Here is a 144,179-nt window from a genome sequence, read left to right on the forward strand (position 1 = left end):
ATCGTCGCTCCCTTTTTGCTGCTTCAATTTCCTCCCTCGGGCGACGATACTCCCCAGCCTGCCTCCAGGGTCCTTTCCCATCCAAAATCTCCTCCCAAGTCCATTCCTCCAGCTGCTCCTTACCACGCTGCTTGGTCCTTTTTTGGTGAGTGATTCTGTCACGGCTGTTCAAAGGATCGGACCAAAATGCAGCGTGTTCGTAATTCCACATATTTTATTTACTGTGAAACTAAATGCAATACACTAAATACTTGAATACACAAAAACAACAAACCGTGACACAGAGAGAAAACACACTACTCAAAAATTAATCACCCACAAAAACAGGTGGGACAAACATCAACTTAAATATGACCTCCAATTAGAGACAACGACAACCGGCTGCCTCTAATTGGAGATCATACCAAAAAAAACCAACATAGAAATACAAAACTAAAAACTGAACATAGAAATACAAAACATAGACAAACACCCCCTGTCACGTCCTGACTACTCTACCATAGAAAATAACAACTTACTATGGTCAGGACGTGACAAAATCTGATTTTGATAAACTTTGCCCTTTGATGAAATGCCTCACGACATAACCATAAGTGTATACATGAAAGATAAAGAAAACATTAATCTCCATGGCATGCCTATATCTAAAGTATTTGCTGTTTAGTCCTTAATTTAATGAACTTACAACTGCAAGCATTGCATGACTAGCAAATAGTTTAACAATAATTGACCTTGAGTATGATCATGAATGTGTTAGTACATTGTGACTTTATGTGATAATTTCTGGAAGCTAAAAGTGCTGTGTTGGTGAGTTCATGGTTAGTCCCTTGTGGCTCTGAATCCCTGCTTCAGAGCTATTTTCAGCTGGGACTAGGACTGTGGCGGTCACAAAAGTTTGTCAGCCGGTGATTGTCAAGCAAATAACTGTCGGTTTCACTGTAATTTACCGTTACTTAACATTAACACATTTAGCATCACCTGGCTTCCATACATAGCCTACAAGCCATTTTAAAAAGTCTAATAAATCCATGTAATATAGCCTACACCTTCACAATAAATCCATTATTTATTTTATATAGTTCTAAAGAATCATGATATGAAGAAAACGTTGTCTATTTCAGAAGAAAAGAATAACATACTCTGATACTCTGAGTTGTCCGTATGTTAGGTCCTGATGTGGCTATGCCAAATGGCCAGTGGTGACCCGTCATTCAGGGCAGGTGGGGCAGAGCCCCATATTGAGCCCCACATTTTTAGCAAAAAAGAATAACAAAAAAAATTTATATATATATTTTTGGGCTGTTTTGCATGTTATTTTGGCATAAATACGTGTCACATATCAGTTTGCAAACAATCTAAAAAATAATATATATATATAATTGAGTTAATAAAGCCGCATACAAACGTAGTCTCTTTTTTGTTTTCTTGAGTAAGCAGCTCCAAAATGCAGGTGTTTCAGCCTCGCTCAGTGCTTTCTGTGGTAGAAATACGGAGTGTTGCATTCTGTCACTCATGGGGACTTTATGTGATTGCCAAGTGTAAGAGCAGACCTTGAAAATTCTATCCCTTCGGCTGCTGCCATAGAAGTGCCCTTCCAAGAAGGCTCAAGGTCATTGGCCACAGATAAAATTACATCAAATCACGTTATATGTACAGTAGCTTTGATTGGACTGATCATGTCATCTTACTTTCAAAATATTAGCTAGCAGTCATCGTCATGAATCAAGTCGACAATCTACTGGCAAATCCTTTTTAATCCTTGTCATATGAAGAGAAATAATGAAGAGAAATTATAGATACAACGTATTGGTCCTCATCGGCCATTGGACATAACACAACAAGTTGGAAATCGCAAATTCAACGAGTGGTTTGGAAGGAATCAGTAACAATGGCTGTGTGGTTCCAAATCTGGGATTAAGGGGCTCTTTTCCAAGTTTAAAGTGATAAACATTCAACATTGGCCATGCTGTCAAAACAACCGTTAACTCGGAGGACCGCTGCGCCACCTTCCTGTTCAAGTGACACGAGCACAACAATGTGAGTCCAAAAATGTATTGTATGCTGCTTCATAAATTATGTAATATGCCAGGGAGATATGTATACTGTAGCTAAGAAAGTAATACTAAGTGTATGTTGTCTAGTAAGATGTTAGTAGCCCATGTGCCTCACCCTAATCATTTGGTCTATTACACCTCTTAATTTTGCCTACAAAACTGAATAAAATATTAATATTTTCTCCAAACAATTTGAGGGAGTGAGCACATGCGGCTATTTCGTGTTGAGCAGTTAACAAAGAAATAGGTTAACCAATATGCTTAATTTAGAGTTATAAATGTAACTTTAGTTGTTCTACAAACATCGGTATATATGTTTGGATTTTTAATGCATTGTAAGGCTGCATGATGAGACTCTAATGAAGATTTGAAGAAAGGCGCTTGAAAGACATGAGCTCTGCATTGTTTCTTGAGCATGCTGTACATACTCCAATAGTCTCTCATTCACAATTTGACAAGCACTTGATAATGCCTCGAATTTCACGGCGGCATAACCCTTTGTGGCTGTAATGCACCCTAAAAAATGCATGCCTTTTGCGGCCTGGAGTGCTGCATTGTGCTTTGTGCTGCATCTCCCTGAGTCTGCTGCCCAAGAGTTTCTCACTCACACCAGTCTCTGTCATGTGATCGGGTCTTTCTCACAGGCTATAAATTAAGACTGACACAACGCAACTGCGCGCGTCCTTATCCAATTCCGAGGTGCATATTGAAGATATTGGATGAACTGGGACTGACAGTCTGGGACTGTTGTGGGATGCGATAGATCCCAAATTAATACAACCACTAGCATCAAAAAACTTGTGGCTGACACAGATCAGAACATTTACCTTAAAATGTTGATAAACTATTAGGCTATTTCTTCATGTTATGAGTTCCATTAGCAGAAAACACCATTATCAAAAGTGACCGCAAATGCAATTATGCTGTAATGCTATGTAAAGGTGCATTTTTATGGTGAAAATTATCTCCCAAAACTTGTAACTGATGCGCTGCTTATGTATGCCAGTTAGACTCTACACCCCTTGTAAAGCGGATTATTGTGCTTAATTTTAAATAGTTATTTGCCCATTTTAGTTGTGAGTCAGTGCTGTCTTGGGTGAATAAACTTGGTTTGAGCTTTAATAATCGTCTGTGGGTTTTTACTCTGTTTATTTAGTACCTAACAACCTGTATCGAAACAGGGGCAGCGGAAAAAAATACATGTCATCTATGCACTTAAATAGCGAATGGAGGACGCTTTGCCCTGTGGTTTATTTTCATGCCAACCAGGTAGGCTATACTCCTGTTGTAAATATAAGCAATGTGCTTAATATTAGGAAAGTTGAGAAATAAATATCATAGGCCTAGCCTTTAGAAAGCTGATGGGATCCTCATCTTTTTATTAGCAGCCATCACTCTGTTTTTCACCCGCAAATTCATAGCCTATAGAAATGTTGCGCAACATGAGCTCATGGGCTCTAATAAAGTGTTTGATTAGGTTTTCGAATACATTTGCATTGATGTCAGAGTGATTAGAGGGACAATAGAGTGCTGAGTACCAGGTAGTTAGCAAGTTTGGTAGGCTACTAAAGACCAGCAGCACCATCAGAGCAGTGACTAAACTGTCACGTGGAATTGAACTGCCTTCATGACTCATGACCCCCAGTGTGGCGGTAATACGGTCATCGCAACAGCCCAAGCTGGGACTCCATTGGGCTATCTGCCTAGAAAACAAACTACAATAGCCTGAGGTCACTGCAAAGAACACAGCTAAAAACAACAGAACATGCATTAGTTCATACCAAAAATAAACTCATAAACCTTCATTTTATTTCACTGTAATGGGATTTTATTCAAAGGCACACACGTTATCAGCTAATCATTTTGACCTCTAATAATATGCTTTTTATAAGATTCCTAGGCACAAGCAGGTGTTGTTTCCAGAAGGAAAGTTTGGGCCTCTGCCGAAGGCTTAGATCCGTCATTGTTTTAAAATACTCTTAATTTCCCCTCTGGTCACAAAGACAGCATGACACAGGCTGGCTGGGGGGAATTCCATGTACTGCAAACATTGAGAAAATTACCAAGTGAACAGTCACCACCTCAGACAGAGGGTGAAAGAGATGCGCCTAATTTGCTGTGAAAGGCATGTTTCACGCACAGTTCAGCTATCATATAATAGCTGAACAAAAGTTGGAATGTCGTGCCCAGTTTGAACAATCCCCTACTCCTAGACACTTCCAAGGTCCCCTTGATGATCTAATGCTGGTTGGTTGGTGTGTGTGCTGTGTTCATGTTCATGAAATCTCATTGTAAAACCACCCTCTTCTCCAGCTTCTGCGCAGGGAAGATGAACCTCCTCATGACATCATCGAGTTCCTCCAGAGCCAGCTGAGCATGGAGAACTGTGACATCATCAGTGTACGACCGCACCACCCACTTCAAGGCCCGGTACAGGTCCAGCAGAACATCACTCAGGACCTGGGAAGGATAGGAGAGAAACAAGGGAGAATGATAGGGGAGAGAGAGACAAATAAGGAGAGAGAGAGAAAGGCACGAGAGAGAGACATATTAGAGGGATGTATGCAAAACTGAACAGGAGCAATCACCATAATGACTGGTGTAGGTTAGGTGACCACTGCTCCTGGGAGCAGAAGGAAGACACAGGTCTTCAGCCATCAGCCGTTTGTCCTCTAACGCCAGGTTTGAGGTCATGTCTGGTCTACCTACCTGACATTTCACATGGACTCTGTGTGTCATTACCATCACAGCTGCACACAGCTTCAGCAATGAACAAAATGACAGGACCTTGAGAAAAGCCTGAGAAACTTAAAAAGGTCCAATACAGATGTTTTTTTATTTTTTTATCTCAATATCAAATAATTTCTGGGTAACAATTAAGTACCTTAATATGATTTTTGTCAATTAAAATGGTCAAAAAGACACAAAAAATGTTTCTTAGCAAAGAGCAATTTTTCAAGAAAGAATTTTGCCAAGACTGTTTGGGAGGGGTCTGAGTGGGGAGGTGAAAACTGAACTAGTTGTTATTGGCAGAGAGGTTTGAAACTCTTAAAAGTCTATTAAGGGTGCGTTCATAAATTCAGTCTGGGTATCTACTCCGATTTCAGAGCACTCTCGTCTGAGTGTGCCAGAGCACAGAATAATTGATACATTTACAAACGCGCAACACCCGTTCAATATGACTGGTGTCCATAAACATCGGCAAAAAAACGCATTAAATTATTCCCAGCAGCACAGTTAGTCACCAACACTAGTCTAGATAATATGAAAACAGCCTAACCACCTCTGCCAGGGTGAGTTTTACAGTGTATCTGGAAGTAGCTAGCAGATCAACCCTACTCCTCTGCCAGAGCATCCATTGTGTGTGCTCTGAACTCTTCGAAAGTGAAACGCTCTGAATTTACCAATGGACAATCTGACAACGCTCTGAATTTACGAACGCCCAGAGTGCACTTTGTGCGCACTCTGGCACTCCAGAGTAAATTTATGAACCCACCCTAAGTAATTTACCACCTGGTGATGTCACAAGGCAGGCCAAAACTCCATCCCACCAAAACAGGCTGAATTTTCAGGTGGTCTTTTCAAACAGCGCTTACACTAAAAGGGCCTTATCATAATTTTCACAAGTTCACAGTATTATTCCAACCTCAGTGTGGAAATGTAAATAAAACTCAGAAAACTCATGTTTATGACTGCACTGGGGCTGTAACAATGGGAAAAGTTGTGTTGAAAAAAGCAATTGCAGATTAGAAGGTTAAGTGTAAACGTTCTTCCACCTATAGGTTACACCGCAAGGAACATGACCCATTCTTGAATGACCATGACATTGTTTGAAGGAAACCAACTGGGGTTTGCTAAAACCAATCCCATACAATGACCAATCTATAAATGAAGGGGGTGAAAGTTAACTGACCCTTAGCAACACATCTGTGTCCAGTCCAGGTCCTAGACAGCCACAACAGTTAGCTGTTCTTTGTATTCTGCTCTTTTACTATCTGTTTGGACAGAGCATGTTATCCAAGTTGAGCATGGAATTTCCCCAGATAACATGGTTGTTACAGGGCAAGTACAAGTCCAAAAACAGGAAGTTTTTACCAGGTCTCCTTCCTGTTCTTGATGAGAATCTGCTAGCAGCCTGTAATCACACTGTGGAGCATAGTGACACTAACAAGATTAATGAACCAATTGTTTCAAAGAACAGGCTCTGAACAGATTGTTGAAAACCCTTAGTGTTTTCAGTTCATACTACTTGTGTTTCAGTAGGCTGGCCAGTGTAGAGCACCATAGATGATAATATGGACATTCCTTCCTTCCTCCACAGATAGGGTTCCTCTACTAACCTATATCGTTTTCAGAGATGCCCAGATTTGGTATACACATTCTGAGGCCCTGACTACACAGGTACTGTATGTTCTTTATATGGTATCTCTGAACTTTTGGCCTTCGGGTCTATTGACACCAGGGCGATATTAAAATAGTATCGTCTATCGGCGATGTTTGACAGCCATCGTTGATGGTAAGGACATCGTGATGTGACAGACTATGGTTTAACCTATTTGAACGCAGTAGCCTAAAGAATGGAGTCTGGCAGCACACAGCAGGGCAGCACATGAGTGACACTTCAAGTAACCACCCTATTCCTATTTCAAACTTCCGGCGCTGAAAAAGATGGCCGCCTCGCTTCGCATTCCTAGGAAACTATGCAGTATTTTGCTTTTTTATGAGTTATCTCTTACATTGTTACCCCAGGTAATCTTAGGTTTTACTACATACAGTCGGGAGGAACTATTAGATATAAGAGCAACGTCAACTCACCAACATTACGACCAGAAATACGACTTTCCTGAAGCGGATCCTCTGTTTGGCCCACCACCCAGGACAATGGATTGGATCCCAGCCGGTGAGCCAAAACAACGGCGCCGCAGAAGAAGGGGCATACGGAGCGGGCTTCTGGTCAGGCTCCATAGACGGGCACATCGCGCACCGCTCCCGAGCATACTACTCGCCAATGTCCAGTCTCTTGACAACAAGGTAGACAAAATCCGAGCAAGGGTAGCATTCCAGAGAGACATCCGAGACTGTAACGTTCTTTGTTTCAAGGAAACATGGCTCACTCGAGACACGCTATCTGAGTCGGTACAGCCACCTGGTTTCTTCACGCATCGCGCCGACAGAAACAAGCATCTCTCTGGTAAGAAGAAGGGTGGGGGTGTATGCCTTATGATTAATGAGACGTGGTGTGATCATAACAACATACAGGAACTCAAGTAATTTTGTTCACCTGACTTAGAATTCCTCACTATCAAATGCCGACCGCATTATCTACCAAGAGAATTCTCTTCGATTATAATCACAGCCGTGTATAACCCCCCCCCCCCCCCCAAGCAGACACATCGACGGCCCTGAAAGAACTTCATTGGACTCTATGTAAACTGGAAACCATATATCCTGAGGCTGCATTTATTGTAGCCGGGGATTTTAACAAGGCTAATCTGAAAACAAGGCTCACCAAATTCTATCAGCATATCGGTTGTGCTACCAGGGCGGGCAAAACCCTAGACCACTGTTATTCTAACTTCCGCGACGCATATAAGGCCCTCCCCCGCCCTCCCTTTGAAAAAGCTGACCACGACTTCATTTTGTTGCTCCCAGCCTATAGACAGAAACTAAAACAGGAAGCTCCCGCCCTCAGGTCTGTTCAACGCTGGTCCGACCAATCGGATTCCACGCTTCAAGATTGCTTCGATCACGTGGACTGGGATATGTTCCGCATTGCTGCGAACAACAACATTGACGAATACGCTGACTCCGTGTGCGAGTTCATTAACAAGTACATCGGTGATGTTGTACCAACAGCGTCTATTAAAACATTCCCCAACCAGAAACCGTGGATTGATGGCAGCATTCGCGCAAAACTGAACACGCCAACCACTGCTTTTAATCAGGGCAAAGTGACCGGAAACATGACCGAATATAAACAGTGTAGCTATTCCCTCCGCAAGGCAATCAAACAAGCTAAGCGTCAGTACAGAGACAAAGTGGAGTCGCAATTCAACGGCTCAGACACGAGAGGTCTGTGGCAGGGTCTACAGTCAATCACGGACTACAAAAGAAAAATCAGCCCCGTCGCGGATCACGATGCCTTGCTCCCAGACAGACTAAACAATTTTTTTGCTCTCTTTGAGGACAATACAGTGCCACTAACACGGCCCGCTACCAAAACCTGCGGGCTCTCCTTCACTGCAGCCAACGTGAGTAAAACATTTAAACGTGTTAACCCTCGCAAGGCTGCAGGCCCAGACGGCATCCCCGGCCGCGTCCTCAGAGCATGCGCAGACCAGCAGGCTGGTGTGTTTACAGACATATTCAATCAATCCTTATACCAGTCTGCTGTCCCTACATGCTTCAAGAGGGCCACCATTGTTCGTGTTCCCAAGAAAGCGAAGGTAACTGAGCTAAATGACTACCGCCCTGCAGCACTCACTTCCGTCATCAGGAAGTGCTTTGAGACACTAGTCAAGGACCATATCACCTCCACCCTACCTGACACCCTAGACCCACTCCAATTTGCTTACCGACCCAATAGGTCCACAGACGACGCAATCGCCATCACACTGCATACTGCCCTAACCCATGTGGACAAGAGGAATACCTATGTAAGAATGCTGTTCATCGATTACAGCTCAGCATCTAACACCATAGTACCCTCCAAACTCGTCATTAAGCTCTAGACCCTGGGTCTCGACCCCGCCCTGTGCAACTGGGTCCTGGACTTCTTGACGGGCCTCCCCCAGGTGGTGAGGGTAGGTAACAACATCTCCACCCCGCTGATCCTCAACACTGGTCCCCACAAGGGTGTGTTCTCAGCCCTCTTCTGTACTCCCTGTTCACCCACGACTGCGTGGCCATGCACGCATCCAACTCAATCATCAAGTTTGCAGACGACACTACAGTAGTAGGCTTGATTACCAACAATGACGAGACGGCCTACAGGGAGGAGGTGAGGGCCCTCGGAGTGTGGTGTCAGGAAAATAACCTCGCACTCAATGTCAATAAAACAAAAGAGATGATCGTGGACTTCAGGAAACAGCAGAGGGAGCAGCCCCCTATCTACATTGACGGGACAGTAGTGGAGAGGGTGGAGAGTTTTAAGTTCCTCGGCGTACACATCACGGACAAACTGAAATGGTCCACCCACACAGACAGCGTGGTGAAGAAGGCGCAGCAGCGCCTCTTCAACCTCAGGAGGCTGAAGAAATTCGGCTTGTCACCAAAAACACTCACAAACTTTTACAGATGCACAATCGAGAGCATCCTGTCGGGCTGTATCACCGCCTGGTACGGCAGCTGCTCCGCCCATAACCGGAAGGCTCTCCAGAGGGTAGTGAGGTCTGCACAACGCATCACCGGGTGCAAACTACCTGCCCTCCAGGACACCTACACCACCCAATGTCACAGGAAGGCCAAAAAGATAATCAAGGATAGCAACCACCCGAGCCACTGCCTGTTCACCCCGCTAACATCCAGAAGGTGAGGTCAGTACAGGTGCATCAAAGCTGGAACCAAGAGACTGAAAAACAGCTTCTATCTCAAGGCCATCAGACTGTTAAACAGCCATCACTAACATTGAGTGGATGCTGCCAACATACTGACTCAACTCAAGCCGCTTTAATAATGGGAAATTGATGTAATCAATTTATCACTTTCCACTTGATATTATTTATATTAGATAATGTTTACATAACCTACATTATTCATCTCATATGTATATACTGTACGCCATACCATCCATACCATCTACTGCATCTTGCCATCTTGATGTAATTAGATGTATCACTAGCAACTTTATATAATGTTTTCATAACCTACATTACTCATCTCATATGTATATACTGAATGCATGCCAGAAAACCCACTACACTACACTACATAATACTAAACAATACATTAATTGCACTATAACGGTGACAAACGCAGCCTACATAAAGCGGCCTATATAAAGAGTCCCAACAGCAATCGTCATTGTAAATAAGAATGTGTTCTTAACTGACTTGCCTAGTTAAATAAAGGTTAAATAAAATTAAATAAATAAAAATACTTTACTACTCCTACACCTGGCTATCAGCAGAGCCTTGTCTTGCAGCGAAACAGTTCATTCAGCCTCATTTACTGCCTTTTTTAAAAACATAGCTGATATGGCTGACTTGCTTAAACAAATGTGGATTCTACTGAGAATTGAGATGTACAAACTATGGCATAAGGGGACGACAAGCGGATAAGAGGTAATCCATAATTTTGATTAAGACATTAATGAGCGCGTGACAACGGACGTAGTCAATATAACTATTTGTTCAGCACTTTGAAATGTGCAGTGACAGAATTCAGAACATGGGGCCGTTCTTACAGTGTACTCCCTGTACACCAAGTCAGAACCGTAGGATAAATAAAGGGGGCATACAAACAGACAATGAAAGCTCTTACATATTCAATGACAACATTTCTCTAAAACAGGTTATATGCTACATGTGCACCACCAAGTTAGAAAAGTAGGCGAAATTAAAAGGTGAAAATAGACCAAATTATTAGGGTGAGGCACATTGAAGCTCATTTGGGTCTTTGTGTGTCAAAAAAGATACACGTCAATTAACACTATTTGTTGCGTTAAATATGCTTTTAATTTGACACGTCAAATAACACAATTCTATTATAGAATGTTGTGTGTGCTGAATTTGCACGTGCAAGCCAAGCGCCACCACTTCTATCAGTAGCACTGTCAAAGCCGTACAAAAAAAATTCTGCAAACAAGCACACATAAACGATGTGTTTACAATACCGCATTGGTGAAAATAGACCCAATTATTAGGGTGAGGCACATGGGCTACTAACAGCTTACTACACAACATACACTTAGTATTACTTTCTTAGCTACAGTATGCATATCTCCCTTGCATATTACACCATTTATGCAGCAGCATAACGTTACAAGACATTTTTGGACTCACCTTAAACAGGAAGGTGGCGCGGCGGTCCTTTGTGGGCAAATTTTGTCATCAAACTTTGTCATCAAAGTCTGGCATTCTCTGGATTTATGGTGGGAACTCGGAGAAAAAAAACACAGAGCCACTCCACTGAATAGCAGGCTAGTGATTGCTTTGCATGGTTTGCAATCCAAACCATTCATTGCTGAATTTGTGATTTCCAACTTGTTGTGTAATGTTTATGTCCAATGGAAGATGAGCACCGATACATTTTATCTATAATTTCACTTAATTATTTATCTTCATATGACAAGGATTAAAAAGGATTTGCCAGTAGATTGTCGACTTGATTCATAACGATGACTGCTAGCTAAGATTTTGAAAGTAATATGATGACATGATCTGTCCAATCAAAGCTACTGTACATATAACGTGATTTGACGTAATTTTATCTGTGGCCAATGACCTTGAGCTTTCTTGGAAGGGCTCTTCTAATGTAACTCTATGGCAGGACCCAAGGGGCTTAAATGTTCGATGTCTACTCTTACTAAGGACTTAGACTTGGCCTGTGACGTAGTGTCCCCATGAGTGACAGAACACTGAGCCAATCACAGTGCAGTGCTCCTATTTTCTGCTGGCTTGCCCCACCAACATAGAAAGCACCGAGCTAGGCTGAAACATCTGCATTTTGGAGCTGCCTTACTCAAGAAAACAAAAAAGAGACCATGTTTGTATGCGTCTTAATTAACTCAATGATAAATATATATTTTTACATTGTTGGCAAACTGATATGTGACACGCATTAATGACAAAATAACATACATAACATACCCCCCACAAATGTTTTATTTTATTTTCTTCCTAAAAATGTGGGTGTCAAAACAGGTGGGGCAAAGCCTGTGTTATATAGCCTGTGTTATATAGCCTGTGTTATATAGGCCTAGAGTACGCAAGAGAGGAATGTAGGCTAGACAGAGCAGAGAATTCCAAAGCAGCGCGAAATGTTCAGTCAGAAATGATTTCTCTCTCTCTCGGATGCATGGGCCTTATAGCCTAAATCTTAAAATGTTTCATAACGGACACTCCTTAATTATATTGTTTCTAGGGGTTTTAAAAAATGTAGGCTATGTTCCCTTGTCTCTCCATTCGACATGAATATGACTTTAGGCAAGGCTATGCCTTCATAGTTTTATGCATGCATGCTTACTCTCCCGATCAAACAATGAATTAATGTACACTACCGTTCAAAAGTTTGGGGTCTCTCAGAAATGTCCTTGTTTTTGAAAGAAAAGCACATTTTCTGTCCATTAAAATAACATCAAATTGATCAGAAATACAGTATACACATTGTTAATGTTGTAAATGACTATTGTAGCTGGAAACAGCAGATTTTGTTATGGAATATCTACATAGGCGTACAGAGGCCCATTATCAGCAACCATCACTCCTGTGTTCCAATGGCACAATGTGTTAGCTAATCCAAGTTTATCATTTTAAAAGGCTAATTGATCATTAGAAAACACTTTTGCAATTATGTTAGCACAGCTGAAAACTGTTGTTCTAATTAAAGAAGCAATAAAACTGACCTTCTTTAGACTAGTTGAGTAACTGGAGCATCAGAATTTGTGGGTTCAATTACAGGCTCAAAATGGCCAGAAACAAATAATTTTCTTCTGAAACTCGTCAGTCTATTCTTGTTCTGAGAAATGAAGGCTATTCCATGCGAGAAATTTCCAAGAAACTGAAGATCTCGTACAATGCTGTGTACTACTCCCTTCACAGAACAGCGCAAACTGGCTCTAACCGTAATAGAAAGAGGAGTGGGAGGCCCCGGTGCACAACTGAGCAAGAGGACAAGTACATTAGAGTGTCTAGTTTGAGAAACAGACACCTCATAAGTCCTCAACAGGAAGCTTCATTAAATAGTACCCTCAAAGCACCAGTCTCAACGTCAACAGTGAAGAGGCGACTCTTCACATAATTGGACAAACATCCACACATGGCTTGCAGAGAAACAACTGATGAGGGATCAAAGGACAGGCAGGATTGCCTGTCACTTCCCATTAGTCTTTTCACCTCTGTGCAAAGACTCAGAGTGGGTCAAAGGTCTGGTTTAACTAATAATACAATCAACTATGCAATTGGCATTCATTACTAGATCAATACTACAATACAGCATTGGACATGAGCCAATCTCAGAAGGTAGAAAGGTACATCGAGAGGTGACATAATTATCGTTGAATTTAAGCCCCCAGCTGAAGACTTTCCCAGGCAACTTATTAACAGTGGCCAGTCCCATCACACAATGTGGAAAATCCCTGGCTATTAATCATCAGTTTTGTATTAGCATGACCTCTCCAAAGGCAGGCTGCGGACTCTTTTAAACAACCAAGTGTTTGGGGCCGGGCAGAGGAAATCACCAATGTGAATCACAGTGGCACTGGCACCAAGGTGACATACCTACCTACCTACCACATCCAACAGACGCACCTACGGAGTGTAGAACCAGGAAGGCCAAATTGCACTGAAATCGGTTAGTGTTGCAGCAAACTACTGCACCAGATGTACAGTACCTGCTCCAGTCAAGGGTCACAGAGTGCAGTACACACACGGAAATACATTCGAGGTCAATCATTATTTCAATACAACAAAAAGTATCCTGTCTGGGCAGTAACTCCATATTTATAACTGAACATGACATAATAATAGTTGAATTCAGGGAGGTGTACTGTAGTACACTAGTACATGCTGTAAAGTGTGGTGTGTGGATTAAAGGCTATGTGAGTGAGAGAAACACAGAGATAGGTATTCTGGGATCAATGATGCTGGGGTTCTCAGACTGGTGTTCAAAGTAAGGGAGAAGGACATTACAGATCCACTCTTTTCTTTGTCTCTTCATTCCAGCTGGCTCTAGTATTCCACATGTAAACACGGTGCTGTTCACCAAGACACACATCTCCACTCACATGTCAACTAGATTAGATTACATTATGTAAGAGGACATACCAATGGCAATTTTTTACTTCTTATGACTGTTCAACAAATTTGTGTGTGTGTGTGTGAATGCTCAACAAATGTGTGTTTCCATTTTGTTCTAGTACCTGTGTAGGTATAGATATCTGTCATGGGCAGAGGATGTGGCCAAGACAGGGGCAGTAGGACAATACAGCCAGTTTAGTGATCTTGCTCTGAAGAAAGAGAACCATGACTTTAACCTTGGACAGCACCTGCTGTTCCCCTGACCCCCACCCTGACCCCAACTCAGTGACACAAGAGAAGGATTAGTTATGTAATTTTTATTTTTTATTTCACCTTTATTTAACCAGATATGCTAGTTGAGAACAATTTCTCATTTGCAACTGCGACCTGGCCAAGATAAAGCATAGCAATACGACACATACAACAACAGAGTTACACATGGAATAAACAAAACATACAGTCAATAATACAGTAGAACAAAAGAAAACAAAAAGTCTATATATAGTGAGTGCAAATGAGGTAAGTTAAGGCAATAAATAGGCCATGGTGGCGAAGTAATTACAATATAGCAATTAAACACTGGAATGGTGTCACGTCCTGATCAGTAAAAGGGGTTGTTTGTTATTGTAGTTTGGTCAGGGCGTGGCAGGGAGTGTTTGTTTAGTGTGTTTCGGGGTTTTTGGTTGATGTTCTATATTTTCTATTTCTATGTGGGTTTTCTAGTTTTTCTATGTCTATGTTAGTTTTGTCAATGACCTCCAATCAGAGGCAGCTGTTTGTTGTTTTCTCTGATTGGAGGCCATATTTAAGTGTGTTTTGTTTTCACTTGTGTTTGTGGGTGGTTGTTTCCTCGTATAGTCTGAGCACCTTACGGGACTGTTTTTCGTCGTTTGTTTTTGTATGAGTATTCTTTTCCCTTCTAAATAAAAAGAAGATGAGCACCTTAACCGCTGCATGTTGGTCCGATGATTTCTCCTCCTCAGAAGACGAACTTTATGACAAATGGTAGATGTGCAGAAGATGAATGTGCAAGTAGAGATACTGGGGTGCAAAGGAGCAAGATAAATAAATACAGTATGGGGATGAGGTAGGTAGATAGATGGGCTGTTTACAGATGGGCTATGTACAGGTGCAGTGATCTGTGAGCTGCTCTGACAGCTGGTGCTTAAAGCTAGTTAGGGAGATATGAGGCTTCAGAGATTTTTGCAGTTCGTTCCAGTCATTGGCAGCAGAGAACTGGAAGGAAAGACAATCAAAGGAGGAATTGGCTTTGGGGGTGACCAGTGAGATATACCTTCTGGAGCGCGTGCTACGAGTGGGTGCTGCTATGGTGACCAGTGAGCTGAGATAAGGCGGGGCTTTACCTAGCAGAGACTTGTAGATAACCTGTAGCCAGTGGGTGGGTAATGAGTGGGTGAGAAATGTAAAGATGATGAATTCAATCAATCAAATTTATTTTTATATAGCCATTCGTACATCAGCTGATATCTCAAAGTGCTGTACAGAAACCCAGCCTAAAACCCCAAACAGCAAGCAAAGCATGTGAAAGAAGCACGGTGGCTAGGAAAAACTCCCTAGGAAAAACTCCCTAGAAAGGCCAAAAACCTAGGAAGAAACCTAGAGAGGAACCAGGCTATGAGGGGTGGCCAGTCCTCTTCTGGCTGTGCAGGGTGGATATTATAACAGAACATGGTTAAAATGTTAAAATGTTCATAAATGACCAGCATGGTCAAATAATAATAATCATAGTAGTTGTCGAGGGTGCAACAAGCACGTCCGGTGAACAGGTCAGGGTTCCATAGCCGCAGGCAGAACAGTTGAAACTGGAGCAGCAGCACGGCCAGGTGGACTGGGGACAGCAAGGAGTCATCATACCAGGTAGTCCTGAGGCATGGTCCTAGGGCTCAGGTCCTCCGAGAGAAAGACAGAAAGAGAGAAAGAGAGAATTAGAGAGAGCATATTTAAATTCACACAGGACACCGGATAAGACAAGAGAAATACTCCAGATGTAACAGACTGACCCTAGCCCCCCGACACATAAACTACTGCAGCATAAATACTGGAGGCTGAGACAGGAGGGATCAGAAGACACTGTGGCTCCATCCGATGATACCCCCGGACAGGGCCAAACAGGCAGGATATAACCCCACCCACTTTGCCAAAGCACAGCCCCCACACCACTAGAGGGATGTCTCCAACCACCAACTTACCGTCCTAAGACAAGGCCGAGTATAGCCCACAACGATCTCCGCCCAAGGGGGGGGCGCCAACCCAGACAGGAAGACCACGTCAGTGACTCAACCCACTCAAGTGACGCACCCCTCCCATGGACGGCATGGAAGAACACCAGTAAGCCAGTGACTCAGCCCCTGTAAAAGGGTTAAAGGCAGAGAATCCCAGTGGAAAGAGGGGAACCGGCAAGGCAGAGACAGCAAGGGCGGTTCGTTGCTCCAGCCTTTCCGTTCACCTTCACACTCCTGGGCCAGACTATACTTAATCATAGGACCTACTGAAGAGATAAGTCTTCAGTAAAGACTTAAAGGTTGAGACTGAGTCTGCGTCTCTCACATGGGTAGGCAGACCATTCCATAAAAATGGAGCTCTATAGGAGAAAGCCCTACCTCCAGCCGTTTGCTTAGAAATTCTAGGGACAATTAGGAGGCCTGCGTCTTGTGACCGTAGCGTACGTGTAGGTATGTACGGCAGGACCAAATCGGAAAGATAGGTAGGAGCAAGCCCATGTAATGCTTTGTAGGTTAGCAGTAAAACCTTGAAATCAGCCCTTGCCTTAACAGGAAGCCAGTGTAGGGAGGCTAGCACTGGAGTAATATGATCAAATTTTTTGGTTCTAGTCAGGATTCTAGCAGCCGTATTTAGCACTAACTGAAGTTTATTTAGTGCTTTATCCGGGTAGCCGGAAAGTAGAGCATTGCAGTAGTCCAGCCTAGAAGTAACAAAAGCATGGATACATTTTTCTGTGTCATTTTTGGACAGAAAGTTTCTGATTTTTGCAATGTTACGTAGATGGAAAAAAGCTGTCCTTGAAACAGTCTTGATATGTTCTTCAAAAGAGAGATCAGGGTCCAGAGTAACACCGAGGTCCTTCACAGTTTTATTTGAGACGACTGTACAACCATCCAGATTAATTGTCAGATTCAACAGAAGATCTCTTTGTTTCTTGGGACCTAGAACAAGCATCTCTGTTTTGTCCGAGTTTAAAAGTTGAAAGTTTGCAGCCATCCACTTCTTTATGTCTGAAACACAGGCTTCTAGCGAGGGCAATTTTGGGGCTTCACCATGTTTCATTGAAATGTACAGCTGTGTGTCGTCCGCATAGCAGTGAAATTTAACATTATGTTTTCGAATGACATCCCCAAGAGGTAAAATATATAGTGAAAACAATAGTGGTCCTAAAACGGAACCTTGAGGAACACCGAAATGTACAATTGATTTGTCAGAGGACAAACCATTCACAGAGACAAACTGATATCTTTCCGACAGATAAGATCTAAACCAGGCCAGAACTTGTCCATGTAGACCAATTTGGGTTTCCAATCTCTCCAAAAGAATGTGGTGATCGATGGTATCAAAAGCGGCACTAAGATCTAGGAGCACGAGGACAGATGCAGAGCCTCGGTCTGACGGACAAAGGAGACATAATAACTATCTACCTTACCTACTGACACTTAGACAATAGGCTAATAAACTGACAGACCATAGTCTAAAGTTGTTTAACCGTATGACAAGGTTTACTAATGGTTCTCACCTCCTGAGTATTGCACAGAGCAAATCTACAAGCAAAATTGACTATTGGCTGCTGACAGTGCTGAGGAAACTTCCTCACGTCTGTCCTCAAACGCACCTCAGGAGAACATGACATCACTACCTGCCCGGTAGTCCAGCTGGTGAAGTTGTTTTAATCTATACAAAGTGCTGAGTCATTGTTATTTTTTTTGCAAAAGCGGTTGCTAAATCTGAGAAGCTTAAATAGAGAATACACTTTATTCCTTTCAGGGTGTGTGTGAAAGAGAGTGTTAGAGTGTGTATATCTGCCTTATGGATACAGCCCCCACTGACAGGGCTAAACCTGCTCTATTCTACAGCTCAAAGCAGTGGGAGTGGGGCAATGGAGTTGGCCAGGTGACAGGGTGTCCCAGTAAGACCCAGACGGGTGGACTTGGCCTAGGTCCCTGCAGCTGAGTCTGCTGGACCAGTCAGATAGACCCACCATGACACATACAGATCCTATTCAATTAGTATTCTATATTTGTATTGCAATTCCTAATTCTATGCTATGAGAGGTATCATTCAGCCTGCCCAGGCCTCCACCCTGTACCCTCCAGATACACCCCACACAACAGTTCAGCTGGCCACTCCTCAGTCAGAAACACGTTTCAAAGGAGGGTCACGGTTATAGTTGCCTTAATGAAAGAGAAAACAGGTGTGTGAGTGATTGTGTGTGTATCTGTATTAGAAGGCATGTAAATCATCCAGTTTCTCCTGTCCATTCCTGACTCACTTCATCATTCTAGCTCCTTCGTCCAGTAAGTCAAACAACTGACTGTACATTTCCATCAGTCTCAGACCAAGAATCTCAAGGATATACACTCGCCTTCATATGAATTTGGACAGTGAAGCAAAAGTTAGTACATTTGTTCTATACTCCAGGATTTTGGTTTTGAGATAAAAATGTTTCATGTGAGGCGCAGTACAGAACGTCACCTTTATTTGTGGGTATTTTCATACATATCTGTTTTACTGTTTAGAAATGAAAAGCATTTTATGAAGTTATAAGTATTTTGACAAATTCACTTAGTGTTTTAAAGTAGTCAAAAGTTTTGTATGTGGTTCCCTTATTCCTAGCACGCAATGACTACATCAAGCTTGTTAACTATACAAACTCGTTGGATGCATTTGCAGTTTGTTAGGGTTGTTTTGGGTTAAGTTTTTCCCAATAAGAACTGAATGGTGAATGATGACTGGAGTCAGTTTCATTTTAAGTGAGTAGATAAGATGTTTCTCAACACTTCTAAATTAATGCTGATAATGCCATGATAAAAAAAAATCAAAAATCATGAATGAATCATGATGAGTGAAAAGGTTACAGAGGCTACAACAAAACATGCTAACCTTTACCAATAAAAGGGGAGGTTAGTGTAATTTTAATGTTTGTGATATTCTTATCACTCATTTCTGTGTTCTATTCATGTGTTGTTCTAAATAATCAAGTTCTGTGTTCATGCAAGTGGCTGGCTATACAAATCCTCACTAACAGTAGCTGCAATTTGGCAGTACCCCCCCAGATCTTGTTTTGAGAACGAACAAAAGATATCTCAGTTTCAAGGTGTCAGCTTATCAAGAAAGATGCCTTGTGAGGTATTGGTCTGTCACATGTTATAAACCAGTATTGGTCTATCACATGTATTAAACAAAACGATAATGATTAATTAATTATGCTAAATCATGCAAATATAACTTGTCTGTGTATAGCCGTATATAAGACAACACCTGGGTCTGCCCAGGGAGAGCTCCTGATTGACATGTGTACTTGGAGCATTGAGTTGGTTGGAACCTCTCCAGCGAACTGACAATAAACAATGATTCATTTAAGGTTGACTTCGAGTGTCCCTGTGTAAAAATTTCCACGACATTAGCATTTTTTGGGGCCTTGTGCCTCTATAACTTTCTCACTCATCATTATTCACAATTCATTCATGATTATCCATAATCATGGTAGCATCCAAATTAATGTAGAAGTGTTCAGAAACATATATTGTTTATTACGATAAAAGTAACTCCAAAATTCATTATTCACCATTCAGTTCATATTGGGCAAAATATAATCCGAAACACAACCAAACAAAATGCAAATGCATCCAACAAGTTTGTAGAGTCACAAGCTTGATGTCATTGTGTGCTAGGAACATGAGGCCAAATATTACACTTTTGACTAAGTGAATTTGCCCAAATACTTGACTTCTTCAAATGTGGGGATTAGATACATTTATTTCTAAATGGTGAAACATTCAGTGCCTTCAGAAAGTATTCACACCTCTTGAATCTTTTCACATTTTGTTGTTACAGATTAAATTGAGCTTTTTTGTCACTGGTCTACACACAATACCCCATAATGTCAAGGTGAAATAATTTTTGTATATATATTTTTTAATTCATAAAAATTTAAAAGCTGAAATGTCTTGAATGTCAATAAGTATTCAACCCCTATGTTATGGCAAGCCTAAATTAGTTCAGGAGTAAAAATGTGCTTAACAAGTCACAATAAGTTGCATGGACTCACTCTGTGTGCAATAAAACATTTGACCCCAACTCCAGAATACTGGAGTACATAGCCACATTTAAAACTTTAGCTTCGCTGTCCAAATACATATGGAGGTGAGTGTATGTTTGCATGCCATACAATGAAAAAGCAAAAGGAAAGTGGCCCATTGTGCACTGGGGATTTGGACAGATACAGAACGTGGGGCACTATGGTTTGATCACAATTGTTCCGAATACGTGGGTTGGTGGGCAGAGGAAGTTTCCCAGATGCATAAGAAAGTGAGAGTGATACAGAGGAGTGACAAAATATCCCTGTGGGTATCTAATGTGGCAACAAACCAGCTGTTGAACCAGCTGAGATGATGTTCTGTTAGACTGGTGGAGCAGGGTCAGGGAGAGACCGTCGCTGGTCTGTCTGGGTGCCTTTCACATCTAAGACAAGGCAGTGGGAGGGTGTTATGCCGAATAAACCCTCACTTGTCCTGGGAAATGGTACTATCGAGATCTGGCAGACAAAACCAGGGAGGGGAAAAACCCAAACAGGGAATTCTATCAGAGATAGATAGGTTTTAATACAGTCTCCTCCAAACAAACCTGAGTATGGAACAAGCATGTACTGTCTGATTTAAGACTGTTTTATGTCTTTCTGACTAAAATTAGGCCTGATCCACTCTTATGACACAATAACATGAGTAAGCAAGGACACATTAACATGAGTAAGCACATTCACATTCATTCATACACATGTCCCTCACAAAACAGCTCATTATTAATCTGTCAGATGCTTGGGTGACTGTGTCATTGAGGCTAACTGCAGGCACTTCCTTCTTTGTGTGGTCAAATCTACACGCCAAAAGATAATGAGTCTATTGCTGGAGCCTCTCCCATGATGTGTGGTTTTTGTGGTGATTAGTTTTTTTTTTTTACTAGGTCAGCAAGCTGGGTTCATAACAGTCCACTAATCCATAGACCTGGTAGCCCTCATCAGCACCTCTCCAACCTTCAGACGTGTCTCCAGGGTCCTCTCCTTCTGAGAGGATGGACCACTCTGGTACTCTTCCTGCAGGCGCAGCCAGGCCTGCAGAGAGAAGAGGTAGACAGAGAATGGGACACTGAGAAACCCCAAGCCCATTACAACCTATATACCACCATTAGATGATTACACTGCAGGTTAATGTCAATGTCATTCCAGAAGATCCATTTCTAGGGCATATGAGATGAGATACAACAGTCGTATCATAGATATACTTGTTACAACTTTCTAAAAGGAAAGCCAGCCAAAGGTTAATAACACCCCACAAAACTAGAGTAAAGACCAAAGGTTTACACATGTAAGGTGAAGCACCACCTGGAGCCCCTTGACTTCCTACCTTGAATGGCTGACAGATACACAAAAGAGTCTTCGTGCTCCAGAAGTTCTCCAGAAAGAGCTTTAAGACAAAACTATAAGATAAGACACATTATACCAAATCTGTTCAGCTTTCCCTGTCTGAAATGTGTATCTCCATAGTGCTTACTATTTGTCCCAAAACAACCCTAACACAAAGACATCTTCAATAAGATGAACATTAAAGAGGAACCCCACCCCCCACTAGGTATGGTACCCCCTAGGCTGAGACAGACAGGGGGGGGGGGGGGTCGTGGAAGGTGCACACAAAAGGGGGCTCATTACCCTGAATACTAAATGAGACCCAGGCCCAGGGGTGATAATCCAGTCTCCTCCACCTCAGTCACATTAACAAGTCCCCGTAGACCCCACTGTCACGCCTAGGGTCTCTGATCAACTCCCCTCATCTATTAAACATCCTCTCCACCCAAACAGACAGCAGCACCCACACAGATTGGTACTGCTGCCTGCTACTGTCCATGCCTCCAGGGCCCGCGGTGAGGCCCAGGAGAGGAGCCTCTTCAAGGCAGCAGTACCAATCTGTGTGGGTGCTGCTGTCTGTTTGGGTGGAGAGGATGTTTAATAGATGAGTGGAGTTGATCAGAGACCCTGAGCGTGACAGTGGGGTCTGAGTTCACCACCTCATTACTTCTAGTTTTCTGATAAGTTTTTTGTCAAACTTTTACTTTAAAGCTGCAATATGTAACTTTTTGGGCAACCTGACCAAAATCAGTTATAGTTCTGTAATTCTCATTGAAAGCAAGTCTAAAAAGCGGTATATCTGTTCTATGTGCGTTATTTATATGCTTCCCGTTCTTAAGTTAGTTGTTGAATCTTTTACTTTTGGTTTTGTACACCAGATTCAAACAGTTGAAAATATAATATTTTTGGTTATGGAAAATATATTTCACAGTGGTTTAGATGGTACAATGATTATCTACACCAGCCTTGCTTGCTTTGTCACATAAACTGAAATTAGGAAAACTATTAGAATTTTAGCAACCAGGGATGGTGGAGTGATTTCTGCATAGTGCATCTTTAAGCGTCTCTGTCCTCTCCCTCAGCATCAGGGCTTTACAGAACACTGGTCATCTGGGCGTCTTTATTAAGGAATGAGGGCATGTTGACTAATACTTTAAGAGCTCTAAGAATAGCAGTGTCTGTCTCTGATGAGGTAAAAGACCCAGGGCTAACACTGTGCCATTTTGCCTGAGGTAAACCATTCATGCTCAGATTAGGACACGTCTCTGTTAAACTGGTCTTAGTTTGGTTGATAAGCAGTAATTTTAGACGTCTTATCTCTACTGCCATTAGCCAGGTTTTTTTTTTGCTGAAAACTGTGTTGGTTTGAGGATGTGATGGAACTATTTAGTAGACACCTAGTGGTAGGAAATGTGTGGTTTGTACAAGAAGTTGTGTGTCTGTCCTCTCCCAGGTGGTGGAGTTCATCGTGGCCAACCCGCATAGGGCCTGTGTGGGTATGGACCAGGTCTGGGGTGTTGAGGGGCCAGTGGAGACCAAGACCCTCAGCATGGGAATGGGCCTGATGACCACCCTGCTCTCAGGACCCTCATTGGTACACGCACATACGTTCAGGCAGCAGGCTTTATCATTGATATTACTAATACTGCTACTAGTATACTACTATGTTGATGTGGTAATTCTGTGTAATATGTGGTATTTTGTTTTGATGTCTCTCTTCCTCGCTCTCCCTCTGTCTCTTTCTGTCTCCTCTCTCTTTCTCCTTGTCACAGTTGAGTGCTGAGGACTACTCAGCAATGCCAAGGCTCCTCCCACCCTTGGAGGAGATTTCCCAGAGGCACCCTGAGGTGGTGATCCAGGATCTGGCAGACCACCGCCATCACCACACGGGGCATACCACCCTGACAACGTGACGTGAGCAGCTACATACCAAAACGGACAATAACATCCCTTCTGAGAAGAACCTAAACATCCAGCGTCCCCAAACAAGTCACTCAAACTAGACTCCCCTCACCCACCTCTCATTCCAACCACAGCACACACACTTCTCAAACACCTAACACACCAGCCCCTATTCAGACCTGCATCCCCAACCTCAGAACACAGCTCTGGTGATGGGGATAGTCTGGCCCAGAACACTCATCCATCCCAGATAGGGTCATCTGGAGCTGGCCAGGGTCATACAGTGATAGGAACAGGAACGTGGGATGGCAGCAGCAGCGAGCCCTCCAATGGCATCCCCAGTAGGGCCTTCTCAGACTGCCTGCTGGAGGCTTGTGACCATGACATCCCCACCAGAACAGTAGCCCTAAGAACCCTAACCCAGGCCATACAGAACAGAGACAGAGAGGCACTACAGAACCATTTACATTTTTTACATTTTTAGTCATTTAGCAGACGCTCTTATCCAGAGCGACTTACAGTAGTGAATGCATACATTTCATAAATTTTTTTTGTTTTGTACTGGCCCCCGTGGGAATCAAACCCACAACCCTGGCATTGCACACACCATGCTGGCATTGCAAACACCATGCTCTACCAACTGAGCCACAGGGAAGGCCTGGAGAAAGTCCTCACGATGTGTAGAGAGGTAGCGTATAGCTTATTAAATATGTCTGTGGTCTGACTGTGAATAAACCAGGGGACCCCGTACAGAAATGGGTTTAATGGGTTCCCTCTGATTCAGTAGTATCTATCTATCTATCTATCTATCTATCTATCTATCTATCTATCTATCTATCTATCTATCTATCTATCTATCTATCTATCTATCTATCTATCTATCTATCTATCTATCTATCTATCTATCTATCTATCTATCTATCATCCCAATTGCCCCCAGGATCTCCATCTCCCATGAGAGGGGCCTCTAATACCGTAGCCTTGAAGAGGCTCCTCTCCTGGGCCTCACGCAGGCCCTGGAGGCATGGACAGTAACAGGCAGTAGTACCAATCTATAATGCGGTCACGTCCTGACCAGTAAAAGGGGTTATTTGTTATAGTAGTTTGGTCAGGGCGTGGCAGGGGGTGTTTGTTTTGTGTGTTTCGGGGTTTTGATGTGTGTTCTATATTTTCTATTTCTATGTTCATTCTATGTTCCCTATCTATGTTTTGTATTTCGTTGTTTTGGCCTGGTATGCCTCTCAATCAGGGACAGCTGTACATTGTTGTCGCTGATTGGGAGCCATACTTAGGTAGCCCTGTTTCCACCTGTCTGGTGTGGGAAGTTGGTTTTGCATTGCTGTGAGTAGCCTGCGAAACTGTTCGTTCATTGTGTTGCGTCGTGTTTTGGTTTTTGCTGGTTCACCGTTTATATTAAAGTATGATGAACCCAACCCACCCAAGCCTTGGTCTCATTCCAACAACGGACGTTACAGATGCATAGTTATGTAGTGAAAGGCAAAGACTAGATTGGTTAACTATAGCTTGCGCAGCAGTAGAGTATGCGGGAGACCTTCACACATGACAGTCAGGACCTACAGTAGAGCCAGCTACTGACCCTGCCCTGTGACTTTCCCAAACAGATACTTCTCCAGCTGCAGTAGTGTCATGGCTGATGTGTCCACTTCCTGCTCATCTTCCTCCTCAGCCCAGCAAGTCGGTGCCTGGCAGGGAAAAGAGCATCCATAGTTACAGACCAACACCACCTGGGCAACACAAGACTAATGGCCAAAGCCATAGGCTGCCTCTCTGTGTGTGGTACAGTAGCTACCTGCAGAAGCTCCTGGAAGAAGTCTCCAGGCAGGTCACTGTCCATCTCAGCCAGCAGCTGGACCAGACACTCCACCCTCCACTGCTCCCCAGACACCCTGTCATACAGAGCATCATCCTCATTACTGAGACATGCAGGGTAGAGGAGAGGAGGGGAGAGATACATGAAGGAAGACACTTCGAACATGTTTGAATAGTTTAGTTTTGTCTTTCCACCCCTCCTTGGAATAATCCATAACATGACATGATTGGATAGGTGAATATGTGGTTTCCCCAACATTAGTTTCATCAATCCCAGTCATATCAGATCAGTGATTCCCCCCCCCCAAGGAAGAGAAGCATTGGGGACCAGTTATTGTGTGATGTTGAATAGGAAAGAGGGGAAAGGGGGATACCTAGTACCTAACTGAATGCCTTCAACTGAAATGTGTCTTCCGCATTTAACCCAAACCCATCACTCTGTCCAGGGCACACAGCTGCTTTAGGGTTGACAGGGACACAGGAGGCTCAGAGTGGCCCAAGTACGTGAGCAGGATCTCCTGACAGGGGGCGCTGTGGAGCACACATCATACAGGGAAAAGTTGGAAACTATCTAAAAAGCAGAGACCAATCCATGACAAGATACATGTGAAACCATTGTTACACTGCTGAAGTGACCAACACAAATAGGGCTTGTTGAGAAGTTCACAACTGGCAGCTTGCACAAGCACACACACCAAGTAAATACCTAAAGTCATTTTCAGAGCAGTAAGGGCATTGATCGGCAGACTAATTAAAATAGTATTTTTCTGTAGCAGTGTCAATTTCCCTGATACACAGAGCAAATCATTTTTATAGAAAAAGGAAATGGTAAGCAGCTGAAATCAGCTCTGCACACTATCAACAGTGGTGGTCATTTTTCAGTTATATAGCCTATATTTATTTTCATTTTTAACAAACCAACATAGGTGACTAATTACACTGAACAAAAATATAAACGCAACATGCAACAATTTCAAAGATTTTACTAAGTTACAGTTCATAAGAAAATCAGTCAATTTAAATACATTTAATACACCCTAATCTATGGAGTTCACATGACTGGGAACACAGTCATGTGTTGTTCACAGATACTTTTTTTAAAAGTAGGATGTGAATCAGAAAACCTGTCAGCATCTGTTGTGACCACGATTTGCATCATGCAGTGCATCTCCTTCGCATAGAGTTGATCAGGCTGTTGATTGCGGCCTGTGGAATGTTGTCCCACTCCTCTTCAATGGCTGTGCAAAGTTTCTGGATATTGGCGGGAACTGGAACACGCTGTCGTACACGTCGATCCAGAGCATCCCAAACATGATCAATGGGTGACATGTCTGGTGAGTATGCAAGCCATGGAAGAACTGGGACATTTTCAGCTTCCAGGAATTGTTTACAGATCCTTGCGACATGGGGCTGTGCATTATCATTCTGAAACATGAGGTGATGGTGGCGGATGAATGGCAACAGTTCTGGTGGACATTTGTGCAGTCAGCAAGCCAATTGCACGCTCCCTCAAAACTTGAGACATCTGTGGCACTGTGTTGTGTGACAAAACTTCAGATTTTAGAGTGGCCTTTTGTTGTCCACAGCACAAGATAATGATGACCATGCTTTTAATCAGCTTTTTGATATGCCACACCTGTCAAGTGGATGGATTATCTTGGTAAAGGATAAATACTCATTAACAGGGATGTAAACAAATTTGTGAACAACATTTGAAAGAAATACGTTTTTTGTGCGTATGGAAAATTTCTGGGATCTTTTATTTCTGCTCATGAAACATGGGACCAACAATTTACATGTTGCGTTTATATTGTTGTTCAGTGTATAATTTTTTTCTCTCGGAGAAACTCTAGCACAGCTTGTAATACATACAGTGCCTTGCGAAAGTATTCGGCCCCCTTGAACTTTTCGACCTTTTGCCACATTTCACGCTTCAAACATAAAGATATAAAACTGTAATTTTTTGTGAAGAATCAACAACAAGTGGGACACAATTATGAAGTGGAACGAAATTTATTGGATATTTCAAACTTTTTTAACAAATAAAAAACTGAAAAATTGGCCGTGCAAAATTATTCAGCCCCTTTAAGTTAATACTTTGTAGCGCCACCTTTTGCTGCGATTACAGCTGTAAGTCGCTTGGGGTATGTCTCTATCAGTTTTGCACATCGAGAGACTGACATTTTTGCCCATTCCTCCTTGCAAAACAGCTCGAGCTCAGTGAGGTTGGATGGAGAGCGTTTGTGAACAGCAGTTTTCAGTTCTTTCCACAGATTCTCGATTGGATTCAGGTCTGGACTTTGACTTGGCCATTCTAACACCTGGATATGTTTATTTGTGAACCATTCCATTGTAGATTTTGCTTTATGTTTTGGATCATTGTCTTGTTGGAAGACAAATCTCCGTCCCAGTCTCAGGTCTTTTGCAGACTCCATCAGGTTTTCTTCCAGAATGGTCCTGTATTTGGCTCCATCCATCTTCCCATCAATTTTAACCATCTTCCCTGCCCCTGCTGAAGAAAAGCAGGCCCAAACCATGATGCTGCCACCACCATGTTTGACAGTGGGGATGGTGTGTTCAGGGTGATGAGCTGTGTTGCTTTTACGCCAAACATAACGTTTTGCATTGTTGCCAATAAGTTCGATTTTGGTTTCATCTGACCAGAGCACCTTCTTCCACATGTTTGGTGTGACTCCCAGGTGGCTAGTGGCAAACTTTAAACGACACTTTTTATGGATATCTTTAAGAAATGGCTTTCTTCTTGCCACTCTTCCATAAAGGCCGGATTTGTGCAGTACACGACTGATTGTTGTCCTATGGACAGAGTCTCCCACCTCAGCTGTAGATCTCTGCAGTTCATCCAGAGTGATCATGGGCCTCTTGGCTGCATCTCTGATCAGTCTTCTCCTTGTATGAGCTGAAAGTTTAGAGGGACGGCCGGGTCTTCGTAGATTTGCAGTGGTCTCATACTCCTTCCATTTCAATATTATCGCTTGCACAGTGCTCCTTGGGATGTTTAAAGCTTGGGAAATCTTTTTGTATACAAATCCGGCTTTAAACTTCTCCACAACAGTATCTCGGACCTGCCTGGTGTGTTCCTAGTTCTTCATGATGCTCTCTGCGCTTTAAACAGACCTCTGAGACTATCACAGAGCAGGTGCATTTATACGGAGACTTGATTACACACAGGTGGATTCTATTTATCATCATTAGTCATTTAGGTCAACATTGGATCATTCAGAGATCCTCACTGAACTTCTGGAGAGAGTTTGCTGCACTGAAAGTAAAGGGGCTGAATAATTTTGCACGTTCAATTTTACAGTTTTTTATTTGTTAAAAAAGTTTGAAATATCCAATAAATTTTGTTCCACTTCATGATTGTGTCCCACTTGTTGTTGATTCTTCACAAAAAATTACAGTTTTATATCTTTATGTTTGAAGCCTGAAATGTGGCAAAAGGTCGAAAAGTTCAAGGGGGCCGAATACTTTCGCAAGGCACTGTACCACCACAGACCGATGCTGCCACTAAGACCGCATTCAATGAGCTATATCCCTCCATAAGCAAAGAGGAAAACGCTCATCAAGAGGCGGCGCTCCTAGTGGCCGGGTAATTTAATGCAGGGAAACTTATTTCCGTCTTACCACATTTCTACCAGCATGTTAAATGTGCAAGCAGAGGGAAAAAAAACTCTAGACCACCTTTTCTCCACACACAGAGATGCATACAAAGCTCTCCCTCGCCCTCCATTTGGCAAATCTGACCATAATTCTATCCTTCTGATTCTTGCTTACAAGCTAAAATTAAAGCAGGAAGCACCAGTGACTCGGTCAACAAAAAATGTGGTCAGATGATGCAAATGCTAAACTACAGGACTTTTGCTAGCACAGAGTGGAATATGTTGCGGGATTATTCCAATGGCATTGAGGAGTACACCACATCAGTCACTGGCTTCATAAATAAGTGCATCGATGACCTCGTCCCCACAGTGACTGTACGTACATACCCCAACCAGAAGCCATGGATTACATGCAACATCCGCACTGAGCTAAAGTGGAGCTGCCGCTTTCAAGAAGCGGGACTCTAACCCGGAAGCTTATAAGAAATCCCTCTATGCCCTCCGACGAACCACCAAACAGGCAAAGCATCAATACAGGACAAAGATCGAATCGTACTACACCGGCTCCGACGCTCGTTGGATGTGGCAGGGCTTGCAAACCATTACAGACTAGATGTCGACCGATTATGATTTTTCAATGCCGATACCGATACCAATTATTGGAGGGCCAAAAAAGGCCAATTAATCGGCCGATTTATTTATTTATTTATAATAATGATAATCACAACAATACTGAATGAACACTTATTTTAACTTAATATAATACATCAATAAAATCAATTTAGCCTCAAATAAATAATGAAACATGTTCAATTTGGTTTAAATAATGCAAAACAAAGTGTTGGAGAAGAAAGTAAAAGTGCAATATGTGCCATGTAAAAAAGCTAAGGTTTAAGTTCCTTGCTCAGAACATGGGAACATATGAAAGCTGGTGGTTCCTTTTAACATGAGTCTTCAATATTCCCAGGTAAGTTTTAGGTTGTAGTTATTATAGGAATTATAGGACTATTTCTCTCTGTACGATTTGTATTTCATATACCTTTGACTATTGGATGTTCTTATAGGCACTTTAGTATTGCCAGTGTAACAGTATAGCTTCCGTCCCTCTCCTCGCTCCTACCTGGGCTTGAACCAGGAACACATTGACAACAGCCACCCTCGAAGCAGCGTTACCCATGCAGAGGAGGGGAAGAACTACTCCAAGTCTCAGAGTGAGTGACGTTTGAAACGCTATTAGCGCGCACCCCGCTAACTAGCTAGCCATTTCACACCGGTAACACCAGCCTAATCTTGGGAGTTGACAGGCTTGAAGGGGTGGGTATAATTTGTGGAACGTTCCAACAGGAATCTGTTCCAAAAAACGTAAAGTAAAAGGTTGCCAACCAACAACGCATACAAAGTAGCAACGCATACAAACCTAGCTAACTAGCTGCCGAATAGGCATCAACTCACCACGTAGCTTATTCTAAATGTTTGTCTATAGGGAACCAGAGTGAGGACAGACATTTTTCGGAATAAACGTGATGAGTGAAAAACGCAATGAAATAGACCACTCACTACCCGGTATCTTATTCTGCCGCTATACAACTTTGAATGTGTTGTTTTTTGGCAACCTTGCTTTTTACGAAGTTTTTGGAATAGATTCCTGTTGGAACGTTCCACAAATTATACCCACCCGGTTTGAAGTCATAAACAGCTTGAAACACAGCGAAGAGCTGCTGGCAAAACGCACGAAAGTGCTGTCTGAATGAATGCTTACAAGTTATGTTATGTCAATGTTATGTCATAATTACGTAAAATTCTGGCAAATTAGTTCGCAACGAGCCAGGCGGCCCAAACTGTTGCATATACCCTGACTCTGCGTGCGATGAACGCTAGAGATGTGACACAATTTCATGTTAGCAGGCAATATTAACTAAATATGTAGGTTTAAAAATATATACTTGTTTGTTGATTTTAAATAAAGGCATTGATGTTTATGGTTAGGTACATTGGTGCAACGACAGTGCTTTTTTGTCAAATGTGCTTGTTAAATCAACACCCGTTTGGCAAAATAGGCTATGATTCAATGATAAATGAACAGGCACCGCATCGATTATATGCAACGCAGGACACGTTAGATAAACTAGTAATATCATCAACCATGTGTAGTTAACTAGTGATTATGTTAAGATTGATAGTTTTTTATAAGGTAAATGTAATGCTAGCTAGCAACTTACCTTGGCTTCTTGCTGCCCTCGCTTAACAGGTAGTCAGCCTACCATGCAGGCTCCTCATGCATTGGATTGGATTAGTAACCGGAAGGTTGTAAAAACAAATCCCTGAATCCCCCCTGAACAAGGCAGTTAACCCCGTTCCTAGGCCGTCATTGAAAATAAGAATGTGTTCTTAATCTGACTTGCCTAGTTAAAGGTGGAAAAAAATATATATAATGTCCCCAAAATTAAAAAAAAAAAACTCGGCAAATCGGTGGCCAAAAATACCGATTACCGATTGTTATGAAAACTTGAAATCAGCCCTAATTAATCGGCCATTCCGATTAATCGGTCGACCTCTATTACAGAGTACAAAGGGAAGCACAGCCAAGAGCTGCCCAATGACACGAGCCTATCAGACAAGCAAAATTACTTCTATACTCGCTTCGAGGCAAGTAACACTGAAACATGCATGAGAACATCAGCTGTTCCAGACGACTGTGTGATCACTATCTCCGCAGCCAATGTAAGTAAGACCTTTAAACAGGTCAACATTTACAAAGCCGCATGGCCAGACGGATTACCAGGATGTGTACTCCGAGCATGCGCTGACCAATTGGCACGTGTCTTCACTGACATTAATCAACCTCTCCCTGTCTGAGTCTGTAATACAAATATGTTTCAAGCAGACCACCATAGCCCCTGTGGCCAAGAACACTAAGGTAACCTGCCTATATGACTACCGACCCGTAGCACTCACGTCTGTAGCCATGAAGTGCTTTGAAAGGCTGGTCATGGCTCATATCAACACCATTATCCCAGAAACCCTAGACCCACTCCAATTTACAGACCGCCCCAACAGATCCACAGATGATGCTTTCTCTATTACACTCCACACTGCTCTTTCACACCTGGACAAAAGGAACACCTATGTGAGAATTCTATTCATTGACTACAGCTCAGCGTTCAACACCATATTGTCCTCAAAGCTCATCACTAAGCTAAGGACCCTGGCACTAAACACCTCCCTCTGCAACTGGATCCTGGACATCCTGATGGGCTGCCCAGGTGGTAAGGGTAGGTAACAACACATCCGCCACACTGATCCTGAACATGGGGGCCCCTCAGGGGTGCGTGCTCAGTCCCCTCCTGTACTCCCTGTTCACTCATAACTGCACTGCCAGGCACGACTCCAACACAACAGTGGTAGGCCTGATCACCAACAACGACGAGACAGCATATATGGAGGAGGTCAGAGACCTGGACGTGTGGTACCAGGACAACAACCTCTCCCTCAACGTTTTTACAAAGCTAACTAGTCACAGCTCTTTTTCTTCTGACATGGATAAATGTATATGTAGTGTTGGGGTAGACAGCTTTCCCTTATTCATATGTGGTTTAGCTAGCTAGCTAACACTGTACACAAACAGTACCAGTCAAAGGTTTGGACACTTACGCATTCATTTTTACTATTTTCTAGAATAATACAATAATAGTGAAGACATCAGAACTATGAAATAACACATATGGAATCATGTAGTAACCAAAAAAGTGTTAAACAAATCAAAATATATTTTAGATTCTTCAAAGTAGCCACCCTTTGCCTTGATGACAGCTTTGCAAACTCTTTGCATTCTCTCAACCAGCTTCATGAGGAATGCTTTTCCAATAGTCTTGAAGCATTTCCCACATATGCTGAGCACTTGTTGGCTGCTTATCCTTCCCTCTGCAGTCCAACTCATTCCAAACCATCTCAATTGGGTTGAAGTCGGGTGATTGTGGAGGCCAGGTCATCTGATGCAGCACTCCATCACTCTCCTTCTTGGTCAAACAGCCCTTACACAGCCTGGAGGTGTGTTGGGTCATTGTCCTATTGAAAAACAAATGAGAGTCCCACTAACCGCAAACCAGATGGGATGGCGTATCGCTGCAGAATGCTGTGGTAGCTATGCTGGATAAGTGTGCCTTGAATTCTAAATGAATCACTGACAGTGTCACCAGAAAAGGACCCCTACACCATCACACCTCCTTCTCCATGCTTCACGGTGGGAACCACACATAGCAGAAATCATCCGTTCACCGACTCTGCATCTCACAAAGACACAGCGGCTGGAACAAAACATCTCAAATTTGGACTCATCAGACCAAAGGACAGATTTCCACTAGTCTAATGTCCATTGCTCGTGTTTCTTGTCCCAAGCAAGTCTCTTCTTCTTATTGGTGTCCTTTAGTAGTGGTTTCTTTGCAGCAATTCGACCATGAAGGCCTGATTCACGCTGTCTCCTCTGAACAGTTGATGTTAAGATGCATCTGTTACTTAAACTATGTGAAGTATTTATTTGGGCTGCAATTTCTGAGACTGGTAACTCTAATGAACTAATCCTCTGCGGCAGAGGTAACTCGGGCTCTTTCTTTCCTGTGGCGGTCCTCATGAGAGCCAGTTTCATCATAGCGCTTGATGGTTTTTGCGACTGCACTTAAAGAAACTTTCAAAGTTCTTGAAATGTTCTGCATTGACTGACCTTCATGTCTTAAAGTAATGATGGACTGTTGTGTCTCTTTGCATATTTGAGCTGTTCTTGCCATAATATGGACTTGGTCTTTTACCAATAGGGCTATCTTCTGTATACCACCCCTACCTTGTCACAACACAATTGATTGGCTCAAACGCATTAAGAAGGAAAGAAATTCCACAAATACACTTTTATCAAGGCACACCTGTTAATTGAAATGCATTGCAGGTGACTACCTCATGAAGCTAGTTGAGAGAATGCTGAGTGTGCAAAGCTGTCATCAAGGCAAAGGGTGGCTACTTTGAAGAATCTAAAATATATTTTGATTTGTTTAACACTTTTTTGGTTATTACATGATTCCATATGTGTTATTTCATAGTTTTTATGTATTTACTATTATTCTACAATGTAGAAAATATTACAAAATAAAGAAAAACCTTGGAATGAGTAAGTGTGTCCGAACATTTGACTGGTACTGTACATGATAATGATGAACGTCTTTCGCTAAATCATACTGAATATTAACGTATCTCCGAGAGGTTTAGTGAGAACACTAAATGCAGGCAGTATGGCATATTTATGTTTAATCTTTCTTTAGCAGAGGTGCTGTACCGTTTTTATTTCAAGACCTGATTATCTTTTGTAGCCATGCTGCTAAAAACACGTCGCCGAAATTATACTGTTGCGACCCGCACAGACAGCTGTGGGTTATGTGTTAGGGTATTAGTGGGTTGTGTCGTACTTACCAGTGTTCGCACAATTGTTCCTTTATGATCTAGTCAGGTCATTACAATACGTTTTCATGTGGGTAGCTCAGGAGTGGATCCGATTGGTTATAATTTAATAGCTCTGAAAACATAAGATACCCGTAAAGAATTGGCGGACGCATACAAGCAATTCATCTGCGCTCATTCTCAAATCGTTATTATAAAAATCTCTATAATAAATGGTTGTCTAAGGTAATAACGCAGGCTGTCTTGCGTGTTGCTGTTTAAATAACCTTAGTATATATTATAACCCCGAAGATTTATCCACCTTTAATAATTTAGTTTGGCCTAAATAGAGCGCGATCGGCAGATATATCATTAGTAATCTTTATTAAGGAAACAACAATAACATTTCATAAATTATGCTACATTTCTATGAATTCATCAACCACGTACAATTTGTCAAAATCAATACCAATAAATAGCCCAATCAAACGATTATTATAGTATGCTGTGTTAAATGCGCAGATGTCTGAAAATTCGAATATTTACCAATTTCAACAGAGGCAGCTATCTAAAATGTTTGATTATGTTGATGGGAAAACAGGAACAGAAGAACACATTGATGTTGAAAGGAATAGGCCTAATAACAAAAGTCACCAAAAAACATCGATAAATAAATAGCTTGAGAACATAGTTCAATAAATAGTTAGTCTCTGAAACCCAGACCTATGAGCAACAGCCGGAACATTGGTACATTGTGGGAGGAAACCCGTCTGACGAGACTAATAAATAGTTAATAGATAATCAAATAAATACAACCTTGCAACACAAGTACTACATTAACGAACCTAAGAGTGTCATGTAAAAATCCATGTATTCTCGATAGCTTCGTATCCATAAGCATAGTGTTATACTTTCAATAACTTAAGTGCATTTTAAAACAAACACAACAAAATGTGAAACATGTCACTACAGTTTGTCTAAGAAATGTCCTCTATGAGAGGCACTTAATATGTCCTGGCCTTAACGCAGGTGCAGGCAATAGGCACTTTGATAAAGTGTGAGGTGAATGAATATTTTCCTGGGTTGTCCGTGCAGTCGGTCTTCATCAAAACCATCTGGGATTGCACTACAGGCACAGAGTTATATCCATAATCTTCGTATTCGGCCCGGTGATGTCCGTGCCCTACGATGATACATCCCGTGCATAGACATTCAGCAACAACAATCTTCTCAGGGAATCGTCCCTCTTTGCTATCGATGCTGTGGGAAAAGTGACATTCCAATGATACAAATAGCCTATTAATCAATTAATAATTCCATACGAAAATGTCTTTCCTGGCCATATGTCATGCACATTGACTCAAATTATATTATTGTCCGACTGAGAATATTACGGCTGCATGAGTAAAATTGTAGCCTCGTACGAACCATCCTGATCTCGGAGCTCACATTCTTTGATCACGTTCTGTGACGCGAAACAGAATATGAGTTGGTCATGATCATGATGGTTCGTACGAGGCTATACAATGTTAGACCTATCCAGAAAGTATTTACATCGAGTAGAAAGAGATGCCTTACCTGTACCGCCAGGGGGAGACAGAACGGTTGTTGTAGTCTACTGACTGTGAATGAAGGACAGCAGGGCAGGTCTTCTTCGTACCCAGCTTGTGAAACTGCGTTTCATCAATATGACCGTCATTCGGGTATCGGTTTCGACGCAAGATCTTAAGAGCTCCATCCTCCAGTTCTTCTGCACTGAAGCATCCCTTATGCTTGTGTGCCTCTGCTGCCAAAGTCAATTTAGCAATAAAAAGTCCAAGTAAAAGTAGAGTCTGCAAAGGAGGGAAATAAATTAATAAAAACGAACAAACACCATTAATAAATTACCATTTGAATAAAACCAATCCAAAATGATGGATCAAAACGTAATGCAACATTAATTCAGGTGTAGTTAAATTTCAACCCATCAGGGCAGTCAATCTCTCACTTACCTGCATAATCTTGAATAGACCTGGCATTTTCCAATATCAAATATATATTTGTTAGTAGAGAAGCCCAAGTGCTTATGCTCTGTTTTGTGCCATAATGCCAGTGATCCTACAATTTATATGTTACCTGGTTGGGGAAATCCGTATGTAGGAGGAAATGGAAATCACTATATTCAGTTCCCAGCTTCCTCTTTCCTACAGTGAGTGTCCCCACTGTCAGGACTTGGCTTGTGTTTACATCAACATTACATCACCTGTTATTACAATAATCTATATGAGCTTGTGTACACCTATACATACTTATTCATATTGATTTTATTAGCTGCTATAATCAATATATTGACCATAGGCATACTATCAGACAGCTTGCATCCCTTGACAGACAGTAATCTTACTGATATGTTTCCATAGTCAAGACAGAAGCTAGGAATTATGATGAAATATAACACAACTGTTCATTTATACACACACTGATAAAATGGATCAAATCTGAATCCAGAAATAAATGTAGCCTAATTTTGGCCTATCCTACTACACCTTTTCACAGTTTTCTACCAATAATAAATGTAACCACATAGTGTATGCTAAAACTTTCAAGGGGAAAAAAACTGTAAATATATTTGCTCATGTTAAATTCAGCATGATAAACAGAGGATGTTGATTGATGAATTCTTATTATAGTATATTTAGCTCATTCACTAGAGAACCTCATCAGCCTTCCTACAAGGTGAACACTTTCTCCTGCAGCCTGGATCTTCTCACTCTGATGCAAACAATGGTGTCATCACAATAGCCTCATCTCTCCCTGCCCCTCCTAAATTGTCTGAGTCCTACCCTTACTGAGCAAGGAGTATTTTTCATGTTTTTCCTGATTGAAACATTTCCAACATAGTTGGTTCCAGAAATACAAGTCAGTTACAAAGAAAGTAGATAAGGTGTGACAGCTGGACATACCAGTAGGTGTGCATTATAACGACAAACATTCTTCATTATAAATAGGTATTTTTGTTTGTGATGAAGAAGTTCCCTCTATCTGTAAGCTAATGAGCTGTCAGGCTATGGGACTTTTAGTATGCAGAATAATCACACTGTATGCAGATAAACTACTAGAGCATGTGTTTTAATATATTCTGGTCATGATGAAACAGACCCTAGACTATTAGTCTGCTTACTGATTAACATGTCTGAGAGATATAAATTAACATCTGCCACTGAAGACGGCTCAGTGAAAACTGAGATGAGGATTCCAATAAGGGCAAGTACCATGAACTTTCCAACGATCAAATCCCTGCCCCGAAGAACAAACACGCTAAATCAGTAGGACTTGTACCATTGACCAGTTTAGCTGGGCTCATATTTCCACCTTACTAACGTTAAATCAATATCATCACGTCTTCTATCACATTTGCCTCCAGTCTCTTTTCCAGAGTAATTACCTGGAGCCTCAGCCCAGCCATTGACTGCCAGTGGAAAAGCACCAAATGTCATTGGTTAATCAGAACGCATCTGTGATGTCCTTGCCCCACCCTAGAAAGCATCATGTCTCCTGCCCATTATTATTCATAAGATCTGCAGTAATCATGTGAAAGCCTTGTTTTTCAAATTATATTTGGTAGTGAAAATGTACATCAACATGCAATACATTGGGCTTCATCTCTTGTGAAGAACAAGAGAAAACAAGTGATTGATGGAGCCATGTTTCCAATTAATATAGGATTGGGGAGAGTGAAATTGTGGAGAAGGAACAGACATACAACAGATGGTTTCTCTTTATCAAAATAGTTTATTTAGAAGCCTTTTGTCACAAAAGCAAGACGCTCCTTATCCTCCGGTGTCCCCAACCATCTCTCATACTCTGTCAACTAAAAATGTGAGAAAAATAAAACACAGTAAATTACTTGAGAAGAGCTAGAGATTTTTTTTGGTAGATTAAAAAAGCAATACTTCACATCACTATCAATTTGTTCTCTACAATCATACACTTGAAAAAAATGGGTGCTTGTCAAATGCTCACTATTATTGTACACGGTATGTAAAATTAACACTGCAAGAGAACACAACGCACAGGCCTAGAACAGGAGAAGTCATTGGTTAAGACACAACCACCATGAACAAGAGGTCCTGTGAGCATGTTTCTCATTCTGAATGAATGCAGACGAAATGTTTGTACAGAGAACCAGTTGGGAGACTAGAGGCAGTTTCCAGGATCTTCAGAACGGAACAAATGGGGCAAGACCAGCACTCGACCCAACAGAAAAAAAAAAGACATGAGATAAGAGACAGTAAAAGGGGCAGACAGAGACACAGAGTGTGGATCAAAAGTATATAAATTCACCTTATCAATGAGACACAATGGGAAGATTGTTCCTTCTCACTAAATAGACAACAGTGAGCAACAGTGACGCCCTGCTACTACTTTTGTTCAGCACTGTAAAACCATTTAGACAACCTCTCTCTGAGGGCAAACAAGCAGAAATGTTTTGGTGGCCATTTTGTTCAGTAACAATTACACAATGGCCTTTACATTTTGGGACAGACACCTTTTTTACATTTCCAGAGAAAGCTAGGCTTCTTGACAGGTATTGGTGACTTATGTCCCTTGATGCTTGATGTTGCCTGGGCGACTTGGGTAGGCAGGCAGGCAGGGTGAGGGTTATTTCCCTGGGATCTTGGCCCTCTTGCGGGCGATGGCATCCTCAACAGCTTTGAGCTGTTTCAGCAGCTCCTCACGGCGGGACAGTGTGCTGCTAGGCTTGCCGGAACCTGAGCCCGGGCCGCCTGGGGGCTGCTTGCCTGAGCCCGAGGACAACCCCCCTGGACCTTTCCCAGACGACTTGGGTGGTGGGGACAGAGGACGTTTTCTAAAGAGAGAGAAATTACATGATTGGGTTTAGTGCCACATGCCTATGACAATTTACAAGGGTTATCATGGGTATTAATCTACCTGTATAGAGAGGGTGCGTGTAGATGTATAAATAGTGACGACATGGTCACATGCCCTGTGTATTGGTGTATATCATATACTTCTGGGGCTTCCACTTTTGTGACTTGTTCCACATTCAAAACAAAGGCTTGTGGTTGCTCTAACATCCTAAAATGACATCACTACTGCAGTGGTGAAGGGCAGCACCAACAATGAGGTGTCAGGTTGGGGTTGTGTGTGTAGTTTTGGATGAGAAGCAGCAGAGGGCACCTACCTTTCTCCCGGTGGTGGCATGGGGCGAGGGCCCTGGCCTCTGGGCCGGTCCATTCTAGGAGAGAGTGGGGGCCGTCCAGGCATCCTCCTGTCACCACGACCTGTAGGACATTGACGGGAAGTTGATTACATACAGCAGGAAAGTGTGGCCTCAGATGAATGACTTGGTTCAACACAGACATAGCATATAGAAAGAACAGATAATGCAGCCTACGGCAAGGTTTCTCCGGTAGTTGGATTTCCACATTTGGTATAACCAAACCACGTGTGTGTGTGAGTTCCTTGGGAAGAACACATTATTAATGTCAGACTAAGGCGTTTTCTGGACAGTTTGAGGCCCTCACCTCTCTCAGGAGACAATGCTATCCTCTTGCTGAGTGGAGAGGTAGGCCTGTCCTTGTCTGAAGGCATGTATCGCTTCCTGTTACCCCGCTCTGCCTGCTGCTACAGAGTGAGAGAGAGATACATTGTTAGTCAGACAGTTCACAAGCAACAAATGCAAAATACAGTATATGAGATAAAATCACATTTGCTCAATGTTCAATGGTGGCATTTAAATAATGTGTGTATATACACAGCCTACCCTGAAAAAATATCAGCGATACCAAAAGTATGGTATACAGAAGCTGGATATTAGTACATCTAGTTATTCAGTCTGACTGATAAGAGTATGAGGAAGTCAGACACATTGACTGTCCAAACTCTCCTTCGCACAAAGACACTCAGACCTCTAAACTCTAATGCTATTAGTACCACAGGGTGTGATATCAGTGTCACTTGTATCTAAATTAGTGTTGTCACAATACCAGTATAGCAATCCTACAATGCCAGATATTCCTTGGCAAACAGAAAACACGAAGCAGAGTGAACTCTGTGGTCATTTAAAACATACATTTGTAAAATAGTGTGTGCTATAGCTTGCAAAATAAATACATGTGACTCTGGGTGGCAACATAAGGCAGTTTTTTTCCAACATTAACATCATTTCTGTCGATTTTAGTCTCGGGACAACACTAATCCACATATTTTTCCAGAGTAATTCAGAGACTCAGTCTATTTGAGTTGAGGTGAGAGCAGTTGACTTTCAACAGTAAATCCATCAGCGGTCACCTTGTTGAGAAGTGTGAGTTTGATGTCTTTGTGCTGGCCATAGCCTCCAGGGGGTCCCATGGGGGGTCCGTGGGGCGGGTGCATGGGGTGGCCGCCAGGACCGTGTCCCCCTGGACCATGCCCCCCTGGACCGTGCCCCCTGCTGCCAGGCCCAGATCTGGGCATAGGGCCATGGGTGTTTCTATGAGGGAGGCCTGAGGTATCAATCTTCCTCCGGTCCTCTCTGGGGGGATGGGGCTCATCTTTCTTAGTGGGCTTCCCTGTGGAGAGCAGACAGTATACATCACTAACATACAACCCATAGAACCACCAGATGCTGCCATTCTGTGATGACACATCAACCACAATACAATCCAGAGTGAATTGCAGAGTCTATGACAAAAGCCTAACGACTACCTTTGTCCTTGTTGGGACCCCTGTCCCGTGGCGGGCCCCTCTCCTTGCGGGCATGGGGCTGTCCGGGGGTGGGGGATCGGGAACTGGCTGACGACACAGGGCTGGCCAGGTCAGCGTACATGTCATCTGAGTCAGCGCTCCTCACTGAGCTGCTGCTGGAGGAGGCCGAGGACACACTAGACACACTGCTCACACTCAGAGACCTAAACAGGGACCACAGGCCACAGGGAGAGAGAGACTCAGTGCTGTGTCACAAAAACCTGCACACACACTAACTCAGGCTGAAGGATATATTGACAGAATATTGACATTTCTAGTGGGGGGATTTTTATTTAAGTATGACAAATTATGATTAAAATGCACAAGAACAGAAGGTGGTGACTGAGTGGGTGGTGGGGCAAAATGGGGGACAAATCAATCAAACGGATGAATCACTTAAGATAAATGAAGAGAGGGGCAGGTGTACAAGCCAGGGTAATATAGATGGCAGATATAAAATCGCATAGTACCTGGATTTTCTAGGTAGTTGACCAGTGGATAAACAGCAAAGAAAAACAAGAGAGAAGGTATTTAATACATATCGGTTTCAAAGTGGTACCTGCATCAAATCAAATTGTATATGTTACATGCACCGAATACAAACAAACCTTAACGTGAAATGCTTAGTTACAAGCCCTTACTCAACAATGCAGTTCAAGAAATAGAGTTAAGAAAATATTTACTAAATAAACGAAAGTAAAAAAATGTATTAAAAAAAAGTTACAATAAAATAATAACGAGGCTATACCAGCACCAAGTCAATAACTATTTTCTGAGGCAAAATACTCTTAATTGTCAGCTTTTAAAGCAGTGTAGTGGAAGTTAGTGGAAGTGGGATCGGTTCTTCCTACCTGGACTTCTTGGATCCAGAGCGTGAGATGGAGGCAGAGGAGGAGCGGGATCTGGAGCGAGAGCTGGAGCCAGAGTAACTACTGCCGCTCACACTGCCACTGACTGTCCGCCTGAACAGGGGAATAGAGTGAGAGGAGAGAGAAAGATGAACATATTTCAGTGAGCGAAGAGATCATCATACTTTTAATAGTAGATTGTACATCACAGTAACAATGTGTCAGTCCAATTGATCCTCAACACTGGAGCTCCACAGGGTTGCGTTCTCAGTCCCCTCCTGTACTCCTTGTTCACCCACGACTGCATGGCCACTCTCTGTTTATCATATATGCATAGTCACTTTAACTATACATTCATGTACATACTACCTCAATTGGGCCGACCAACCAATGCTCCCGCACATTGGCTAACCGGGCTATCTGCATTGTGTCCCACCCACCACCCGCCAACCCCTCTTTTACGCTACTGCTACTCTCTGTTCATCATATATGCATAGTCACTTTAACCATATCTACATGTACATACTACCTCAATCAGCCTGACTAACCGGTGTCTGTATGTAGCCTCGCTACTTTTATAGCTTCGCTACTGTTGTTTATAGTCTATAGACTGTCTTTTTACTGTTGTTTTATTTCTTTACTTACCTATTGTTCACCTAACACCTTTTTTGCACTATTGGTTAGAGCCTGTAAGTAAGCATTTAACTGTAAGGTCTACACCTGTTGTATTCGGCGCACGTGACAAATAAACTTTTGATTTGATTGCATACTCGGCAAGGCATTTTAGGTCACATTCATATAACTTAAAACAAACTGTTGTCCCTGCAGTGGAGTAGAGTGCTGCATCACAGATCAAGGGAGATTTCTCTCAGAGCAAGAACAAAAGCTGTGTTCATTTGACGCCACTAACATCAAGTCACGGCGTGACTGACGATACAAGTTCACCTGAGAGGAAAACCTACGAAACAGCCTACAACTGTCTTCAAGTCCTACTCCTATTGCCAAGGGAAACTCCCAGCGCACCTCAGGTGTCATCGTGCCAGTCAGCTGTGAACATTCATCTCTGAGTGACAGCATCTTTTGTGGAAATGAATTAGTAGTGCCAGGTTGTGTCTGAGCTATGTGGTAACACTAAAAGCATCTAACACCCATTGAAATAATTCCTTGACAGCCCTTAAGATGCCCACACATTAATCTTGTACCTGTCTTACTTCCTACCCTTTTGCCTGCTCCTGTGACATGGACACCTGGTGAGCAGTGCCAAAGTCATCACAATATTCAAATCACCATTTCATACAACGATGGGCAGAAACATCAGAAGTTAATAGAATGTGCAAATATTTGTACTTTACTACTTTCCACATCAGCCCTCCATGTTTCAATCACATGAACACTCTGAAAAGAGATAGAAAGAAAAGCATTCATACATTATTCAAAATGTATCCACGGTATGAAATTACATTATGGTTCATGTTCCACTAAATAAAAGGTGTTAAGGAAAAGTGTGAAGGAAAACATGTTAGCTCCATTAACTATGAATCATTGCTGAACAAAATGACTTACATAAATATGCAGTCAAGCCAATAAATTAACATTTTACAGAGGAGCACAATGCGTCTTTAGAGCTGCAGGACCCCCAGCCAACAGGTTTTACATGAGGTTTTCCACAGGGAGAACCATGCCACCCACACAGCGTGAGCCTAGTGCATTCTAACCATGCAGGCAGAGAAACCACAGCCAGTGGCTCGCCCCCTCGCTGTCCTTTCCTACCCTTTTACTGTCCTTTCCCTGACCACAGCACCAGCCATGGGTTCTTCCCCATGCAGGCCCAGACATGGCCATCAGCTGACCCAGAGATAGAGGATAGTTCTTTCACCAACACACAGTCCTGCTGCTGGAATAGGCCCCTGCTGATGCAAATCTACTTGCCATACAAAGTGGCTTTGTGAGCTGAGGGATACTCGTCGTGCAAGTTCAATAAAAACCCCACACACACACACTCACAAATATGCCTGGTATTAGGCCTACCTGTGACATACTGCCTGAAAATAAGGTTGACAATCTGATTTGCAAAATATTAAAATTATTAAGTTAGTGGAGCCGCAATAGAGTTCACTGCAATAAGCTAGTAATAAAAAAAGACTAACACCCAGATGGGAAAAAAATTGTCTCTCCTTGATTTGTGGCAATATTTTGTAGAATCATTGCACCGTGGTATTAGGGACAGGCACAGTTAATTGAATAATCAAATGGACGTTAGTATTGGATTACTTGAGTGAGTGTTCATTTAAAAATATATAATAATTGTAGGCCTATTTTAACAATGAAAAAGCTGTCTAAATTAAATGAAAATTATACTTGTGACATTGTTAGCTACAAGGATATATACCATGACACTTAATTCTTAATTTAATAAAACACAATGTAGCTTTTATAACGATGCGTTGAGCTACTGCTGCACGTTTAGCCCTCCAGTCCTCCCTGACATCGGTACACTTCAAACAGCAATTACATGCTCGCAACTAACAGAGTTTCCACAAAACCTGAAACAGATCGATGCAAAACACACACCAGAAAACGTTATTGTTACAGAACATCGGTGAAAATCAGAATTCTCTTTCACTTTTGCTCTTAGCCAAAACTAGCGGAGAAAAGCAGTCTGTCCTCTGTTTACCACTGCCATGTGCATTTGTGTCATTTTGATTGGTCAAGAGCATTTTATTTGTGTGTTGCATTTGGACTACCCGCATATACAAACAAATGTCATGATATAATTTGAATAGTAAAATAATTTTGAATATCCATCCCTACTTGGTATATCACTGGATATCCTTGAGCTCTCAGGTTGGCTGTGTTAATATGTGACAGAGGAACTTGTGATAGACGGATGGCCAGTAGAAGTGTGTACTTCTGTCCTACCTCCTGGGTGGGTTGTGCTGCTGCCTCTCCTTCCGTCGGCCCCCCTCCCGAGGCGGCATGGGTCGGCCCCCCTCCCGAGGCGGCATGGGTCGGCCCCCCTCCCGAGGCGGCATGGGTCGGCCCCCCTCCCGAGGCGGCATGGGTCGGCCCCCCTCCCGAGGCGGCATGGGTCGGCCCCCCTCCCGAGGCGGCATGGGTCGGCCCCCCTCCCGAGGCGGCATGGGTCGGCCCCCCTCGTGGGGCTCGCGGTGGTTGACGGGCTTGCCCCCCTCCGGGGTGGGTTTGGGGAGTTTCCCAGGCTGGCCTGGCAATGGTGGGCTGGGAGCTTTTCTGGGGGGAGCCTTCTCCCTACGAGGAGAGGGAGGTGTACCAGGCTTCAGTGGGACGCTTGAGGATAAAAGTATATTGCTTTGTTGTTTGGCATGCAGCATTCACACGTCACACGGGGCAAACCCCATACTTTCTTCAAAAGACTGATTGACTATAGACTAACACCAGAAGCATGCTAGCTACACATCTAAGGTTATATAGCATGTCAATTAAATGCAAACTACTCTATTATTATGTAAGACTCAGTACCTATAGACTCTTGAGCCATGAAAGGAAAAGTACAAACGATCTGTGTGAGTTGTGTATGAAGGTGCACAGCACAACTGATGAATATACAGCATGTCTATGGATGAATGGGTATGGCTGTACCCTTTGGGCCCTAGAGCTGGCGGGGCCTCAACTTTATTCTTGGCGCTCCTCTGTGCTGAAGGGGTTGGAGACGGAGACGATGAGAACGATCTGGACCTGCAGTGAGATAGATAAACAGAAGCCCAAGTTTATCTTATGGGAGACCAGCTATCTTATGCGAGACCATAGGTTAAAGGTTAACATGGACTTAGTGAATGAGTGTCCTATTCAATAGACAGTGTTGTGGGGGTGTGTTAGGTGGTGCTGTGCGTTGACAGACAGGCAGGCAGAGTGTGTGTCGGACCTGGAGTGGCTGCCGCTGAAGGAGCTGCGCTGGGATGAGTGACTGGAGTACGAGCTGAAGGACGAGGAGCCTGAGCGAGACCGAGAGCGGGATGAACCGGAGCCTGTGTAGGAGGACGAGCGGGACGAAGATCTGCAGAACAGAACACACTTAACCTCACTCTTTAACACACAAACACGGAGTACTCAAGTAGATTGGAACACTGCAGAAAATAGGTGCTGATGTAAGGCAGAGTACCAAAGTAGATGTATGGCTGAATTGAAAGCTACCTAGATGAGTTGGACAGCGATACAGAGGATCCAGAAGGCCGGTGTCGCCGGCGGCCCCGGGGTGGTGACCCAGACATGCCCGGAAGTCTCCTGGGGGATTTGGACCGGCGCCAGGGGTCCTTCCACTCATCCGGCCGCTTGGAAATGGGCATGAGCTCCTTTTTGGAAGGCGGTTCCATCATCGGTCGACTGAGGAGGAGAGAAAGGAAATAGGGGCAAACAAATTAAAATCACACATTTTGCAATAAAGCATCACAAATGAATGAGACTGAAATCATGGACAGAAGGCCAATGATGAATGAGGACATTTTGATTCCATTCACTGTTTTCATTCCTTTCTTAACACGCTTTTCAGTGACAGGTCTTCTCTTCTTTTTTGAAGAGCTGTGGTATGAGGATGACAGCATTGTGCGTACCTGGAACCAGTTCATGTTCCTGATAGAGTATGGCACGTCATATTGACACAACATACTGACACAACATACTTGAGCGACAGCCTTCCAGTTATTCCCAGGTAAGAGAAACCGAGACACTGATTTACAACATGATGCGTTGCAACAGGAGCTGATCATGATCTAAAAAAACACATTCAAAAACGTTCAAAAGACTGTTCCTTGCCACACCTATGTGTATTATACGTCCTGTGCCAACTTCCTGACAGGTTGTCATTCTAAATAAGAATTTTCTTAATTGATTTACCAGTATAAAGAAAAATGTGAAAAAAATGGAAAAGTATTCAGAGAGAATTCTTTTTTTCCCCTCATCAATCTACACACAATACCACATAACGAGAAAGAAACAGATTTTTAGAAATGTTCGCAAATTTATTACAAATAAAAATACATAAATATCAATTTACATAAGTATTCAGACCCTTTACTCAGAACTTTGTTGAAGCACCTTTGACAGCAATTACAGCCTTGACTCTTCTTGGGTATGAGGCTACAAGCTTGGCACGCCTGTATTTGGAGAGTTACTCCCATTCTTTTCCGCAGATCCTCTCAAGCCCAGTCAGGTTGGATGGGGAGCTTTGCTGCACAGCTATTTTCAGGTCTCTCCAGAGATGTTCAATCGGGTTCAAGTTCGGGCTCCTGCTGGGCCACTCAAGGACATTCAGAGACTTCCCCCGAAGCCGCTCCTGCGTGCTTAGGGTCGTTGTCCTGTTGGAAGGTGAACCTTCGCCCCTAGTCTGAGGTCCTGAGTGCTCTGGAGCAGGTTTTCATCAAGGATCTCTCTGTACTTTGCTTCGTCCATCTTTGCCTCGATCCTGACTAGTCTCCCAGTACCTGCCGCTGAAAAACATACCCACAGCATGAGGCTGCCACCACCATGCTTCACCGTAAGGATGGTGCCAGGATTCCTCTGGACCTGACGCTTGGCATTCAGGACAAAGAGTTCAAACTTGGATTCATCAGACCATAGAATCTTGTTACTCATGGTCCGAGTGTGCTTTAGGTGCTTTTCGGCAAACTCCAAGCAGGCGGTCATGTGCCTTTTACTGAAGACTGGCTTCCGTCTGCCCACGCTACCGTAAATCAAATCAAACTTTATTTGTCACGTGCCGAATACAACAAGTGTAGACCTTACTGTGAAATGCTTACTTACAAGCCCTTAAACAACAGCACAGTTCAAGAAGAGTTAAGAAAATATTTACAAAATAGAATAAAGTAAAAAATAATAATAAAATGTAACAATACGAATAACGAGGCTATATACAGGGGGTACTGGTACCGAGTCAGTGTGCGAGGGTACAGGTTAATTGGGGTAATTTGTACATGTAGGTAGGGGTGAAGTGACTATACATAGATAATAAACAGCGAATCGCAGCAGTAAACAAAAGGGAGGGTGGTCAACGTAAATAGTCCGGTGGCGATTTTATTATTTGTTCAGTAGTCTTATGGCTTGGCGGTAGAAGCTGTTGAGGAGCCTTTTGGTCCTAGACTTGGCGCTCCGGTACCGCTTGCCGTGCGGTAGCAGAGAAAACAGTCTATGGCTTGGGTGACTGGCGTCTGACAATTTTATGGGCTTTCCTCTGACACCGCCTATTATATAGGTCCTGGATGGCAGGAAGCTTGGCCCCAGTGATGTACTGGGCCGTACGCACTACCCTCTGTAGCGCCTTACGGTCAGATGCCGAGCAGTTTCCATACCAGGTGGTGATGCAACCGGTCAGTACGCTCTCGATGGTGCAGCTATAGAACCTTTTGAGGATCTGGGGACCCATGCCAAATATTTTCAGTCTCCTGAGGGGGGAAAGGTTTTGTCGTGCCCTCTTCACGACTGTTTTGGTATGTTTGGACCATGATAGTTCATTGGTGATGTGGACACCAAGGAACTTGAAACTGGACCCGCTCCACTACAGCCCCGTCGATGTTAATGGGGGCGTGTTCAGCCCACCTTTTCCTGTAGTCCACGATCAGCTGCTTTGTCTTGCTTACGTTGAGGGAGAGGTTGTTGTCCTGGCACCACACTGCCAGTTCTCTGACCTCCTCCCTATAGGCAGTCTCATTGTTCTCGGTGATCAGGTGTTGTGTTGTCAGCAAACTTAATGATGGTGTTGGAGTCGTGTTTGGCCACGCAGTCGTGGGTGAACAGGGAGTACAGGAGGGGATTAAGTACACACCCCTGAGGGGCCCCAGTGTTAAGGATCAGCGTGGCAGACGTGTTGTTGCCTACTCTTACCACCTGGGGCGGCCCGTCAGGAAGTCCAGGATCCAGTTGCAGAGGGAGATGTTTAGTCCCAGAGGCCTTAGCTTGGTGACGAACTTCGTAGGCACTATGGTGTTGAACGCTGAACTGTAGTCAATGAACAACAATTTCACATTGGTGTTCCTTTGTCCAGGTGGGAAAGGACAGTGTGGAGTGCGATTGAGATTGCATCATCTGTGGATCTGTTGGGGCGGTATGCGAATTGGAGTGGGTCTAGGGTGTCCTGGAGGATGCTGTTGATGTGAGCCATGACCAGTTTTTCAAAACACTTCATGGCTAACGACGTGAGTGCCACGGGCGGTAATCATTTAGACAGGTTACCTTCGCTTCCTTGGGCACAGGGACTGTTGGCCTGCTTGAAACATGTAGGTATTACAGACTCGGTCATGGAGAGGTTAAAAATTTCCGTGAAGACACATGACAGTTGGTCCGCGCATGCTTGAGTACACATCCTGGTAATCCGTCTGGTCCAGCGGCTTTGTGAATAAAGACCTGTTTAAAGGTTTTGTTCCCAACGGCTATCGAGAGTGTTATCACAGTTAATTACAACAGCTGGTGCTCTCGTGCATGCTTCAGTGTTGCTTACCTCAAAGCAAGCATAAAAGGCATTTAGCTCATCTGTTAGGCTCGAGTCACTGGGCAGCTCGCGTCTGGGTTTCCCTTTGTAGTCCATAATAGTTTAAGCCCTGCCACATTCGACAAGCGTCAGAGCCAGTGTAGTAGGATTCAATCTTAATCCTGAATTGACGCTTTGCTTGTTTGACGGTCCGTCTGAGGGCATAGCGGGATTTCTTATAAGCATACGGATTAGTCTCCCGCTCCTTGAAAGCAGCAGCTCTAGCCTTTAGCTCGATGCGGATGTTGCCTGTAATCCATGGCTTCTGGTTGGGATATGTACGTACAGTCACTGTGGGGACAACGTCGTCGATGCAATATTGATGAAGCCAATGACTAAAGGCCTGGTTGGTGGAGTGCTGCACAGATGGTTGTCCTTCAGGAAGGTTCTCCCATCTCCACAGAGGAACACTGGAGCTCTGTCAGAGTGACCATCGGGTTCTTGGTCAACTCCCTGACCAAGGCCCTTCTCCCCAGATTGCTCAATTTGGCCGGGCGGCCAGCTCTAGGAAGAGTCTTGGTGGTTCTAAACTTCTTCCATTTAAAAGTAATGGAGGCCCCTGTGTTCTTGGGGACCTTCAATGGCACAGACATGTGTTGGTACCCTTCCCCAGATCTGTGCCTCAACTCAGATCTGTGCCTCAACAATCTGTGCCTCTCGGAGCTCTACGGACAGTTCCTTCCTCCTCATGGCTTGGTTTTTCACTGACATGCACTGTCAACTGTCAGACCTTATGTAGACTGGTGTGTGCCTTTCCAAATCATGTCCAATCAATTGAATTTACCACAGGTGGACAGGCTGCAGGGAGAAGTTTAGTGACCTGCCAATGTGGTTCCGGGACAACAACCTCTCCCTCAAAGTCAGTAAGACCAAGGACCTGATTGTGGACTACAGGAAATGGGGGGGACAAACACGCCCCCATCCACAGAGCTGCAGAGGAGCGGGTCAAGGACTTAAAATGGTCCACACGCGCACAGTAGTAAAGAAGGCAAATCCTCAAAAAGTTATACAGCTGCACCATTGAGAGCACCACTGTCTGCATCACCGCTTGTTATGGCAACAGTACTGCATGGCGGTGATATGGACAGCCCGAGCCTCCTGCCATCCAGGACCTCTATATCAGGCAGTGTGAAAGGAAGCCCCGAAAAATCGTTAAAGACTCCAGCCACAGACTGTTCTCTCTGCTTCTGCACGGCAAGCGTTACCGGTCCATCAATTCTGACACCAACAGGCTCCTGAACAGCTTCTATTCCCAAACCATAAAACTGCTAAATAGCGACACAGATTATTGGACTGGATACTTTTTATTTTTACTTATTTTTTTTACTTTTTAAATACTTTGTATTTTATTTTGCACTGTCTCTCTACACACTCAATCAAAATATATATTTTATATTTGAGATTCTTCAAAGTAGCCACCGTTTGCCTTGATGACAGCTTTGCACACTCTTGGCATTCTCTCAACCAGCTTCATGAGGTAGTCACCTGGAATGCATTTCAATTAACAGGTGTGCCTTGTTAAAGTTAATTTGTGTAATTTCTTTCCTTCTTAATGCGTTTGAGCCAATCAGTTGTGTTGTGACAAGGTAGGGGTGGAATACAGAAGATAGCTCTATTTGGTAAAATACCAAGTCCATATTATGGCAAGAACAGCTCAAATATGCAAAGAGAAATGACAATCCATCATTAGTTTAAAACATGAAGGTCAGTCAATCAGGAACATTTCAAGAACTTTGAACGTTTCCTTAATTGCAGTCGCAAAAACCAGACTGCGTGAATCAGCCCTTCATGGTTGAATTGCTGCATAGACACCACTACTAAAAGGACGTGCCATGACGTGCAGAAGGAAATTTGCAACACAAACAAACATGGAAGAGTGAACGTGGCAAGGAGACACGGAGCTCGTACCTAATAGAGGGGCAAGGTCGGTTGCATGGACGTGGTTTGGGAATGAAAAGTCTGGCAAAATATGCCGCAGGCCAGTCCCGACAACAGGCTCAAACACCACTAACCTCTTACCACCTACGCAAGAATCATGTGAAACAGTACGGGGAGAGTCTACGGATGAGACCCAAAAAAGTACAGTTGAGTGCTCAAAACAAACCCGACTCAGACGTTGCAAGAGGCTTTTGCCCGTGGCACACCATATGGCAAAGAATCCCGAAGATGGAAAGAGATAACAGCTGCCGTTACAAAATACATCTGCAAAGACATGGCCCCAATTTACACGGTCGAGAAACGGAGGTTTCGTGAGTTGGTGCTAACACTCGACCCAAGGTACCAAAAGTAAATTGATGTGTGACACGTATTAAGGCCAAAATAACATGCAAAACAGGCAAGCCCCCCCCCCCCCCAAAAAAAAAATATATATTTCAGGCTTATATTTATTTTGTTTGCAACAATAGTTTGTGTTTTCTATTTACCTTTTTCGATTTTATACAGTCATATTTAATATTTTGTTAAACACTTAAATTGAAAATTTGCACAGGTTCTAAATAAAATAAATAATAAAATATTCGTAAGTACCTTTTTATTTGTTGAGTATAATTCAAAATGTAACAAGAAATAGGCCTTTACATGTGTTCATTTTATATAAACTATTTATTCATTGAATTTACAGAAAATGTGCTAAATCGGGATATGTATCATTATCAGGATATGAAATGACCTGCGATGGTGCTTTGCTGTCATTTAGAATTCAAGGCACACTTAACCAGGATGGCTATTACAGCATTCTGCAGCGATACGCCATCCCATCTGGTTTGCGGTTAGTGGGACTCTCATTTGTTTTTCAATAGGACAATGACCCAACACACCTCCAAGCTGTGTAAGGGCTATTTGACCAAGAAGGAGAATGATGGAGTGCTGCATCAGATAACCTGGCCTCCACAATCACCTGACCTCAACCCAAGTGAGATGGTTTGGGATGAGTTGGACCGCAGAGGGAAGGAAAAGCAGTCAAAAAGTGCTCAGTATATGTTGGAACTCCTTCACGACTGTTGGAAAAGCATTCCAGGTTAAGCTGGTTGAGAGAATGCCAAGAGTGTGCAAAGCTGTCATCAAGGCAAAGGGTGGCTACTTTGAAGAATCTAAAATATATTTAGATTTTTTTAACACTTTTTTTGGTTACTACATGATTCCATGTGTTATTTCATAGTTTTGATACCTTCACTATTATTCTACAATGTATAAAATAGCACAAATAAGGAAAAACCCTTGAATGAGTAGGTGTGTCCAAGCATTTGACTGGTACTGTACACACAAAAAAAAAAAATCCATAAAAGTCAAAGTGAAAAGAATTGTACACATTTTTACAAATCAACACAAATTCAATAACTAAAATAGTTGTTGCTTAAGTATTCACCCCTTTGTTTAGGCAAGCCTAAATTAGTTCAGAAGTAAGATTTGGCAATAACAAACCGGAAATGGAATATATCTTTAAGTGAATCATTATGCTGTGGATGATATAATAAACCAGCTCTGTTAACTTAGTGCCTCAAGTGAGACGGGACAGCAAGGTTACATCATGAGAATCTTTCCCAAACATCAGTGGCAATAAGTGAGGTGGGGGGGTGCACAGCTCAGCTAAACTTCCAAGCTGAGCCAACTGATGGAAGAAAGGACTTAAGGAGGAAGTATTACACTTGAGTCGATGACACAAACACTGAGGGAAAACAAGCACGTCAATACTCTGTGGGCGTCTCAGTGCATGCAAGCTGATATTAGTCACTGCTCAGTGAAAACAGTGTGTGACAGCGACACTACTGTAAACGACTTAAGCCGGGTGTACACTACACGATTTGGCCCTGATTTAGATGTCCCAGACAATGAGACCCTCAATGAAACACTGCAAGGAAACATGGCCACCCTCAATGATACACTGCACGGAACATGGCCACTCAACGAGACACTCATAATAATACTAATAATAATAACAGATACTGCATGTCTGACATGGACGGGATGGGCAAGTTGCATCATGTTTCGTATGCAAAACTCCTCCCTCACCACCCTTTCCAAACAAACCCAGAAACTAGGCACTCCTGTCATCGAGAAAGAAAACAGTGAAACAAAATACATTACTTCCTGAGTGAATGAGTCAATCAATGCTCTGTCTACAGGCTATGCTACAAACTGGCAAAGGAGACCACAATGAAACTCAAATCAGGGTTATTTCTGTATTTCACCTTTATTTAACCAGGTCGGCAAGTTGAGAACAAGTTCTCATTTACAACTGCGACCTGGCCAAGATAAAGCAAAGCAGTTCGACACATACAACAACACAGGGTCACACATGGAGTAAAACAAACATACAGTCAATAATATAGTAGAAAAATAAGTCTATATACAAAGTGAGCAAATGAGGTGAGATAAGGGAGGTAAAGGCAAAAAAAGGCCATGGTGGCGAAGTAAATACAATATAGCAAGTAAAACACTGGAATGGTAGAAATAATGGGGTGTAAAGGAGCAAAATAAATAAAATACAGTAGGGGAAGTGGTAGTTGTTTGTGCTAAATTATAGATGGGCTATGTACAGGTGCAGTAATCTGTGAGCTGCTCTGACAGCTGGTGCTTAAAGCTAGTGAGGGAGATAAGTGTTTCCAGTTTGAGAGATTTTTGTAGTTCGTTACAGTCATTGGCAGCAGAGAACTGGAAGGAGAGGCGGCCGAAGGAGGAATTGGCTTTGGGGGTGACCAGAGAGATATACCTGCTGGATTGCGTGCTACAGGTGGGTGCTACTATGGTGACCAGCGAGCTGAGATAAGGGGGAACTTTACCTAGCAGGGCCTTGTAGATGACCTGGAGCCAGTGGGTTTGGCGACGAGTATGAAGCGAGGGCCAGCCAACAAGAGCGTACAGGTCGCAGTGGTGGATAGTATATGGGGCTTTGGTGACAAAACGGATGGCACTGTGATAGACTGCATCCAATTTATTGAGTAAGGTATTGGAGGCTATTTTGTAAATGACATCGCCGAAGTCGAGGATCGGTAGGATGGTCATTTTTACGAGGGTATGTTTGGTAGCATGAGTGAAAGATGCTTTGTTGCGAAATAGGAAGCCAATTCTAGATTTAACTTTGATTGGAGATGTTTGATGTGAGTCTGGAAGGAGAGTTTACAGTCTAACCAGACACCTAGGTATTGTAGTTGTCCACATATTCTAAGCCAGAACCGTCCAGAGTAGTGTTGCTGGACGGGCGGGCAGGTGCAGACAGCGATTGGTTGAAGAGCATGCATTTAGTTTTACTTGTATTTAAAAGCAGTTGGAGGCCACGGAAGGAGTGTTGTATGGCATTGAAGCTCGTCTGGAGGGTAGTTAACATAGTGTCCAAAGAAGGGCCAGAAGTATACAGAATGGTGTCGTCTGCGTAGAGGTGGAGCAGAGACTCACCAGCAGCAAGAGCGACATCATTGATATATACAGTGAAAAGAGTCGGCCCAAGAATCTAACCCTGTGGCACCCCCATAGAGGCTGCCAGAGGCCCAGACAACAGGGCCTCCGATTTGACACACTGAACTCTATCTGAGAAGTAGTTGGTGAACCAGGCGAGGCAATCATTTGAGAAACCAAGGCTATTGAGTCTGCCGATGAGGATGTGGTGATTGACAGAGTCGAAAGCTTTGGCCAGGTCAATGAATACGGCAGCACAGTATTGTTTCTTATCGATGGCGGTTAAGATATTGTTTAGGACCTTGAGCGTGGCTGAGGTGAACCCATGACCAGCTCTGAAACCAGATTGCATAGCGGAGAAAGTGCGGTGGGATTCGAAATGGTTGGTAATCTGTTTGTTGACTTGGCTTTCGAAGACTTTAGAAAGGCAGGGTAGGATAGATATAGGTCTGTAGCAGTTTGGGTCAAGATGACCGCAGCTACTTTTCAATCTTCCAATCTTTATGACTTAACAGGCCAAAGTCGCAAAACTTGTAAACAGGAAAACAAATGCCAAACCCCTTTTAACCAACAGGTTGCCCTGCCTAAGAATTTACATCACGAATATGACAGCAAAACACAAACGCGAGTTGAGCCAGCTTAAAACAACTATGATTTCAATTGGTGGTCACAAACGTGAGCAAATTATAAACAATAGATGAAATGAATCGCAGAAAGGAAAAGTTAGTCAGAGTTCTAGATAGTGGGTGGAAAGATTTAAACAACGCAGTTTGGAATGACGATCAGGGAACCATCTTGCTTGTGACTAGGGCTGTCCCTGACAAAAACATCTTGGTTGACAGAGTCGTCGGTTCTTTCGACCAATTGATTTGTCAACATTTTAAAACATGTATTTTCCCATATATAGACACACCCTATGTCAACTATATGTAGGATTCTGAGCTTGTCTGATGCTTTAAGCACAGCAATTAAAAATCAAGACACAAAAATGACTAAAGGAGCCAGAGATCAATATAGCCTAACCAGAAGAAAACAAAACCTGTTCCCAACCAGACCCTCCTCCTCCCGGTGCTGCTGGCATTTAAAGATTCTGCCATTATGATCCTGAAGTTGCCAGTAATCGGCTACACCAGCGGTCGGCAACCTTTTCCATTTGGAGTGCCAAGTTATTGTACCATTTCTACGCGTTCCAGTTATGATTTTCATACGCACATTTTTGTGGAACAGTTTAACCTCTCTGGGCTAGGTGGGACGAAATCGTCCCACCTACGCAACAGCCAGTGTAATCCCGTGGCGCGATATTCAAATACCTTAGAAATGCTATTACTTCAATTTCTCAAACATATGACTATTTTACACCATTTTAAAGACAAGACTCTCGTTAATCTAACCACACTGTCCGATTTCAAAAAGGCTTTACAACGAAAGCAAAACATTAGATTATGTCAGCAGAGTACCGAGCCAGAAATAATCAGACACCCATTTTTCAAGCTAGCATATAATGTCACATAAACACAAACCACAGCTAAATGCAGCACTAACCTTTGATGATCTTCATCAGATGACAATCCTAGGACATTATGTTATACAATACATGCATGTTTTGTTCAATCAAGTTCATATTTATATCAAAAACCAGCTTTTTACATTAGCATGTGACGTTCAGAACTAGCATACCCCCCCGCAAACTTCCTGTGAATTTACTAAATTATTCACGATAAACGTTCACAAAAAACAACAATTATTTTAAGAATTATAGATACAGAACTCCTTTATGCACTCGATATGTCCGATTTTAAAATAGCTTTTCGGTGAAAGCACATTTTGCAATATTCTGAGTAGATAGCCCGGCATCACAGGGCTAGCTATTTAGACACCCACCAAGTTTAGCCCTCACCAAAGTCAGATTTACTATAAGAAAAATGTTATTACCTTTGCTGTTCTTCGTCAGAATGCACTCCCAGGACTTCTACTTCAATAACAAATGTTGGTTTGGTTCAAAATAATCCATAGTTATGTTCAAATATCCTCTGTTTTGTTTGTGCGTTCAAGACACTATCCGAAAGGGTAAAGAAGGGTGACGCGCCCGACACGTTTCGTGACAAAAAAATTCTAAATATTCCATTACCGTACTTCGAAGCATGTCAACCGCTGTTTAAAATCAATTTTTATGCCATTTTTCTCGGAAAAAAGCGATAATATTCTGACCGGGAAACCGTGTTTTAGTACAAAGAGAGAGAAAATAAAAACATGGGGTCGCCTCGTGCACGCGCCTCAGTCTCATTGTCCTCTGATAGACCACTTACCAAAGGCGCTAATGTTTTTCAGCCAGGGGCTGCCTCGACATCATTCAGCTTTTTCCCGGGTTCTGAGAGCCTATGGGAGCCGTAGGAAGTGTCACGTTACAGCAAAGATCCTACATTTTCAATAAAGAGAGTCAAGAAGCCCAAGGAATGGTCAGAGTGGGCACTTCCTGTACAGAATCTTCTCAGGTTTTTGCCTGCCATATGAGTTCTGTTATACTCACAGACACCATTCAAACAGTTTTAGAAACTTTAGGGTGTTTTCTATCCAAAGCCAATATTTATATGCATATTCTAGTTTCTGGGCAGTAGTAATAACCAGATTAAATCGGGTACGTTTTTTATCCAGCCGTGTAAATACTGCCCCCTAGCCCTAACAGGTAAATATCATTTATCATTTATCACTCCTCTCTTCTCCAGACCATTTCCGGAGACCTTCTCCCCTTCCTCACCTCGCTCATCAACTCATCCTTGACCGCTGGCTACGTCCCTTCCGTCTTCAAGAGAGCGAGAGTTGCACCCCTTCTGAAAAAACCTACACTCGATCCCTCCGATGTCAACAACTACAGACCAGTATCCCTTCTTTCTTTTCTCTCCAAAACTCTTGAACGTGCCGTCCTTGGCCAGCTCTCCTGCTATCTCTCTCAGAATGACCTTCTTGATCCTAATCAGTCAGGTTTCAAGACTGGGCATTCAACTGAGACTGCTCTTCTCTGTGTCACGGAGGCTCTCCGCACTGCTAAAGCTAACTCTCTCTCCTCTGCTCTCATCCTTCTAGACCTATCTGCTGCCTTTGATACTGTGAACCATCAGATCCTCCTCTCCACCCTCTCCGAGTTGGGCATCTCCGGCGCGGCCCACGCTTGGATTGCGTCCTACCTGACAGGTCGCTCCTACCAGGTGGCGTGGCGAGAATCTGTCTCCGCACCATGCGCTCTCACCACTGGTGTCCCCCAGGGCTCTGTTCTAGGCCCTCTCCTATTCTTGCTATACACCAAGTCACTTGGCTCTGTCATATCCTCACATGGTCTCTCCTATCATTGCTATGCAGACGACACACAATTAATCTTCTCCTTTCCCCCTTCTGATAACCAGGCGGTGAATCGCATCTCTGCATGTCTGTCAGACATATCAGTGTGGATGACGGATCACCAGCTCAAGCTGAACCTCGGCAAGACGGAGCTGCTCTTCCTCCCGGGGAAGGACTGCCCGTTCCATGATCTCGCCATCACGGTTGACAACTCCCTTGTGTCCTCCTCCCAGAGTGCTAAGAACCTTGGCGTGATCCTGGACAACACCCTGTCGTTCTCCACTAACATCAAGGCGGTGACCCGATCCTGTAGGTTCATGCTCTACAACATTCGCAGAGTACGACCCTGCCTCACACAGGAAGCGGCGCAGGTCCTAATCCAGGCACTTGTCATCTCCCGTCTGGATTACTGCAACTCGCTGTTGGCTGGGCTCCCTGCCTGTGCCATTAAACCCCTACAACTCATCCAGAACGCCGCAGCCCGTCTGGTGTTCAACCTTCCAAAGTTCTCTCACGTCACCCCGCTCCTCCGCTCTCTCCACTGGCTTCCAGTTGAAGCTCGCATCCGCTACAAGACCATGGTGATTGCCTACGGAGCTGTGAAGGGAACGGCACCTCCATACCTTCAGGCTCTGATCAGGCCCTACACCCAAACAAGGGCACTGCGTTCATCCACCACTGGCCTGCTGGCCCCCCTACCTCTGAGGAAGCACAGTTCCCGCTCAGCCCAGTCAAAACTGTTCGCTGCTCTGGCACCCCAATGGTGGAACAAGCTCCCTCACGACGCCAGGACAGCGGAGTCAATCACCACCTTCCGGAGACACCTGAAACCCCACCTCTTTAAGGAATACCTAGGATAGGATAAAGTAATCCTTCTAACCCCCCCCCCCCCCCCTTAAAAGATTTAGATGCACTATTGTAAAGTGGTTGTTCCACTGGATATCATAAGGTGAATGCACCATTTTGTAAGTCGCTCTGGATAAGAGCGTCTGCTAAATGACTTAAATGTAAATGTAATTTATAATAAAGTCTTCATATCTCAAAATCAATGTCGTGGTTAATAAAAACTGGAAATGAAAATTAGACTAATCTTAAAGTAACTTCTATTGCCAATATGTAAAAATAGCCTACATAAAGCCAACAAATAAAAACATTGCAGCCCGCAGGTAGAAAATATCCTGATAAAAACAAATATCCTATAAATCACATTGGCAATGCATGGCCGGTCTGCAAGTAACTTGAAACACTATCAATTACTAACTTGGATCAGGCCTGAAGGCACTTGAAAACTTGCAACATTGTCTAAAATATTGTGGGCCCTCAGAGTTTCCGGAGCCAGTGAGATCCAGACAGACAGACACAGCTGTAAGCCATTTGCGCAATAGATAAGTAGTAATCAGGTTGGCCTTTTTTTCAAATAGGCTACATTGAGGAACTATTGTCATTCTCAATGGATGTAAAAACAGACTTTGTTTACTTGCATTTTGAGGCGAAGAAAATAAATATTTGAGAAACTCCACAGTGATGGTGAGTTAAGACAATCATAAATCGTGTCAGATACCCAAATGTGCACATTAATAAGCCTACATTTGCATGCCAGCCAGGTAGCCTAGGCCTAGTTTATGCGTAATCAGGTGCGCGTCCTTACTCAGGATTGACAGGAGCGCTCCAAACAAAAGACAATAAAATGACAAGTCGTAAATGGAATTAAATAAACCAAAACGTTTTCCTCACAAGTGTGCCTAGGTTGTGTGCTCAGCAAACAACGTGTCCACTCCTACAATGACAAAGGTAAGACTGTAATAATAATAATTGTAATAATAATATATTCAATGCATTAACAGAAATTACCATAACCAAACAAACATTGTAGATTAAAAATTATGGTAAATGTACTACTGGTGATACTGGTGTGCCACCCCCACGGCCTCTGCAATGGATTATTCCACTCAGACAGGGGTGAATCAGACAGGTGTCTCATGTGCCATATTTATTTATTTATATATATATATATATATATATATGCCACTCCGACTAAATAAAATCTCAGTCGACCGACAGCCAATCGACCAAACAATCAACAATAAACTAAATGGGGTCAGCCCTACCTGTGACATAATTTGGAGGATTCCTATCAGGTAGAAACAGAAACCAAATACATTCCAGCGTCTTGCAGTCATACATGTATATATTTTCTAGGCATGTGCCTCACCAATGATATGGAAGTAGTGTGGAGTATGACCAATAGCTGCCTTCCAGCTCCCTGTTATCTTTAGGTGCTGACAGATCTGTTAACTTAGCTCCCCAACAGACGGAACAGCAAGGTTACATCATGGGAAACTTTCCCAAACATCAGTGGCCATAGGTGAAGGTGGGTGGGGGTGCATAGCTCAGCTAAACTTCCAAGCTGAGCCAACTGAAGGAAGGATATACTTGAGGAGGAAGTATTGCACTTGAGACTATTACACAAACACGAGTATAATATGTGGGCATCTCAGTGCATGCAACCTGATATTAGTCACTGCTCAGTGTACAAAACTTAAGCCGGGCGTACACTACACGACCTGGCCCTAATTTAGCTGTCCAAGACAAGTTAAGATCGGAGAAAAAAAATCCCCAAAACAATACCTCTACGGAGGTATGTTGAGACATCGCAGCCTTTAACCTCAGCTCAATCAGTGAAGGGACTGGTGTCTTACTGACACTGTATAGGCTACTGTATGTCTAATATTAAAGAAGCCTAGAGGTATTGCTCGCTTGAGGTAGAGTACCTTATGATAAGCTGTGGACCACACTATCTACCAAGAGAGTTCTCAGCTATATTTATTCGTAGCCATCTATTTACCACCACAGAACGATGCTGGCACTAAGACCGTACTAAACCAACTCTATAAGTGATAAAATAATTTATATGTTTAAAGATAATGATTAAATAATTCTACCCTGAAACGTAACCATTAGGGATTATAGTTTATGTAGCATGTATAAGGAATAATTAAAGTATTAAACATAAGTATGATTTTAATTCACTTGTATGTGTCATTCACACATTGCAGGCTCGTATCTGAGGAATGTATATCCCTGAATAAATGTGGCTCATCTAAAACTCTTCCCCCTAAGCTGCTGCTGGTGTCTTACTGGAAGCCTCTTTTTTTCCTCTATTCTATAAAGAGCTATGCTCATACACCACAGTGCATTTTAGCTAGGCCACTGGCTAAGAAGAGCCTATGATTCGAAAAGAAATATAAAATGGGGTCTTTGTGGGTGATTGAGTTTCAATGTGCCTTCAAACTGACCAGGAGTCAGTGATCTGCAATGTTAATATCCCAGTCAGATACAAAATCTACATTGGATGTCAAAAGATGAGAACTCTATGACCAGACCCTGGTCAACTGAACTGTAAATGTTCACTGAGCTTTGCTGCGGCAGGGCAGGTGTTTATGACCAGCCACAACAGGTGTCGTGTTTACAGCCATGACACAGTCTGAGAGAAAACCCCAAACTTCCATAAGAGGTGTGTACTATATCTAACCCTAATCAAGTGAGGGTCTCTCACTGAGGTGTGTTAACTGCTTTGTCCAGAGGACATAATAGTAGAGCATATGCTACTCACTTGGGTAGCATGTTGGTGTCAGTGGGGGACCTGGGGGAACCTTTAGGGTGCTTGTCCTCCCCCTCCTTCTCCTGAGGTTCCCGTGGTGGCCGCTCCCTGACAGGCCTCTCCTTCTCATCACGCTTCATGCGATCCCTCTCCCACTCCTCCTTTCGGCGCATCCTCTCCTTCTCTCGCTCCCTCTCTCTTTCCCTCTCGCGTTCTCTCTGCCGGCGTTCTCGCTCGCGGTGGTCCCGCTCTCGCTCGCGGTCGCGATGGCGCTCACGCGGATCCCGCTCTCGTTCACGCTCCTGACATTCACACAGGTGGATTTGTGAACACTCGGTCATGGTCCTACAGCAAGGCTGCTTTAATGGTTCCTTCAAGATCATCTTTAATCAATAAGCCTACCCGTAATAAAGTTAATATGTCTTTGTATTAATAAAGTTAATATCTCTGCGTATTAGTGTTTGTAAGGCGTGTAGTCCTTAAGGGGTGGACATCTCTGAGTGTACTCACACTGTAGTGGTAGGGCAGAGGGGTCTCTGTGTACTGCACTCTGAAGTTCTCATACTGTCCCCCTCTCCAAAAGGCCTCCATCTCGTAGTCATAGTAGGGATCAGCATAAGGGTCGTTACTGAAAAGAGATCCCAAACATGTGAGGGGAAATCAAAGTATATAGGTGAATAGGAAATAAGATCTTTGTTTCATATGGTTGTGCAGCTACATGCTCTATGAGTATCTTTATGAGTCTCTGTATCATATATTTGTATCAAAGACAATTAATTCAGGGCCATGTGCGGCTGATGGCAGGAGTTGTTTGGAAAGAGAAAGTAAAGATAAGAGCTGCGTGAAAAGAGGATGCTGCTACTTCCCCTCCATTGTACTTACGGATAGACTGGGTCTCTGAACTCCACGTCACTAAGGGGAAAGGCAATAAATGTATTAAATATGAGACGTAGTCTAAAAACATCCACAGGCAAGATATTTTGCACTCACTTTAGGTCTCTCTTTTGACCAGAGCTGTTGAGCTTACCCTGGGTCTCTGATTTCTCTGGTTATGCGGTAGCTGCGTTCCCTGAAGAAGTCGTTCTCTTTGTCAAAGTCTCTCTCATCCTCTCCAATGGTCACGTTAAAGCGTTTCTCCTCAAAGTCCGGCTCCTGCTCTTTGCGTATGGTGGCTTTCTTCAACACCTAGAGAAATAGGGCAACATGTACATGGAAAGGTCACTACTGAATCATAGTCTACTGACTGAAACCACCATAAAGTGGTTACACACACACACTCATTGATTAGTATAAAGAGGCTTCACGAGCCAAATGTAGCATGGGAACCTCTCAGAAAACATGTTCATAAAAAAAAGTATCAAACACGAAATCAGTTGGTGCTGAAACATAACCTATACAGAAGGGGAGTAGATTTAGCTTGTGAGAGCTGAGAGGGTGTTGTACCTCTTTGGCGTGTCTCAGACCCCTCTCCCAGGCACTCTCCACAGGAGGCTCCACTGGAGGAGGGGGTGGAGGGAGTTCCTCAACAACAGGTCCACCCTGAGACAGCGGTAAAAGACAGTAACAGACATAAATACAACACATTTACACACGTAGCCTACACACACACTTCAAATCATACAGCCATGCAGCGGCAGTGAGAGGTCAGAGGTGGTGCATACCCAGGGGTTATTGCCTGGCATGAGAGGGTGAGGTGCTCCAGGTGGTGCCCCGTTGGGAGAGAAGGGGTCTGGCTTGGAGATGAGAGAGTAGTTGCCCTTGTCATTGACCCCTGGATGGATGAACCTACAATTCATACCCCAGGTGCAGTTACCTGGGAAAGAAAAACAGAACAGTTGGTATCATTTTGTGATAACGGATAAATGGGAATTGGAAAAAGCATATGTTCATTGAATACAAATACTTTGAAGAAAATTGTGGTTGGATGTAAAATTGACATCAATCATCGGTGTATGTGGTTTAGCTCCTAATACTATTCCATTACCACATTATCTTTATGTAAGATATGAAGTACAATGCTTCCCCCTGCTGTCTGAAACCAGTGTATTCAATATCACTGCCTCACTGAACACGTTTCAACAACAAGAGACATGCTTCACAGGCTAGAGAAGCAGCACATCAGAGAAGCAACAGAATGCAAGGTTTGTGTTAATGATAAAGTGGCTTACACTATCTTCATCATGACACGTCTTTGGTGTAGAATCGAATGCTCTAGTTGCACACGCAATGTTTGCAGTGTAGTTTCGTCATAATTAAGACGGGTGCTGTACACGCGTGTGGTGCACAGGAGAGCATGTCGAGGTACCTTTCAAAAAGAAGCGGCAGATGGGCCTGGGTCTGATCTTCCTGTCCATGGGGTCCTTCACCTCTCCCTCCTCTAGGTCATCATCCTGCACAAAGGAAACAGAACCCAGGCTAAATATCAATCTACTTACCCATGTGTATAACTGCTGTAACCTTATTATGACACTGGAACAGGGTATAAATTGTATTGCATGGCAAGTTTTTTGTATTGTTACATTGGTTCTGACTTTGCAGTCCTGTACTTGATCTGATCTACTGTTTTGATTCCCTCCCTCATGTTAGAGTGTGAGAAGCCCTGTATACTCAAACAAATCACTCTCTCAATGAAAATGACAACAATACAGATTGAAGACCGAGACAGCATATACAGTGCCTTCAGAAAGTATTCACACCCCTTTACTTTTTCCACATTTTGTTGTGTTAGAGAATTTAACATTTATTAAATTGAGATTTTGTGTCACTGGCCTACACACAATACCCCATAACGTCAAAGTAGAATTATGTTTTTAGAAATATTTAAAAATGAATTACAAATTAAAAGCAGAAACGTCTTGAGTCAATAAGTATGGCAAGCCTAAATAAGTTCAGGAGTAAAAATATGCTTAACAAGTCACATAAGTTGCATGGACTTTGTGTGCAATAATATTGTTTAAAATTATTTTTGAATGACTACCCCATCTCTGTACCTCACACACACACTTATCGGTAAGGTCCCTCAATTGAGCAACCACAAAGACATGGGAGGTTTTCCAATACCTCGCAAAGAAGGGCACCTATTGGTACAATAGTATAAATAAAAAAGACGACATTGAATATTCCTTTGAGGATGGTGAAGTTATTAATTATACTTTGGATGGTGTATCAATACACCCAGAGATACAGGCGTCCTTCCTAACTCAGTTGCCGGAGAGGAAGGAAACCGCTCAGGGATTTCACCATGAGGCCAAAGGTGAATTTAAAACAGTCACAGAGTTTAATGGCTGTGATAGGAGAAAACTTCAGATGGACCAACAACATTGTAGTTACTCCACAATACTAACCTAAAAGCACAGAGTGAAAAGAAGAAGCCTGTACAGAATACAAATATTTCAAAACATGCATCCTGTTTGCAACAAGGCACTAAGAAAAACAGAAAAAAATGTGGCAAAGGTATTTTATGTCCTGAACACAAAGCACAATGTTTGGGGCAAATCCTACCCAACACATCACTACGTACCACTCTACGTACCACATATTTTCCAGCATGGTGGTGGCTGCATCATGGTATGGGTATGCTTGTCATTGGCAAGGACCAGTACGTTTTTCAGGATAAAAATAAACGGTATAGAGCTAAGCACAGGCAAAATCTTAGCGGAAAACCTGGTTCAGTCTGCTTTCCACCAGACACTGGGAGATTAATTCACCTTTCAGCTGGACAATAACCTAAAACACAAGGCCAACTATACACTGGAGTTGCTTACCAAGACGACATTGAATGTTCCTGAGTGGCCTAGTTACAGTTTTGACTTAAATCTGCTTGAAAATCTATGGCAAGACTTGGAAATAGTTGTCTAGCAATGATCACCAACCAATTTGACAGAGCTTGAAGAATTTTCTAAAATAATAATGTGCAAATATTGTACAATCCAGGTGTGCAAAGCTCTTAGAGACTTATCCAGAAATAGTCACAGCTGTAATCACTGTCAAAGGTGCTTCTACAAAGTATTGACTCAGGAGTGTCAATTCTTATGTAAATTAGATATTTCTGCATTTAATTTTTTATACATTTTCTATAAAAATGTCTAAAAACATGTTTTCATTTTGTCATCCTGGGGTATTGTGTGTAGAAGGGTGAGAAAAATTATGAATCGAATCCATTTTGAATTCAGGCTGCAACACAATGCGGAATTTGTCAAGGGGTAAGAATACTTTCTGAAGGCACTGTAAACCCCATTTACATTACTTACATCTATCTCTCCTTCGTCAATCTCGCCATCATCCTCATCCTTCTTTTTGTCACGAAAGGAATCTCTCCTTCCTCTCTCCTGAGCCCTGGACTCTTCAGGCTTCTTAGGTGGACCGTCTTTCGGGGATGGAGGAAGGATTGGTATTTTCGCTTTCTTTTTGATGCTCTTGTCCTCTTTCTCTTCCTCCCCATCTCCAGGTCCTTTCTCCACCTCCTCATCCTCGTCAGGCGCTAGAACATTGGGCTCCTCAGGAACCTCCTCATCATAGTCCAGCTCATGTTCATCAAGCTCTCTAGACACAGATGACTCCATCTCATTCACCACCACCACTCTCCTCCTCCGCCTCTCTTCCTCCTCATCTTCATCATCTACCTCTGCTGTCTCTGCTGCAAGCTTGGCTGATGGTTCCCCTCCTTCACCCCGCTCTTCTTCCTTCTCATATCTGGACATCTCCTGCTCAGCCAAGGGGGATGACCTCTCCTGCTCTGGCTCAGAATCAGGGGACTTAGGAGTTTGGCTGACCTGGTCCTCCTCTTCATCCTCATCAGCTGATTGGCTCACCTGTCCCATCATCACCATCCCCACTGAATCCTCCTGCTCCTGTTCTAAACCAGTATGGCTATCCCTTCTACCGTCTCCCACTTCATCATCCTCTGGGTCAGAGATACGCTCCTGAACTACCCCCTCATCTTCATCATTATCCAGCTCAGAGTCCCCACCTCCACCACCCTCTTCATCTAACTCGTCATTGTCTTCATCATTCAGGAGCTCGCTGTCGGAGAGCAGCCTGTCCTCCTCCTCGGGGGATGCCAGGAACTCGCTGTCAGAAATGCCCTTCTCCTCTTCCTCTGGGGACTGGGGCGACTGGTTGGGGCTTTCAGGGGACTGGGTGGGGCTCTCAGGGGTGTCCATTGGAGAATGATCCACTAAAACAGAGTAACATCTTTGATTATATAAAAGTGTCTTATTAAAATGAGAATACATTTCTTTAATACACAAAAACAACGTCTATGGGCAAAATACACATTTTGGTACATACCATAAACACACCATCTACTTTTTGGAGTAACTAGTTACAAGAATTTGGTAGGAGGATTTACTAACCAGCTAGTGACTAAATATCATTATGGGAGTCATTTGACTACTGCCAGCTATCTATTTCTCGATACAATATGTCAAAGAGCGCTAGCCATCTGATCAACATTATAGCTACTACATACATTTCGTAATCAGATACATGCATGTAGCGAGAAGGCATCCGCCTCCTCTTAAAAAGAGTCAACTTCACGCAGGTCAATAACAGTCGGTCAGAGATTATTACACATTAGCTAGCTGGCTAGCGAATGATAGTAGCTATCTGTTTCAGCCAGCAGGTGATCATCGCTTCCTTTAATAATACATCAGATTAAAACTCGGGTACTCTGTGTTTACAGTAGAACAATGTCATAGGTAGCTAGCCATCTAGTAGATAAGCAAATCAAGAGGCAACTTGGGCGCTGTAGGACGAGACGTATCGTTAGCTTGATAGTTAGCGCTTAGCTACAATACTAGCTAACTACCGGGTGAAGCAGGCCCGAAAACTGCCAGGGCTCTAGCAGACAAGAGACCAACGTCAACGTCTGATTTGTCTTTAAAAGAAGCCACAATGCGCTTAACCAAAGGTGCAATCAACCAATACAACTGAAAAGCAACTTTACACAAGCGAAATACCGCTTTCTGGTCTGCTATCGAAGCATGCGTGTCTTGTCTGTTCAATTAACAATGCAGCCCTCCCTCTAAAAACACCAGTAGCTACACTTCAAATATTTTCAGTCACCTTTCCAACCTGAACCTCTTTGAAGACAGGTTTGCGGCGTTAAGAACAACCCAGTCTCTTTCTTTATGTCTGACGCTCTACAATAAATAATTGTATGGTTATTTATCTGCTATGCATGAGAAAACAAAAAAAACCTACACGATACATTGAGAGCGGCCATTACCGTGACGTCATCAAAATACGACACTGTCAGTTTAGCGATTTGGCTTTGGCGCCACCGTGCGCTCAATAGGAAGCATGACTTCAATAACTTAAAATACAACTCTGTCACTGTTTATGGTGTCATTGTATATATATTTTTTTACCTATTTTCTATATCCTATTTTAATATTAGCCTAATTAGGGTTAGCCTACATTGGTGTCAGGAGTGGGATGGTGCTGGCGGGAGGCACATGGTGGTGATGGACTTGTGAAGGTGAAGTGCAGGTGGGGATTTCTGAGGGTGGGGGGTAACACAATACAATTACCTACTTAGTCCTGGACTAGTAAAATGTTTTTATGGTAATTTTGATATAGGCCTAGACCTACTGTTGTAATTCAGGGCATAATGTAAATTGTAGACTAGTGATTACTATCAGAAAAATATAACCTTCCATGTAAGAAAGGCTCCAGACATAAATAAATGTAGCCTTGATGACTGGCTGAATTATCTATATAATTCTGTATTCTTGCATGCAGAACGGCATAGTTTAGGATTCCATGGGTTAATGATAAACAAAACATCGCTGTGGCAGTGGTTCAACGCGAGGTGGGAGACATGAGCTATGACGAAAGCGCATGGACTGCGTTGGAGAGGCTGTGAAGGCGCATCATAGTCTATGTCAGCGCATTGCTGGTCTGCAAGACTGTAAATTCTCTTAGACAACAGAAACGAGTCTTAACTGCACAGTGTTCAAGGTGAATAACAGAGCTGAAAATAATTTGAAGAAACGAGAAATTGGGAAGTGTGTCTATGCGCAAGAATGAATATAAGGTAGGTGCGCAAATGTTGAGATTGACTAGTGCAGGAGAGGTGCAAGGGATCAAAGTTATTAAAGGCATAATTAATTGTCACATTGTTTGCCTAATACTTCACTGAAATTTTCCTGCAAAATTCACAATTCATTCTTAATCATTTCTGGACCCTGCCTCTACAGCAGGGTTCTGTGAAGTATTATTGTGGGTTTTTGGAGACAACATGATAGGTAGGCTATGAATTTGAAAATGACCTGTAGTGGGGAAATTGTAGCTGTCGATTATTTTTTTATGATATATATCTCATATAGGGTTATCAGGTCCTCAGTGATTAATTAATTTGAATATTAATTTATAAGTTTGAATATTGATTAATGAGTTTGATGATTAGTTAATGTCATTGTTTTCAATAATTATGCTGATCCATATGACAAGATCATTTTTGTTCATTTACTTGTACATTTTAAGTGTCAATAGTCCATGATGCCGAAAGATTGTGATGAGCCTCTATGAGCCACATATTTTGAACAACTCTTACTGGACTTGATGGCTTCACATGCTGCTGTCACATGCAGGCACAAAAACACTGACAGATTGACAGATTGACAAACAAGCTCCAAAATGTTTCTTCCATTTATGACCATGCTGCTATAGGGAGACATGCACAATCTCCAACAGCTTAATTAACATCACATGACTTCAGTTACCACCATATAATTTCCAACAGAATCAGAATGAAAGTTTGGCATCCATCACGACACAAGACAATATAAATCCAGAGCCCAGTGTAATAATGACATTCTGGATTGTGTGTGATGATCAGAGCAACCAATGACAGCAGAGAGTTCAAACTACAGAGAACACAGTAAAGATATGTGTTGTTAGATCAGTAGGCAAAAATGAAACAATGAAATTAAAAACATTAAATGTAATAGTTACAGCAAAGTATCTGTGGCCAGCCAATAAGCTTACTTCTATTTTTAAAGACAAACCTAGTAAACAAACACATCTATAGTGTATTTAACAATTTATTAAATGTACAGCCTGTAGCTGGTAGATGATGACCTATACTGACCATAATACAGAAGTATTATTCTTCCAATCATCTCTGCATAGCGATGTTAAAATTGCTTCAGACCAACAGCCCAACATAATGAAAATGTAGAAATGGGTAAAACTAAGTTTACTGTGAGATGTGGGGGGAAGGTGGTGTCTGAATTATGGTGGGCTTCAGTTAAATTACTTTTCATTTCATGTCCACCTCAATTTATTAGAGGTATCCTCTGGGGAGGAGGCCCAATCTCATTTACATGGCAAGGAGACTGAAAAGATCAACAGATGTCTAGATGGCTTTCACTCACTAAATGTGTTGCACTCTGACTAAGCCTAAAGCAGATTTGAAACACAGTCTTTGAAATAAGAGATGAGGTTCTTGGTGTGATATTTGTATAGAGTGTATTGATGTTTGTGTTGAATTCTATTGATATTGTGTTGAATATATGAAACTATTAGCTGGTATAGTACTTCACCCAGTCATTTAGCTTTTCAACCAGTTTTTGCAAAAGGTCATTTATATTCTACTGAATATTAATCTGCATGATCTGGGCTTCAAGTAAACATACTGTATGTTGCACATGCATGAAAGCACACATTGGAATTTGTATATTTACCAACCTAAATGAATCATTTTGGAAATGTCAAGTGTCTGATAAGTGCTGGCATGCTTTTGGGGAATTTGTTATGCTTAACTAATACTGTGCAGAACTAAAATGCCTCATTTGAATAATGTTCTGTGGGAGCTTATAATGTCTCCCTATGGTTTCCCCTATATTCATTTAGTGTTGCTAAATTGTTGCCACCGCTGCAAAAATATGTCTTTTTTTTATACAGTATAGTATATATATTTCTGCCAAGACACGCTTTTAGAACATAGGTGAAAGAATATAGGGCAAACACTGCCACCTGTTGGTCATTTTTATTGCAGAGAACGAAACCATCTGTAAAGATGGTTTATAATGTTTTGTTTTACCACCATGTGTTGAGCCAATTGTTTTACTCCTAATGTTGACATTAAAACAAACAGCATTTATCTATCATGTCCAGCTAAGTGTGTATTTAGCGATTGCCAATGCATGTCTTTCCAAAGGTAGATACTTTGATAGTAGTATTCTTTCAATTAACTACAATAATTGTTCTATTTTCAGGCGGATCAATGGCATTCTCATTTGTTTAAAAGGGCTAAAGGCAGAGGAAAATTAGCTTCAACGTGTTGATTTGATTAATTAAATCAAATTATAACCCTGCAAAATAATTAAATAGGCTGAAGACAGACGGAACATAGTACACCATTAAAGGGGTATCATTAGCAACAAATACAGAACACGTGTAGGGACATTTATTCCTACATTCCCATGCTGACATATCACACACTCACACATGCCAGTTCCTATGTCCTTCACTCTCTCCATCTCACTCACATAGAAACAAACTCATCACCTGCAAACATGACAGAAAATGTAAGCTCAAGGATGGACACCCCAACCAACATTTCCTTGGTGGGACCAGGGGACCCCATATCCCAGTCTCTGGAGTACAAGACTGTGGCAGTTTTTCTGGTTCTGCTAGTCTGTGGACTTGGCATTGTGGGTAATATCATGGTGGTTCTGGTGGTCCTCACCACGAGACACATGCGTACGCCCACTAACTGCTACCTGGTCAGCCTGGCCATAGCGGACCTGACTGTGCTGGTGGCCGCTGGTCTTCCCAATGTGTCAGACAGCCTGACGGGTACCTGGGTGTTTGGGCATGCTGGCTGCCTTGGCATCACCTACCTCCAGTACCTTGGCATCAATGTGTCCTCCTGCTCTATCACAGCCTTTACTGTGGAGAGGTGAGTGATGCCTCAACTACCGTAACCCCTTTATACCTCATCAACCAAAGCATTAACAAAAACTATTTGGAATAATTTGCTGTATAAATGTCTTTGGAAAACAACAAGCCAAAGTGTCTGTTGTTTGTGCTTCTCCATTTCCAGGTACATTGCTATTTGCCACCCAATGAGGGCCCAGACAGTGTGCACGGTGTCCCGGGCCAAACGGATCATAGCAGGGGTGTGGGTGTTCACCTGTGTCTACTGCATGCTGTGGTTCTTCCTGGTGGATATCCAGGTAATGAAGAGCGGCAGCATCCAGTGTGGCTACAAGGTGTCCCGTGACCTCTACCTCCCCATATACCTCATTGACTTTGCCATCTTCTATGTGATCCCTCTGCTCCTGGCCATTGTCTTGTACGGCCTCATCGCCCGCATCCTGTACCTCAATCCACTCCCCAACCGGCCTGATGCGGGCACGGTCTCCTCTGGTGCCACCACGCTCCGCAGGAGCTGCAAGGAACCAGCAGATGGAGGGAAAGGGGGTCGTCAGGGCCGCCCGAAGAGCACGCTCTCCTCCAGGAAACAGGTGCGTGCATCACAGAGCAAGAAGCCCCCTTTATGTCCTCCTGTAATTGGCATCCAATGGCTTTGGTCACAATTGACCCCAGCATAATCTTTACCCTGCTCTCTGATCTCCACGGATTAGCGCATGATATCATCAAAGCATCATGTTCTTCCTATCACTTGGGATAAGTGGCCTGCTGTTTGCAGAGTCAACTGCAATGCCCACCTTGGTTATGACTGACCTAAGGGTGAAATAGCTGTAATGGTTTCTGGAGCTGTTGGAGTAAAAGGCTTTCTCAGGGGATCTGAGTCTGTGGTGTTGCACAGTGCCAAGTGCCTTAGCCGTAGCTTTATTATATGTGTTCTCTCAAAACTTTACAGTATTGTACATTGTGTACTCAGGTCTTATGCCTGAAAACCCAGATTCCCCTTGTCCATTTAATATGAGGGTAAGCAAGGCCATATTTGTATGTATGTTTTGATTTCACCCATCCTATTGTATCAATTGTTTCCAAACACATGTGTATGGTAATACCCACTTCCTTAGCAAATTCATGTAATTATTTATTTTCACATTGCCTACATAACAGAAGCATTCAAAATATGAATACCTATCTAATCACAATGTTATAAAACAGTAAGTAAACAGTGGCTTAGACCTTCAGGCTCTAGAAATTCAACCATACTGTAGAATGAAGAAATTAACTCCCGTTTATCAGTCAGCATTAGCAAAATCCTTTGCATGAGACACATTTGGCTGAGGAATATCACACAGCCAGTTAGTGCTTGCTCGGTATGGCAGCATTGTAGGCTACATGTATTGCAATGGGGAAATAAAACAAAGGATTGTAAAATCATACACATAGACACACACACAATAGTCTCGCCTCTGAAATAATGACTTCCCCAGGATTTCCAGTGCAGTGCACCTGCTGTGGGATACAGTATCCTTATTATCCACAGGTCCCCAGCTATAATGATGTTTCAAGGCTGAAATGAAAACATAAAAACCAGAAGACTGGGTACAGCAACAGCTGTCAGTTCTGTGGCAGAAAAGTGAAGAAAATAACATATGTCATGTCAGGATGCTCTAAATGACCTTGCGTGTGTGTGTGCGTGCATCGGTTTTCGATTGTGGGTAGATCTTAATCGCAAGTGTTCAAGGAGCTCCATTTGAGCAAAATATTTGCATAACAAGATTTGTAATTTCCATTGAAGTGTGCTTAATGCAGCAGATGATTATAGTCTCAGTTCTCCAACAGTTAGTCTTTGCTCTTTTATTTATTGGACCTCTATTTGATTTGCTGATAAAAATCTGATGAAGTTCTGATGAAACTCCTGGAACCTACAGATGTAGGATCTTAATTTGAGCCAGTTTGCTACAGCAGGAAAATAATCCTGCAGCAACAGGAAATGTGAATTCTTATGTGGATTATGATTCATGGACATTTTTGTAGAGGTTAATACATTTTTCGTAAGGGAAAATCAAGTCTGAAATTTCGTAGCGGAAATTACAAATTTCAGAAGCCTTTTTAAACCTCAAATACACTACAAGTTTTATATTTCCTGTATTCAACGTAATTGAAACCTGCTATGATCTGCAGCAGCTTTGTTTGTGATCTACAGCAGTCTGCTTTAAAACTCCCTGTGCTGGTGATGCGTTATGAAAATAATAAGATGCATATTCAAAATGTCACAGTGATCCTTAGTGTCATTATCTTGCTGTTGTATAATTAAAGCCTCCACCTCCATGGCTCTCTCCGCTTCAATTAAACGCTTCAATTTTTTTATTTCACTCAAGGTTGCTGTCATCGACTGCCGTTTATCAAGGGAACCTTATCTCAAAAAGCATTTAGCTTAAAGAGGCCATGTATGATACGAGTATCAACCTCCTCTCTTTTGTGTTGCCATGATCAAATGTAGGACGACAAATAAAAGGTTTTGAATTGGTGAGAGTAAAGTGTTTAAAATTCGTACAGACAAAAAGGTGAGCAGGGGATAAAAGACAGCCTGTGCCATTGTTTGGGAGTGATAAGGCTAATCAGTGGAGTCTTACGGTGGTTCTTCATCTGTCTCACCGGGGTTCTAGAATGTCTGCCTGTGTGTTGTCGCCATGGTCACAAAACCAGGGGCTAAGGGTCTCTCTCTCTCTCTCTCTCTCTCTCTCTCTCTCTCTCTCTCTCTCTCTCTCTCTCTCTCTCTCTCTCTCTCTCTCTCTCTCTCAAATGGGGGTCTGTTCTCCCTAAGACACTGGGGCCCCCTGTGGCCTCGTTGACATAATCCACTATGCCTGCTGGCCAAGGCCAAACATTCTCTGGTTAAGAGTGGCCACAGTGTGTCTGTTTGCTTGATACAAGGCTCTCACACAGATAAACACTGAATTGTGGAGTGCTAAAGGTAATCTCTAATGTAATGTTGAGTGCGATAAGGGAATCAGATTAATGATACTGTAATACGTCCCATAGTATTTAACTGTGCTTCTGATACCACTGAATATGACAGTTTGACACATGTTTAAACGGTTATGTATGCATGTTCATTCATTGGATTTAAAAGGTTAATGGCTTAGCCCAAGTTTATTGTGACATGAGTGAACATACAGTATGCATTAGATCTCCCCTGATCTAATCTCTCCTGTCTCTCTCACAGGTCACTAAGATGCTCTCAGTGGTGGTGATCCTGTTCGCTTTACTGTGGATGCCCTACCGGACCTTGGTTCTTATTAACTCCTTCATTGCCACACCCTACCTGGACGCATGGTTTGTTCTGTTCTGTCGGATCTGTATGTATGCCAACAGCGCCATCAACCCCGTAGTGTACAACCTGATGTCTCAGAAGTTCCGCTCAGCGTTCCGCGGGCTCTACAGATGCCAGAGGCAGGAGGCCCACCACCGCACCCTCTCCATGATCCAGAGCGGCTACAGCATGGCCAGGGACCCACGCACCCCACAGCAGACCAGCAACGGGACCAAACAGGGGGCCAGGAGAGTGACCTGCACTGAAACAGTGACAGAGTGGCAGAGCAAGGACACCTCCCCAGCCAAAGAGAAGAAGGATCTGGATCAGCTGAAGGAAGATAGGAAAGACACAAGCTGTGGTGAGATCAAATCAACACCTCAGCAAACTGAGATCAACTCCACACCTGGGCAAACTGAGATCATGTCCACGCCTAGGAAAAATGAGATCAAATCCACACTTGGGCTGAATGTGATCAAATCCACACCTGGGCAAAATGAGATAAAATCCACACCTGGGCAGAACGAGATCAAGTCCACACCTGGGCAAAATGAGATCAAATCCACACCTGGGCAAAATGAGATCAAGTTCACACCTGGGCAAAATGAGATCAAGTCCACACCTGGGCAGAACGAGATCAAGTCCACATCTGTGCAAAATGAGATCAAGTCCACATCTGTGCTAAATGAGATCAAGTCCACACCTGGGCCAACTGAGATGACTGAGGCAGGAATGAATCACACAGTGCTATAGATAAAACAAGCCTGTTTTCACATGAGGAAGTGAGTATTAGTCATTCGCCAATTCAAACAAATGTTGGTAACATATCAAGCCCTTGACGGGTATTGCAGGATGCATTGGAATGGAAAAGTCATCCATCTCATTACCCTTCAATAATCACTATCACCTATTGTAGAATGAAACGATTCTGGCCAATAATACTATATACATTTAGGATTCTGGATTTTTGGCTGTTGCATAGTCACAAAAAGCATCATCAACACGTGACGGAGTGGTATGGACCGCTTACAGGGATCACTGCAGGTCTCCTCTGCTCTTGTTAGTGCATTTCATTAGGTACACAAATGTTGTTAAGCTCAGAGGGAAAGAGGAATAACATGCTGTTCATAGAGAGCGAGAGAGCACTGACTGCCTTTAAGGGATGCCTCAAATACATTTTTAGAAGTGCTTTTAGGTATGATGCTGCTTGCAGTGCTCTTCTCATCATTCAGTTTCAAAGCCCTAAAAATCAGATGTGAAATAGCAATGATCTGTCCTCCCTGCAGTCCAGGGACAACACTGTAAAGCACTGCCATTTGTTCTGCATAAAAGCCCCGGCTCAGAGCACAGGACATGTTACAATAGTTGTATCTCCACTTTGCCAAGAGGTACATGTTAATGTTCTGGGGTAACCGTGGTTTGGAGACCCATTCATTTGTGGCTGAATGGTATTCAACGAATGCAAACAGAGTACACAGGTTAAATGCCCATAGATGTTTAATGTTTGGGTTAATATCCGGATAAACAGCAGTCGTAAATTATCCCTTAACAATGTTTGGGGAAGTGGGAATATTAGGATGCTGGCCTTCAAAGTGGTTCAGCTGACCCAGCTCTGCGAAAATTAGTTCAAGTTGTTGCATTATTGAAAGAGTGGCTCATCCGCTATCTACACATCCACACCTCATTATGAGTCATGGTCCCAGCCCAACCTAAGCTGAGTCTCTTTCAAATCACACATCCTGAATTAAAGTGGATTGTGTGCAAATTCTTTATCCTGTAATGAGAATACCACTCTAGTTTCAGTCATTTCTAGTGAGTAGCCATGAAGACATTTATAGATGAGTAAGGTCTGCAGCATTTTAATACAGATAGTTTCAGTGCCACAGATTTAGTCATCATCCAGTTAATGTCATACACGTATAGGTCCCACGGCTATTCTACAGTATGTGATCTCCAATCCCAGTGGTCGGCAGACTATTACGTTTTATTACACAAATATCAACACATTTCAAATCTCTAATAATACGTTTTTTTTTTTGAGAAATATGTTCATCATATTGAGACTCTGGTGGATCCTTTGATACGAATAGAAATGCCTTTTAACACTATCCAACAATTTCATTCCTGAATGTCTTTCCAAATGTATGTTTTGTTCAGTCCCTGTCACTTGGTCTCTTTTCAATGCTTTTTTCAAAGTCTTGGTTCTCCCTCTCTGTCTTCCCAGTTTACCTTGTCTTTTATTCATGCCATCTAAATCCTGTGCCTCAAAGAAAAGCACTGAACATTTCTTCCTACATCATTGAGATGGGTTGAGAAAACTTCTGTCATTTTGCCAAAAAAACTGTTGAAACATAATTCATGTTTTGCTTTGTATTTGAAAAGCAGAACATCATTCTGTTTGTTAAGGATAATTACAACATTCTCAAACATAACTGCCAAAGCTACAAATGTGGCATAACAAAACACTCTTTATCTAGTTGTTTACACAGTGTATGGATTTGCTGATAGGATTTTGTAGTGTTATTTGGATGCTGGAAAGCGTGTATATTTTTTGGACTGATTTGATTTTGTTGTCATTATTGGGAGCTAGAAAGCTTGCCACTTTGATATTGTGTCATCAGTGCGTTGTAATCTCAATCTTAGAATTGTATTTGATATGCTAAACTGGTGATTGTAATGATAAATAAGCTATGTACTGGTGTGTGGTGTACAGTATATGCACGAGCAGTAAGTACAGTGTTGTGTTTACAATTTTGACAAAACATAATAAATTCATCCAAAACATATTTGTCAGCTATTTCGTTATTCTTTGCCTTTGTTTCTTCATGAGCATCTTGCAGGAAAATCAGTATGGAAAGCACAATCGAGATGTTTCTAATGGAATAGATGTTTTTGCACTGCAATGGTTCTAAAATGTACTTTACAGCAATGAGTCGGAAAATCATTTATTTTCGCCTAAGTGATTAAGTTAATTGGTTAATTCAGTGCTTTGTTAACATTTTATATACTGTATATATATATATATTTTAAACATTAAAATATGTCTTTAAGGTTATTTTAAATAAGAAGTTCAGTTGCAGAAGAGGATTTGGTTGAGTTGCAGCATTCTATTTGTAAAATTAAAGACACTCCAGATATGTTGCAAGTATCACATAACATGTTCAAATTACACCCACTCTTTTCTTAGAATAATTTCAAGGACGCCTATATGGCTCAAAAGTATATTTTATTTTCTGGTATTGCAACAATAAACAAATCTAACTGTGGAATCTAACTCAGGTAGGCAGATGGTTGCTAAGGTTACATACTGTTTCTGTGCTCAGAATAGAGGGCTGGAGGGCCACCTGATAAGATGCTGTGGGGAATGGGTCTCTCATCGGGTGCAGGTAGCAGTGCCATGGCTGTTGTTTATCAGTATTTTTTGTCAAAAAATAAAGTGTCATCACCCAGAGGATTCTGAAAGGCCTTTGAAAATGACAATATGCAAATATCAGAGTGTACTGTAGACCTTTGACCTAGAACAGATGTTTAAGAAGTATTTAGTTCCTCTGAGTAGGTGGCAACAACACTTCATCATCAGATCCGTCATATTCCAGACTTCTCTTGGTTCATACCTTTGTCTCTACTGTTTCGATGTCTCTGATTAAATGGAATGAATGTCCTGAACTTTTCTAGAGGGGTAGAACTTTGACAGAAAAAAAGTGAGGTATAGAATCTAAATATGATAGATACTGTTGAGCCCCCAAAGGATAACTTTTTTTTCCTATGGAAATTTTGTCAATTAAACTGCAAAATCTAAATTGTAAACGTTCCTAACCACTCCAATCAAAAAGTTTGTGATTGAAGAAGGGGAGCGGGTGATACGACTGTATTCACACACAGTCCTTGATCCTAGTTTAAAATGGTCCACCTTTTAATAATTCATTTATAAAAAGCATCTCAATTAATTATGTACTTTTTGTCCCCCTTTCCTCAGATGTAGTAATTTTATTATGCGATTACTTTAGTGTCACAGAGGGGGCAAGCAACTGTTCACAGGATCCAAACCTGGCCAGATCAGGAGAGGTCATTGTTTCTGTCCACAGACCTGAATGGCGTTAAGTGTCTGGGGGTGTGTGTTGTGAGGCACCTGACAGCACTCAGGTACAGAGCCTCATTCAGGCCAGATGTAGTGACAACAGGTTCATCAGAAACTCAGCACCTGCCATGAAGACTGTGTTGTTGTCTGTCAGCCCTCCTCCAGTCCTCAGCCTCTATTGATCTAGTCCTTTATGCTGCTTTGTTTGGTGTTTGATGAGTGTCAAACGATATTAGGAAATACCAGACAGAGGCAAGAAGGAGGGAGGGAGGGAGGGAGGGAGGGAGGGAGGGAGGGAGGGAGGGAGGGAGGGAGGGAGGGAGGGAGGGAGGGAGGGAGGGAGGGAGGGAGGGAGGGAGGGAAAAACCGAGGGGAAGTTAGGCATAAGTGAGAAACACTCTACTTCAATCTGCCTCACTTCTGAGTAGTTCCACGAAATGAGTTCCTTTTGCGTCGCTGATATTTTAAGTAGAAATTGTGCACCATCATTGCATTTTAAAAGCCTTTTATATATATACAAAAAGTTCCCTTTAATATAGACCACATGGAGAATTCAATCAGATTTTTTATATGAATAAAGACTTGCTTTAGTGACAAAATTCTACATTTTGACATGTCCCTCCATGCACCCTAAGTGACTTCTAGGAAGATTTGAACCCCAACATTTCTCCAAGTTTTCACCATCATTGTAAAGCCCTAGTTATATTGTTTCTTTGACAAAGTCATTTCTGAAGATTATTATTTATTTATTGTGATTAGTGAATTATCTGTCTGTCCCTAATTTGAATGGCAAGCCTCCAACCAGGCACAGACGTCAATTCAACATCTGTTCCATGTTGGTTCAACGTAATTTCATTGAAATTATGTGGTAAAAACGTTGATTGAACAGTGCCCAGTGGACTGTTACATAAACTGAACTCTTGTTTTAATATGGTGAAACTATTCCTTTTTAAATATTTATTTTTTAAGGAACATTTAACATCTTATAGTCAAATCATAGTGCTCTTTATGACAAAATGTTAAAACTAAGTGAGAAAAAAAAACACTTCTCAAAAGGCACTGAATTGTTGGAAGGACTCTTCTGTTCATTGGATTGGATATTGTGTACAGCCCAGAGCCCAGCCAAGGCTGCCTGCTTGTTTTTAGCTCCATGTAATTACTTGATCCAGGCTGCTGCTCTCACCGAGTCAATTCGATTAGGTATGCTCTGCTGGGACAGCTCAGTTACCCATCCCGGCTGTCACTCACTCCCCTGAGCAGCAGAGAGCAGCGAGAGCCCTCCATGCCTGCTGGAGCCCTAGGAACAGCTAGCTGGTCATGTGGGCACCAGGGCCTCAGAGAAAGAGAGAAGCCATACCTGGCCCTGAGAGGTGCACCTGCCTCGCCTGGCCTCACCTGGCATTGCCTGAGCTTCATTTCACACTCTCCTCAACTCACGTATTGCCACACCCATTCCAGGTGAGAGGCCACAACAGTCACAGCACCAGAGCCATCAAGATGATGCATCACACCGACATTAACAAAGACCTACAGTACAGGGAAACGCATAGTTTTGTTTTAGAGAAAATATTTTCTCCCCAACACCATTGGTAATTTTAAAACAAACATCACATACTGTTCTGTATGTAGATAGGCACAAGTGGTGCGACTCCAATAGAAAACCTGAGTGGTTCTATAACATATGGCAAAATGACATCTGCAGCTTGTGAGATGAGTTTGGGGTTAAATCTTGATATCACAAGGGTAATATTGTCGTTTGACAGGTGCGCTATATTGAGCTAGTCAATCTTGAATAATTCAACAAAGACGTCCAACTGTGCTGTGTTATCTTTAGATTCCAGTGGGGGATGCAGCTACTGTCACACATGCAGAGCTGTAATAAGACACAACCAATGGTTGCTCCCAAGAAAGAGTCTTACTCATTGTATTATCATTCATGAGAACATTTTGGTCCCATGAGATAGGACTTGTACACTATCAACATCCTGACCAACAAATAAAGAGCCTGTGTTCACTATTTACAATTTCCCAAATTACAGGACATTGTTATAGTGTACATGTCCTGTAGCCTAGCCTTAGACTTCAGGCTTCTCACGTAAAGTCAACAAGACAGGATTTGGAAGGATGATCATGCGAGACTACCTGTACCTAGCCTCTTCATTAGTCCTAAACATGCCAGTAAAAGCTCTTGAAGATCTCCTTTCCTGTCACAGCCTTCGTTCACTTTTATGTAATATTGATGTAATATTCACTGTAGTGCTGAGCGATTAGTGCTTTTTTAGGGCGGTTCAGTTTAGGTTCGATTACTTTTTTTCAAATTATCACGGTTTTGGATTTCAGTTTCAATGCACTATGCGTTGTGTGGCTTGAATGCTGTAACTAACAAATCATTTATTATAAAATAAATTATTTGTTTTATTTGATTACTTTATTATTTAATTCCAAGTCATCATCTCATCTCTGTAGAGCTGATGCCTATGCTGTCTGACAAAATCACAATTTTAGTAGTTCTTCAAAGTAAATAAGGCATACCTTTATGACTACTGAATACTAGCTATCAATCACTTAGATCAAGTATTTTCAGGCTCTCAAAGCAACTGCTTTCTATCCCTCTCGATCATGCATTCTCTCTTCTCTCTGTGTCAGCTCCGCACATCCCCGGATAAGTTTAAGCGGGTGCACAATGGATTATGGTCATTGTAGTCATGGTCATTACCATGTTTTCTTTTGCTAAACTATGTAGAATATTTGCCAGTTGGAAACTACAACTCCCTACTACATCTCACAGTTCATGCTTCATCTGATTTATCTGTACAGAAACTGCACATTGTGCTCACATGCAGCTGCACATGCAGCATCTCCCCTCCATGACCCAACACATGACTCAAGTTCACAGACAATTTCTTTTTTTAATCAGACAAAATAAACAAAATTTCAGGCAAAATAAATATTTCTTGAAAGCATTGTTTACTAATGGGGAATGCAGTCTATAAAGGTGCTGCAGATGACAATTCCCCCAGATCTTTCTTTGCTGAAGCCATGAGTGCACATTTCAGTGCCCGAAAGGTCGTAGATCTGATTTTTGCAGATGTCCAGGAGGAACAAGAGAACAATGATTTAGAAGAGGAGGTGGTATCTGAAGAAGAAGATGGGGAAGAGTATAACCAAGAGCACGATGCATCATCTTCAGATGAAGAAGAAGCTGAAAGAGAGACATTTTTGTCAACTTGTCGCCATATGACAACCAGAGCAGGATGGCAGCACAAAATGTCATAAGGATGACCCCAGGGCCCACAAGACATGCAATTGCCCATGCCTAGGACATCGCCTCAACATTCTACATCTTCATCACACAAGCCATCGAAAAAATCATCCTGGAGATGACACATTTTGAGGGTTTCTGTAAAAATGGAGACAACTGGAAAAGGATGGATGAGATTGACCTTCGTGTCTACATAGGGCTGCTAATCTTAGCAGGTGTGTAGAGGTCCTACATGTAGTCTCTGGGATGCAGAGAGTGGAAGGGCAATTTCCCGTGCCACGAAGCCACTGAAAGTCTTTCACACTTTCTCAAGAATGCTACGATTTGTTAATCATGAGTCAAGACATGCGAGGCGTGTGACAGACGAACTGGTGGAAGTAACAGTGGATGAGTGGATGAGCAACTGGTTCCATTCAGAGGTACATTTTTTTTCTTATCTGTAATGTAAGTGATTTTCATTGTTAATTTTATTATGTATTGTTCCAATATCATTCATTTATGTGATTGTTTTCTGTGACACTGATACTAATTACTGATAGTAATCTATTTTGTCAAAAGGTCACTGTCCTTTCCGGCAGTATATGCCCAGCAAGCCAGAAAAGTATGGCATTAAGATATGGGTGGCCTGTGACGCACAATCCAGCTACGCTTGGAAGATGCAAGTCTACACAGGGAAGCTGACCAGTGGAGGCCCGGAGAAGAACCAGGGGATGCGGGTTGTGCTTGACGTGACAGATGGACTGTGACACGTGTGACAATTTCTTCACCTCTTATGAACTCAGCAAGCAGCTCCTGAAGAGGAAGATCACCATGGTTGGCACAGCTAGAAAGAACAAGGGGGAGAGAGGCCTTCTCATCAAAGTTTGCCTTCACCCCCACCACCACTCTAGTTTCTTACCTCCCAAAGAGGAACAAGAATGTGGTCCTCTTGAGCACACTGCACAAAACGTCTGAGATCAGTGATCGTGAGGACAGGAAGCCTGCCATCATCCTGGACTACAACCACAACCACAAAGGAGGCGTGGACAACCTGGACAAGGTGATTGGAACTTACAGCTGCAGGAGGATGACTACCTGCTGGCCCCTGGTCATCTTCCATAACATCATTGATGTGTCCTCATACAATGCCTTCGGGATATGGAACAAGATCAACCCTACCTATATGCCTGATAAGGGGAACAAGAGGAGGGTTTTCCTGGAGCAGCTGGGAAAAGCACTTGTAACCACACACATTCAAAGAAGGGAGCGCCTCCCCCGCACAGCACCCTCTGCAGCGCTTGTGAAAGCTGTTCAATGGGCAGAATCTTGTCCTGATCCACCTGAGGCTGCAGCTGGGGCAGGCAAGAGGAGATGCCAATTCTGCCCCCCAAAGAAGGACTGTAAAACAAATACTATGTGCTGCACATGTGAGAAATACATCTGCAAAGCCCATGCACACACACTTGCATACTGTCCTACTTGTGCTAATTAGAGTTGATTGATTTATGTTCTTCACATTTTTGTTTTGTATCTATTATCTTATTTTATTATTAATTACTGTTGTTGTTTATACACCTTGTGGGTGGGGGCAATGGTTAAAAAATGGGAGAAGACTAGCATTTTGTTGATGAATTCCTCATTGTACAGTATATAAGAATATATCACTATGTTGCCCAAAAAGTTCAAGACTGTTATTGTTTCCCTTCAATAAAATGCATTCAAAACTACTTTCTGCACATTTCTGCTACTTTCTTAGGCTATACAAGTGCTATCGCTTGCTAAAACATTTATGTTTACACTTATACAGTAACTTTAGCAATAATAATAATAATAAGAAACCTTTACGTTAGTAAGGAAAACAATTATGACAGGTGTGTTGTAATAAAAACGAGTGGTGTACACTGATTAAATGCATGTCTTTCTGCATTGTGAAGAGGGAAAACCCAGATACAGTATTCACAAAGTTTGTGATGAATGACAGGTTGTTTCTTAATGCAAAATTGATTTGGGGTTTATAATTCAATTAAGCTGCTTTATTTTAGGGGTTTAGTGAAGGCGGGTCATTTTTTGACCAATAGGACAAGGGGAGTATACAGAATGTCAAGACTAAATGAGGACAGAACACAGGGATATTGCTTTTAGTATTGGCCTGCCGCAGAGCTTCTTGTCCTTTCATTTGAACTCCATATGTACAGTGCATTCGGAAAGTATTCAGACCCCTTGACTTTTTCCACATTTTCTTGTTATTTCCACACATCAATCTACACACAATACCCCATATTGACGAAGCAAAAACTGTTTTTTCAAAAACAGGTTTCTTTAAATGATTGCAAATGTATAAAAAAAACTGAAAGAACACATTTACATAAGTATTCAGACCCTTTACTCCTGGGCGCTCTGGAGCAGGTTTTCATCAAGGATCTCTTGTACTTTGCTTCGTTCATATTTCCCTCGATCCTGACTAGTCTCCCATTCCCTGCCGTTGAAAAACATGCCAGGTTTCCTCCAGACGTGATGCTTGGCATTCAGGCCAAGAGTTCAATCTTGGTTTCATCAGACCAGAGAATCTTGTTTGTCATGGTTCGAGAGTCCTTTAGGTGCCTTTTGGCAAACTCCAAGTGGGCTGTCATATACCTTTTACTGAAGATGTGGCTTCCGTCTGGTTATTCTACCATAAAGGCCTGATTGGTGGAGTGCTACAGAGAAGGTTGTCCTTCTGGAAGGTTCTCCCATCTCCACAGAGGATCTCTGGAGCTTTGTGACCATTGGGTTCTTGGTCACCTCCCTGACCAAAGCCCTTCTCCTCCAATTGCTCAGCTTTGCCAGGCGGTCAGCTCTAGGAAGAGTCTTGGTGTTCCAAACTTCTTCCATTGAAGAATGATGGAGGCCACTGTGTTCTAGGGACCTTCAATGCTGCAGAAATGTTTTGGTACCCTTTCCCAGTTCTGTGCCTCGACACAATCCTGTCTCGGAGCTCTACGGACAATTCCTTCGACCTCATGGCTTGATTTGTGCTCTGACATGCACTGTCAACTGTGGGACCTTAAAAAGACAGGTGTGTGCCTTTCCAAATCATGTCCAATCAATTGAATGTACCAGAGGTGGACTCCAATCAAGTTGTAGAAACATCTCAGGGATGATCAATGGAAACAGGATGTACGTGAGCTCAATTTTGAGTCTCATAGCAAAGGGTATGAATACTTATGCAAATAATTGTATTTCCGTTTTTTTATTTTTAATAGATTATCAAAAATGTTTTCACTTTGTCATTATGGGGTATTGTGTGTAGATTGATGGGGAATTAAAACATTTATTTAATCAATTTTATAATAAGGCTGTAACATAATAAAATGTGGAAAAAGGGACGGCGTCTGAATACTTCCCGAATGCGCTGTATATCATCTATTGTTCATTACCATGGAGATTGCGTTAAAGTGACGGTTTGTTTCTCATTCCCCATTGTTGGCCATGAGAAGATGATGGCCCTGATGAGCTCCATGGTGATTGTTAATAAACTGTGGGCGAAACAATTGGATGAAGGGAACTGCTAAAGACCTTGTTTATAACATCAGGGTCTCTGGAGGGCCAGAGGTTGATGCTGTTATGTGTCTGAATAAAGAGAAAAGCACTTCACATGGGTACAAATACACAAGGACTTCAGCATGTAGTGGTTTGTGCATTAGATTATCTCATAATTATCTGTTTGTCACTTCAAAACCACTACAGCATGGTCCCAAACTATTACTTGCTCACACATGTGCACATACGCACAAATACACACACACACACAAATGCACAAACGTACATATGCATGTACACATGCTCGCATGCAAATGTACATTCGCACATATGTACACTACTGTTCAAAAGTTTGGGGTCACTTACAAATGTCCCTGTTTTTGAAAGAAAAGCACATTTCTTGTCTATTAAAATAACATCAAACAGATCATAAATACAGTGTTGACATAGTTAATGTTGTAAATGACTATTGTAGCTGGAAACAGCTGATTTTTAATGGAATATCTACATAGGCGTACAGAGGTGTCACGACTTCCGCCGAAGTCGGTTCCTCTCCTTGTTCGGGCGGTGTTCTAGCCATCGCCGATCCACCTATCATTTTCCATTCGTTTTGTCTTGTTTTCCCGCACACCTGGTTTACATTCCCTCATTACTTGACGTGCATATAACCCTCTGTTCCCCCCATGACTGTGTGTGGAATTGTTTGTTGTAAAGTGTATGTGCACTTCAGACTGGTTTGCGACGGGTTATTTCAACCCGTATTTTGTTGTTCTGGGTGCAGTTTGTTTTGCATAATTAAAGTGCTACGGTTGTTACCCATTTCTGCTCTCCTGTGCCTGACTTCCCTGCAGCCAGTTACGCACCACTTACAAGAGGCCCATTATCAGCAACCATCACTCCTCTGTTCCAACGGCACATTGTGTTAGCTAATCCAAGTTTATCATGTTAAAAGGCTAATTGATCATTAGAAAAACCTTTTGCAATTATGTTAGCACAGTTGAAAACTGTTGTGCTGATTAAAGAAGCAACAAAACTGGCCTTCTTTAGACTAGTTGAATATCTGGAGCATCAGCATTTCTGGGTTCGATTACAGGCTCAAAATGGCCAGAAACAAAGACCTTTCTTCTGAAACTTGTCAGTCTGTTCTTGTTCTGGGAAATGAAGTTAATTCCATGCAAGAAATTGGCAAGAAACTGAAGATCTCATACAATGCTGTGTACTACTCCCTTCACAGAACAGCGCAAACTGTCTCTAACCAGAATAGAAAGAGGAGTGGGAGGCCCCGGTGCACAACTGAGCAAGAGGACAAGTACATTTGAGTGTCTAGTTTGAGACACAGACGCCTCACAAGTCCTCAACTGCAGCTTCATTAAATAGTACCCGCAAAACACTGTCTCAACGTCAACAGTGAGGAGGCGACTCCGGGATGCTGGCCATCTAGGCAGAGTAGCAAAGAAAAAGCCATATCGCAGACTGGCCAATGAAAATAAAAGATTAAGATGGGCAAAAGAACACAGACACTGGATAGAGGAAGATTGGAAAAAAGTGTTATGGACGACCTAGAAGGCCAGCATCCCGGAATCACCTCTTCACTGTTGACGTTGAGACTGGTGTTTCACCGTCTAGTTTTGATTTACATTTGGTTGAGTTGTCAAGTAATGTGAATTCAACAAAACATTTCACGTCATTGGATTTAGGTTAAACGTTGGGTGAACAAAATATGAAATTCCCTTTTGCAAATCCAAAAAGATTTCCACATTGATTCAGCATCATCACATAGATTTTTTGTTGTTGAAATGACCTGGAAACATTGTTGATTCAACCAGTTTTTGCCCAGTGGGAAAGCCCCTACTCAATCATATCCAATGAGCCACACTGAAATAACATTACAGAGAAAAGGCTTTCTATTTGAAAACACATTGTAGGCTAGAGTATGTTAGATAACCTAATTCAATCAGACATACCTCTTTAGAATCCACAGGTTTTAGCAATCATTTAGTATGGGGCAGAAATCTGTAAACCTTGACATTGACGAGTGTTTTTTACATTCAATCAAACAGAAATGCTCCTTGGAAAAAAAGTTTTCAATTTTGGTCCACATAGCTTTAGGTTAGTAATTCACAGCTGTGGCTATCTTTTAAAGGAGAATGACACACTCCTACGCTGATGTGTGTGTTCAGAAAAGGAAACACCAGTCTCCTATTATCCTCTCGCATCAATATTTCAGAGAAGTTAATGTTGACTAGGTGAGACAGGATGTCTGTTTCTCTAAAACCAGGCCATTATGCATTTATAAAGAGGAGTGTGTCAGAAGTGTTGGAACAGAATCACCAATGTTAGAAATTCAGCACACTGTGAAACTACCATCAATTGACATTATATTTACAGAGAGATATTCTAAAACCCTTTGAGTAATCACCTACAGTGCTCCTAATCCTGACGTTGCGCTGAGATGCAATAATGCTAATTCCTCTCTCAGAACAGTGGGACTAGAAGAGCAAGCCTACTGTTTCCTTTTCATGATTAATTCATTAGATTGTTTTCAGCAGTTTAGTCACTGCTGGCTGCTACCCATCTCAATCAAAGCATTGAAGCAGCGGCAACACTCTTAGAAAAAAAGCTGTCCCCATAGGAGAACCCTTTTTGGTTCCTCGTAGAGCCCTCTATGGAAAGGGTTCTACAAGAAAACCAAGAGATTTCTATCTAGAACCAAAAGGGTTCTACGTGGAACCAAAAAAAGGTTATTCAGAGGGTTCTCCTATGGGGACAGCCGAAGAACCCTTTTAGGTTCTAGATAGCACCTTTTTTTCTAAGACTGTAAAGACAGAGATGGCAGCAGTCCAAGCAGAGGAGATGTATTCAAAGACAGGGACTGACATTGCCGCCTGTGTCATGGAAACCACAGCCACCTCCACATCAGCCACCTACCTGGCTGGTTTTAATGGCCAGTGGACAATAAACGATCTAAAATGGGCGGTACATAACTCAATGATGAACAAATGACTCTGGTTATGGTGGAGATAATGACAGAGAGGTGGTTTCAAAAACCACACACTATGTTTAGTATCTGGGTTTTGAAAACTCCTTTTGCAGGGTTTCCTTTACATCCTCCCACATCCTTCTCCCTCTCTTCACCAAAAAGTCCAGTTGTCTACAGTCTAATTAGCAGACTACAACTCACAGCAGTCCCAGCTAGCACATAGCGTTCTGAGAGCCATTTACTTCTTAGAGCTTGGTGAGAGCGAAGTTGTCCTATGGTTATTTTTCATACTACCTTCCCACAACAATCTGGGAATGATGCAGGATACCCAGCTAGCATATAACGTTGTGAGAACCATACGTTTCTTAGGTGGGAATTTCAGTACTTCAGCGTAACGTTTCCTACAGATTTCCCCATGGTTCTATTTAAAGTAATGTTGTCAAATTATTCCAAGAATGTTAAGAAACAGCATTCTTCTGTGGGACTTTCAGTACTTCAGCATAACGTTTTCTGCAGGTTTTCGATTTAAAGTCATGTTCTCAGAACTTTTAGAAAACTTTCCATAAAAACCACAAGAAAACATTAGTAACCTTCAAAGAAAGTTCAAAGAATGTTATTTAAAAACATATACATTCTGTTCTCTTGTTAAGTTAGCAGTTTAACTGAAAGTCATTTTGAAACACGTTCTCAGAACAATATTTAATTACCTTCAAAATTACTTTGAATTTCCGTTCTCAGAACGTTAATAAAACCTCCCAGGAATATATTCAGAGAACCATAGTAAAACCTCCCTGCAACCTAAAAATGTATGCTCCCAGAACAGGTTACATTTTCCCTTCCATTCTCAGAAAGTTTAAAAACATTCCTTTTTACTAGTCAAGAAACGTTTGGCTTTGTTCCCAGAACCAACGGGGAACCAAAACGTACGTTCCCACAAATTCCAAGGAACCAAATGCGCTAGCTGGGGTGTGATCAAATGAAACATCCAGTGAAGAGTACATTGCACCACTATGTAACATTGACAATTTGCAGCAGACTTGTGTTTCTTGAGGACATGCAAGGTGCTATTTGTGGCACTGCTCAATGTATTCAACAAGAACATGCGCAAGCCTAAAACCCATTGGCCATACTGTACACCACTGTCTGCTTTAATGATAATCAAGTTCATCATACATATACATCCACCTCTTATATCACATCTTGAGTCAACATACCATACCTCTTTCAAATCAAATCAAATTGTATTGTTCACATACACAGTTTAGCAGATGTTAGAATCCTGGGCAAACACAAGTGCCACCAAAACTTGAACACAACGTCATGTTTTGATTGTATTGATTGGATTTATTGAGATTAAATGGATTACCATATGCGATTGGAACTGAAGTGAATAACCTGGAATGATATGACTAAAGTGGACTGGACACCAGAATTGAAATACTGTACAATCGAAGTAAACACTTGGTTTTGATAGTGACTTTGTAGTCCACTGTTACAATGAATTATACATAGGTGCCGTATCTGCACAAAGACAGAACCTCGCCCGCTGTGGGGAGATAAATAACCGCAGCACAGCCTAGGGTGGAGTAAGACCTGAGACTCTACATCTATGGCCACACTGGAGACACAGAGCCGTCTATCAATCTGTCCCCTGGAAACACAACAAGGTGACCCGCCCCAGAAAGGTACGGCACATAACGGTCAGACCCGGCCCCACGCAACACATCTGCATAGCTCACCCAGCCAATGGCTTGTCATCAAACAAGAGGTTATTAAGATACACAGAGACATGACTTAAGACTAAGGTAAAGTCCTATTCAAAAGTCTGAACCATGACTGGCTTGGCCAATTCCACTTTCAAGTTTTTGGATCTGGTTGCTTTAAATTGAATGTAGCTAATCAGGTTTATTTTGAGAGGCGAGTAGTAGGAGCAGTGGGATCATTGTCCTTAAGTGGGATTAGGCTGTAATTTGAAATCACAGGGGCTTTTGTGCTGTTAGGACCAAATAAGAATTGTTCAGAATCTGAAGTGGAGTTGAATTTGTGGAATTAAGGGCTACAAGGGGGTTGGGTTCTGCCACACCATTTCCATTTTGGCTGAGTGAGCAAGGCTTTTCTGCCTCTGAAAATGCCGCTTTAAAATGTGAGACTGACAGTGAAAGTGTGCTTTTAGGCCACAGGCTTGAGCAAAGTAACTCTGCTAATCATGGAACAATAATTATAGTACCTGTTATTTTCTTTCTTTACACTCAGGGGCCTTGTGTGTGTGTGGGTGTGTGTGTGTGTGTGTTTTCTTACGCATGTGTGCGTATGTGGGTGCATGTGTGTGAGTCATTCAACCTACCTGGGACCTGTTTCCTGGTGAGTATGTTTCCAGCATTGTGGACAATAATAAGCAGTTGAACTCAAAGAGTAACATGGTAGCCTACTGTAGTTTTCACTTTCTAAAAACAACACAACCTGGTGTAATGACAAGGTTGGCATTCCGCCGAGCATCCACATGCCAGGCAGCAGCCAGATGGCAGGGGAAGGTCGCCTGTGCTGCGGAGGGCCAAACCTCTTGCTGGCTTACAGATTGATATTTAATTGCCCTGTAATTAAATTACTCCCTAAAAAACTCTGCGTGGATTATCTGGGTCAGGTACAATTTTCCCTTTTCATGGCATACGATGCAGCGCTGAACGCGATGAAGCAAGAATAAATATGATAACTGCCCACTTCACGCAAGTGTGGCGGTTCACATGCTTGCCTCTTTTTTATGGAGTCGTCATGCTCCAAGCAGATTTAAATGAGGCGTGAAAGAAATAGACATTGTGAAAGGTCTGGCAGCACAGAACAAAGGAGAGATTGAGAGAGAGAGGGAGGTTATGATACCCTTCAGGTATTACAGGCAGTTTGGGGGACGGATGAGCCTGACTGGAGTGTCTGTCTGTCAGAGAAGAGCTGACATGGCAGGGGATAATCAACTCCCATCCTGACCGGCCCTGCTGTACTGGGTGCCTCTGATTGGTAGAACTCTAGGGGTGTGCTGGGAAGGACAGTGACAATAGAGAAAAAACTATTAATTAAAGTGTCACTTGACCTCTTGAACCCGTCTCTCTGTCCTTAAACAATCTCATAACAAAGCAACATGTCAACCGGCTGTTTCAATCGACCTTTGACCGCAGAGCCCTCTTTCCTGCAACAGCAAACATACTTCAGACACAGTTGTTCTTCATGCCCTCCACATCATATATTGACCCAGAATCCATTAGGAACAACTGTAGCTCCAGGGGGGCTTCCCTCTCTGTATTAATGTCTTAACGGGATGGATTAGGGTTTAAATAGAATGTATAAACAGGATTGGGTAGGTTACTTTCTAAATGCAATCTGTTACAGTTACTAGTTACCTGTTCAAAAATCTAATCAGTAAAGTAACTTTTGGATTACCTAAACTCAGTAATGTAATCTGATTACATTCAGTTACTTTTAGATTACTTTCCCCTTATTAAGAGGCATTTGAAGAAGACAAAAATGTATGTTACCAATTGAATGACATTTGTTGCAGGATAAATCAATGTTAAAGTTTACATAGCTGGCCATACATGGATGTTAAATTGTACTTTATGGGTTCTACTATATATAATAATACGATTCAATTATATCTTTACATTAATAACCAAAGTCTGTCAGAATTACAGTCATTCCAATAAATGTTATACCCCTTGATCTTGAAGAATAGGACTTGGAAATATGGAAGCCAAATTGTTTCACCTGAGCATAACCCCAAACCTAAGGATTTATTAGCTAGCCCTACTCTTTTTTTATGATTTTGTTGTCATGGAGGACTGATTGGGTGTCATTGATTCGAGTTGAAAAAGAAATGCTGCGCTCATGGAATGGAATGCTTTGAGCACTACTGAAAAGTATTATTTACATGTGAAAAATGAATGCCATATGCTGCATTTGCTGTAGGCCTATTGTTTACCTTTTTGTTGGTGACACTTTGATATCTTGATAACATGCAGCTGTTTAAAGGGCAAATCCACAGTTGAAACAATAACAATAACAAAATGGCCGCCCAGCCTCTGTTCTGGTAAAAAGCTGAGGGATGGACCTGGAGAAATGTAACCACTCTCAGATTAATAGACAGAGCTATTGATGCAAGGAATAACCTTCCATGATATCAACATTATTGTTTTAACCATGTCATGAGGCTATAAAGTGTTTGTTTACATTTACAATATTTACAAACATTGGAGAAAAACAAGCTTATATTTTGGGCAACTACAGTTTGCCCCTTTAAGTCTAATCAAAAGTGTGCGAGTTTGAGCATGTGTCCATTAGGACTATGGATAACCTTTTTTTTTATCAGCATGAAGCCCCACTTTTATTCCATAGGCTGGGATCCACACTGTGCAGCTGTTGCAAGAGTGCATTTTTCACTGGCTGTCCACTGGTTTCAAAAACAATGATTGATAGGCAGCTTAAACTTCTTAAATTCCACCATTATTGGGTTCAAATACACATTTAGATGTGTGAACAGCCATCCACAACAACCACAATCTGTAAGGCACAAATAGCTAACTGAGGGAGCAGCAGTGTGATTCACATCAATGCATTTGTAGATTTCAATAATAAGTTATATCTGTATTGCTGTAAACTACACTGCTATCATCCTTACCTCCAAGCGTTTATTCAAGTTGGATAATCTTTTGATGCCGACAGCAGTCGCACCATTGGAAGACATAGCTTGGACTGTAGCCTACAAATGCCTATTCCTGCTCTTTTCCTCGATCCATCAAACACATCTGGTGTGTCATCATGACTTATGGTCAGACTCACTCACATTGAACACATTTAAACTTACTGCGTTTTTCAATGCTGATTTGAATGTCATTGATGGAATTTGCATTTTTCTGCTTCAACAAAAAGCTGGTTCTCCAGGAGACCCTGGAGGATTTGTCGGACGTGGAGAAAATGTTCTTGAGCTGTGCGGGAAAAGACGAGGATGTCGTTGAGGTAGATGAACATGTCAACATCTCGCAGACAACGGCGTTAACCAGGGCCTGGAACACAGCAGGAGCGTTGGTCAGACTGAATGGCATCACCAGGTATTCGTAGTGTCCGCTAGCCATGTTGAAGGCTGTCTTCCACTCGTCTCCTTCCCATATCTGCACCAGATGGTAGGCGTTTCACAGGTCCAACTTAGAGAAAAAGGTGGCACCCTGAAGCAGCTCAAAAGCCGAGGCGATGAGTGGTAGAGGTTCTTAACCGTGATGTCATTAAGGCCCCGGTAGTCGATGCACGGGCGCAGTTTTGTCCCTCTTCTCCACAAAGAAGAACCCGGCAGATACACCCTGCAGCCAAGGAGTCCTCGATGTACGTTTTCATAGCCTTGGTCTCTGGACCTGACAGAGAATACAGCCATACCCGGGGTGGTGTAGTGCCCTGGAGAAGGTCGATCAAGCAGTTGTAGGGAAGCAAAGGGGCCCGGGCCTTGCTGAAAACCTCCCGAAGGTCCTGGTACTCCGCAAGAATGGCTGAGATGTCCGATGCTTCTTCTGAGCCCGCAGGAAGACGTCTCAGGGCAAGCTGCGCTGACTTCAGGCAATGAGCGTGGCAGAACAGGCTCCAGCCCATGATAGCACCAGTAGTCCAGTCGATAAGGGGATTGTGTCGCTGGAGCCATGAAAACCCCAATACCACAGGTACCTGAGGAGACTTGATGAGAATGAACTGCATAGACTCACTGTGGTTCCCCGACACTCGCAGGTTGATAAAGTAGTATTGTGTGTGACTGACTACAGAGTGCCCATCCAGCGCACTGACATCCATGGTAATGTAAAGGGGTTGAGTGGGGATACCCAGCTCTGACACCAGGGTAATGTCCATGAAACTCTCATCGGCCGCAGAGTCAGTGAGTACCTGGAGAGATTTCGACTGGTCGCCCCACAGCAGGATGGCATGGAGAGGGGTACAAGTAAGAGGAGAAGGAAAATTCTCTGTATGGCCACCAGAGTACTACTGATGAGCCTGTTTTTTAATGGACAGGTAGAAACGTAATGACCAGTAGTCTGGCAATACAGACAACTCTTGGTGTTAAGTCTGCATAACAGTCGGCTGGAGACAACCTAGCTCTGACGAGTTGCATCAGCTCCGGAAGAGGCTAGTCGGCAGAACTCGGAGACTCTCGGCGGAACTCAGGTAACCTCGGATTCTCTTTGGAACGTAGACGTCAGGGACTTCCGGGATTCCTCGGAAGCGAGGTGGGATCCTTGGGCGAGTGAGTGGGCCCAGAATCAGACCTACTCTCCCTCCTACATTCCCGTAATCGGCCATCGATCCGGATGGTCAAGGCGATGAACGAGTCGAGATCCGTGGGCAGTTCCCGGGCTGCGAGCTCGTCTTTAATAATAACTTCCTCCAATAATCCGTGAAGGAACCTGTTGAAGAGGGATTCCGGGTTCCAGGCACTCTCGGCAGCCAACGTGCAGAAATCAAACACATAGTCTTCCACACTGTGGGAGTCTTGATGAAGCTGGAGTAACTTCCGGGCAGCCTCTCTCCCAGACAACGGGGAATCTGAACATTTTTTTCACCTCAGCCACAAACTCCTCCAGACTGAAGCTCGAAGATGAGGGATCACTGGGAGAGAAACACCCAACTGGTTCCTGACTCTCCAGCGAAGCATTACGGAGAGGTAAGTGGGGTTCTCGGGAAGCCGGGGGGGCCTGGAGAGATGCGTTGCTGAGAGCGGGGTTACTGAGGGGCTGGGAGGTTACTGTAGTGGGTGGCTGCCTAACAGACAATCTGCGGAATTGCTCCAGCAATGTATTCAAAGCACGGTCATTGTCATGTCCTGACCATAGTAAGTTGTTATTTTCTATAGTAGAGTGGTCAGGGCGTGACAGGGGGGTGTTTTGGGTGGTTGTTCTATGTTTTCTATTTCTATGTTTAAGTTCTAGTTTTTCAATTTCTATGTTGGGATTGTTTGGGTTGATCTCTAATTGGAGGTAGCTGATCCTCGTTGCCTCTGATTAGAGATCATATTTAAGTAGGGGTTTTTCTCTTCCTGTTTTGTGGGTTATTATCTTTTGAGTAGTGTGTTTTCCTCTCTGCGTTACGGTTTGTTGTTTTTGTATATTCAAGTATTTAAGTGTATTGCATTCAGTTTAACGTTTAATAAATATGTGGAACTACGAGCACGCTGCACCTTGGTCCGCTCCTTCAAACAGCCGTGACAGAATAACCCACCAACAAAGGACCAAGCAGCGTGGAATGGAGCAGCAGGAAAAATGGACTTGGGAGGAAATTTTGGACGGGGAAGGACCCTGGAGTCAGGCTGGGGAGTATCGATGCCCGAAAGAGGAAATCGAAGCAGCAAAAAAAGGAGCGACGATACTACAAGGCTCGATATGCACCGAGAGACAAGGCTGAGAGGCAGCCCCAAAATAATTTTGTTGGGGGGCACACGGGAAGTTTGGCAGAGTCAGGGTGGAACCTGAGCCAACTCCCCGTGCTTATCGTGGGGAGCGAGTGACAGGGCAAGCACCGTATTATGCGGTGATGCGCACTGTGTCGTCAGGGCGCATTCACAGGCCGGTGCGATCTGTGCCCGCGCCCTGCATTAGTCGAGCTAGGTTGAGCATCCAGCCAGAACGGGTTGTGCCAGCTCTACGCTCAAGATCTCCAGTGCGCCTCCACAGCTCAGTATATCCTGTTCCTGCTTCCCGCACTCGCCCTGAGGTGCGTGTTACTAGTCTATGCCAGCCCCACGCATCAGATCTCCAGTGCGCATGCCCAGTCCGGAGTGTCCTGTTCCTGCTCCCCGCACTCGCCCTGAGGTGCGTGTTACCAGTCTGGCGCCACCTAGGCCAGTCCCACGCATCAGACCTCCAGTGCGCATGCCCAGTCCGGAGTATTCTGTTCCTGCTCCCCACACTCGCCCTGAGGTGCGTGTTACCAGTCTGGCGCCACCCATGCCAGTACCACGCATCAGGATTCCGGCGACAGTTCCCCATCCAGAGCTTCCGGCGACAGTTCCCCGTCCAGAGCTTCTGGCGACGGCCTACAGTCCGGAACCTACTGAGAAGGATCTCAGCCCGGAACCTCCAGCGACGCTCCCCAGCCCGGAACCTCCTGCGGCGGTCCACAGCCCGGGAACCTTCAACGGCGGTCCTCAGCCCAGAGTCTTCAGCGGCGGTCCGCAGCCCAGAACCTTCAGCGGCGGCCTGCAGCCCAGAGCCTCCAGCGGCGGCCTACAGCCCAGAACCTCTAGCAATGATCTACAGTCCGGTTCTTTCAACGACGATCCACGGTCAGATGGTAAAGAAGCAGAGGGATCAGTGGGTGGAGTGGGGGTTACGCCCCGAACCCGAGCCTCCTCCATGGGGGAAGGTGCTAGATAAGAAGGTTCTGGGTACTGCATATGAGCTGCCATAGACAGTACCCTTCTTTTGTGTTTTGTTGTTGGGGGGGGGGGGGGATGGTTGTGTGGGGGGGTTTGTTGTTGGGGGGGTTTCTTGTTGTTGTTTTTTATTTTTAGGTACGGTCGAAGTCCGCACCTTTGGGGGGGGTGGTACTGTCACGTCCTGACCATAGTAAGTTGTTATTTTCTATAGTAGAGTGGTCAGGGTGTGACAGGGGGTGTTTTGGGTGGTTGTTCTATGTTTTCTATTTCTATGTTTAAGTTCTAGTTTTTCTATTTCTATGTTGGGATTGTTTGGTTTGATCTCTAATTGGAGGCAGCTGATCCTCGTTGCCTCTGATTAGAGATCATATTTAAGTAGGGGTTTTTCTCTTCCTGTTTTGTGGGTTATTATCTTTTGAGTAGTGTGTTTTCCTCTCTGCGTCACGGTTTGTTGTTTTTGTATATTCAAGTATTTAAGTGTATTGCATTCAGTTTAACGTTTAAGAAATATGTGGAACTACGAACACGCTGCACCTTGGTCCGCTCCTTCAAACAGCCGTGACAGTCATGGCGTTTCGCCAAGGTCTGGAATCCTTCTATAAGACCTCGAAGTAACTCCTCGTGTCTCCCAATGGTGGCTCCTTGGGAGGAGACGGCAGTGCGGAGCTGGTCCGAGTCTGCTGGGTCAGTCATGGCCAGTTCGTACTAACACGACTCAGTATATGACCCAGATGCAGACACAGGAGATGGAAGGTTCAATATACAGAGTAGTTGATTAAAACCACAGGAGGTAGGCAAATGGCAAGTCGAGGACAGGCAGAGGTTCGTAACCAGGTCTGAGACTGATAGGTACAGGGTGGCAGGTAGACTCAGGGTCAGGACAGACTGAAGTTCGTAAACCAGGTTCGAGTCAGATAGGTACAGCACGGCAGGCAGGCTTGGGGTCAGGGCAGGTAGAATAGGTCAGAACCGGAAGAACAGGGACTGGAGCGACCAGGAGCACGGGATAAAACACGCTGGTAGGCTTGACAAGACGAACTGGCAACAGACAATAGGTATAAATGCACAGGGGATAATGGGGAAAATGGGTGACACCTGGAGGGGTGTGGAGACAAGCACAAGACAGTTAAAACAGATCAGGGTGTGACAATGCCCTGACAAATTGAGGCTGTTCTGAGGGCAAAAAGGGCAATGCAACTCAATATTAGGAAGGTGACCTTAATGTTTCGTACACTCAGTATAAGTGCACTTTTCTGTTTCTACTTATTCTCTTCACAGCATTTAGAGGGACATCTGTAGGATGCCTTCTATAGAGGATGTACTGTGTCACTCTGCCTTACCATGCCCTCTGTCATTTCTGCCATCAACTGAGTCTCCAAAAAACTAAAACATCATCCCAGCACTTTGAGAAATAGAAAAAGGTATATTGTTGATTTATTGATTTGTGTATCGAGCTGCCCTGGACTGAAAAAACAAGAGACAAAGACGACAATGCATCAGAGGTTACTTTACGTTCAGCACTGCCGAAGCCTGCTGGAAAATCCCAGGGCTGTCAGAACTCAGGCATTATAGATCAATGTTCTCTGTCGGCACAATTGTGCCCAAGCATCCGAGTTGAGATGAGGAGAAAACGGTTACTTAGACTGAGACTCTCTCGTGGGAGCCTAAAAGCAAAGGGGGTCCACTTTGACCTATTTTAGGTACTGGGTCGCAGCTGCTGAAAGAAACAGGTCTCCTACCCTCCCACTGTTCTATAAGAGTATAGAAAAACTATTAAAAATGAGTGCCCCCTGCATCAAACTCCCAAACCCGACAGAGACATAGAAATCCTTCCTCCCACTCAATCCTGTCTGTGGGAAAACACAAATGAATACCTACCATAGGAGTCATACATACAGACTCAAAACCAATTGGGAGACTGCAATACCTCCTCACCTCCTTGCTGGTTCATTTTCATGTGACAGACTCTTCAATTTATTCTCATTAAACATGTGTAGCAAACAGTGCTAATGTGGCTTATAATGAATTCTAGTGAAAATATGCAACCTTGTTTCTAAAACACCCATAATTTTCATCCCATTTCATCCCCTCTATTTAGTCATTCAGTGACACTTCTCATTGATCGTGTCCCTACCAAGAGCATTTCAGCTAGAGACATTACAATATGGTCGATAAACATCACATTGTGAACATACACGCAACAGAGGATCTCTGGATCAATACATCTGCTATATACTGTATACAGTACTCAACTCACTTGCCAACCACTGTTTGTCCAAAAACCCCAGATCACTTGACATACAGTATTCCTGCAGTGTACAGTAGTGGCAATATGAGACACATGATGGCCAGAAAAGGAGAAGACTGTAAAATGTTGGTTGAAGTCTCCCCTAAGGACCTCAGATGACACCTCTCAGAAGACATTACTGTAGATGAATACTGATACGCTGATGTACTTCATCAGCAAGCCTGGCTGTCTGTACAATTAAACTGACAATCATATCACCATTAGACATGATAATGTACTTGTCTCGTTAGCCTGTGATTAAAAAGCAAAACTAGATGGAAAACAACATCCAAATATTAAAAGGGATTTTAGTGACACACACTGCAATACAAATCAATAAGCTGTTTCCCCATAAGTCTAACACAAGTTCAATATTAAAGAACATTTGTTTATAGGCTTTGAGCTCAAATGCCTTATTGCTATATCAAATGCCATCAACTGAATATGTAAAAGTCTGCTTATGGCTTGTCTAACTATGTAAACCGAGAGCTGTTTACATTTGCCAGTAAACAAGCCACAAAACAACAGAAAAGACACTGAATGTCCCCTGGCGTAGAGTAGCTCTGGCCTGTGGGAGTTTTTCTTACTTTAAACAGTGAAAGTACTGTAAAACAGGGAAAACCTTGACGCTCTTGGGGGTGAACCACATAGAAGCTGGAGTCCTCTGACATACTCACCCTTCTGTAGACAGAAGACAAGAGCCCAGGTACTGAATTCTCACTAAGCAACAATCTGCAAGAAAACAGACACAAGTTCACAAATGAAACAGAATACACACTTACACAAATGCATTCACAAGTAAATGCATGCATATACACACACACACACGCACATATCCATGCACCCGCACATGCACACACTCAGTAGATTGGCCAATGGCTGCTGAAGACAGAGGTGGTCAAGTGTGACAAACAAGGTTTCCAGCCAATGGCAGCTGCCTACAGAGGCAGTGAGGCATAACCAAATTGGATGGCTGAACCTGAGGAGAAATCTCATCCTGTGGTATGAAAAATGGCAGGGGGCCTTGTTGACAGATCGGACCTTTCTGATTAGATTATGACATTTCAGGAACATTGTGACGGGAGGCTGTTATCTGACCAAAAAGCAGGTTAGATAATTTACCACCTCAAACCTTACAGTGCATTAAGAAAATAAACAAAGTATTGGAAAATAATGGAGAGAGATGGATAGATATACCTGCATTATTTCCATATTCCTGTAGATTAATGCTATTCTGTGACCGGATAAACGAGAGAGATAAGCAGCACATGGGTGTCATCATGTAATTATGAGCAACATCATCATCCTGGCATTATCAGGCATTTTAATTACATCTCTGGGGAACATCAGAAGATTAGAAATGAGAAAGGAATGGCTAGAGGAGTTTAGGCAGAGGAGAGGGGTGGACGTCTGTATCTCGCTCCTGCATTGCCTTGATGGCCCTCACGTAGCAGTTAATAAAAAAGGGTTTTATCTGCTGTGTGGCTCTCTTCATTCTTCCTTTTCCCCTCTACAACCTTAATTAGACATTCAGCAGACAGGCTGCTGCAATGTCTTTCCTAATGTTCTGTGTAAAATGCAGGCGAGATATTACCCATGATTGTGGCTTAATTAATATATCCTCACTAAAAGTATGTGGATTGGAATGAAGGGCAGGGAGAGAATCTCTGATATGCCCTTGTAATGAGAAATATATTCAATATGAATCTCAGCAATGTTCCAAAGTGCTTTTTACAGAAACAGTGGGTTGATTCTTGACTAGATGTCCTTACCACTTGTCCACCAAATGAAAAGGCTTTAGCTTCATCCAGAGGAAATAAGGAACAAATAATAAAATATGAGTATTATGAGTGTTTCATCTTTGAAAAAGTCAATTGGAAGTTGTGTGACTGTATTGGGAGTGGGTAGGCATACAGAAGGACTTGGCAGACCTCAGTGAATAAGTGATTTCCGACTCTGAGGGACACTCCCTGTGAATGGATCGCTCCACTGACCACAATGGAGTGCTGAGCATACAGTACATCCTGAGAGTATGATCACTGCAAAGGAGATAAAAACGGTGACCCTCAGCAATTTCATACAACTGTTGATGCTCAATCTAGCAAGTTAATAGCCACACACTTTTTTTGCGTGACTCCAATGCATCAATTTCACCTCCATATCGGTCAGCATCACATCATGGGGCAGAGGTGTGGGTATATGGGCATTTAAGAAGGGAAATTAAATATCACTGATCTATTCATATTTGCTGTCACAGACTCATGCAGCTAAAATCAAGAGAACAAGTAAAATATTTCCTCTGACATGGCCCCCCTTCTTGCTGGCATAGAATAGCAACCTATTTTTGGAATATTGAGCGAAACACAATTTCAGCCTCTCTATATTTCTGACTACAAGTGGTAGGCCTATTCAATGTTTTTGTTCTAAAAGGATGAATGACAGTCAAACCTGAAAATAAATTAAATTCTGCTCTAACTCCTGTGTGTAGTGCTTCCCCACTAGGCACAAACTGATTTTATCAACATTGTTTCAATGTAATTTGTAAACGTATTGTGATATGGAATCTGTTGTTTTACACTGGGCTGAACGACATTCCAATATATCTTGTAACAAGATACTTTCGAAAGCTGTAACTAGTATTTTCTAAATACAAAACACTTTTCTATGCATTTTTACATTTAGCAGACGCTCTTATCCAGAGCAACTAACAGTAGTGAATGCATACATTTATTTTCCCCGTACTGGTCCCCCGTGGGAATCAAACCCACAACCCTGGCGTTGCAAACACCATGCTCTACCAACTGAGCCACACGGGACCTATACCATTTCTTTATAGCAGTTAACAATTTTGTGGCCTCCTTCCACACTAAATTGGTTTCAAAAGTTTGATGGCACTATGGTGTGAAAAGAGTGTCTGCTAAATGAACTAAATGTAAATGTATATGTAAAATTTAACAATTGCAAAGCATGCTGAGGATTACTCTAATGAGCTCTGCCCCAAAACAAGGCCAATGACAATACCCAGTGTGCTTTGCAGTTGTTCATTTTCACATATACATTTTCATTTTGGTCATCTTATCCAGAGTGACATTGCATTCAACTATTTTTTATATTTTTTTATTTAAACTTTATGTACAGTTTTTCTCAATTGCTAAAACACTAAAACACATTGGCTGAACAAAGTTCTCAGTTGCCTGGACTCATTTAGCTAATTATGCAGTCTGTTGTCAATACCTTAAACCATTTCACATGGTAAAACACAATTTGCAGATCTCACTTAAGACTTTTCAGCAAAACTCTAAACACATTCTCATTCTCAAAACACATTCTGCACTTTAATGCACATGTCATCCATACTGGTAAACACAAGTGGCAACAATCAAATACAGATAGAGAACACATGTCATTGATAGAACACAACCACTCAAAATTGATTTAACCTGTTTTCAAATGATGCGACACAACCAATATAAGCCAGTTCAGAGAGCAAACAGGTTGTTGAAGGTGGGAAGGAGAAAGTCTGAGAATGGATAGAAGAAACAATGTGAGAGAATGAGGACGAGTGCGTATGCGAGGTGGGCGATGAAGAGGAGGAGGAGGGCGAGGAAGAGGAAGAGGAGGAGGAAGAGGAAGACAAAGAGTGGAAATATCTGATGAAATTCGAGCAACAGTTATAGACAATGTTCTTGTCCATGGACTGACAACGAGGGAAGCAGGACTTAGAGTGCAACCCAATTTGAGCCGATTTTCTGTGTCCACCATAGTAAGGACATTCAGAGGAGAGAACAGGTACAGTATACTACTGTATTTTTGTAATTGCAAATTTACTGTACTACACTATACTCAGCTGTTTCAATAGACATTTGTAAAGTTAATCACTGTATGTATTGTACTGCATGAATATGTTTTGTAACTGCACAACTACTTTTTGTAGAATTGCAAGGCTGCCACATGCAGGTGGAAGGACAGCTATATTCACTCGGGAGCAAGAGGCCGTTATAGTTGGCATGGTCCTTCAAGATAATGCAATATGACTCAGAGAAATCCAGGAACGACTGATACAAGACAACACACACTTCCAGGGATCGACAGTGTGAGCATTTCCACAATTGACCGTGTCCTCCGTCGTAAACAGGATGCGAATGAAACAAGTATACAGAGTACCTTTTGAGCGCAACTCACCAAGGGTGAAAGAACTGTGAGCTCAGTATGTGCAAGTAAGTGTACATTCAGAAACATTTACTGTAATCCAGATTGTCTACAGTACTAACACATACTATGTGAATGACATTACTCTTCAGTACATACAATGTACGTGAATCAGAAGTGCATACAGTAGGCCTAATTGTACTCTACAGTATAGCACTGTCTCTGTACGACTTACAAAATCCTACATACAGTATATTGTATTTCTACACAGACAATATTTGACTTGGAATCCTTGGACAGACACCATGAGTTCATCTTTTGTCGATGAAGCAGGCTTCGATTTAACAAAGAGGAGAAGGAGAGGCCGAAACATGATTGGACAGCGGGGCCATTGTTGAAGTCCCTGGTCAACGAGGTGGCAATGTCACAATATGTGCTGCTATCAGCAACCATGGTGTTCTACATCACCATGTTACACTCGGGCCATATAACACCCAGCACCTTCTAACATTTATGGCCAATCTAAGATATATTTTATTTGAGCAGCAGGTTCAAGAGCAGCAGGGTCAAGAGCTAAATGAGAATCCCATCCCCACCTATGTGATAGTGTGGGACAATGTCAGTTTCCAGCGAGCTGCTCAGGTAAGGGAATTGGTTTAACATCAATGGGCAGTTTATGAACTTGTACCTCCCTCCATACTCGCCCTTTCCTGAATCCGATTGAGGAGTTTTTTCTCCTCTTGGAGATGGAAAATGTATGATAGACAACCCTACACCAGAGTAAATCTGCTGCAAGCCATGGATTTAGCCTGTGGTGATATAGGTGAGGAATCATGTCAGGGCTGGATACTGCACACAAGAGGCTTCTTCCCCTGTTGCCTCAGGAGGGACAATATTGCTTGTGATGTCGACGAAGTGCTCTGGCCTGACCCAGCCCAAAGACAAGAAGAAGCACATTGATCACATGTTTACTCCTGTGATTTGTGTCCCTTTTAGTATTGTATACTGTAGTACAGTGCATTGTATGCTGTATACTGTACAATGGACAAATTATATGGCCCTGAACATTGTGCTTTCCATTTATTAACAGTACTGACTGCTCAATAGATTTTGACTGGTTGCAGGGTCATATCAACAAAGAACAAGAATTACAGTAAAATCACAGAGACAAAGGACAAGTTTGTGAGATGCAGGGTACAGTACTGTAAAAATAGGGGTACAAGGAGGAGGAAGAACAAAAAACAAAATTGCAAAGAGCAAAGCAGAGTAGTAATTTCTGATCAATTTTGAGCTACCATGATAGAACATGTTTTCGTTCATCAAAATGACGGAAAAATATGAATATTTTTTTTAATTAAAAATGTACATCTCCCTGAGAATTTTGTATGTTTTGAACAATGTGTTTTCTATTTTTCGGTGTATTGTTTACTGACTGCTTGAGAGTGTATATCATTTTGATCACTTTGTTTATGATTTGAGAGCAGTGTTTGATTTTGAACACAGGTAAAACTGTTTTGAGGCGAAAGTTTCATTTTGCGAGAGGAGTCAGAGGTTATGTAAATAGTGCTTGAAGATGAGGTTTTGTGTTTAATGTTTTCAGGAAATGGAGCAAGGTTTCAGAAATTGTGTTTTAGCAATTGAGAAAAACTGTAACTAGGCAAGCCAGTTAAGAACAAATTCTTATTTACAATGACGGGCAATCAAAAGGCAAAAGGCCTCCTGCAGGGACCGGGGTGGGATTAAAAATAAAAATAAATGAAATAAAAATATAGGACAAAACACACATTGAGATAAGAGAGACAACACAACACTACATAAAGAGCGACCTAAGACAACAACATAGCATGGCAGCCACACATGACAACACAGCATGGTAGCAACACAACGTTGTCACGCCCTGATCTGTTTCACCTGTCCTTGTGCTTGTCTCCACCCTCCTCCAGGTGTCGCCCATCTTCCCCATTATTCCCCTGTGTACTTATACCTGTGTTCTCTGTATGTCTGTTGCCAGTTCGTCTTGTTTTTTTTTTTTTTTTTCAAGTCTACCAGTGGTTTGTCTCAGCTCCTGCTTTCACCAGTCTCTTTTTTCCCCCCTCAATCTCCTGGTTTTGACCTTTGCCTCTTCTGACTCTGAGCCCGCCTGCCTGACCCTGCCTACCGTCCTGTGCCTTTACCTCCTCTGGATTACCAACCTCTGCCTGACCTGACCCAAAGCCTGCCGTCTTGTGCCTTTGCCACTACTGTCACACCCTGATCTGTTTCACCTGTCCTTGTGATTGTCTCCACCCCCCCCCAGGTGTCGCTTGTTTTCCCCCAGTGTATTTATCCCTGTGTTTCCTGTCTCTCTGTGCTAGTTCGTCTTGAATGTTTTCTAAGTCAACCAGTGTTTTTTCCTTTCTCCTGCTTTTTGCTATTCTCCTTTTTCTAGTCCTCCCGGTTTTGACCCTTGCCTGTTTCTGGACTCTGTACCCGCCTGACCATTCTGCCTGCCTTGACCTCAACCCTGTCTGCCACTCTGTACCTCCTGATCTCTGAACTGGTTTTGACCTTTTGCCTGTCCATGACCATTCTCTTGCCTACTCCTTTTTGGATTATTAAACATCTTGGACTCCAACCATCTGCCTCCTGTGTCTGCATCTGGGTCTCGCCTTGTGTCATGGTAACTACTCTGGATTATCGACCCCTGCCTGCCTTGACCTGTGGTTTGCCTGCCTGTTGCTATAATAAACATTGTTATTTCAACACAGTCTGCATTTGGGTCTTACCTGAAATGTGATAGTCTGCCACACTGAGGGAGTCCTGCTGGAGTAACTTCCGGGCAGCCTCTCTGCCAGACACCGGAGCCTCAAACTTTCTCATCTCCGCCACGAATACCTCCAGACTGAGGCAGACAGAAGTGGAAGCTTTCTCCTTGAGGAAACTTACTGGAGAAGAAAGTAATTTGTTTCTGGCCATTTTGAGCCTGTAATCGAACCCATGTGCCATTGGAACACAGGAGTGGTGGTTGCTGATAATGGGCCTCTGTACATCTATGTAGATATTCCATAAAAATGAGCGTTTTCCAGCTACAATATCTACACTGTATTTCTGATCAATTTGATAATATTTTAAATGGACAAAAAATGTGCTTTTCTTTCAAAAACGAGGACATTTCTAAGTGACCCCAAACTTTTGAACAGTAGTGTATGTGAAACAGGACAAATATTAGCACCCACCAAATTAATATTATTAACTTGGCTGCTTGAAAGCTGCTTGTTGAACGGTTAAACTGTCCCATTTTCAACCCACCCACAGTTAAAAAAATACGGCCACACCTGTGTGGGCCCTCCACATGCATCAACTATAGCTGAATACCATGCCTCTATCAGAACAGTGGGCTCCATGACAACTGTACCACCATATGGTCAACCAAAGGATCCTTTTTTTACCACTGTGTTTCAGTATTGAGTTAGACAGCAATTGGTAATTGGACTTTCAGGTCCCTCACAAACTGCCCCTGGATTTCAGCCACAGCACCACTTGTCACTCCATGAAATTGGCAGTGCTTATTTAACTGTATCACTGCTGGAGCAAATTGAATGGGAGAGTGCATTCAGCTGCCAATATGACAGTGATTCAGAACAACTAGGTAGCTTGCTATCCCACCTTCTGGGATGTGCTTTTTACTTTAAAAAAAAATCTCTCAAATGAATTACATGTATCTCATTAGCTAGGTTTCCATCCAATTGGCGACACATTTTCATGCGAATATGCATAAATAAAATATGCACGTTTTCCCACCAGAGACATAACCATCAAATTTACTTGCTGCAGATAAAAGTAGGCTGTGCAGCATGACATAGTGCAAGTACTTTTGAGGTTAAATTCCCATGTATCACATAAAAATGGATTTCCATCACATTTTCAACTCTACTGATGGTTTAATCACTAAAAATGTTGCATTATATAGTGAGTGTGCACACTCTGGTATTGGCACGTGCGCTCTAGCCAACAGCTCGCAGATACAGTGCGGGTATAGCCTACATGATGAGATTATTATGGGCAAAAGAACAAGATTATTTTTTACTTGTTTTTGTTTTATTATCTTTGACATAGAAGTGGAAGCTTTCTCCTTGAGGAAGCTTACTGGAGAAATACTAAAAGAGAATGTTCCATAACCTGTAGCTAGGCAGGACTGGGGTCTGAATGGATAGTTTAGAGCTTCTACTCTTTTCTATAACCTGTAGTGAACACATTATACGGTCTACAGTTTACTATAGAATACTACAGTACTTACTATAGAATTATGTAGTAAACTGTAGAATACTATATTACACACTGTAGTATCCCTCGATCATGTGCAGTGCTTACTGTAGAATTTTGTAGTATACTACACACTGTAGTATCCCTCGATCATGTGCAGTACTTACTGTAGAATTTTGTAGTATACTACACACTGTAGTATCCCTCGATCATGTGCAGTGCTTACTGTAGAATGTTGTAGTATACTATTGTAAATACTACAGTATTATCCCACCCCACAAAACACTGTAGTAAATACTGCAGTAATGTCCGCAAAAACACTACCATTCCCAAAAACACTACACTTGTTTAACAAAGGTAAATACTACAGTATTCAATTTGCATATATCCTACCCATTCCCCTCCCCTATATCCCAATTTGTTCCACCCATAAGTGAGAACCTACATGCCAAGTATAGATCATATATTTGCAAGAATGTTTGCGATGGACTACATATTTATTCGGACTAGATATTTCTAGACTTCAACTATGTGAGCATCTGTATTGACAAAGACAATGTAAAAAAATAAAAATAAGTTTGAGCTAGTTAAAAAGCTAAGATTTAAAGTGGGCTTCTTTTTTAGAAATAGATCTTGCCTGTTTCTATATAGCAGGAAGCAGATTACCCAGTTTCCTGCCAGTTCTTGATTATGGTGACACGATTTACCACAATTTAGCAGCCACTACTTTCAAACCTTTGGATGCCGTCTACCATAATACCAGTGGGCTCCTGAGTGGTGCAGTGGTCTAAGGCACTGCATCTCAGTGCTTGAGGCGTCACTACAGACACCCTGGTGAAGCACCCTGAAGAAGGCACAGTGATGTCAAAACGTTGGTAAATACCCATTAAATTGCTGGGAGCATATACATGGAGTGTGCGACTTTCTTTCTTTTGATAGTTTATAGTTAATTCCGCCATTAGTCAGCACCTCCACACAAACTATTATTCTGGGTGTGCGCCAGCACATGTTTTTTAATCGAATCCAGGTTGTATCACAACCGGCCGTGATTGTGAGTCCTGTAGGGCGGCGCACAATTGGCCCAGCGTTGTCCGGATTTGAACGGGGTAGGCCGTCATTGTAAATAAGAATTTGTTCTTAACTGACTTGCCTAGTTAAATAAAGGTTCATTTAAAGAAATCTATTTTATCACCGGTGACAGTTTTAGTACTCACCACGATCCTATATCAAAAGGTTGGCTTGTCCTCATTAAAGTCCCGTAGATCAATGTATTACTCCTTTTTTTTTTACAAAGCCCTACTACACAAGATTCCAACTTGCTTAACTTCGTTGCTAACGTATACAATAATGAGAAACCAAACCCGTTCAGTGTTCATAAACTCTAGAGATTCCTTGGTTCTCCACGGATTTAGGTAAATCTGCTATATGATACTATACGTCCTATAATTTGTGTGATCTTGTACGACCGCTATTCCATTCCTAATGTAACCTAACGTAACCCAACGTGTCTCATTCAGGTACTCAATCAAGGGCTGACTCTCCCACAGTAAATCACGGTTGCTCATCTATCACTGTGCTGAATGCAAATGTAAACAGACCTCCAGTATTTATGCTGCAGTAGTTTATGTGTCGGGGGGCTAGGGTCAGTCTGTTACATCTGGAGTATTTCTCTTGTCTTATCCGGTGTCCTGTGTGAATTTAAATATGCTCTCTCTAATTCTCTCTTTCTCTCTTTCTGTCTTTCTCTCAGAGGACCTGAGCCCTAGGACCATGCCTCAGGACTACCTGGTATGATGACTCCTTACTGTCCCCAGTCCACCTGGCTGTGCTGCTGCTCCAGTTTCAACTGTTCTGCCTGCGGCTATGGAACCCTGACCTGTTCACCGGACGTGCTTGTTGCACCCTCGACAACTACTATGATTATTATTATTTGACCATGCTGGTCATTTATGAACATTTTAACATTTTAACATCTTGACCATGTTCTGTTATAATATCCACCCTGCACAGCCAGAAGAGGACTGGCCACCCCTCATAGCCTGGTTCCTCTCTAGGTTTCTTCCTGGTTTTTGGCCTTTCTAGGGAGTTTTTCCTAGGGAGTTTTTCCTAGCCACCGTGCTTCTTTCACATGCTTTGCTTGCTGTTTGGGGTTTTAGGCTGGGTTTCTGTACAGCACTTTGAGATATCAGCTGATGTACGAAGGGCTATATAAAAATACATTTGATTTGATTTGATTTGACCTCGCAGTCCTACTAGACCCTGTGATGGTAAACTCTATGTCAGTGAAGCTTATGAAGGAACAGAAACAGTTCACACGACCACTACGCTAAAATGGCTACAACCCAGAGATGGGCAGTGTTTCTGTTACATATATTTGAAATATGTATTTCAATTACTTCTGAGTATTTTGTCATTTATATTACACTGGGCTGAACTACCCTACAATGTATTTTGTAAGGAGATACTTTCGAGAGCTGTAATTTGTATTTTTAAAATACAAAATACTTTTCTTTACCATTTATTTTATAGCAGTTCACCATTTTGTGGACCCCTTTCACCCTGCATTGGTATCAGAAGTCTGACGGCACTATGGTGTGATTAGAGCTTCTGCAAAATTAACTTAATATACGTGTGTAAAAATGTACCTTTTCTGAGTATTATTCTAATGAGCTCCGCCCCCCAAAACAAAGTTTTGTATAGAAGGGTTACAGCGTTTGTCAAAATGGACTTTTCGTAGTAGGTTTAGGAGAATTTACGCAGCAGTTTAGGAGCATTAACATTCAGGTTACGATAATTAGGTAAAGCTGTACCCCATCTAGACATGGCCCCAAAACAAGGCAAATAATACCCAGTGTGCTTTGCAGTTAGTTTTGGTATGGAACATTTTTTACATTTTGTCAATTTAGCAGACACTCTTATCCAGAGTGACTTACAGTCAGTGTATTCAACTAAGGTAGATAAATAACGCATATCACAGTCATAGCAAGTAAAATGTTTCTGTAACTGTTACTGAGAATGTTGTTACTGTTCAGGCTGTCTACTTGCAAATGTATTTCTGTATTTTAAAATACATGTATTCTAATGAAATACATTTCAAAATACAAGTATTTTGTCGTTTATTTTGATGCATTGATCTTTATGGTGTTTTATCATTTTTGCTCATCCCTGGTTCAACCCCTGTGAACTCTGCTGCTATTACCCCAACTCTAACAAGACATTTTATATGGTTTTCCTCTTATTAACAGCAGGGTCAGAGGGAATTAGAACTGTGTGGTCTGTTTAAAAAACATGATTAGTCAATCCCTGGTCTGACTGCATGGCGCTCATGACTGTACATTTAAACAAACAGTTAGCCATTCTCTGGCTATGACCCGTCTCTAATTGCTCCATCATATGAGAGGCGCATCCTGGGAGCATAACGAGGTCTCGCTTAACGAGGCCTTGCCAAACGAGCCCTTAAATTTATTCCCGTCTTTGTGATAATTGTCTGATCTCTGGGTGGTTAGGGTACTGTCACGGAGTATCGCATTAGTGTATACTCGCACTGCTCTCAGGGCAGGTCTGCTGGTTTTGAATTTTCGTAGCAGGTTTAGGAGAATTTACGCAGCAGTTTAGGAGAATTAAAATGGCCGTTTAGGAGAATTAATGTGGCAGGGTAGAAGAATTAGGTTAAGGATAGAAAAGGGGGTTATGGTTAGATAAAATGCAAAAATTGTCCCGACATGACTCGAACATATCTAGCTACAACCAGGCCTGCCCTGAGAACATTCTTGGTTTCCACTAATGTGATTCTGCTACTGTCACACTGATCCCCTGATCTCGCCTACCTGGTCTTAGTACGGCACACTTTACATAGGATTCACAGCTATTACTCGGCTTAATTCACAACGGTACGTCGCCGTGAATGCCAATTGCCATCCAAGGCTATGTTTTCATGTGTCAATGTGCTACATAAATATAAATGCTCACTCTTTCTCTCATGCACACGCAGATAAGCCCAGAGATGAAAAGACTCCTATTCCCTGGTTGGGTGTCTTTTACTCTAAGCTGCTACGTACAGTGTGTATCACAAGTATTCACCCCTCTTGTCATTTTCCCACATTTTGTTGCGTTACAAAGTGGGATTGAAATAGATTGAATTATGATTTTTTTTTTGTCATTGATCTACCCCAAACACCCCATGATGTCAAAGTGAAAATAACATTTTTACAAATTAATACATTTTTTTATAACAAAAATATAGTCGTTGCATAAGTATTCACCCCTTTGTTTAGGCAAGCCTAAATTAGTACAGGAGTAAAATTTGGCTCAACAAATCACATAAGTTACATGGACTCACTCTGTGTGAAGTATTAGGGGTTGACATGATTTTTTAACCTCTGTTCCCCATACATACAGTGCATTCGGAACATATCAGACCCTTTAAAGTTTTGCACATTTTGTTACGTTACAGCCTTATTCTAAAATAGATTAAATTGTTTTTTTCCCCTCATCAATCTACACACAATACCCCAAAATGACAAAGCAAAACCAGGTTTTTAGAAATGTTGTAAAATGTATTAAAAACAACAAAAACTGAAATATCACATTTACATAAGTATTCAGACCCTTTACTCAGTACTTTGTTGAAGCACCCTTTACTCAGTACCTTACTCCGTTCATCTGTCCTTCGATCCTGACTAGTCTCCCAGTCCCTGCTGCTGAAAAACATCCCCACAGCATGATGCTGCCCCCACCATGCTTCACTGTAGGGATGGTGCCAGATTTGAAAGCTTGAGAGCAGGTTGAGAGCTTCATGTTCATTGGTGTCCATATCACCAACACACTATGATGGTCCAAACACACCAAGACAGTTGTGAAGAGGGCACGACAACACCTATTCCCCCTCAGGAGACAGAAAAGATTTTCCATGGATCCTCAGATCCTCAAAAAGTTTTACAGCTGCACCATCAATAGCGTCCTGACTGGTTGCATCACCGCCTGGTGTGGCAACTGCTCGGCCTCCGACCGAAAGGCACTACAGAGGGTAGTGAGTACGGCCCAGTACATCACTGGAGCCAAGCTTCCTGCCATCCAGGACCTATGTACTGTTCCCTCTGCTACCGCATGGCAAGCGATACCGAAGCACCAAGTCTAGGTACAAAAGGCTTCTTAACAGCTTCTACCCTCAAGCCATAAGACTTCTGAACAGCTAATCAAATGGCTACCCAGACTATTTGCATTGTCCCCCCACCCCCATTTGTACGCTGCTGCTACTCTGTTTATTTATGCCTTGTCACTTTACCTCTACCTACATGTACAATATACATCAAATACCTCGACTAACCTGTGCCCCCGCACATTGACTCTGTACTGGTACCCCCTGTATATAGCCTCGCTACTGTTATTTTACTGTTGCTCTATAATTATTTGTTAGTTAGAATAAGGCTGTAACGTAACAAAATGCGGAAAAAGTAAAGAGGTCTGAATACTTTCCGAATGCACGGTACATCTGTAAGGTCCCTCAGTCAAGTATTGAATTTCAAGCACAGATTCAAATGAGAGCAGTGGTTCCATTACTTTTTATAGTCCTGTACCCCTTCAAACATTCAACCTCCAGCTGTGTACCCCCTCTAGCACCAGGGTCAGTGCACTCTCAAATGTTTTTTGACAGCATTGTAAGCCTGCCACACACTCACTATACGATACATTTATTAAACATAAGAATGAGTGTGAGTTTGTGTCACAACCCGGCTCGTGGGAAGTGACAAAGAGCTCTTATTGGACCAGGGCACAAATAATAATAGAATAACAATCAATAATTTTGCTCTTTATTTAGCCACCTTACATATAAAACCTTATTTGTTCATCAAACATGGCGAATAACTCACCACAGGTTAATGAGAAGGGTGTGCTTGAAAGGATGCACATAACTCTGCAATGTTGGGTTGTATTGTAGAGTCTCAGTCTTAAATCATTTTCCACACAGAGTCTGTGCCTGTATTTAGTTTTCATGCTAGTGAGGGCCGAGAATCCACTTTCACATAGGTACGTGGTTGCAAAGGGCATCAGTGTCTTAACAGCGAGATTAGCCAAGGCAAGAAACTCTGAGCGCAGCCCTATCCAGAAATCTGGCAGTGGCTTCGGATTAAATTCAATTTTCACAGAACCGCTTGTTGCAATTTCGATGAGGCTCTCTTGTTCAGATATCGGTAAATGGACTGGAGGCAGGGCATGGAAGCGAAACAAATCCAGTTGTTTGTGTCATCTGTTTCGGGAAAGTACCTGCATAATTGCACACCCAGATCACTCAGGTGCTTCGGTATATCACATTTGACATTGTCCATAAGCTTGAGTTCATTTGCACACAAAGAAATCATACAATGATGGGAAGACCTGTGTGTTGTCCTTGTTAATGCAGACAGAGAAGAGCTCCAACTTTTTAATCATAGCCTCAATTTTGTCCCGCACATTGAATATAGTTGCGGAGAGTCCCTGTAATCCTAGATTCAGATAATTCAGGCGAGAAAAAACATCACCCAGATAGGCCAGTCATGTGAGAAACTCATCATGCAAGCGGTCAGACAAGTGAAAATTATAGTCAGTAAAGAAAACTTTAAGCTTGTCTCTCAATTTAAAAAAACGTGTCAATACTTTGCCCCTTTATAGCCAGCGCACTTCTGTATGTTGTAAAAGTGTTACATGGTCGCTGCCCATATCATTGCACAGTGCAGAAAATACGAGAGTTCAGGGGCCTTGCTTTATCAAAGTTAACCATTTTCACTGTAGTGTCCAAACCATCTTTCAAGCTGTCAGGCATTCACTTGGCAGCAAGAGCCTCTCAGTGGATGGCGCAGTATACCCAAGTGGCGTCGGGAGCAACTGCTTGCACGCGCATTACCACTCCACTGTCTCCCTGTCATGGCTTTTGCGCCATCAGTACAGATAAACACATCTTGACCACCAACGTCCATTTGATGTCACAAAGCTCTCCAGTACTTAAATATCATCTTATTTTGTCCTGATTTCCAGTGGTTTCTAGAAAAGGATGTCTTCCTTAACTGACCCCCCATAAACATAAGACATACCAGGAGCTGGGCCAGGCCCGCTGTCTGTTGACTCATCCAGCTGTAACACATAATTCACTGGCTTGTATACAAAGCAGTAATTGTTTCAAAACATCTCCTGCCGTGTCACTGATGTATTGTGACAGTGTTGTTTGATGAAGACATTTATAGCCCCTTCTGAATGGTATGTTGCTTTTATACATGTCTTACTACTCAAGTCATCTTTGTTCTTTTCAAATTGTCATGTTTCATTTCTAAATGTCTGCGCAGGAGTGAAGGTTTCCCGCAAGAGTAACAGTTGTGATTGGATGTTTGACTAGGCTACCTGTATTTGACATGGTGTTATTTTGCTTAACACTAGATGGTTCAATTTTATTTGGCAGTGAAACATGGGTACTCAGGTGAGAAAAAAAAAAAGAATACTCAGCCTAATGTATAGCCCTGCTGGAAAATATATAATGTACCGTTTAAAAAAATATTTTAAATGTGAATCACATTATTTGGCATACCCCAGTTCGGGAGTATCTGTAGAGAGACCTGGGCGCTTTTCAAAACCTTCCAAAAGAAGGCCATTGACTGGTAGCATTAACAAATTAGATATAGAATATTTTGTTTGGTGAAGTTCATAATTGTGATGTATTCAAATCACCCAGACAAAGATAAAGCGTCCTTCTGGACAGGAGGTAAACTGCCAGAGTTCGGTGGCTGTGATGGAAAAACACTGGAGGATGGAGCAACAACATTGTAGTGACTTGACAATGACCGCCATGAAAATATTCCAAAACATGCATCCTGTAGGCAACAGGGCACTAAAGTCGTACTGCAAAAAATTGACACGCTTTGGTCAAATTTAATTGAGTAAATTATTTTTTAACATTTAACCAGTAAGTGCCTCCTTATTGTCAAGGATGGTGGAGATTATCATGGTATCGGTAAAGACGGTGTAATGTAGACACTGGGAGTCAAAAAGCAGCTGCCGGTGGAAGTTTAATATAGCAAATAACATGGAATGGTACAATGTAGGAGTAGCGTCTAGACATGAACAGAAACAATACCACCTGGGGAAGGAACCTAAGGGAGTCCAGATGTGCTTAATGATGAAGTGCAGATGCACGTGATGATGGCTCCCAGGACCGGTGGTTAGTAAACCGGTGACATCGAACGCTGGAGGGGAGGAGCGGGAGTAAACGTGCCAGTACCCGACGCACAGCTCCAGCCGCAGGCCAGAGGGACGGCCCGAGGAGTGGGCCGGTCGGCAAAGATGGAAATCAGATGTTGGGATCCAGAATGTCCTCCACCAGAACACATGGCTCCTCTGGGCCATACCCCTCCCAGTCCACCAGGTACTGGAGCCGACCCCCATGACGTCGGGAGATCTGACGGCAGGCATAGGCGGGAGCTCCCTCAAGGTCCGGGGGGGGACAGCATCAGCCAAGGGACCAGACACCACCGGCCTGAGAAGGGAGACATGAAAAGGTGAGCTACGGTAGTCACTGGAAAGCTGTAACCTATACGTCACCTCGTTGACCCTCCGGAGAACCTTGAATGGCCCCACAAACAGGGGGCTCAGGCTCTTGCAGGCAGGTGACGTGGGAGGTTCCTAGTAGAGAGCCAGACGCAATCCCCAGGATGGAACACAGGAGTCTCATTGCCGTGTCAGTCTGCCAGCTCCTTCTGACAGTGGACGGCGTGCTGAAGTCTCACGTGAGCCTCGCGCCACATTTCTGCGCACCTGAACCACTCAACCGCAGGAGTGTCGGTCTAGCCCAGGGTCCACAAAGCCAGAGCCGCATGAAAACCCAGAACACTGGTAGGGAGTCAGCCCGGTGGAGGAGTGATGTAACGTAACGAAGCGGGCCCACTCTCCCTGCCGGTCCTGACAGTGACTCCTCAGGAACCTCCCTAGCTCCTGGTTCATCCTCTACACCTGCCCGTTGGACTGAGGCCTATACCCGGAAGTGAGGCGGACCGTGACGCCGAGCTTCTCCATAAACGTGATGTGAATTGGGGCCCACGGTCGGAGACGATGTCCTCTGCCATAATGCCAGAAGACCTGCCGGAATAGTGCCTCAGCGACCTGTAGAGCAGTAGGGAGACCAGAGAGGAATGAAACTGTCAGAGGAGAGATCAGTGACAAAGTCAATGGATAGATGAGACCAGGGATGCTGAGGCATGGAAAGGGCATCGGTTTCCCTGCTGGGTGAGGGTCCACTACCTGATGGACTGAATAGAGTACGAAGCACCGGCTCATTCCAGCCACTGGATGCTGCGACTGTCCGGAAGGTGAGCACGTACTCAGCAGCCGCCTGGTCCTCCTGCCATAGTTGGATAGTTGGAGTAGGCACTCACCCCCCGGTGGATTTCTTAAATGTATTTTTCTAAACTTCAACTAGACAAGTCAGTTAAGAACAAATTCTTATTTACAATGACAGCCTACTGGGGAACAGCTGGTTAGCTGCCTTGTTCAGGGGCAGATTTTTACCATGTCAGCTTGGGGATTCAATCCAGCAACCTTTCGGTTACTGGCCCAACGCTCTAACCACTAGGCTACCTGTCGCCCCTGGATGAGCGAAGATACCTCTGAACCAAGCCATGAACCCCTCACACGAATCCAGCTCCTCTCCCGGACGGCCGTGGCTCATTCCAATGCCCGCCCAGTCAGCAGAGAAGTGACCGTGGCAACCTTGGACCTCTCAGTTGTAGGAGTTCCCATCTGGTGCGAAAAGTAGAACTGTAGTAGGAAGCGACAGCATTTAGATGGGGTGCCGTGATTTATCCAGGAGGGAGGTATATATTTATTCAGGCTCAGACAGATGGGCGTCGCTGACCTGGGCAGGTTGCTGAATGGGCTGGGTCGACTGGTGATAGAGTATCCTCCGTTAGTTGAAGGCTGCACCTCTAAAGTATCTTTGAGATGTTGAACACTGAAGAACCACTTCCATAGCCGTCTCCAGTTGTGCCAGCTGGTTGTGGTGTTGACAAAGTAGGTATTCTTGCTCATTGACTGATTTCCTGCTGCTTCCAATTTGGGAGGCAGTATTCTGTAACGTAGACACTGGGAGTCGAGAAGCAGGTGGTACATTTAATATAGCAAATAACATGGCATGCTACAACGTAAGTGTAGCGTCTAGACATGACCAACAGAAACAATACTGCCTAGGGAAGGAACCTAAGGGAGTGCCAGATAAAGGGGAGGTAATGAGTGAGGTAATGGAGTCCAGGTGTAATTAATAATGAAGTGCAGGTGAACGTAATTATGAAAGCCAGGTGCGTGTAATGATAGTTCCCAGGACCTGTGGTTAGTAAACCTGCGACATCAAACGCGGAGGGGAGGAGTGGGAGTAGATGTGACAGATGGGAGTTTTTCAGGATAAAAAGAAATGGGATGGAGCTAAGCAAATGCAAAATCCTAGAGGAAAACCTATTTCAGTCTGCTTTCCCCAGACTCTGGGAAAGGAATTCACCTTTCAGCAGGACAATAACCTACAGCACATGGCCAAATCTACATTGGAGTTGTTTACCAAGACAGTGAATGGTCCTGTGTGGCCAAGTTACAGTTTTGACTTAAATCTGCTTGAAAATCTATGGCATGACTTGAAAATGTAATAATGGGCAAATATTACACAATAGAGGTGTGCAAAGCTCTTGTGAGACTTATCCAATAAAACACACCTGTAATCGTCCCCAAAGGTGTTTCTAACATATTTTGACTCGGGTGGATGCTTATCTAAACAAGATATATTGTTTTATTTTTCATTCATCTTAAAAGATTTGTAACACATTAAAATGTGATTAAATACAAAGGGGTGAATACTTACGATAGGTATTGTACTCCCTAGAGTGCTTTCACAATACACAACCACTTGCACACACACCACCAACAACAGATTTTACCCTCATAAAAGCACACGTGACACTATGTGAGTCCTCAGTCATCCCCTCCCCCATTGGTCTGGGCTTGATATATTTCAGTCTGCAATTCTGTTTCATTATGCGTGTACACTGAGTGTACAAAACATTAAGAACACCTGTTCATTCCATGACAGACTGACTAGGTTAATCCAGGTGAAAGCTATGATCCTTATTGATGTCACTTGTTAAAACCACTTCGATCAGTGTAGATGAAGGGGAAGAGATAGGCTAAAGCCTTGACACAATTGAGACATGGATTGTGTGTGTGTGCCATTCAGATGGTGAATGGGAAATAAAAATATTTAAGTGCCTTTGAATGGAGTATGGTAGTAGGTGCCAGGCGCACCGGTTTGTGTCAAGAACTGCAGCACTGCTGGGTTTTTCAGGCTCAACAGTTTCCCAAGAATGGCCCACCACCCAAAGGACATCCAGCCTCAACAGTGGAAAGCATTGGAGTCAACATCCCTGTGGAATGCTTTCGACACCTTTTTGAGTCTATTTCCAACGAATTGAGGCTGTTGTGAGGGCGGGGGGTTATACTAACCGAAAGGTTGCAAGTTCAAATCCCCGAGCTGACAAGGTACAAATCTGTCGTTCTGCCCCTGAACAAGGCAGTTAACCCACTGTTCCTATGCCGTCATTGTAAATAAGAATTTGTTCTTAACTGACTTGCCTAGTTAAATAAAGGTAAAATAAACTCAGTGTATGTTCCCTCAGAATTATTTCAGCTCTCTTTCATTTCATGTGTGAGTAGAGAACTTCTCAAATACTATGGTACTGTATCATTCATTAGGAGTATGTCACGGGCCAAGAGGGCCATAGCACATGTCCATACATGCCTCTCCTCTCTGTCTGCGTGGAGAAAGGGTCAAAGGTCAGTGAACACAGGTAGCAGGGAACATTCATTTGGCAGGAGACCCTCTTCTCTCTCTCTCCACATCACACTCTCTCTGATTTATCTCCCTTCTCATCTCTCAAATCTCTCTCTCTCGCTAGCTCTAATGACTTTCTGTTCATGGCCAAAACCAAAGTATGACGATGCACAGGGCTCCACAAACAAAGACTATGAATCACAGCTGCACACACATGCGTCTGGACCACCTCCATCTGTACAAAGTATTTTTTTACCTAATATATATATATATAAATGTCTCTTCCTCCTCCTGTCCTTGGTGAATAATGAAGATGTCTAACACTGTTGAGGCAGAGAAATGATTCAAACCATAAATGCGTCACAGCAGGTTACTCACACATGGGGGCGATGAGGTCTGTGAAGGTTACAGAAATATGTGAATGCGCACTGGGCACACCACATCATTTCAACGTGGATAATTGGGTAATATTTGGTTGAGATGTTGATCAATGAGATTAAAACCTACTGTATATTCACCCACTCAAAATGAGTTAGTTGAATTTCCAATGTCATATCACTATGCTTTCAACCATCTAAAAGCACAACCAAATTCCAATGGAAAAACAATGTCATATTCTTTTTTTTTTTTGTCACCAAATGTCAATTACTTTCAACCATTAAAAGCACAGACATTTTGTTTAGTTTTTTTTATTTCACCTTTATTTACCCAGGTAGGCCAGTTGAGAACATCTTCTCATTTATAACTGCGACCTGGCCAAGATAAAGCAAAGCAGTGAGACACAAACCACACAGAGTTACACATGGAATAAACAAACGTACAGTCAATAATACAATAGAAAAAAGGTCTATATACAGTGTGTGCAAATGAGGTAGGATAAGGGAGGTAAGGCAATAAGTAGGCCATAGTGGCAAAATAATTACAATAATTACAAAATCTGTACAACAGATTAATGAGTTATCACTGTGCGTCATCTAATAGCAGAACCAAATGGCCTGTATTGCAGTTTAGATTACATTAAAAAGACATGGTGTGGCCATGGGATTGTTTAATCATTTTAAGGTTGAATGTTACATTAGTTTAACATTCACTTTAGGTTATTTACTGTATGACAAAAGTAATATTGAATTGTGTTAGGTTGACAACACAACCAAATATCAACATTTAAAGGATCTTCTATAGTTCCATCTGAGCCACTGGCTTAATCCCATTCTTTAACTTTTATTTTTGGTTGAGTTGGAGACGTGAATAGAACATATTATTTGTTAACTTATCGACAAGTTAATAGGCTAAATGTATTGTATTTCAAAAGGGATATTGAATTGTGTTTGGTTGTCAACGCAACCCAATATCAACATTTGAAGGAGATTTATCTTCTGCTTGGATAAATATATCTGTGCCACTGATTTAGGGCTCTATTCAATCAGGTCCACTTTGGCCTAAATCTGCATAGTGATTGTTTTGGCAGTGTCAGAGTTTGAACTGTGTAAGAACTGTCAAATCCACAAGCGGCTTGCCACTGCCTTCATGGAGTCGAATTAAGAGAATCCCATGCAGCCTTGATTAGAAGTTCAAACACTGGAATGTAGACGACACATCAGCAGTAGGCCTGATTACCAACAATGAAGAGACAGCCTATAGGGAGGAGGTGAGGGCCCTGGGGAGTGGTGCCAGGAAAATAACCCCTCCCTCAACAAAACTAAGGATCTGATGTGAGATTTAATCTACACCTGGATTAGGCTGATGAAAATCTTAGTTATTCGTCTAATGATTTTCAATTTGAGCATCACTATTTTTATATAGTCTACACTTTCTCGTTCTGAATTTATAACGTGAGTGGGACGGGTGTGGCTTTGTGACAATTATCATAGCACCTGCTCACCAATTTGACAGCTCCAACGCAGTTACACCTCCAACACTGCCAAAACATCAGCTATCGACAGTTAACGCTTGATCTGATTTAATCAAATGTATTTATATAGCCATTCTTACATCATCTGATATATCAAAGTGCTGTACAGAAAATATAGGCCTTAGTCTGGCTTTAATTCCAGTTAGTCTACAAATTAATAATCGATATGTTGGATTCACATCTCCATCTCAACCAAAAATAAATGAACATGACTAAATCAAATGAAATGTTAAATGAACTTTAAAGTTCAGTTTGATTTAGTCCTATTCTTTAACTTAGATTTTTGGTTGAGATGGACATGTGAATCCAACAGATCAATGATACATTTTTAGACAAACGAATTAAAGCAAGACTAAGTCAGTGGCACAGGTGGAACTAACCAAACAGAAGATACATCTCTTGTCTGTCCATCACGTACATAAACACAATTCAGTGTCACAAAATATCATTACATTTGAAACCTTAGGTCTATATCTATTGTCTATCTTTAGTTGAATCCTGGGTTGAATTGAAACAATATACACTGAGTTTACAAAACATTAAGAAAGCCTTCCTAATATTGAGTTGCACCCCTCAGAGCAGCCTCAATTCGTCGGGGCATGGATTCTACAAGGTGTCGAAAGCTTTCCACACGGATGCTGGCCCATGTTGACTCCAATGCTTCCCACAGTTGTGTCAGGTTGGCTGGATGTCTTTTGGGTGGTGGACCATTCTTGATACACACAGGAAACTGTTGAGCGTGAAAAACCCAGCAGCGTTCCTGTTCTTGACACAAACCGGTGCACCTGACACCTACTACCATACCCTGTTCAAAGGCACTTAAATATTTTCTTGCCCATTCACCCTCTGAATGGCACACATACACAATCTATGTCTCAAGACTTAAAAGTCCTTTTTTAACCTGTCTGCTCCCCTACACTGATTGAAGTGGATTTAACAAGTGACATCAATAAGGGATCGTAGCTTTCACCTGGATTCACTTGGTCAGTCTATGTCATGGAAAGTGCAAGTGTTCTTACTGTTTTGTACATAGCAACAGTACATCTATTATAGTGGATATACCATTACAGATGTGACTGTTTTAAAGGTACAAATTCAACATATTTTATACAAGGTTTGTCTTTGTTGAAATTTGTTTACCATCCAAAATCATGTGGTTGAAATTTACTCTCAAAAAACAGATTACATTGATGACTATTTAAAAAAGAAATGTATTTTACATGTAGATTCCAAGTCACAATATGTTGGTAAATTATGTTGAAACAACGTTGATTCAACCAGTTTGTGTCCAGTGGATGTGTTCTCTGTGCATTTCATTCTGGGGGCGTAGTGTGTGTGCAAGCGTGTGCGTGTGTGTGTGCCTGTGAGTGTGTCAGGGGTTGGAACCGGTTCAAGGAACGGAACCGAAAACCTTAAAATAATGAAATTCTTCAAGGAACAGAAACTGAACCGGGAACGAAAGTGATCCATACTCTTCCGGATCAGAACCATTATTTTAAAAGCATGGGAACCAGTTAATAATGTTATTTTATATTCCAGGCATTTTCTTCTAGCCCCACCAAAAAACGCAACAAAGCGCCTATGCAAAGCCCTCACTCTGTCACTCAGGAACTTATTGCAGTGTCTGCTTGCAAGCTGAAAATCTTTGCCAGTATGCGTGCATTCCTGTTTAGACTACTACCCCTCCCCCCTCCAAAGCATAGTCTACTGTACTGACGTTACAAGCATAATTCAGATGATAGGGGCTGCAGTCCAAACACTTAAAAGACACACCCTATCCCCTCATTTGGTCATCCCGCAATGATTGTGTTTTCAGCCACCGGTAGCTTGTGGGTGCTTTATATGTGCTACAATCATTTATGATTGCATGTCTACTTACATTAACTGTATAATTATTAATATATGCCTACTGTATGATACCTAGCAAATTAATTACCTAACTAACGTTCCCGCTAGCCTGCCTAGCTTGAACTTCTGAAGAAGGAAAATATTATATTTCTAAAATTTCAAAAAGATAACCAAACAAAAACATACGAGACGTGTTTCTGCCGTCATGTGCATTATTAGCACATTTTCTAACTTATTTGCATTCGTTTTTACTTATACTTGTATGGTGACTTCTCCATTGATGTTGTTTAAGTTTTGGCAGACTTTTCTTAGCGGATGTACAATCATTGCGAATTTAATTATGGGGAGTTTCAGACCACAGAGTGAACATATTTGTACACTCACAAACTCTACTAAAAACAAGGGCTGAGGGGCTTACGTTGCAAACTTCCCTTTCTTGGCTAATCCTTTGGACCACCCTCCAAGATGGTGATGGGTTTTCCCCAAGAACATAAGTGGACAATGGTGTGTCTTTTATGAGTTTGAACCACAGCCAGGGAGAGAGATTTTTAATTAGCTAGAGAAGAATGGATGAAGTTTTTCAATGCTAGTTAAGGATATTATAGGCCTAGTTATCACGTATCACATTGGATTTATTAACTTCAAAAAGGTAAGACGTGTTTTTAATTCTGATGCCACTCTGCACACAGAAGCTTGCTAGCTAGCTAGCTCAAAGGACATTCAAAGTTCCTCCATAGAAGTTGCTCCTCCTAGGTATAATTCTGTAAACCTAATTGAGATAATACATGTCATAACAAGATCAAGATGCCCAGCGCTTCAAGCCTCCTTCTCAAACCTCTCTCGGGTCATGGCTAGAAGGGATCCAGCTTTTGTCAAATAAATGTCAAAAGTTGCCATTTTAGCTAACCCTAACCCTTTTCCTAAAATTAACTTAATTCTCCTAACGTGCTGTATAAGTTCTCCTAACCTGCTACGAAAAGTCAAATCTGACCTTAGTTTGACAAAAACAGTATCCCTTCTAGCCAACTCCCCTCTCTTGCTCTCTCCCCACCCGCAAAATGTCAGTTGCATCTTGCGCCATAGGCTACACTTGTCTGTCCATCACGTACGTAAACAACTAGCTTACCTGCTCTATCCACACTGATTGTTTTAGTAATTTAATGAGATAAATGTAAAAAAATAAAGGAATAGAAAGAAACAATATAAGCCATTACTTTTTTAGGATTTGAACCAGTTTAGAACTTTATTTTGCTGGTCAGAAGTGTGTAACGGAACAAAAAAAAATATTAGTTCTGTTCAGAGCAAAACGATTGCAAAATAATTTGTGTTCCAACCCCTGGTGTGCATGTCTCTTCACAGTCCGTGTTGTTCCATAAGGTGTCCAGATGGATTACCAGGACATGCACTCAAAGCATACGCGGACCAACTGGCAAGTGTCTTTACTGACATTTTCAACCTCTCCCTGACCGAGTCTGAAATACCTGCATGTTTCAACCAAACCACCATAGTCCCTGTGTGCAAGAAAGCGAAGGTAACGTGCCAAAATGATTACCACCCCGTAGCACTCACGTTGGTGTTTGAAAGGCTGATCATGGCTCACATCAACACCATCATGCCTGAAGGCCTAGACCCACTTCAATTTGTATATCGCTCCAACAGATCCACAGATGAAGCAATCTCAATCACACTCCACACTGCCCTTTCTCACCTCGTCAAAAGGAACACCTATGTGAGAATGCTGTTCATTGACTACAGCTCAGCGTTCAACACCATAGTGCCCACAAAGCTCATCACTAAGCTAAGGACTCTCGGACTAAACACCTCTCTCCGCAACTGGATCCTGGACTTACTGACGGGCCACCCCCAGGTACTAAGGGTAGGCAAAAACACATCATGCTGATCCATTTGCTGGCCAACAGATACAAAAGTATGTGGACACCCCTTAAAATTAGTGGATTCGGCTATTTCAGCCACACCCGTTGCTGAGAGGTTTACAAAAATCGAGCACACATCCATGCAATCTCCATAGACAAACATTGGCAGTAAAATGGCCTTACTGAAGTGCTCAGTGACTTTCAACTTGGCACTGTCATAGGATGCCACCTTCCCATCAAGTCAGTTCATCAAATTTATGCCCTGCTAGAGCTGCCCTGGTCAACTGTAAGTGCTGTTATTGTGAAGTGGAAACATCTAGGAGCAACAATGGCTCAGCCGCAAAGAGGTAGGCCACACAAGCTCAAAGAACGGGACCACAGAGTGCTGAAGCACGTAACATGTAAAAATCGTCGGTTCTTGGTTGCAACACTCACTACCGAGTTCCAAACTGCCTCTGAAAGCAACGTCAGCACAATAACTGTTCGTCGGGAGCTTCATGAAATGGGTTTCCATGGCCGAGCAGCCGCATACAAGCCTAAGATCACCATGCGCAATGCCAGGCGTCGGCTGGCGTGGTGTCAAGCTCGCCGCCATTGGACTCTGGAGCAGTCAAAACGCGTTCTCTGGAGTGATGAATCACGCTTCACCATCTGGCAGTCCGATGGACGAATCTGGGTTTGGCGGACACCAGGTGAACGCTACATGCCCGAATGCATAGTGCCAACTGTTAAGTTTGCTGGAGGAGGAATAATGGTCTGGGGCTGTTTTTCATGGTTCGGGCTAGGCCCCTTAGTTCCAGTGAAGGGTAATCTTAACGCTACAGCGTACAATGACATTCTAGATGATTCTGTGCTTCCAACTTTGTGGCAACAGTTTGGAGAAGGCCCTTTCCTGTTTCAGCATGACAATGCCCCTGTGCACAAAGCAAGGTCCATACAGAAATGGTTTGTCGAGATCGGTGGGGAAAAACTTGACTTGAGTGCACAGAGCCCTGACCTCAACCCCAACAAAAACCTTTGTGATGAATTGGACCGCTGACTGCGAACCAGGCCTAATCACCCAACATCAGTGCCCGACCTCACTAATGCTGTTGTGGCTGAATGGAAGCAAGTCCCCGCAGTAATGTTCCAACATCTACTGGAAAGGCTTCCCAGAAGGGTGGAGGCTATTATAGCAGCAAAGGGGGGACAAACTCCATATTAATACCCATGATTTTGGAATGAGATGTTCGACCTGCAGGTGTCCACATACTTTTGGTCATGTAGTGTATCTTAAGCCATCCCTTTAAATACGTTGTACATTTTGTCCACAGACTCAATAGAATACACTGAGAGAACGTGGTCAGAACATAGGGATCAATAAAAGAAAGCCATCTATGCATATTCATCTCCGTTTCTGCACCAACTGGTACTCTTATTTTGGATTATTTAGGCACATTTTAGGGTTAGGAAAGTATGAATGAATAATAAAAAAACCTGCTTGGAGAGCCTTTACACACAAAATATATTGAATAAAATATACAGTGATTTGATTCATCCTAAAAGTCATATATGTAACTGTATTACAATGGTCCAGTTGTCATGAACCCTGCTCCAGACTCCAGGTTTAACCTGCAACATGTGGTCTGAGTTCCGCAATAATTCAAATAGGCAACGTGTCCCAAATGATTGCACAACGTTAGCCTAATATGATCCACTAACGCTAACGGCCCTCAGGAACAACGTACAAGGATGTGTCAGGGGGAAAAAGGTAAAAGGAGTGGAATTTAACGATGCAAAAATATATGTATGTGAGTATTAGTAATGTTTAACATGATACAAATTGTAAAATAAAACAGAGAAAAGCCCTGGCATATAATAAAAACATTCTAAAGCACATAGGCTACATCAACTTGCAGGTGTAGTCCTACAGAAGCCAACAGCTTGTCTCTCCAAATGTCATCCTCGCAAGTTATGCAGACACACAATTAAAATTCTGAATAATGGCACAGCTATTTACAGTCTATCCTATTTTACTGTGGAATATGATTTTCAATTTACCTCCATATGGCTGGTTTCACATTCATCTCCAGGGGTCGTAAGGAAAAATCATCTAAAACAATTGTGAATTTACAATCCCCTTCTCCAAACAGATTGCTCATTTACCTAGCTATTATCGATGGCTCTTATCAATTTATAGATTACAGTGCATGAAGAATACTGTTATTTCTATTGGAAAAAATTAAGTATATGCTTTTTCCACTAGAAACCAGCAGGTTCACTCGACCTTATTCATTGTTTCCTCGCCCAGAAAGGTGGGGAATTATGGCATATCTGTAGAGACACCTCTGCCACACCTTAATTTATTCGAACTCCACCTCAAATGAATAGTGGGTGAATAGCATGCTATTTTCATGCTTTAATTTAAGGTCAGAATAAGCATAGTGAGAAAAGCGCATAGAGGCAATTATATTCCCGCTTGACTCGGGTCGGGAATCGGGGGCCTGTTCCAAGAGCATAGCAGACCGGGGCTCAGGGTTGGAATATCCATTGCAGTGTGTTATGCAGCGTAGTTTTATTTACACAATCCCAGCAGCTATTTTAGAAATATAACTTTACTCTGTGCTTCTCAGAGCATGCACTTCGTAGCCTTTAGGGTATGGATCATTTGATTGAGACCACAGTAAATAGCTTACAGGCACACTTGATATTGTGGGCCCAGTGGAGAATCAGAGATGAGGGGCGGCATCGGGGACACGTCAATATATAGCCTAATAAGCAACAATAAAAAAATTAAAACTAGAAATATTGAAATTTCATCAACTATAAATTACATGACCATCACCTGAACTAGATTTTTAAAAAAATACTAAACCCTCCCCTGGACTGAAATTTCCTCCAGGAACTCATTATGTACATTTCGATCCATTCCTAATTGGAATAAACAATTTCATAAATGCGTCAAGTGCAGCGTCTGGTTCCTCCTCATTACACACCACAGACCAGCAAATATTCTTTACATCTTCAACATAGGAGTTAGTACAAAACCTATTGTACAATATGATCTCTTATACAATGAGCAATATTAGGTCCAACCTTTGGAACCAGATATGGCTTCTATATTATGATCACTACATCTGATGGATGTGGATACTGCTTTAGAGCAGATTTCTGCAGCATTAGATATGATCAATACATGTGGATGATTTCATTCCTGTGCTGTTTGTAACTACCCTGGTAGATTGACTGATAACCTGAACCAGGTTGCAGGCTCTGGTTACAATTTGTTGCTTTTTCTTGAGAGGACAGCACTTTGTTCATGACACAAGTCATTTTTCCAACAATTGTTTACAGACAGATTATTTCACTGTATCACAATTCCAGTGGGTCGGAAGTTTACATACCCTTTGTTGACTGTGACTTTAAACAGCTTGGAAAATTCCAGAAAATGATGTCATGGCTTTAAAAGCTTCTGATTGGCTAATTGACATAATTTGAGACAATTGGAGGTATACCTGTGGATGCATTTCAAGGCCTACCTTCAAACTCAGTGCCTCTTTGCTTGACATCATGGGAAAAGCAAAAGAAATTAGCCAAGACCTCAGAAAAAAAATTGTGGACCTCCACAAGTCTGGTTCATCCTTGGGTGCAATTTCCAAATGCCTGAAGGTACCACGTTCATCTGTACAAACAATAGTACGCAAGTATAAACACCATGGGACCACGCAGCCGTCGTACCGCACAGGAAGGAGATGCGTTCTGTCTCCTAGAGATGAACGTACTTTGGTGCGAAAAGTGCAAATCAATCCCAGAACAACAGCAAAGGACCTTGTGAAGATGCTGGAGGAAACCGGTACACAAGCATCTATATCCACAGTAAAACGAGTCCTATATCAACATAACCTGAAAGTCCGCTCAGCAAAGAAGAAGCCACTGCTCCAAGACCACCATAAAAAAAGCCAAACTATGGCTTGCAACTGCACATGGGGACAAAGATTGTACTTTTTGGAGAAATATCCTCTGGTCTGATGAAACAAACATAGAACTGTTTGGCCATAATGACCATCGTTATGTTTGGAGGAAAAAGGGGGAGGCTTGTAAGCCGAAGAACACCATCCCAACCGTGAAGCACGGGGGTGGCAGCATCATGTTGTGGGGGTGATTTGTTGCAGGAGGGACTGGTGCACTTCACAATATAGATGGCATCATGAGGTAGGAAAATTATGTGGATATATTGAAGCAACATCTCAAGACATCTGTCAGGAAGTTAAAGCTTGGTCGCAAATGGGTCTTCCAAATGGACAATGACCCCAAGCATGCTTCCAAAGTTGTGGCAAAATGGCTTAAGGACAACAAAGTCAAGGTATTGGAGTGGCCATCACAAAGCCCTGACCTCAATCCTATAGAAAATGTGTGGGCTGAACTGAAAAGCGTGTGTGAGCAAGGAGGCCTACAAACCTGACTCAGTTACACCAGCTCTGTCAGGAGGAACGGGCCAAAATTCCCCCAATTTCTTGTGGGAATGTCACGTCCTGACCAGCAGAGGGCGTAATTGTGTTAGTCTTGGTCAGGATGTGGCAGGGGGTTTGTGTTTGTTAAATGTTGTATGGGTGATTGGACTCCCAATTGAAGGCAGGTGTGTTGAGTTGCCTTTGATTGGGAGTCCTATATAGGAGTGTGTGTTTTTCTTTGGGGTTGTGGGTAGTTGTTTTTGCACTGCGTTTGATAGCCTGCAAAACTGTTGCTGTCTTGTTTATTGTTTTTTCCTGATGATGCCTTACTCTTTTGAATTAAAATATGAGTATCCACATTCCCGCTGCGCCTTGGTCCATTTTTGAAGACAGCTGTTACAGAACTACCCACCACAAAAGGACCAAGCAGCGGAAGAGGAGGAAGCCACAGGAGAACAGCGTGGATGGATGGACTTGGCAGGATGAGCGAAGATTCTGGGAGGACAAGTTAAGGGAGCTAAGGGAACCCGAGAGGCAGCCCCAATAATTTTTTTTGGGGGGGGCACAAGGGCTGTTTGGCGGGGCGAGATTGGAGCCCCAGGCCAGCTCCCCGTACCCTTGTAGGGCAGAGACAGACTGGACAGGTCCCGTGCTTTGGGGTTGGGGCTGTGGAGAGGCCTGGGATTTTCAGGCCGGTAGGCACAGTACCAGCGCCCCGCATGTGCCAGGGCGAGGTGAGCATCGAGCCGGAAGGGGTGATGCCAACCCTGCGCTCAAGACCGCCAGTGCGCCTCTACGGTCCGGTGTTTCCCGTGATACGCACTAGCATGGAGGTGCGTGTCTCCAGGCTGGCATGTCCAGTACCAGCCCCACGCATCAGGCGTCTAGAGCGTCAGCCCAGCCTTGCCAGTCAAGAGTCGCCAAAGCTGCCCGCCAGTCAAGAGTCACCAGAGCTGCCCGCCAGTCAAGAGTCACCAGAGCTGCCCGCCAGTCAAGAGTCACCTGAGCTGCCCGCCAGTCAAGAGTCACCTGAGCTGCCCGCCAGTCAAGAGTCACCTGAGCTGCCCGCAGTCAAGAGGCACCTGAGCTGCCCGCCAGTCAAGAGTCACCTGAGCTGCCCGCCAGTCAAGAGTCACCTCAGCTGCCCGCCAGTCAAGAGTCGCCAGAGCTGCCCGCCAGTCAAGAGTCGCCAGAACTGCCCGCCAGTCAGGAGCTGCCGGAGCCGCCCGCTAGTCAGGAGCTGCCCGCTAGTCAGGAGCTGCCAGAGCCGCCCGCTAGTCAGGAGCTGCCAGAGCCGCCCGCTAGTCAGGAGCTGCCAGAGCCGCCCGCTAGTCAGGAGCTGCCAGAGCGGCCCGCTAGTCAGGAGCTGCCAGAGCGGCCCGCTAGTCAGGAGCTGCCAGAGCGGCCCGACTGTCTGGAGCTGCCAGAGCGGCCCGATTGTCCGGAGCTGCCAGAGCGGCCTGACTGCCCGGAGCTGCCAGAGCGGCCCGACTGCCCGGAGCTGCCAGAGTGGCCCGACTGCCCGGAGCTGCCAGAGTGGCCCGACTGTTCTCTGGCCCAGCCCGAGTGGCCCGCCTGTCCTCCGGCCCAGCCCGAGTGGCCCGCCTGTCCTCCGGCCCAGCCAGAGCTGCCCGCCAGTCAGGAGCTGCCGGAGCCGCCCGCTAGTCAGGAGCTGCCCGCTAGTCAGGAGCTGCCAGAGCCGCCCGCTAGTCAGGAGCTGCCAGAGCCGCCCGCTAGTCAGGAGCTGCCAGAGCCGCCCGCTAGTCAGGAGCTGCCAGAGCGGCCCGCTAGTCAGGAGCTGCCAGAGCGGCCCGCTAGTCAGGAGCTGCCAGAGCGGCCCGACTGTCTGGAGCTGCCAGAGCGGCCCGATTGTCCGGAGCTGCCAGAGCGGCCTGACTGCCCGGAGCTGCCAGAGCGGCCCGACTGCCCGGAGCTGCCAGAGTGGCCCGACTGCCCGGAGCTGCCAGAGTGGCCCGACTGTTCTCTGGCCCAGCCCGAGTGGCCCGCCTGTCCTCCGGCCCAGCCCGAGTGGCCGCCTGTCCTCCGGCCCAGCCCGAGTGGCCGGCTGTCCTCCGGCCCAGCCCGAGTGGCCCGAGTGGCCCGCCTGTCCTCCGGTCCAGCCCGAGTGGCCCGCCTGTCCTCCGGTCCAGCCAGAGTGGCCCGCCTGTATATGAATGCTTTCTGTTTCTAGCAAGCTATCGATTTCTTGAACCTTATTTCTTACGCTACATATGTTAATGTTGGCTATTTTTGCGCTTTTATGGGTTGCTTAATAGTTTTTATTGCTTTATTGGAAGGTTTATCCGAGGTAGTGATATTTATACTTGAGTTGATAGTGCAGAGATGAACTGCTCAGTGGGCTTCCTAGTAGGGCAAACCGTCTCAATGCTAACAGTATCATTCAGGTTCAGAGAAACATGATTACTGCTGACAGTAGCTGTCGGATTGACAGAGGCATTTAGAGGAACATAAATTGGGTTACTTTGACTGACAAACCCCCTGGGAAAATATACATTTGCAGCATTACAACAGCTCAGCGACACAATGGTATGGATTATCTGAGCAGGGCTTGGGTCACAGAAAGTCATTGTCTCAACGCGGCCTTGAAATGCGAGGACAGGGTCCAGGCACCAAGATTTGGATGGACTCTATTATTCCTGCTGAGCATCTTCTGTTTCCAAAAGTTGTCAAAGTTAACTACAAAAGTTATGCCAACAGAGCTACAGTAGTCTTTTAGCCAGATGTGTAATGCCAGTAACTGGGGAAACTGAATGACCCCAGTTACTCTTCACTTCAGCTCTAAGACAGCTTAAGAGATCTCACTCAGCAGGAGCACTGCCTGGAGAACCAGAGCATCATCATTAAAAATAACAATTCGAGGAGAAGGCATATTGATTAATGTTAACGTTTCAACCGCCTCAGCCCCCTCCCGTCTCTCCTCTTCATCCGCACCTCTTCACCCAACAGCAAAATCATGATGTGATTTGAACTTATTAAAGCTTTCTTCAGTGACCCTTATGACTCCAAATTTGAATCAAATGATCTATCCATGGCTTTTTTTGTAACATTCCACTTCTCTCATATCTCTCCATTTCTGCTCATCTTCCCTCCTCCAGCCAGTGGAGAGGAACATGCTGTCATCTGGTCATTACTGATGATGTTCAGAGGTGGCATCAGAGATGTGGGTAATTTTACTTTCACCCAGATTGGATTGCAAGACGGCAGAGTTCTATAATGAGTTGTTCAATGGCCTCCTTTACAACTTGACCTCAGAAATTGTTTTCCTTTACATCTTGACTTCTGAGATACAGTGGGGAGAACAAGTATTTGATACACTGCCGATTTTGCAGGTTTTACTACTTACAAAGCATGTAGAGGTCTGTAATATTTATCATAGGTACACTTCAACTGTGAGAGACGGAATCTAAAATAAAAATCCAGAAAATCACATTGTATGATTTCTAAGTAATTAATTTGCATTTTATTGCATGACATAAGTATTTGATCACCTACCAACCAGTAAGAATTCCGGCTCTCACAGACCTGTTAGTTTTTCTTTAAGAAGCCCTCCTGTTCTCCACTCATTACCTGTATTAACTGCACCTGTCCACACACTCAATCAAACAGACTCCAACCTCTCCACAATGGCCAAGACCAGAGAGCTGTGTAAGGACATCAGGGATAAAAGTGTAGACCTGCACAAGGCTGGGATGGGCTACAGGACAATAGGCAAGCAGCTTGGTAAGAAGGCAACAACTGTTGGCGCAATTATTAGAAAATGGAAGAAGTTCAAGATGACGGTCAATCACCCTCGGTCTGGGGCTCCATGCAAGATCTCACCTCGTGGGGCATCAATGATTATGAGGAAGGTTAGAGATCAGCCCAGAACTACACGGCAGGACCTGGTCAATGACTTGAATAGAGCTGGGACCACAGTCTCAAAGAAAACCATTAGTAACACACTACGCCGTCATAGATTAAAATCCTGCAGCGCACGCAAGGTCCCCCTGCTCAAGCCAGCGCATGTCCAGGCCCGTCGGAAGTTTGCCAATGACCATCTGGATGATCCAGAGGAGGAATGGGAGAAGGTCATGTGGTCTGATGAGACAAAAATAGAGCTTTTTGGTCTAAACTCCACTCGCCGTGTTTGGAGGAAGAAGAAGGATGAGTACAACCCCAAGAACACCATCCCAACTGTGAAGCATGGAGGTGGAAACATCATTCTTTGGGGATGCTTTTCTGCAAAGGGGACAGGACGACTGCACCGTATTGAGGGGAGAATGGATGGGGCCATGTATCACGAGATCTTGGCCAACAACCTCCTTCCCTCAGTAAGAGCATTGAAGATGGGTCGTGGCTGGGTCTTCCAGCATGACAACGACCCGAAACACACAGCCAGGGCAATTAAGGAGTGGCTCCGTAAGAAGCATCTCAAGGTCCTGGAGTGGCCTAGCCGGTCTCCAGACCTGAACCCAATAGAAAATCTTTGGAGGGAGCTGAAAGTCCGTATTGCCCAGCGACAGCCCCAAAACCTGAAGGATCTGGAGAAGGTCTGTATGGAGGAGTGGGCCAAAATCCCTGCTGCAGTGTGTGCAAACCTGGTCAAGAACTACAGGAAACGCATGATCTCTGCAATTGCAAACAAAGGTTTCTGTACCAAATATTAAGTTCTGCTTTTCTGATGTATCAAATACCTATGTCATGCAATAAAATGCTAATTAATTTTCTTAAAAATCATACAATGTGATTTTCTGGATTTTTGTTTTAGATTCCGTCTCTCACAGTTGAAGTGTACCTATGATAGACCTCTACATGCTTTGTAAGTAGGAAAACCTGCAAAATCGTCAGTGTATCAAATACTTGTTCTCGCCACTGTATATACACAGCACATTGTGCCCACTGCACACGCTCTGTCAAACGGGAGATGGCTAGTATCCAAACATAGCAATGAGAGAATGAAGGATAGGTAACAGTGCAGTACTGAATTGAGTCAATGTGAAACACCTTCAATCAGACACAGGTTCATTATCAACCTTTGGAGATCTGCCTTTCCATTGGACTTTGATTCTCCCTCTATCACCCCAGATTCCCTGGGTCTGAAAACACAGTGGGAACAGCGTTAGGAAATGATAGAGACACTGGCGCATTGAACACCCCCGCAGCCCCAGCAAAGCAGGGGGCCCACAAGCTCTGGGGGCCATGAGTCCATCATCAATGTCTATTTAAAAAAATGTAATAAATCATGTTGACAGTAACCCTCCAAAAAGTAATTCATTCATGAACCTTTAAAATGTCCATATGTACTCGGAAGCCTCGTGCTTGTTTCTTGGGTTTAAGGAATGTGACTGAAAAAGTGCCCCAAGTCTTCTAACATAACAAATTAAACTGATTGAAAGTATAAGGGGGATATCGGCAAACAAGGCTATGATGGCACCAGTGCACCAGTACAAGGAGTGGAGGTTACTCAGGTGTTCAAAAGCTTGTATCAGACCGAGAGCCTAATGCATCTTATGTAGATCTTTATGAAAACGATCTCTCTGCAGAAGCGACAGTTACAGGGATGGTAAAAACAGCTTGATTGCCGTAGCAACGTCAGGGAAACTGGGCAGAAGGGAGGAGTGCTTAAAATACAATAGTTCTACAACATCTTTAATTGAGCCTCATTCTCCTTAATTGCCGGCTTCAACACATTAAGGAAAGTGATTAACTCTATAGGAAGTTCTGCGTACAGGTCGGCTGAATACTGGACAGACAATATATTGGCAGATGCAAACAGATTTAGCAGTTCTTGAGGGCTTGAACAAAATGTTTATTTTTTTATTTAACTAGGCTAGTCAGATAAGAACAAATTCTTATTTACAATGACGGCCTACACCGGCCAAACCTATGGGACTCCTAATCACGGCCGGTTGCGATATAGCCTGGATTCGAACCAGATTGTCTGTAATGACACCTCAAGCACTGAGATGTAGTGCCTTAGACCGCTGCGCCACTCGGGAGCTCAAAAAAACAGTTAGCGATTTTTTTTTGTTCAAATCAAACTTTATTTGTCACATGCGCCAAATACAACAAGTGTAGACTTTACCGTGAAATGCTCACTTACAAGCCCTTAAGCAACAGTGCAGTTCAAGAAGAGTTAAGAAAATATTTACCAAGTAGACTAAAATAAAAAGTAACACAATAAGAATAACAATAATGATGCTATATACAGGGGGCACCGGTACCGAGTCAGTGTGCGGGGGTACAGGCTAGTTGAAGTAATCTGTACATGTAGGTGAGGGCGAAGTGACTATGCATAGGTAACAAACAGCGAGTAGCAGCAGTGTACAAAAGGGAGGGGGGGTCAATGTAAATTGTCCGGTGGTGATTTTATTAATTGTTCAGCAGTATTATGGACTGGGGGTAGAAGCTATCAAGGAACCTAAATCCCTCTAAATACACATCTGCTGAGCAATCACTGCATTATTGCCTGCGTGCGTATAAGGTCCGCGGTCAAACAACCACCCCTCATCACTGTCAAACGCTCCCTAAAACACTTCAGCGAGCAGGCCTTTCTAATCGACCTGGCCCGGGTATCCTGGAAGGATATTGACCTCATCCCGTCAGTAGAGGATGGCTGGTTGCTCTTCAAAAGTGCTTTCCTCTCCATCTTAAATAAGCATTCACAAAATATAGAACAGATATAGCCCTTGGTTCACCCCAGACTTGACTGCCCTTGACCAGCATAAAAACATCCTGTGGCGTTCTGCATTAGCATTGAATAGCCTCCGCGATATGCAACTTTTCAGGGAAGTCAGGAACCAAAATACTCAGTCAGTTAGGAAAGCTAAGGCTAGAAATTTGCTTCCTGTACCACTAATTACAAAATGTTTTGGGACACTAAAGTCCATGGAGAATAAGAGCACCTCCTCCCAGCTGCTCACTGCACTGAGGATAGGAAACACTGTCACCACCGATAAATCTACGATAATTGATAACTGATAATTTCAATAAGCATTTTTCAACGGCTGGCCTTGCTTTCCACCTGGCTACCCCTACCAACATCTCAGCACCCCCTGCAGCAACTTGCTCAACCCTTTCGACTCTGTCAATCACCACATTCTTAAATCGACAGACTGAATAGCCCTGGCTTCTCAAATGACTGACTCGCCTGGTTCACCAACTACTTCTCAGATAAAGTTCAGTGTGTCAAATCGGAGGGCCTGTTCTCCGGCAGTCTCTATGGGGGTGCCACAGGGTTCAATTCTCGGGCCGACTCTCTTCTTTGTATACATCAATGATGTCGCTCTTGCTGCTGGTGATTCTCTGACAAGCTTCAATGCCATACAACACTCCTTCTGTGGCCTCCAACTGCTTTTAAAATGCTAGTAAAACTAAGTGCATCCTCTTCAACCGATTGCTGCCCACACCCTCCCGCCTGACTAGCATCACTACTGGACGGTTCTGATCTAGAATATGTGGACAGCTACAAATACCTAGGTGTCTGGTTAGACTGTAAACTCTCCATCCAGACTCACATTAAGCATCTCCAATCCAAAATTAAATCTAGAATTGGATACCTAATTCGCAAACAAAGCCTTCTTCACTCATGCTGCCAAACATGCCCTTGTAAAACTGACTATCCTACCGATCCTTTGACTTTGGCGATGTCATTTACAAAATAGTCCCCAATACTCTACTCAGCAAACTGGATCACAGTGCCATCCGTTTTGTCACCAGAGCCCCATATACTACCCACCACTGCGACCTCTATACTCTCGTTGGCTGGCCCTCACATATCCGTCGCCAAACCCACTGGCTCCAGGTCATCTATAAGTCTTTGCTAGGGAAAGCCCGCCTCATCTCAACTCACTGGTCACCATGGCGGCAGGTAGCCTAGTGGTTAGAGTGTGGGACTTGTAACCGAAAGGTTGCAAGATCAAATCCCCAAGCTGATAAGGTAAAAATCTGTTGTTCTCCCCCTGAACAAGGCAGTTAACCCACTGTTCCTAGGCTGTCATTGAAAATAAGAATTTGTTCTTAACTGACTTGCCTAGTTAAATAAAGGTAAAATAAAAAAAATAGCAACACCCACACGCTCCAGCAGGAACATTGCACTGGTCATCCCCAAAGCCAACACTTCCTTTGGCAGCCTTTCCTTCCAGTTCTCTGCTGCCATGACTGGAACGAATTGCAAAAATCACTGAAGCTGGAGTCTTATATCTCCCTCTCTAACTTTAAGCATCAGCTGTCAGAGCAGCTTACCGATCACTGTACCTGTACACAGCCAATCTGTAAATAGCACACCCAACTTCCTCATCCCCATATTATTACTTACCCTCTTGCTATTTTGCACCCCAGTATCTCTACTTGCACATCTATCACTCCAGTATTAATGCTAAATTGTAATTATTTTTCCACTATGGCCTATTTATTGCCAACCTCCCTACTCTTCTACATTTGCACACACTGTACATAGATTTTTCTATTTTTCTTTTCTATTGTGTTATTGACTGTACGTTGGTTTATCTGTAACTCTGTTGTTTTTGTAGCACTGCTTTGCTTTATCTTGGCCAGGTCACAGTTGTTAATGACAACTTGTTCTCAGCTGGCCTACCTGGTTAAATAAAAGTGAAAAAAATAAATAAAAAGCTGTTGAGGTACCTATTGGTCCTAGAGTTGGTGCTCCGGTATCGCTTGCTGTGCGGTAACAGAGAAAAGTCTAACTTGAGGGACTGGAGTCTGACAATTTTATGGGTATTCCTCTGACACCGCCAATTATATAGGTCCTGGATGGCAGGAAGCTTGGCCCCAGTGATGTACTGGGCCGTTCGCACTACCCTCTGTAGCGCCTTACGGTCAGATGCCGAGCAGTTGCCATACCAGGTAGTGATGCAACCGGTCAGGATGCTCTTGATGGTGCAGCTGTAGAACCTTTTGAGGATCTGGGGACCCATGCCAAATCTTTTCAGTCTCCTGAAGGGGAAAAGGTTTTGTTGTGCCCTCTTCACGACTGTCTTGGTATGTTTAGACCATTATAGTTCGTTGGTGATGTGGACACCAAGGAACTTGAAACTCTCAAACCACTCCACTGCAGCCCTGTCGATGTTAATGGGGGCGTGTTCGGTCCACCTTTTCCTGTTGTCCACGATCAGCTCCTTTGTCTTGCTCACATTGAGGGAGAGGTTATTGTCCTGGCACCACACTGCCTGTAGTGGCTTCCTTTCCTCTTTACCATAGCCACTGCCCAAGCCTGAAGTGGGGCTGTTTGGTACGCATACAGTCCACACTCAAGGTTTCCAAACGGCCAAACATTCAATGAGATCCAGGGATATGGTGCAACAAAAATGTTTATTCTTCTTATATCTAACAAAAAAAATATTATCCAATCAATTTAAAGCATAGATTACTTGATATGGAAAATACATAATATGACCTGTTTGTATGTCTGTATGGTCAAAAAAACTATACCGCTCCCGCGTTTAGCAAGGACTCCTCTCCCCGAAGGCCCAACTTCCTGCCTTTATCCTAACATTCTTACCACAGTACAATGAATGGGCAAGAGGGGGGGGCAAATCTAAGTTACACTAACAACAAATGAATACATCTCAATCAGGTAAATATAAATCATAAAGGTACGTACCTAATATTTCATCATATACATTCATATTTCATATATTTACACAAATGTACATGGAGCTCTGTATGTTCTGTCTTTAATACAAATATGTCCAAATCGGCTCTAACACTGCCAGTTCTCTGACCTCCTCCCTATAGGCCGTCTCATCGTTGTCGGTGATCAGGCCTACCACTGTTGTATCGTCAGCAAACTTAATGATGGTGTTGGAGTCATGTTTGGCCACGCAGTTGTGGGTGAACAGGGAATACAGGAGGGGACTAAGCAAGCACCCCTGAGGGGCCCCAGTGTTAAGGATCAGCATGGCAGACGTGTTGTTGCCTACTCTTACTACCTGGGGGCGGCCCGCCAGGAAGTCCAGGATCCAGTTGCAGAGGGAGGTGTTTAGTCCCAGAGTCCTTAGCTTAGTGATGAGCTTCGTGGGCACTATGATGTTGAACGCTGAGCTGTAGTCAATTAACAGCATTCTCACATAGGTGTTCCTTTTCTCCAGGTGAGAAAGGGCAGTGTGGATTGCGATTGAGATTGCGTCATCTCTGGATCTTTGGGGCGGTATGTGAATTGGAGTGGGTCTAGGGTGTCCAGAAAGATGCTGTTGACGTGAGCCATGACCAGCCTTTCAAAGCACTTCATGGCTACCGACGTGAGTGCCATGGGGCGGTAATCATTTAGGCAGGTTACCTACGCTTCCTTGGGCACAGGGACTATGGTGGTCTGCTTGAAACATGTAGATATTACAGACTCGGTCAGGGAGAGGTTGAAAATATCAGTGAAGACACTTGCCAGTTGGTCCACGCATGCTTTAAGTACACATCCTGGTAATCCGTCTGGACCAGCAGCTTTGTGAATGTTGACCTGTTTTGTTCACATCGGCTACCGAGAGCGTCATAACACAGTCATCCAGAACAGCTGGTGCTCTCGTGCATGCTTCAGTGTTGCTTGCCTCAAAGTGAGCATAAAAGGCATTTAGCTCGTCTGGTAGGCTCGCGTCACTGGATAGCTCGCGCCTGGGTTTCCCTTTGTAGTCCTTAATAGTTTTCAAGCCCTGCCACATCCGACGAGCGTCAGAGCCGGTGTAGTAGGATTCAATCTTAATCTTGTATTGACTCTTTGCTTGTTTGTGTCACACCCTGATCTGTTTCACCTGTCCCTGTGATTGTCTCCACCCCCTCCAGGTGTCGCTTATTTTCCTCAGTGTATTTATCGCTGTGTTTCCTGTCTGTCTGTGCCAGTTCGTCTTGTATGTTTTCCAAGTCAACCAGTGTTTTTCCCATTCTCCTGCATTTTGCTATGCTCCTTTTTCTAGTCCTCCCGGTTTTGACCCTTGCCTGTTTCTGGACTCTGAACCCATCTGACTCACCTTTCTGCCTGCCTTGACCACGAGCCTGTCTGCCACTCTGTACCTCCAGGAATCTGATCTGGTTTTGACCTTTTGCCTGTCCATGACCATTCTCTTGCCTACTCCTTTTGGATTAATAAACATTGTAAGACTCCAACCATCTGCCTCCTGTGTCTGCATCTGGGTCTCGCCTTGTGTCATGATAGTATGAACTGGCCATGTCAAACCCAGCAAACTTGGACCCGCTCCGCCACGCTGTCTCCCTGCAGGGAGCCACTATTTGGAGACATGAGGAGTTGTTACAGGGCCTTTTGGAAGGGCTCAGTTCCTTGACGGAATGCCGCGACCATGGGTTAAAGGCTGTTATGGAGCAAATCAGGGAGTTAGCTCAGAGGCTGTATGCCACCTCTGAAAAACCCCAATCACCCAGTAATTTTTTTCCCTCTCTGTGGTGAGTTTGAACGGCCTATGCCGGCTCCCCGAGAACCCCGCTTACCTCCTCGAGCGATATTCAGGGAATCCTGGTACCTGCCGGGGTTTTCTTTCTCAGTGCTCGCTTATTTTTGAGCTACATCCATCTTCGTTTCCTTCAGACCGATCGAAGTTAGCCTCTATTATTATGCTAATGTCGGGAAGGGGGCTCTCCTGGGCTACGGTAGTTTGGGAGCAACAATCTGCCATTTGTGCTCATCTGGAGGAATTTATGGCAGAGGTGAGAAAGGTATTTGAGTCTACGGTATCCGGGAGAAAGGCGGCCAGTAAACTGCTTGACTTAGGTCAAAACTCCTGTAGTGTGTCAGACTACGCAATTGATTTTTACACGTTGGCCGCCGAGAGTGCTTGGAATCTGGAGTCTCTTTTCAATACTTTTCTACACGGATTATCTGAGGAGGTAAAGGATGAGCTAGCTGCTCGGGAATTGCCGGTGGACTTCGACTCCCTTATCGCCCTAACCATCAAAATCAATGGACGCCTAAGGGAATGTAGGAGTGAGAGGAGGTCTGGTCTCGGGCACTCTCGTGCATCCACTATGGCTCGTTCACCTTTGAGGGAATCAGGAAGTTTCAGAAGGCAGCTTTTCCAAGAGGATTCGAAGCCACCCAGGCCCTCCCGTGAATCTACTTGTTGGATACTCCTGAGCCTATGCAGTTGGGAAGAGCTAGGTTATCAGTTGGGGAACGCTCATGGAGGATGAACAGTAATTGTTGCCTGTACTGTGGAGGGGCAGGACATTTCATAGCTACCTGCCCTATTAGAAAACCCTTGTCTCTAGTGGGTACCAGTACTATGGTGAGTCAGACTGGGAGTTCCCTAATTCCCATCATCTGCACACCATGTTTGTGCTTGTGCCGTGGGGAGACCAATCTAAGTCTCTCTGAGTGCTCATTGACTCTGGGGCTGATGAAAGTTTTATGGATGCCACTATTTCTTCAGAGATTGGTATTCCCACTCAGCCTCTCTCTGTTCCCATGGATGGTAGGGCACTGGACGGCCAGTCTATAGGGGAAGTCACCCATTGTACTCTGCCCATTCAATTACGGGTTTCTGGTAACCACAGTGAGACCATACAGTTCCTCCTCATTGCATCTCTCCATGTTCCGGTTGTTTTGGGATTTTCCTGGCTACAAAAGCACAATCCTGTGATTGACTGGACCACAAGCTCCATCCTGGGTTGGAGCCCATTTTGCCATTCCCACTGCCTTCAAGCAGCACAGCCTTCCCCAAGTTGTCCTCCTCAGGATGTTAGCAAGACTGTGGATGTCTCTGCTATTCCCAATGAATACCGTGACCTCCTGGATGTGTTTCGTAAGGCACGTGCTACTTCCCTTCCCCCGCATCGTCCTTATGACTGTGCCATTGATCTTCTCCCAGGCACTACACCACCTTGGGGTCAGTTGTATTCTCTGTCCGGACCAGAGACCAAAGCTATGGCGGAGTACAGAGGAGTCTCTGGCCACTGGGGCCGTCCATCCGTCTGCATCTCCTGCCAGCACAGAGTTTTTCTTTGTGTAAAAGAAGGATAAGACCCTGCGTCTGTGCATTGACTACCGGGGACTTAACCCTTTCACGCGTGAGTTCCAAATATCTCTAACGGTCGCCTCAGCGTGAGTTTTTTTATGCACGTGATGTTCGAACGTTCTCTCCATTCCAGGATGTGATTGTTACATAAACAACAACACAGAATGGCTCAGAGTGGGAGTGAGAGGTTACCGTGATTGACTGCCTGCACGCGCCATTTGTATCAGTAAATCACTATCAGAAAATGTTTTGTGTGGTATTATTGATATATTTTGTATTTTATTGACGTTTTTCAATTACCCGTGATAAATCATGCATTCCGATTTTTGCATAAATTGTAATGGGCGCATAGTATGTGTGTAAAATAATGTTTTGAAGGTTGTACTGATTATGATGAGCTAAGCTAATTCCAGCTATGTGTATGGAGCCATGTTTGTTGACATACAATGCATTCTGGGTTTCACGTAATCATCCGTTTGACCAAAGATGTTATAACAAAAAGAGGTGAGTAAGAGTTCACTCATTTTTTGAGGACTTCTGCAAATGAATGGTGGGATGTGAACGACAGTAGATGACACACCCCTTCAACATGCATACTGTAAACAGATCAAACTCATCTTGTCTTCTCTTATTATCTTCGGTTTCTGTGAGGAAAAAATGCATGGCTGCGGGCTGAAACTAATCGACGGATTACTTTCAATTTCTAGAAAGTGTTTTATCTAATTATTTCGATCAATGGTGAGCTCACTCGTGATGTGATTAATTATACATAGTAATTGCTATTAGCTAATTCATGGTATAGTTTACGTCAGCCGAGAGTTAGAAAATATGACCGCTTGTGTTGCGTCAATCTTTCCTCAGTTAGCGCTAGGACAAATGTAGCCTACATTTTTCCAGTTAGGATGATTGTGTTATGCTATAGATACTTCTGTGAATATCTGAACATTGCATCCAAAAATAAACTGCTCACATTCTGGACATAACTTTGTAAGGACTGTTTGTGTAAATAGTTTCTGAAAAAAGTGTGGCCAGCTCAAATGCTGATTGTTGCGTCATTCGAAACTGGCCGTTCTAAATGAGCGTTCTAAATGAGTGTTCTAATCACACGGGGTGTGATCGTACGCTTCAGGGACCACTGTAGAACGATCACACCCCGTGTGATGGTACGTGTGAAAGGGTTAATTACATCACGGTTAAAAATCATTACCCCTACCTCTCCTCGGCGTTTGAACCTCTCCAGGGGGGCACTGTGTTTTCCAAGTTGGACCTACGGAATGTCTACCATCTGGTTCGGATACGCAAGGGGGATGAGCGGAAGTCAGCCAGTGGACATTATGAGTACCAGGTCATGCCATTTGGACTCACCAAATGGTATGACGCTGTTTTCCAGGCTTTGGTCAACGAT

General features: G+C 43.2%; 3 protein-coding genes across 3 annotated transcripts; 1 reads left to right on the top strand and 2 right to left on the bottom strand.

Moving 5' to 3' along the window:
• Window positions 1–34,796: 34,796 nt before the first annotated feature.
• Window positions 34,797–36,426, bottom strand: LOC106573803 (interleukin-17C). Its single transcript, XM_014149154.3, has 3 exons — window positions 36,421–36,426; window positions 36,008–36,261; window positions 34,797–35,689 (listed from the first exon to the last, which is right to left on the bottom strand). Exons 1-3 carry the CDS (start codon window positions 36,424–36,426, stop codon window positions 35,434–35,436), a joined length of 516 nt encoding a protein of 171 aa, XP_014004629.2. The 3' UTR covers window positions 34,797–35,433.
• A 1,754-nt stretch (window positions 36,427–38,180) lies between these two features.
• On the bottom strand, window positions 38,181–68,079 carry LOC106573693 (zinc finger CCCH domain-containing protein 18). The gene is made up of 19 exons (XM_082962692.1): window positions 67,893–68,079; window positions 66,077–67,002; window positions 64,132–64,216; window positions 63,488–63,639; window positions 63,270–63,365; window positions 62,854–63,011; window positions 62,709–62,738; window positions 62,337–62,454; window positions 61,839–62,128; window positions 46,177–46,365; window positions 45,908–46,039; window positions 45,625–45,720; window positions 44,926–45,312; window positions 42,010–42,120; window positions 41,120–41,322; window positions 40,724–40,983; window positions 39,958–40,057; window positions 39,615–39,714; window positions 38,181–39,278 (listed from the first exon to the last, which is right to left on the bottom strand). Exons 2-19 carry the CDS (start codon window positions 66,986–66,988, stop codon window positions 39,071–39,073), a joined length of 3,627 nt encoding a protein of 1,208 aa, XP_082818818.1. The 5' UTR covers window positions 66,989–67,002; window positions 67,893–68,079; the 3' UTR covers window positions 38,181–39,070.
• Window positions 68,080–71,071: 2,992 nt separating this feature from the next.
• Window positions 71,072–77,789, top strand: LOC106573692 (thyrotropin-releasing hormone receptor). Its single transcript, XM_014148970.3, has 3 exons — window positions 71,072–71,736; window positions 71,881–72,304; window positions 74,932–77,789. The coding sequence occupies exons 1-3, from the start codon at window positions 71,258–71,260 to the stop codon at window positions 75,769–75,771; spliced, it is 1,743 nt and encodes a 580-aa protein (XP_014004445.2). The 5' UTR covers window positions 71,072–71,257; the 3' UTR covers window positions 75,772–77,789.
• Window positions 77,790–144,179: the final 66,390 nt, after the last annotated feature.

The sequence above is a fragment of the Salmo salar genome, chromosome 16, assembly GCF_965601325.2.
Source record: "Salmo salar chromosome 16, fSalSal1, whole genome shotgun sequence".
Classification (NCBI taxonomy): Eukaryota; Metazoa; Chordata; class Actinopteri; order Salmoniformes; family Salmonidae; genus Salmo; species Salmo salar.

Excerpts from the sequence above, each read along its gene's own strand:
- LOC106573803 (XM_014149154.3), bottom strand. Across the intron at positions 35,690-36,007 it reads GTCTCCCCCTGGCGGTACAG|CATCGATAGCAAAGAGGGAC; the intron begins GTAAGGCATCTC and ends CTTTTCCCACAG.
- LOC106573693 (XM_082962692.1), bottom strand. The coding sequence starts at position 66,988 with ATGGACACCCCTGAGAGCCCCACCCAGTCCCCTGAAAGCCCCAACCAG. Across the intron at positions 63,012-63,269 it reads GTCTGAGACACGCCAAAGAG|GTGTTGAAGAAAGCCACCAT; the intron begins GTACAACACCCT and ends CTATTTCTCTAG. Across the intron at positions 42,121-44,925 it reads CAGCACAACCCACCCAGGAG|GCGGACAGTCAGTGGCAGTG; the intron begins GTAGGACAGAAG and ends TCCCCTGTTCAG.
- LOC106573692 (XM_014148970.3), top strand. The coding sequence starts at position 71,258 with ATGCTGACATATCACACACTCACACATGCCAGTTCCTATGTCCTTCAC. Across the intron at positions 71,737-71,880 it reads ACAGCCTTTACTGTGGAGAG|GTACATTGCTATTTGCCACC; the intron begins GTGAGTGATGCC and ends CTCCATTTCCAG. Across the intron at positions 72,305-74,931 it reads CGCTCTCCTCCAGGAAACAG|GTCACTAAGATGCTCTCAGT; the intron begins GTGCGTGCATCA and ends TCTCTCTCACAG.